This window comes from Pinus tabuliformis, chromosome 6 (genome assembly GCF_031772625.1).
Source record: "Pinus tabuliformis cultivar Carrire ecotype Pingquan chromosome 6, CPIR1, whole genome shotgun sequence".
Classification (NCBI taxonomy): Eukaryota; Viridiplantae; Streptophyta; class Pinopsida; order Pinales; family Pinaceae; genus Pinus; species Pinus tabuliformis.
Genome location: NC_142292.1, coordinates 696,859,958 through 697,004,136, shown reverse-complemented (window position 1 = coordinate 697,004,136; position 144,179 = coordinate 696,859,958). Strand labels below are relative to the sequence as shown.

At 37.5% G+C, this 144,179-nt stretch overlaps 1 protein-coding gene and 2 pseudogenes across 2 annotated transcripts; 2 read left to right on the top strand and 1 right to left on the bottom strand.

Moving 5' to 3' along the window:
• Window positions 1–40,174: 40,174 nt before the first annotated feature.
• On the bottom strand, window positions 40,175–41,137 carry LOC149260568 (UBP1-associated protein 2B-like; annotated as a pseudogene).
• Window positions 41,138–64,710: 23,573 nt separating this feature from the next.
• LOC149260567 (cyclin-dependent kinase G-2-like) lies at window positions 64,711–69,345 on the top strand (annotated as a pseudogene). The gene is made up of 7 exons (XR_016258301.1): window positions 64,711–67,191; window positions 67,474–67,602; window positions 68,047–68,182; window positions 68,350–68,438; window positions 68,669–68,780; window positions 68,905–69,011; window positions 69,142–69,345. The product of XR_016258301.1 is annotated as a cyclin-dependent kinase G-2-like (transcript).
• A 336-nt stretch (window positions 69,346–69,681) lies between these two features.
• LOC149260566 (uncharacterized) lies at window positions 69,682–140,419 on the top strand. The gene is made up of 4 exons (XM_089420860.1): window positions 69,682–69,822; window positions 72,863–72,981; window positions 139,894–140,022; window positions 140,159–140,419. The coding sequence occupies exons 2-4, from the start codon at window positions 72,885–72,887 to the stop codon at window positions 140,251–140,253; spliced, it is 321 nt and encodes a 106-aa protein (XP_089276986.1). The 5' UTR covers window positions 69,682–69,822; window positions 72,863–72,884; the 3' UTR covers window positions 140,254–140,419.
• The last annotated feature ends 3,760 nt before the right edge of the window (window positions 140,420–144,179 follow it).

Genomic DNA, 144,179 nt, shown 5'->3' with positions numbered 1-144,179 from the left:
GACACTCTCATGTATATTGGGTTATTCATTTCAAGTTACAATTTTTTCTTGTTAAAAGAATTGACAAGAGGACACTTTCATGTATATTGGGTTATTCATTTCAAGTTACAATTTTTCCTGGTTAAAAGAATTGACAAGAGGTTTAACCATTGACAAGAGGACACTTTCAATGTATATTGGGTTATTCTTAAGATCTTATTGTATGCTGAACCATCGAGTTATTTTTATATTAGATTATAAATTTTTCATGTTAAAATAATTGACAACTGGACTCTTGTATACTGCAAAGCCAGTCATTTTCATTTTTATCTTAAATTATAAGACTAGTCCCTGATAACTGACTCTTGTATTCTGGAAGAGTCAGTTGCTTTTATCTTAAATTACAAGACTGGTCTGGTACTCGGGTGAGACAGGGTCTGGAAGAGTCAGTTGCTTTTATCTTAAATTACAAGACTGGTCTGGTACTCGGGTGAGACAGGGTCACGTTTTTCTTGGGCCGAACTGTAACAGGCCATTTTATTTTTATAGAGGTTAAAAGGAAATCCTATATGCCCACGGGCAAACAAAGCTAGATCAAATAACTGAGCCAGAAATTAAATTAAATAAAAATAAATAAAAAGGAAATCCAATATGCCCACAGAGAAGCAAAGCTAGATCAAACAACTGAGCTAGAAACTAAAAATAAAATGAAATCCTGATATGCCCATAGAGAAACAAAGTTAAGCTAGATAAAATAACTGGAATAGATATTAAAGATAGCCAAAAAAAAGGAAAACCGATAAAGCCCACAGGGAAGGAAAGCTAGATAAAATAGCTGAGCTAGAAATTAAAAAGGAAATCCGCTATGCCCACAGGAAAGCAAAGCTAGATTCTCAAATAACTGAGCTAGAAATACTCTTCAAAACATACATGCGAAACCAATTCTAAGCAATATTAATTTCCAGTAAAACAAAACGATTGCCAGTCTTTGACTTTCACGAAACCAATACCATGACATGAAGAGACAACAGAGCTATGATAAACCCGCACAAAAGAAACGATGCCCAGTCTTTATGACCTTCAAGAAACCTATAATAAACAAAATAGTAACACCCAAAACCCAACTGTTTATGACAATAGAACCCATGACATGAAGAGACAACATAGCTCTGATAAACCCGTACAAAAGATCATACAGAGGGGATATATAAGAGTTTGGATGTTATCCCTTTTAACAAAGAAACCTGTAACTACTAAACAAACTACAATAAAACCTATATTTTTAAAATGCCATAACATAAAAATATGCATGCATATTGATGCATTGTAATGAACAAATATATACAACTAATATGTAGTAGTCAAGCCAGTCGTTAGTTGGATGCAGCACTGATATTTAATATAAATTGCTTAGTCCGACATAATGATGTAGCGCAGGTTGACTATTTAAGGATAATTAGTTTAACAGATGCAATAGCCCTTCACACGAATAAAATTGTTCCAAAACCCAGAAAAATTCATGAAACAATTTGCATTAAAACCACCCAATATATAAACTCTGATAAAAAACACAAAAGCCTTTTAACATCATTCCTCTGAAAGGACCCGGTTTCAATTAAATTTTGCAATGCCTATAGCAGGCTCGAGTTTCAACCATAACCCTAACAGCCTAGCTCAAAAACTGAAACCCTACACAGAGTTTCCTAAGCTTCTCCACGATGAGAAACATAGGATCAATGAAAAACACAAGGGCAATGGAAAAGAGAAAATAAAGAAAAACATAACTATCCAACAGAGAAGGAAATATTTCTGAATGGTATAATACAATTAAATTTCTGCAAGTTGGCTTCAGATACTAATTCAGACTTTAAAAAATCATGTATTACATCAGTCAATGTAGGTAAGTATTTTGACATCATCACCAGCCAACTTCTAGATAAAAAGACCTGATCTAACAAATATTCTCAGCATCAAAATAATGATGCAAACGAATCCAAAACCCCTATTCAAACAAAAAAAAAAAAACAAAAACAAAAACAAAACTGTACCATGCAAGAAAGAGAAAATTGCAAGAAATTTCACAGAAAAGTTCGTAACATATCAAAACACCTGCCCTTCTTTCAGACTACAAACTGGGAACCGCTGCGTGTTGGATCCGAATAAAGCACAGCTGTAACTTTAATTCCTTGCGAATAGTTCACAGAAAACCAAATTCAATATAAGCATAAACAAAAACCTGAGCTGCTTACCTGAATTTCGAAAAGGAACCCAAAAAAAAATAACATTCAAACCCTCACAAAAATGAAGAGAAGGTAAAGCACCCGCCCTCTTATAAATAACTGGGAAGCCCTAATACTGCTGTAAACCCTAACCCTAACCCTCGCAGAATTGGTAATTGCCGTACCCTACCTTAAGTTAGTGTGGAGACTTTTGCTGCCTATAAAATATCATGAGCTGTATCCGTAAGGATAAGAATGGTATGATATTCTTCAACTGCATGAATATATGTTTTTTTAAGTATGTGAAAAAATTAATTATACAAATTTTATTATAGGCGAAATACCATTTTTTTAAATGGTATTTGAAATAATTTTCAATGTTATCTTTCTTTTTTTTCTCATTTTTTAAATTGATGTCACTGATTTTATGGCATAAGTGAATTAAGTTTTATGGAATAAGTGAATTAAGTTTTCTTAAATGCGTTGTTCACCAAACGTCTTATTTTTTTTCACCATTATAAGATTCTTCACTCTTTTTATAAAGTATTCACAGATTCCACGATGAGTTGGTGAAAGAGTGTTTATCATTTTGATTCTTTGTTATAAAGATATCAATTTCATTCAAATTTTATGAATTAACACTTTTATTCTTGGATCGCAGTGCATTATATTAGATATCATTTTTTGAGATTCAACTGCGTTAAGTAAGTCATTCATCTATGACCATTTCCATGAGAGGTAGTCGTAACTGATTAATTTCTCGTGATTTTGAATAGTCCACTTAACACCTTCATTCTTCTCTAGTTTTGAAGTTTCTTTTTTTTCATCCATTTCAATGGACTTTTAATTTTAGTTTATGATTTTAATCATTTCTTTGTTAGAGGATGAGATCTATCGTGTTTATAAGTATCTCGCAGGTAGCTTGTCTTAAGAATATGAGTTCATTTATATTTCCCTATATAAAAATTATTTTATCTAATAAGCCTTTATTGAAATCTACCTGGACACATATATGAGTATCGCTGGTTAAACTTGTCATAGTTTTATCAACATCTATTTTAATATAGTTATCCAAAGTATTCTTAGTGTTCTCTAACATCGGTAAATGTCAAAATTGTAATGGTAAATTGAGTAAACTGACCCATATATGCATTATAATCAATGACATGTCAAATTTTGGAAACCATGGCATTGTAAACAATCCTAGTCTTTCCCAAAACCATGGTCCACTCTCCATCACTCTTAAATATACATCATGATTGAAAAAATACAACAATAAAAAATCATTTAAAACAAAGTGAGATCTCACACTTATGTGTCCACTTTGTATGTATCCATTTATACAATTATGAAGAAGTAGGCCCATACTCATTAAATTGAAAAAACATTGCTAGTGTGGATATAATTCACTACTTGGTAAAACACTTCTAATAATGGCACCTCTTTTACCTTGTCCATTAATTATGTTGGTAAACTTTTATTTTTGCAAACATAGTTATGATTTAGCAAGATTATGCAAAAGTTGAGATTTGAAACTTTTGTGATCATTTCCAATTTAGCAATATCAGTTAAAGGTTGATATTCAATACCTTTTACTTATGGATGTGAATTCTTAAGCAAGATAGTAGACTAAAGTGTTCGACAAGATTTCACAACAATAATACATATGTCGTGAGGAGATTTGTCATAATCTTTAAAAAGCAACAATAGAGTTTGAAACTCATGACATGTTAACAATAGATACAAGCCCTTAACAAAAACACCAACCTAGAGGAATTTTAAACGAACCCATGTCATTGTATTTTATTCATGTCAATGGATTGTTGCATTCTAGCAATACCACTTGATAGTCGAACTCGAGAGCTTTAACGATTGATATGGGTCCTTAATCAAAACCCCATATTTATGGGAATATAGTTGCCATGATCTTGCCAAACCACTTAGGGATTAAAACTCGAGACCTTTTACTTGTGGATACAAGTTCTTAACTAAAATATGAGCCTCGAGAGTTCCATGAGATCACCATGTCATTAAAATTTTATTCTCATAATTGGAGTTATCACGATCTAGCAAAACTGTCTTGGTGGTTGGAACTCAAGACCTTTCACCCATGAATATTCCTAACTGAAAGATTGAACTGGTGTATTTGACAAGGTACCCACATCATTAATATTTTAATCATGTGAACGGAATTAATACGAACTTTCAAAACCACCTGGAGGTTGGAACTCAAGAATTTTTACCTACATATGAGTCCTGAACCAAAACACCAAATTGGGGTGTCCGAAGAGGTACCCAATTATTAATATTTTATTCTTATGAGCAGAGTTGTCATGATTTTATAAGATTGTTCAACGATTGGAACTCAAGACCTTTCACTATGGTTATGTATCCTTACCAACGCACTAAATTGGGGTGTTCAATAAAGTACCCACATAATTAGGCATATATTCATGTGATGGGAGTTGCGATCTAGCAAGATTGCTTGGATGTTGGAACTCAAGACTTTTTTACATGTGGATTTCAATCTTTAGTCAAAACACATGATGAGAGAGTTAAACAAGTTGTTCATGTCATTAATCTTATATTCCCTTGATAGAGTTGTCACTATCTAACAAGACCACTTAGGAATTAGAATTGAAACCATTTACCATGGATATATATCCTTCACCAAACCACCAAGTTGGGATGTTAAACAAGGTACCCATGTCATTAATCTTGTATTCCTATGAATGGAGTTGTCATGATTTTGCAAGACCACTTGAGGGTTGGAGCTCAAGACCTTCTATAGCATATATGCATCCTTAACCATAACACCAAATCAAGGCATTCAAAAGACCCACATCATTAATCTCTTATTCATGTGAATGAAATTGTCACGAGCTAAAAAGACTACTCCAAGTTGGAACTCAAGACCTTTTACCTATGCTTATGAGTGTTTAACCAAAAGCCCCCACAAAATTATTTAACAAGGTAACAACAACATTGATCTTTTTTTTTTATGGAAGGAGTTGTCACAATCTAGCAACGTTGCCTAGCAATTGGAACTCGAGACATCCTACGATGGATATGAACCTTTAACCCAAACATTAGTTAGGAGCATTCAACAACATACCTAGTGATTCAGTCTATAATCGAAATTGCTTTTTTGTTGGTGATTTCAACACCACCCTCCATGCCTAGGAGCAAAAGTAGGCTCTATATTCAGAGATGCCTTTAGAGAAATAATGGCAGATTTTATTTTCTTGCTAGATATTATCGATGTTAAGCCTGTAAAAGGAAAATACACTTGGAACAACTAGAAGTGAGGCCTAGGTCACACTTCAGCCTTCTTGGACAGATTTCCTGCGTAGGGGAATTTTTTAGAGCTGAATCGACTTTCTCTTCACAACCCGTTGCTTGGTGTGGTTCAAATCATAAGCCAATAATGCTCTTACTCCATTTTCAATGAGATAAAAATTGTATCCCATTTTACTTCAATCCATAATGGGCCATGAAACCATATTTTTTAAAGGTTGTCTCTACTACTTGGAAACAATGAGTTGAAGGGTCCCCAAGCTTTGTTTGGGAAAAAAATAAAACAAATCAAGTCCATGCTTAGAGAGTGGGCTAGGAATCGATTCAATTTCAAAGATTGGCAAATATCAAATTTACCTTCAAAAGTTTAATTACCTTCAAAAAGAAGTTAAAATTACCTTCAAAAACTCCTCAAAGATGAAGAAGAATGTTGCAGACTCAAATGAAAGCATTAGCTTAAGGGAGGAGATCAAAATACCAAATAATTTCACAAACAAGCTAAAATGAGACTTTGGAGATATAAATGTCCAATTAATCCATCTCAATGGTGAATGCATCTACACATTTGTCAAAATAAAGTAAGAAAACATAGACCATTTCAATACTCCCTATTCAGAATTGAACCCCTACCCCTCACCCCACCTTGGAAGATGAGGAACAGATGTTAGAGCACATCCCTAATGTAACTTCTCCAAAGGACAACATAATTCTAAATCGTCTCGTCATTGATGTAGAAATTATGATGTAGATTTGCAACTGTTCAAATTTTAAACAAAATCACAAGACACAAACCTACTCTACTGCTCTGTAGAATTCAATTCACAATTTAGAACATCAATCACAGACATGTAATGAGAAATAACACACATGCACACAATATTTTTCCAAGGGAAAGCAATCTACTAAAAACTCCTTTGCATGCTTGCATTAATCTGGTGAACAAAGATGTATTACAATTGCTTTGCTTAACTAAGCACAACATGCAAGTGAATAACTTATCTCTCTACTCACTAAGAAGCTCTGACCTAGTCTTAGTCAATTTCTTCCTCTGCTTGAGCCCCTATTTCCTTACGCAATTCCTTGAGAAATTAGGCCCCTATTATTTAGGAAATTCCTCCAAAATGATTGTGCAATTCCCAAGGTTGATCATCGGACTGCATGTAACACCTATACACTCAAGACTAATCTCCAAATGATGTTACATTGCCTTGGAATCTCCACCACAACTAGGGAACTCGATTTTTTTGCATGCACTAGCTATTTTGGGCTAATTGATTAGTTAACTAGATGATCATTGAGTTAGATTGAAGTCCCACTATATAATTGACCTTCCACTAGTTCCTCCAACAACTAGAATTAGTTTAACATAAAACAACTTGAAATAACTGACCTTGATTTCTAAAAATTAGCAATCACACATGCTTAACTGAACTCTAACGTCTCCAACTCGAATTTACTAAGTTAACTAAGTGACAAGAGCCATGTCAAACAAGTTAACTGCATCCAAGTTGTTTGCTGGTGTGGAATTCAAATTTTCCCAATTTGACCAAGGAAAAATCAAATTGAGAATTTCCTACTGCATTTTTCAACACTCCCTCTCAGTAGGAAAGGGATTATCAACCACCCCTATCTTACACCTGTGGAACTCAAACTTCCCTCTTGAAAAAGCATTTGTCAAAATGTCAACATCTTGTTCCTATGTCAGAATGTATTGTAGCAACATTATCTGCCTCTACACACAATCTCATAAATGGTGATATCGGATATCTATATGCTTAGATCGATCGTGAAATACAGGATTCTCAAAGAGCTTGATGCAACTCTGATTATCACAATAGATCACAATTGGATCCATCATCTTACCAAATAGTGCCACAAGTATATTTCTCTTCCATATCGCCTCACATGTCGCTTGACTTACAACCATGTATTCTTCCTTTGCCGAGCTAAGCACCTCAGATCTTTGCTTCCTGTTGTACCAGGAAACTGTTGCGGACCCAACACTGAAAAATTCACATGATGTACTCTTTCGGTCTGATAGACTCCCTGCCCAGTTTTCATTTGTGAAGCCACAACTTCACTCCCTCTATCTGTTTGTATCATAGTCCAAAGTAGGTATTTCCTCTGAGGCACCGTAAAACATGCTTAGTTGTCATCCAAAATAATTTGGTTGGCCTAACCATAGTTTGGCTCAGCGGGTTGATTGCATAACACTTTTTTGTTCGTGTGTTCATAAGATGCATCAGTGAACCCACTAGCTATCGATAGATGGTACCATCCACTTCTTCACCTAAAGTGGCATCCTCCTTCCTCCAGTTGTTCGCTACAAGTATATCCATGGGTTTGCAACTCTCCATGCAAAATCGTTGTAATATCTCATTTGCATACTTGCCTTGAGACACAAATAGTTCCCCATCTCCTTTCCATACTTCCAACCCGAGGAAGTAGTGCATGGGACCCATGTCCTTCATTTCAAATTCCCTTGCAAGCTCCTCCTTGCAAAGATCTAATCATTTGCTCATCACCAGTTAAAATTAAATCATCAACATATAAGACAATAATAAGCAATTTACCTTCTACCAAAATATGATAGAGGTTTACATCCGCTACACTTTTGGTGAATCCCAAACCAGTGAGATAGATGTCGATCCTGATGTACTAAGCACGGGGTTCTTGTTTGAGACCATACAATTCTCGCTTGAGTTTGCACACATGAGACTCCTAATCAAATCTCTCAAAACCTTTTGGTTGCTCGATGTACACCTCCTCCTCAATAAACACATTGATAAATGTTGCTTTTGCATCCATCCGGTGGATCTTCCACCCCATCTACGCAGGCAAAGCAAGAATTGATCTAATGGATGAGTACCTTTCTATATGAGAAAATGTCTCATCATAGTCAAATCCCTCAACTTGAGAGTACCCCTAGGCCACAAATGTGGCCTTATATTTCTCTATGCTTTTGTTTGTTGTATGCTTAACCTTAAAGATCCATCTCAAACCCACAACTGATTTATCTATTGGTCTTGGGACCACTTCCAAAACATTATTCTTTACAATGGATTCGTATTCCTCCACCATTGCATCAACACATACAGGTTTCTCTACTGCTTCCTCGAAAGAGGATGGCTCGGTCTTTGTAAGCACAGTCATTAGAGCCATGTAGCCAGTATACCGATCATGTGACCTTCTCTGCCTCCACAAATTGGAAGGATCTCCCACATTCTCCCTCGCATCCTGCACAAGTCTATCAACTTCCTTGGTCCTTTTTCTGCCTTCTCTGGATGGTTCTGCTTGAGTCCATGTCTCCACTCTCTACTCCTCAATTTATGGCTACTCCACAACTTCTTGAGGCTCCTCCTTTGGAGCTAAAATCTCCTCTTCTGGTGGGATCTAAAGATCCCTCTAAAGAGAGCACTACATCGCTTTCTCCTCATCAAATTTTACATCCCTTCACACAATTGTCATTCTAAGGGATAAAAAATACACACGGTAGTTGTGAGGAGTTTCTATGTAACCCACAAATACCCCCAATTATGTTGTCAGCTTAAACTTCTTCCTTGATTCTTTGGAGACATCGCAGTAGACAGAGGCTCCAAAAATCCTGAAGTGCAACACATCTAGCTTTCTCCCCGAGAAAGCCTCCTCCGGTGTAATCATGCCCAAAATCTAATGAGGACTCTCGTTCTACAAATAGATTGATGTGTTGCATGCCTTTGCCCACAAATGCAGTGGCAGGCCGTGGACATGCAAAATAGCCCTCGCAACTCCCACAAATGGGTTGTGGGTTGCAGTTAGCTCTTGTCAAATGCCTTATTTTGCACATAAATTTTTGAATTCATTCGACACGTACTCACCTCCATTATCGTTCCTGAGAGCCTTCACCTTCTTGCCAGTTTTTTTCTCAACCAGTGCCTTAAATTCTATGAACTTGGAGAATGTCGCATCTTTCTTCTACATGAAGAAGACCCAACATTTTCATGAGAAGTCATTAGTAAAGATAACAAAATATTTGTTTCTGATAGTGGAGGTTGTCGAGAAAGGTCAACAAACATCAGAGTGGATCCTTTCCAAGACTACATGTGCTTTGTTGTCCTGATCATGGAATGTGGGTTTTGTGTACTTCCCTAAGGTACATCCATTGCATACATCTTGTTTCTCAAGTGCTCCTTTAGGGAGGCTAGTTGTTATTTGTTGCATAATCTCTAAGGTAGTGTGATGCAAATGGCCAAATCTTCTGTGCCAAATTTCACCGACATTGCAACCCTGTACTTTCTTCGCCTTAGTGCTTAATGTACCACAATCTTCCACACATTACTTATATAGTTTCTTCACATGAACCTTGATCTGCTTCACCTTCTGATGGCTATGTGCCTCATGAATGCTTTCCCTTTGCTAAAGATCACATCATAACCACAGTCTTCCAAAATTGCAATAGAGATGAGATTTTTCTTTAGGCCCGAAATGAACATGACATCTTTGAGCCTGCGAGGGGAGTCTGACTCCCTCTAAAAGGTAACTATACCAATCTCAGTCGCATAATACCTTTCATCATCCCCTAGCTTGATGTGCATCTGGAGGTGTTTCTCCTCCAAGTCAATGAAAAACTCTCTACACCCTATCATGTGGAACAATGCACCTGAGTCCAAGTACCACACTCTCCCCAATTGTGCTTTCCATGCATGTGATAAGGGTAAAATCAAGCTTGAACTATGAAGCCAGATATTCACCCATTGCCCCTCCAGAGGTATTCTTGCTCAACTTTTTGTGTGGACTCTTCGTGGCATAGTGCCTGAATTCATGACAATTAAAGCATTTAATTTTGGATAAATCTTTCTTCTTGCCCCCTTAGCTAAATTCTGGTTTGGTTTGAGATTTCTTCTCTTTTCCCTTCTTTCCCTCTCCAACCAATGCAAAATTTTATTCATCCTCGCCCTTGGATGAAGTCCCATCTCTTGTATTTCGCCTTATTTCCTCATGTACCAAATCGAACCATAAGCCTTCCCATTCGGTGGTTTCTCCCTCCCATTCACCAAATCTTGGTAGTTATGCCAACTCTTGGGAAGGCCTAGAAGGGTTAGGCTTACCAAGTCATCTTCTACAGCATTAACATCAACCCCGCCAAGTTCATCACAAACTTGTGTGAACTTGAGCACTAGCTTTCCACATTGTGAACGGAGTTTCTTTCCCATGGATATTTGAGACAATGTGATCCCATACTCCCTCCAAGATTATTCGTCTCGCCTTGGCTACATCTTTCTTCCACTAAGCAAGGTTATGGGCATTAGATGCATATGGTTTTGCAACATCTGTCTTGATGTATTATAGCAATCCATTGTCGTCCAATGCCACCTCCATGCAATGAAAGTATAGCTACCTTCCAAGGTATACTCTAGCCTCAGCCTGTTGAAGGTCATCTTCTCAGCTCTTAAGAGATCTTGCCGGACTAAATTGCAAATTCGATTCTCTTGAGAAACAACTTTGAAATTCTCGTTCTAATGTGAATCCTGCTCTGATACCATCTAGAAATTATGGTGTATATCTGCAACTGCTCATGAAATTGTAATCAACATCACAAGACATAAACCTACTCTATTGCTTTGTGGAAATCAATTCACAATTTAGAACAACAATCACAAACATGCAATGAGAAATAACACACATGCCACGATATTTTTCCAAGGGAAAGAAATTTGTTAAAAACCCCTTTGCCTGCCTGCATTAATTTGATGAATATAGATGTATTACAATTCCTTTGCTAAATTGAGCACAACCTGCAAGTGAATAACCTCTGTCTATTCAATGAGAAGCTCTAACCCAGACTTAGTCAGTTTCTACCTCTGCTTGAGCCCCTATTTCCTTGTGCAAATCCTTGAGAAATTAGGCCCCTATTATTTAGAAATTTCCTCCAAAATGATTGCGCAATTCCCAAGGTTGATCATTTGATGACATGCAACACCTCTACACTCAAGACTAGTCTACAAATGATGTTACACTGCCTTGGAATTTCCACCACAACTGGGGAACTCGAATTCTCTCCATGCATTGGCTAGTTTGGGTTGATTGATCAATTAACTCGATGGTCACTGAGTTATACTAAAGTCCCACTGCACAACTGACCTTCCACTAGTTCCTCCAACAGTTAGAACTAGTTTAACTGAAAACAACTTCAAATAACTGACCTTGATTGCTATAAATTAACAATCACACATTCTTAATGTGACAACCTTCATAAAAAATCCATGTAAAAAATAATAGAGGTAAAATAAGACCTTGTTCATGGGACATGTATTCCAATTTGATTGTTGACCAAAACATCCTAGTGTGGGTGTTCATTTGGTTTATTAATGGCTATGGAAATTGACAAAGGCAATGACAAAGGCTTTGGAAAGGCAAAGAGGCATTATTTGACATTTTATTTATTAAAATTATGGAAATTAGGAAAAAAGGAAGGTGAAAGGTCACAGGTTGCATCTGAGGAGGAAAATGAAGGAAAAATGATGGAAAATGAAGAAAATAGAGTCCTCATTAATAAAAAGGTTTATGAGGATCAGTTCATGGCTTTTTTGATGAGTTCAGTTTTGGAGCTCTCGTTTTCTTTTTCTCTCTCTCATACTCTTGGACACTTAGAGTTTTCTTGGAGCACTCTTGCAGGAGTGTGGCATACTTAGGATTTGGAACAAGAAGGCAAAGGAAAAGCAAGAAAGCATAAGAGGACATCAGGATCAACAGCTACACAAATTTTGCTTGCATGTATCGAGTTGCATGTATGATTTCCTTGCTAGTTTTGGCATGCATGGCATATGCATGTGGTTATTTGGTTACGATCTATCATTGGCATGGAGGATTGCCTGGATGATAGTGGTTTTGCCTAGCCTTGCCATTTTCTGTATAGCCATGGTGTTGTGGGTTGTACTTTTGTTTTCTAGTTGGTTCTCATGTTCCTTTGGTTGTGGGTTGAGTTATTAGTTCCTGGAAACCTTGGTTAGATAAATGCTCTAGAAGCCCTGTAACAACTTGGGTTGAGTTACTAGTCCTTGAAGCCTTGGTTGGACAAATGCTCTGGAAGTCCTTGGTGGGTTGAGTTACTAGTCTTGAAAGCCTTGGTTGGGCAAACGCTCTGGAAGCCCGGTAGCAGTTGTGGGTTGAGTTACTAGTCCTGGAAGCCCTGGTTGGAACAAATGCTCTGGAGCCCTGGACAACTTGGTTAAAGACCAATCTAGTGATGGTTAGTGATATCTAACCGTGAGGTGGAATCACAGGTTGAGGTTTGAGGTGGTTTGACCTCTTGAAGCCCTGGTTTGGTTTTGATTGATTTGTTTTACGAGATCCCACATTCATGCTTAGAATATGGCACAAGAGTGACTAACTGAAAGAAAGATTTGATTGAGCCTAGTCTATGGTCTAATGGTTCATGGTAGTCCCATGCGTGGTTGGCTTATGCAATCATCAATAAAAACTCTTCCTCCTTGGTATTTTATGGGTAAATATACTTATTTATATGTGGACTATATGGTTGTTATATCCTTTATATTTATGCTGATTATATGTTGGTTATGGGTGAGTTTTATGACAGTGAGAATGTATGCCTCTCATCATGTTTTGGTTAATCACTGAATTTACAATGAATATATGGCTTAATAAATGGTAATGCAGTTATGGTGATGAGGCAACAATGCTTCTTAGTGATTCTCAAATAAGTGTGAGACCCCTATGCTCATATTTGTTGTTTAAACTTGTAGAATGCATATTTGTGACATGTTTGACAAAATGCTTGTCATGGCTAGTAGAGGGCTAGTCAAGTCCTTGTTCAAGTATTTTCATTTGTATCATATTTTGATGTTACTTTTCATTTATGGATGTTTCATGGATTTTTAGGCAATGACCTGAGTCCTGGCCCTAAAAGAGTGGCACAGAACTGCCTCGAAAAGTCCCCAAACGTAGGCATGCCTTGCTGTGGGAGCGATAGTCACATGCATACCCATGTCAAGGGAATGACTAAGGCTTTAATGCAACAAAATGTCAGTTTGTCTCAGGGGTTGGTCACCTCGAAGGGTTGGATGGCTCTTGGGGGTTTTGTTGCATGTGTAGAAGGTCAAGTTGGTTGTGTTCCATCGGTTCCACTTCCTTAACCGATACATAGGGATTTGAATCATATCATAGTAACTCTTCATCACATGTTTACCCCAGTTGGTCAGTTACTTGGGTAGATGTGGGAGGAGGGTGTTACAGAGTGGTATCAAAGCAGGGTTTTGTTCTCCTTGGGTGATTTCTAGTTTTTGTTTCCCTTAGATGAAGGTGTTGTCATATGTGCATGTCGGTTGCATATAATTCCTTGGGATTATGGTCTATGTTCTTGTTGTGTATGCATGACATTGGTCATGATTACAATGGCATCGTCATATGAAAGTTAATGGTGTCATTGTTATATGTATTTTTTGTGAGTGTATGTCGGTTATGCGTTGGTTATGTGTGTCAGTGCCTATATGTTGTTATGCATACATTGGTTGGATGATGGTCGTTGTGCATGAAGTCATGGTATATGGTCAACATAGTCAGGCAATGATAACTGGATGATGGCTGAAAAAGATGCTTATATGTTGATCTGATTATGTTTATATGTGTATTGTGCTAATCTGGTCAGTGTTGCAGATGATACATCCTCCCAAACTATAATAAAGTACGTTGATTTGTTTATGATTTGGTTTAGTTGACATGATATACCTTGTAGGAAGAAGAGATGAAAGATGCCTAGAAAGATTGTATACTAAAGAAATTCTTCTTCTTATGAATAATATGAGTAGCATGGCGTTGGGAACTCTTATGACTTAGCAAACATGTTGAGGAGTTTGAAGGAAGAAATAAGGAGTTGCAAAGTAGACAATAAGAGAATCATGCAGGTACATGAGAAACAAGCAGAAGTCAATGTAGTAATTCTTCAGATTTTGTCAGAATTGTAGAGACGAGGACCACATCGAATCAGTTATGCACAAGAGGATAGGACTAATGGAGCCTATGACAGTAGACCCCATAGTGGACACAAGTACTATTCTAGTTCTGGTTCTGACAGGTATCATGGTCATCATCGTTATCATCCTTACAAGAGGAGTGATAGGGGATATTTGTCGGATGAGTTAAGGAAAGCCAAGCCACCTACATTTGATGAGGAAATGAAGAAAACACAGGATGCGAAAGCATGGTTGCTTGGAATGAATAAGTTCTTTAGATTGCACAATTACTCAGAGAACATGAAGGTCGTAATAGCTACATTCAGTCTTAAAGGTAAAGCAGATATCTGGTGGAAAGATGTAAAGAACGTCAGAGATATTATGAGGAGGAGTTGACTTGGAGTGAATTAGAGGGACTATTCAGGAAGAAGTATTTATAAGAAAGGTACTATGACGACAAAGCAAAAGAGTTTTATGAGCTAAAGATGGGCTTTATGACCGATGAGGAGTACACTTACATATTTATGGAGTTGTTGAGATATGTACCTTACCTCAAGGAGGAGAAGGCTAAGATTAAGAGATTCATCAGTGGGTTATTGATAGCATTAAAAGACATGATTGAGTTTGATGAGCCTAGATCATTGAAGGAGGCCATCCGAAAGTTAAAGCATTGCTATAAGCAATCAAAGTGTAGATCTGAGACTAAATCAGACTGGAAAGGTAATGCAGGGGATAAAGGGTAATGGGATAAGAAGCGAGCAAGGCCTCGGGACACAGGTAAAAAAGAGAATGCAACACCACACAAGAAGTTCAATGCATTTGACAAAGCGCAAGGATTTTAGTTTGAGGAGCAAAACAAGGGTGCAAGTTGGAAGCCTATACAGTGTTGGACTTGTGGCAAAGATCATCGCAGGAGAGATGTTGAAAATGCAACAAGAAAATCCTAATTTAATTTTGTCCTTGAATTAAATTAGGAATAAAATTGTAATTCCACGTCACATAACAAGTTGTATTAGTTAACTAAGTTAATTTGACTTAGTTGGCTCAATTAATTCAAGTTGAGGGTCTAACTTGAGTCATGTAGAGTGTCTCCTACGTTATAGGAGCCCTGGTTGAGTTTATTTTGAGTTGTAATTAATTAATTCATTTTAACTGAGTTAAAGTCAATTTAACTAAGTTAAGGTCAATTAAACTAGTCCCAATTGTTGGAGGAACTAGTGGGAGGTCCAATAGTGTGGTGTTGCCTGCAATGATCAACTAGTTAACTAATGATTCACTCATAAATAACTCATACATGTCAGATATGAGAGTTACCCAGTTGAGATTAGAGTTCAGGGACAATGTACTATTAGTGGCTTGAGTCTTGGCCCTGAAAAGTGGCACAAAATCTAGAGTCGGTGGCATAAAACTACCTATAAAAGTCCCCAATCACAAGAATGCCTTGCTATGGGAGCGAGTGGAGATTGCTAGTCGCATGCATGCCCATGTCAAGGGAGCGATTGAGGCTTTAATGCAACAAAATGTCAGTTTGTCTAGGGGATGGTGACCTGGATGGGTTAGTTGGCTCCTGGGGGTTTTGTTGCATGTGTAGAGGGTTAGGTTAGTTGTGTTTCGTCGGTTCCACTTCCTTAACTGATACATAGGGAGTTGAATCATAACATAGTAACTCTTTGTCGCATCTTTACCTTGATTTTATGGTTTCTTGGGTAGATGTGGGAGGAGGGTGTTACACTTAATTGAACTCTAACTCCTCTAATTCGAATTTATTGAGCTAACTTAGTGACAAGAGCCATGTGACACAAATTAACTAGATCCAAGTTGTTTGTTGATATGGAAATTTGAATTTTCCCAATTTGACCAAGGCAAAATCAAATTGAGAATTTCTTGCTACATTTTTCAACAACTGAGGAGGAAATATAGAGAACTCTATATTTGTTTCAGACTGATAAAGCCCCTGGTCTTTATGGATTCTCTTCTCACTTTTACAGAAGATGTTGGCACATAACCAAATCTAACTTGCTCTAAATGATTAATTATGTCCATAGATAAACTCAAATGGGGGCGACATCAAATCCACTTTTTTGGCTTTAGTTCCCAAAGAGGTAAACCCCTCTTCCTTTTCTCGTTCTTTTTCCTATTTCTATCTGTAACATATTCTACAACATCATCTCTAAAATAATTTCTAACCACATAAAACCCCCTTTTCCCAATATCATCTCTAAAAACCAGGGAGAGTTTTAGGGGAACCAACAAATTTTAAACAACATAATTCTAGTGTAAGAAGCAATTCATTCCAACATAAATAAAGGAGAGAAAGGCATGGTAATAAAGTTGGACGTGGCTAATGCCTTTGACCGTGTCTGTCACAAATTCCTTTTTGATGTCCTTAGAAAATCAGGATTTGATGAGAATATAATAAGATGGATCTTAACATGTATCAACAATCCTTCGATCTTGCCTTTGGTGAATGGAAGGTTGGTTGGGTTCTTTAAAGCCACCAAAATCTTATGCTAAGGCTATCCCCTTTCTTCCATATTGTACTTTTTGATGGCCAAGCCACTCAACCACAAGTTTGAATATGAGAGGAAAACATGAAATCTTATGGGCATTCATCCTGTGTGTTATATCAAAAGCATCAACCATACCTATTTTGCACACGATACTCAATTTATGGGAGGAGCCTCCACAATAATAGCTTTTAAGAAAACTCTTAAATGTCTCTTAAATTCTTTAGGATCATTGGAAAAACTCATAATAAAGCCACTTGTATACCTGAAATATTAATACCCAATCTCAAGCAACCATTCACATAGTCTTGTGGTACCCAATTTAAGAAGGTTCGTATATTTTATGTTTTTCAACATTCCCATCTGTCTTAAAATACCCCCCCTCACCCCATTATTGGCTGCCACTCCTCTCCACATGGCTAAATCCAACTAAGAGACTAATTAGTTTGAAATCAATTATGTCGACTTTTCCTATCTTTCAATTTTCTTCTCTTTTTGCTCCAGTGGGAGTAAGGAATACCATAGCCCAAGAACTTCACAAGTTTTAAGGGCAAAGAGAGAAATCAAATACAAAGTGCATCCATTTAGTTAATTAGGCTATGATTCATGTTCCAAAATGCCATGGGGGTCTAGGAGTTAAAGACTCTTCTTAGTGAACATTCCCTAGGAGCTAAACTTGTTGGCATCTTATCTCTGAGTAAAACAATTGGCGGAAGCAAGTCCTCCATAAAAAATATTGTGGTGGTGATAAGAAGAGTTGTTTGGAATATAGTCATATGTACCAAGGAGGATCACAAATTTGGTGCTTACTAGTAACAACTATCCCTCTCATTAAATCCAAACTCACTTGCATTCTTCGTTATGGTTCTCGAATTAACCTTTTGGAATGAGAGCATTCTTGACTGTCCTACCTTACGATTGTGATAGCCCTAGTCACTTTTCACCTTGAAGATGTTGTAAATATTTTGAAAATAATAAAATATATATATATATATATATATATACTGAGAAGGATTTTTGCTTAGGACATATTTTGTTGTTTTTATTAAAGCCGTGGAGGCTGATATATGGCAAGTAAGGGGAAAGAGATTAAGTGGCATGATGATTATTGGCCTGCAAGACTTGGTAGGCAGACAGAAAAACCAACCAGTGATGACAAGGCCAAAAAACACAAAAATCTGGAAACAAAAGGATAGATGGAGCACTTTTATTGGTTCAGAGGATTTGGACTAGGCCAGGCACTAACCACCAATAGGTAGAGTTTAAACAACCATAGGGAGGAAGTTGGGGAGCACTAAGAAGAAGGAAGGGGGAAATAATATGTATAAGGGGGAGATGATGAATGATCATTATTCCAAAATCATGTGTCGAAACTCCAATCGCACATTGATATGGCTTGACTAGTGCATCTTCACTTTAATATTTGCCCTTGTATCCTTCGTGAAGAAGTGTAGGTGGTATATCGAATTGATGGGGAAAATATGAGTGGCATTAGAAGAAGACAAACATAGAAAATTTAGGAGACTCAAGAGGTTCGAATAGTTACAAGGTGCGTAAGGTAGAATTTGGGACAGACTGTTGTGAAGCAAGGAAAAAAATTGGATGCAGATCAATGTAGGAGGATACAAATATGAGAAGATTATTGTTAGAGGAATTTGAAGAGGAAGAGAGAGCTCAAATTTCGTGTTAGAAAAAATAAAAATAAAAATAAAAAATAAAAAAATTTGAGATCGCAATTAAGAAAAAAATGCAACTGTAGGCATATATATATTTTGTTGTTTTTATTAAAGCCATGGAGGCTGATAGAAGGCAAGTAAGGGGAAGATATTAAGTGGCATGATGATTATTGGCCTGCAAGACTTGACAGGCTAACACAAAAACCAACCAGTGATGACAAGGTCAACCAACACAAAAATCTAGAAACAAAAGGATAGATGGAGCATTTTTTATTGGTACAATAGATTTGTACTAGGCTAGACACTAACCATATATATCTATATATCTATATATATATATATATATATATATATGGGGGCTAAGTCAAAGGGACGCTAATACCAAGGCTGAGAAGGATTTTTTATTAGGACATATTTTGTTGTTTTAATTAAAGCCACAAAGGCTAATAGATGGCAAGTAAGGGGAAAGAGATTAAGTGGCATGATGATTATTGGCTTGCAAGACTTGGAAGTGTTACAGGGAAAAGTGTCTATATAGAATTGCTCTATCCCACTAAGGTGTGACAGTTGCCTTAGAAACAAACAGAGAAAAGCTACTTTTGTTTTTCCTTTATGAATTATAGATAGAGAGGAACAGAAAGACCAACCCATGTCTTGCGCTAATCCTTTGATTCGATCCCTCTCTTCTTTGATAGTCCTCAGCTACTTGCTCCCTTGCACGAGCAGCTTCACAAAGTACCTGTAAGATCACAGAAGCATAGCACTATGCAAAGACATGGATCTATAATCATAAACAATCTAGGATCAGATGTAAATTGACCATACAAATGTAACAAGCATCACTGATACAAAAGCATGGAGGAAAACTCAAATAGCTTTTATTGATAAACAAGAAAAGATCCAGGAGGAGTTACAACCAGTTGTTCTGACCCAGCATCAACCTCCCAGCAAAGAAGCCCCTCTTCACCTCAAACAAAGCATAGATCACCCAACAATCTGATGTTTGTCTCAAAAAACCAACAGCAATTCCTTACAATATGCAAAATTCCAGCCTTCCGATCTCTGGGATGAGGGATCCATATATAGATATCTGTAAGGGGGATGAGTCAGCTTGTGATTTGATTAGTGTCTTCTCTCTGACAGTTCTTGCTTCCACTTGGAGACTGAGGGCCTCTTACTCATCCTTGGTCGAATTCAGTGAGGCAAGTGTCACAGGAGAAGATTATGGAAGCTTCCATTGCCTCTACACCTCGCGGAATGACACTGCCATTTGTCATTTCTTGCCCATCGCACCCCACAGAAGGGACTTTTGAAATGCAACGCACCCTCACAGTGCATTTGGGTGAGATGCAACGCACCTAGCCAGTGGAGCAGCTGCAATGATCCTGTTTTGACCAATTTTGAGTAGTTTTTCATGGAGAACTTCTGGGAGAAGCTGTAATCTGTTGACCTTGTTCCTTTAGGGGTTAGAACAACACTTTTAGGGACTTAGGAGCCCTTGGTTTATGGACATTTCATGCTTGGAGTTGTAGGGCACAAAAATGTCTATAATAGGAAGGCAGACAAAAAAACCAACTAGTGATGACAAGGCCAACAAACACAACAATCTGGAAACAAAAGGATAAATGGAGCATTTTTTATTGGTCGAGAGGATTTGGACTAGGCTGGACACTAACCACCAAGAGGTATAGTTTGAACAACCATAGAGAGGAAGTTGGGGAGCACTAAGAAGAAGGAAGAGAGAAATAATATGTATAAGGGGGAGATGATGAATGATCATTATCCAAAATCATGTGTCAAAACTCCATTGGCACATTGATATGGCTCGACTAGTGCATCTTCACTTTAATATTTGCCCTTGTAACCTTCGTGAAGAAGTGCAAGTGGTATATCGAATTGATGGGGAAAATATGAGTGGCATTAGAAGAAGACGAACATAGAAAATTTACGAGACTGAGAAGGTTTGAAAAGTTACAAGGTGCTTAAGGAAGAATTCGGGACAAATTGTTGTGAAGCAAGGAAAAAAAATGGATGCAGACCAATGCAAGAGGATACAAAGAGGAGAAGATTATTGTCAGAGGAATTTGATGAGGAAGAGAGAGCTCAGATTTAGAGTCAGAAAAAAGAAGAATACCGAGATCGCAAGTAAGAACAAATCCAACTATAGGGAGTCTCGCACAGGTGGAAAGGAATCGAACCTTTGCAAGGAATATATATAGGCCAGGGGATACGTAGGGGGAGAGAACAAACCACATACAGTAAATTGTTAAGTACCTTGAATAAACTCAATGTGAATCTCAGTTCCGAAGAAGATGAACCTCACATTAAAGTCGAGGAGGTTTCATGCTATTGTTGAATGGCCATATACATTAGTGCAAGATTAGTAATTGTTTGAAAGGCATCGTACATAGGAGAATTGCAAGCAATGGATTTAGAAGGAGCCCTGGATTTCTACAACACATAGAGGAGATATTATTTCAGTTGAGTGGAATTTTTCCTTTAGTTGGTGGGTGGAGGTGGTTGGACTTTTGGAGTCCCTAACTTAGTTGGAAAAATTGGTTTTGTCCTTTGAGAAACCTTCTCAAGCCCTAGAATCTAGCTCAAGGGTGATTAGGCGACAATAAAGAACACAGTGCAACCCAATCTAAGGTTGGGGGGACAAGCTTAGTCCCAGACTGAGTTGCAGTATATACTTCATATAAGTATTTACTCATTTAACCTATGCCATTGATTTCTTATTATGCGTAAGAGCCTAATTGTTCAATGAACATTGTAGCATGGTTTATTTCATCTGTTTACTTCCCAATTTTCCTAGTTAGATATACCCAGGTTCTTAGACATGTGCTCCCACCTCCTCATTTGTATAAGAAGTTGAAATGAATTAAGCAATCTCAATGGTTGAATTCAATATTATGTTAGTGGATGAGGATACAAATCTTTTTGGGATCAATTAGCCTTTGCCTAGCCATAAGCGATGTTGTTAAAGGAGTTGGAGATGCCTAGACTTCAAGCTAACCCCCCCAACAATGCCATTCTTCCATAAATTCATGCACCACAAACGAGTATGGGTTCCTTCACTCAGACTAAGGGGCATGGTCTTGTGCCTGAGATCATCGTTGCTCTTATTTGTAGTTAATTTCTAATCTTAGTTGTGTTCATGGTGTTGTCTAGGAAAATCCTCTCTGCGGATAGAGATGATCCCACTAGCCCAATGAGTGGGACTAGCAACCTACGTGACAATCTACAAGACACTTTCCTAAATTACAATCGAAATGAAGAGGAAGATGGCCTACCTCGTTCTAATGCTATAACACACTCTTTTTTTGGAGATCTCGAATCGCTTTCTCCTCAGGCTCAACTCTACTGCTCACAGCGTTTGGATACCTGCACAAGAGATCAAAGACACAACGAAGCATACAAGTGAAACAAGCATAATCGAAAGTAATCTACTTAACAAATCAATGAGCATTAAGATAAATGATGCATTAACACAAACATTTATGGAAAGTGAACCAACAATTGTATATATTAATGAAATAAAGGAGGAAGCATACAACCAAGCCTTGATGTCAATAAGCTCTCCTTGAGTGAATTTCCAAGTCCAAGCTCAAGCTCTCCAAAGACTCCTTCTCCAAGCCAAATGAGTATCATGTAAGCACTACCTCAGCATAAGGGTGCAAATAATCAGAGACCAACCATTTGGTAATGGGAGAGGATGAATATATAGGCAAGGAAAGGGAGTTAGGATCTCTCCAAAGATAGGACAAGACCCTCATCTCAAGAAGGTAGATCATAGGGATAAGATCAAAGGACACTATTGGGAGAATTCGAACACATCCACACCAAACAACCTCCAGCTCGTCGTTCTAGAAGCCTCTAGATCACAAAGCTTCTTGTCCTCTTTGGGAAAACTTGCCTTTTAGGGATCAACGCGGGTATCCAAGTAAAAAGTGTGCTGGCAATGTGAGGCCAATATGGTGCAACTTGTCACCAACACTAGTTGCTAGTGTCAGAGTCGCTTTGATCTTGAAATTAAAGTTTTTAGAGCATACTTCTTCAGGGAAGGCTTAAGGCATGTTTCCATCAATGTTTCAAGGAGGATCTGAACTATACATCAGGATGGGTACACTGCATAATTGCCAAGTTTTGGGCACTTCAGGGTATGACACAGGGAAGTGCAGGAGGCATGATAAAATACTATGTAACAGATGCCCCCTAAAGCATGAAGGCAGAACAGAGAGTGATGGTTGAGATGCTTTACGAGATTTTGCAAGGATGAGAACAAACATTGTCAAGATACCTACAAATCAAGGACGCATATACATATACATATCTGATATCAAAACATGAATCCATGGTGTGGACGCAACCATCCAAATAGAAAGGAATATGTGAAAAGATCCATGGTATGGGTGCAGCCATCCAAATGAAAAGGATCTTTGTAAATCTAAGATCCAAGGCATGGACGCAACCATCCAATAAAGAAGGATCATCATCATAAATATAAAGTCCCACGGTATGGTCACAACCATCCATATAGAAGAAACATGTGTACAACCATGAACAATACATAACTTCACGCAGCCTGAGTTATATCAGACAAAACTCAGGGGCTTGTGTTCCATCCCAACGCGATCAAAATACGAATTCTAACATGTGAACGAATGTGACGAAGTCAACCATGCTAGAAAACCACCTGATTACCGACCAATGATGTGGACCGTTAACAAGCACGAAAGAAACCACCAATAATGACAATGGTACGACAATACAGTTCGTGAATGTGAAAATGAAGTTGAAGTCGAACACTCATGGAATCATCCGATCGAAGTTCAATGATGAAAACTTGTCATCAGATGCGAAGAAATTTCCAATAAGGCATGCAAGCTTTAAGGTAATGCAAGGGAATCTCTAAGTCATCTTCCTGGATAATGATCTGAAGTCGACAAGAAGTGACCCGTCGAAGGAGGGCCATAGATATTCCCTCATCATCGACATGAAACAAGGAATAAAGTGGAATAAATGAGTATGATCCAAGACTAGATAGGACTTCTCTTGAACATCGGTGACACGACTTCGAAGTGTGGTAGCATTTGACTCAACATAGGACCAAGGGTCATGATGACGCAATTGAATAGTCGGATGAGAGGCAAAAATGGATCACCCAAACCTGGAGAGACAAGTGACTGAGTGAGGATATCCCAAACCCGACACGAGAAATAAATGAGTGTCATGTTCAAGAGCGACATGCTGCCTACATAAGAGATGTTTCACTTTCATTTTTCCCCATTATTTCTAGCAAGTGCCCCAATTATTTTTTATCACAAGCTTGAAGGGGATATCATATGCTTGTCGTATAAGTTCATTATTCGAATGAATCCATCCTAATAAGTTTTACAAGTCCTAGGAAGGAGAAACTTGGTCTCGTCATGGTGACAAGTCTTTCGCCGTTTTATTTTTTACGGGTCCGACGGGAGAATAACTCAGTATTTTTTTCATATTTAGAGAGTTTGAAAAATAAATGAAAAAGAAAAGTCCATCATGTCCCTTTTCGTAATTTGTCTCTCGAACCCTAAAAGGTATAAAACAATATTCGAGAGAACCTCTTAGCCATGTTCAACTAAGGTGTTCCTTTTTTGTACAATAGTCTATCTTAGTCTAGAAAAAAATTAAACTTATACTGTGTAGACGTCATTTCATTTACTTTTACGAGTTCGAAACAACAAGTACTCTACAATATTTTCATATTTTTTTGAGTCTGAAAATAGCTGAAAGAGGACTCCACCTGGAGGAACGAGTGGTATAAAAGGATAGCAACTGGTTCCAATGATGATGGAACTTCTCAAAAATGTAAGAGTCAAGAGGCTGGCTAATAAGACCACTCATCGCAGATGTTCCTCGGGAAAAGGTAAAACAATCAAGTGAAAGTATATGATCAACCAAGGAGATGGTGATGATGGGAAAGAAAAAGCAAGGCTCATCTAGCAAAAAAGGGCAATCACGAGATGTAAAGGGGGAAATGGTTTCATTTTTACACAAGCTCGAAACAACAATAAACTATGCATGAGATAAGTTTGAATGCCCCCAACATAATGACTCAATTCGAGGTACATGCCCCCTAGGCTTCATTTCATTCACCTAAGTAGACTACTGGTTACTAATAGGTGGATGGAATCTAGGTTTACTTGCGAGATCAAGTGAAAGAATCGACTAGGATTTTACAAGATCTAATCAAAGACTCGAATTGGATGGGGATTTGTTTCATTTTTTAACGAGCTTGACATGAGAAAAGAACCATGCTCATGATACTTTGTTTCATTTTTTTAACAAGCTTGACACAAGTAAAAGAACTCCGCTCGTGACACATTGTTTCATTTTTTAACGAGGTTGACATAGTAAAAGAACTATCCTCATGGCCCTTGTTTCAGTTTTTAATGAGCTTGACACAAGACAAGGAACTCTGCTCCAAACCCTTGATCACAGACCAAAAGAGGCCATGGCTTCCAAGAGGTTCTCATCAGATTGGAGAACAAAACTCTAGAAGGAATATGTGTGCAGGGATCCAAATGAAAAATCGGGCTCCAATGCCTCGAGTACATGATGTACTACATCACCTACTAGATCATCAATAGATATAGGCATGGAACATGTAGCCACATAATTAACCTGTGGCGGGGGTGATACTACTTGCACATAAGAACTATTGAGGGATGATGGTTGACTGGGAGTTGATTCAAGACCAATGAATGTAAGTTGATCAATGATCACGATGCTTCCTTCATGCAAGAAACACATAACTCGAAAGAGGGAAGAGACAAGAGCTCCCATGACATAAACATTGTCATGACCAAGGAGTAGATTAAAATCTAAAGGGCCTTGAACAACCATCATGTCTATATAGATCGTCTTTCCTGCCAAAGTAATAGGTAACTTAGGAAGGATCCCTAATGGTTCATTGGTTCCTTTGTTAAAAGCTAGCAGATTCTGGGTGATGGGGACAAGTTGAGGAGAACCTAAAGCTTGCCAAGCAGTTAAGGACAAAATGCTAACAGATGCACCCTCATCTATGACTATGCTAGGCACAGCCATATGGTAAGCATGTACTGTAATCTGGAAAGGCACATAAAGCAGAAGATGATATCCTACTAGTCGACTCCAATCAAAAGAAGTGACTAAACTAAATAGAGGGCGTGTCATAGGAATATGAGAGCTAGCCTCTTACTCTATGGGAATAAGGGAGATGCTATCATGCACCTCTAGAACGAGAGGATTTCCCTCCAATTCATTTGAAACTGAAGAAACCAGAAGAACCTGAGCAGTATGAGGTTCACTCTCTACTGGAAAGGTATGGCTAACTAAAGGTGGAGCCAAGTCTATTGGTTTTGCCACCAATGGTTGGTCAAGAACGGAATCACGAGACTCATTTTCAAAGAGATTGGGGTTGACCAAAGATGACTTTTGATCAATCATTGGAACAACTAGTGAAGGATCAGGGAAAGATAACCAACCAAAAGACAAGGCTGCGAAGCCATAAGGTTTTCCAACTCTCTGGAAGCCTCATCTAGAAGAGGAAAAAGGTGAATGGGATGATTACCTTCACACAACTTACAGGGAAATTTAAATTTTCCCTTTTTCCCATGGACCTTATTATTACTAGTTGAAGGGTTATCACCAGCATGAACCCTAGAGGCCGATGACAAAGATCGATGTGAATCTCTAGACCACACTTCTAAGACCTTGGGAATAAAGGACAATTCCAAAGAAGGTGGTCACCCTTACATAGTATGCAAGGGAATTTCACTTTCTGGGGCTGATTGGAAGATTTTTCTACGTCAGTTTCATCCATAGCAATGGATGCTTGGTTGCCCCCTTACTTATTTTGCTTCTTCTTCTTCGTCCTCTTCTTCTTCTTCTTAGTTTCCTGGTTACTAGAATCCAGACTTTCACTAGGCGAAGAGGAAGAATGTGGTGAAGAAACAAGTGAAGAAGGCGAGGGGTCAACTTTAGGATCAACATGAGGTTGATGTTGTTTAGGTGGAGGAGAAATCAGTTGAAAAGCAGTGGGGACACTTAGAACCACCGAGGTCGAAAACAACCAAACTGGCAGACCAATGGTCAATCCAAGAAGGGACAACATTGCCATATAGGGAGAACCAATATTTCCAAAAGAAGGAAAAGAACTAGGATTCCCATCAGAGGGATTTCCTTTATTGGTAGACTTAGGAAATGTTGCCATAGGTATCAACCTAAGATCTACTAAGGAGTATTTCCACAGGAAGGATGTTATTCCGTGGTTAATTAATTGATTTTAGAACTTTAACCAAAATAAATCAAAAAGGGGTAATCTAGGCAAAATGGTTTACCAAGTATCTGTGAACTGCAATATACACCTTTGTCGAAACTAAGGACTTAATGTACGACGGCCAATCTCCCTGAATGTTGTGTTTGGTGTATCACATTTACAAGGCAATTGACTCGGTTACCTGTGGCTAAAAGATAGCTACCTAGTGGGGTCTCCCAATATATACTCGATGGTACGGGGAGCACAAATCTGCGTTAGCATTGTCTAATGCAGAACCGTCCAATGAGAGTGTCCCTATATACTTATCATACTGAAGTGTCTCCTATATACTCGAGGGTATTAGAGAACCTTCGATATACTTCCATACTGGGATGGGATTTCATCCCAGGATACATTGCAAGCAGTTAACGACAACTTCTATGTTTAAAAACGTCGAAACACGTCTCTAGCCTAGACCTCTAGATATTTGCATTAGGTTATAAATGCTCCTTAGGTTAATTGAGGTAAATTTTAAGTTTATCTTCAATTAAGTTTCAATTTGATGGCTCAACGATGTCACCTTTACCTATGATGCAACTAAATTATAAAAATGAAACCTTTTTATTCGATGAAGGCTAAACTAATGAAGGAAGAGAAACAACCAAATAATGCATCAATAAAGTGAAATGCATTATAACACAACTCTTTATCTTCCAATGCAAAAATGCCAAAAATGAGATCTAATCTTTCACTTTCGCAAACAAATGCAATCCTAAGAGAAACAAAAATCAGTTTTCTTTCACTAAGATGCATTGATTTTATCTTTTTCTTTTCACTTTGATTGAATAATGCAAACTAATGCAATGAGCAAAGGAGAAAATGCAATCCAAAACAACTAAAATGAAAATTGCATTCGCTTATGGTTTCGAATGCAAATTGTTTCAAAAATAATTAAATGAGGAAATTGTTCACTTTTCTTTTCGAAACAAAGGAATTAAAACAAGTATTCACTTTTGGTCCTACAAAAGCAAACAACTATAATCTATGCTTGATAATGGAGTAAAAACAATCTTCAAAGCATCAATATGACTCAATACTAATGCAAATTCCTTCACAATCACGAACTGGAAGCAACTTGAGAATAATGTCTTGACGATAGTAAGACTCTTGAATGGAAACAATCAATGTCAAAGAGGCAGACCAAGCAATGAGCCAAGGGTGACCTAGATACCCTAGAAACTCTAAAAAGCACTTAATCCTAAAAAAACACTTCAGCAAAGCCAAGAGACAAATTGCAATCATACAAGGATGTCAATAAAGACAAATACATTGTAGCCACACTAGAAAGTCACTAACATAGGTCAAAAACACTGAAAACAATAAGAAACCCTAATTTTCTTCTATTCTTTGGGATCAGCACACCTATTATAGGCAAAAGGGCAATGCAACGCAGATCAATGCGACTGTAAATTTAAAATCAGCGCTTCTGTCAAAGCAGAAAACGCACTACGCGAGAAAACTACGGAAAAAAAAAAAATATATATAAAAAAAAAAAATTAAAATCTTCAAGATCAGAGCAAGCTAAACATTCTTAGGGAATAACGAGCACCTGCAAATAGCTACAGTGATAGACACAAACCAAGGAATTAACAGTTGGTCAAACTCATCAGAGAATCTGATTGAAGGAATGGATGGAAAGGGTTATAGCTTTCCCAGCGGAGTTGCCATTTTGTTGTCTAGGCAAATCCTCTCTATGGACAAAGACATCCCTCTAGCATAATGAACGGGACTAGCAACCTACGTGACAATCTACAAGACACTTTCCTAAATTACAATCGAAATGAAGAGGATGATGGCCTTCCTTGTTCTGATACTATAATGCACTCCTTTGTTGGAGATCTTGAATCGCTTGCTCCTCGGACTCATCTCTAGTGCTCACAATATTTGGATACCTGCATAAGAGATCAAAGACACAATGAAGCATACAAGTGCAACAAGCATAATCGAAAGTAATCTACTTAGTAGATAAAGGAGAATTAAGATAAATGATGCATTAACACAAAAATTTATGGAAAGTGAACCAACAATTGTATATATTAACGAAATAAAGGAGGAAGCATACAACCAAGCCTTGATGTCAATAAGCTCTCCTTGAGTGAATGTATAAGTCCAAGCTCAAGCTCTACAAGCACTCCTTCTTCAAGTCAAATGAGTAGCATGTAGGCACTATCTCAGCATAAGGGTGCAAATAATCAAAGACCAACCATTTGGGAATGGGAGAGGATGAATATATAGGCAAGGAAAGGGAGTTAGGATCTCTCCAAAAATAGGAGAAGGCCCTCGTCTCAAGGAGGTAGCTCATAGGGATAATATCAAAGGTAAATATTGGGAGAATTCGACCACATCCACACCGAACAACCTCCATCTTGTTGTTCTAGAAGCCTCTAGATCACGAAGCTTCTTATCCTCTTTGGGAAAACTTGCCTTTTAGGGATCAATGTTGGTATCCAAGTATAAAGCGCACTAGTAGCATGAGGCCAGTATGGTGCAACTTGTCACCAGCACTAGTTGCTAGTGTCACAGTCGTGTTGATCTTGAAATTAGAGCTTTTAGAGCTTACTTCTTCAGGGAAGGCTCAAGGCATGTTTCTATCAATGTTTCAGGGAGGATTTGAACTGTACATCAAGATGGGTACACTGCATGATTGCCAAGTTTCAAGCACTTCGGGGTATGACACAAGGAAGTGTAGGAGGTGGGACAAAATACTGTGTAACACATGATTATAATGGGGAGTCCTAGACTATTGATCCAATAGATTTACATTAAGACAAATTTTCATTAGAAATCGAAGAATGATAATAGCTCTAAGATGATGACCATCCATTCCACTCTTTGTCATGATTTCAATGGCTCTTAAGAAATGATTTTTGTAGTAGTTGTTTTTTTTTTTTAACTTATGATTTTGCTCTTGATTTTCAATCAAATATTGTTCATTGAGGACACAAGCACGATTTGTTGATGACATTGAAATTACCTTTGAAAGTACATAAAAGAGAGACCAATATCATGGTGGGGTAAGACAATGATCCACACAATCAAGTTGATACGTCAAAAGAAGTTGAGAATCATATGTTGAGTCATTAATAAAATAGAGTGTGACAGATTGTGTGGCCTGAAAGTGGAAACTACATCAAAGGAGTTGAGAGGGGTGTCACCTCACCCACCACAACATCCAATAGAGAGGTACCAACCAATGGAATACAAATGATTTCTCCAAATAAGGTGAATTTAGTACCAAGAATATTATCCTCTTAATGAAGTTTCCATGAAGACCTCAAAACCTATTGAAGGAGCCAAGAAGGGTTTGAAACCCTATAATTCAAGTTGAACCATAAGTCCTTGCTTTGCAATCATTAAGGCAAATGCCATTGGTTAATAGTCTTAGATATGAACTAAATAACCTTGAAAATTATGCTGCAAAGTAATCCTCTAGATCATATATGAGATGTTGAGTCCATTAGACATCTCCACAACCCATACACACTCTCATGCAAGTCGTACAAACTTCTAGCAAGCTTATGCATGACGATCATGTCACCATATATATTATGTGCATCCTCGGATGAATTTCTCTACCTAAAAACAATTTTTAAATGGTAGCCCTATAATGTCGTATAATTACTTTTTGATGACAATAGCTTCATATACCTGCAACAAAAGGAGCGGTGTTGAAGAATTAGCTTACTAAAATTGGAGAATGTGAGACAATGTATCAATCATAGTTTCCTACATTTCTATCTCTGTACTTGAGCCCTTCATTATGGAAATACATTTTGAATAATGACATTACTTTGGATCCTTTATGGATTTCTTCCATGAGTGGATTGGCTATATTCTTATTGACGTGCATATGGATTAGTTGTCTTTTCTAGGAGACAATGGCACCAATATTTGGTGGTATTTAATAGGGCCTACAAATCTTTCCCGAACCTACAAGCATTACTGAGCATTAAGCATGTTCAATGAAATCATAAGACTAATGCAAACACTTGATGAGATCATCAACATTATGAAACTTTCCCATGTGTTTGGTTATGAACCAAAACATGGATGCATCTACCATTGCATAAACACAAGTTGGATTTTCCATTGTTATCTTATCAATATTGCAGCAAACATCTTTTATCAAACAATTGGTGGACTGATGCAATCACTCTTTTTGACATAACACTGGGTAGCCCATTAACATCATTTGTTAAGTCATCGAGCAAGAGGGACTTTGGAGGTGGCTCTAATTGAAATCTTTGTCAACACTATTCAACTTCTTGATGCTATTTTCAACACTATTGAACTTCTGTTTTATGAAAAGATGAGATCTTCAATCTCTATAATTTGGTTTATAAACATGCACATAACTTATCACTGCATCAAACCTACAACCACTTTGCCAAAAACCAAAAACAAAAAACCTCTTAGTTATCAACTTAAAACATACAACAAATATGATACATGATACACCTTGATAATTTAGACAAACTGATTAGGGTACTCTGTGACAACACATTTTTTATAGTCCATCAATAAGTTTACATTAAAAAAAAAAATGAAATAAGATTATTAATATGGATATATTTCATGACCAATGTATTAGAACTACTAATCTTGAATTGATTTGATGACTTACTCTTTTGTAACACCCTCCTTCCACATTTACCCAAGTTAACCACCCTACCTAGCTAAACATGTGATGAAGAGTTACTATGATACGATTCAACCTCTTAGATCACCTTAAGGAAGTGGAATCTACAAGACAAAAACCTTAATGACTTCCCTCATGTGCTATGAGACCCCCAAGGGATAAACCACCCTTCCTGGTGCCTAAGCCCTAAGATAAAACTCTGTTTCAATGCCCTGATCTCCCAAATGTTGGCACAACACTGCTAGAATTCAAATGTAACCCTCCATTCACATGCATGATGCCCACAAAGGAGCAACTGCAGTCTTTTTCACCTAATTTTGTGCCTACAACCACGAGATTTAGGCCACTTTTTAAGGCTAGGATCCAGACCTCTATCCATAACTTAATGAAATTTTCGAGAACCATGAATGACACAAGGACAAAGCCTTCCACACAAATATTAGACAAGAACTTTACCTAAACAAGCCTAACCATGACAGACATTCCGTCAATCACATCATGAACAAGTAATCTACAAGTCATAATTGCACATCTGAACATAAGGATCTCATACTTATCTGACATTTGTCAAAAAGGTTTGATGCTCTCTAATTGCAATATCATCTACTAGGTCATACATTCACTAGCCATACATTTACTAATCAAAACATGATGAAAGCCATAACTAAAATATGTGATAAGCCATGCTTATAACCAACATAATAACAACGATGGAACAACCATTTAAAATCACATAATAACAAATACATTTACTCATGAAATACAAAAGGAAAATAACTCTTATTAACATATGCAAAGGCCAACTAAGTCAGGGACTTCCATGTACCACATGACCATAACTTGGATTGAACCAAATCTTTCTTTCAACTAATCACCCTCGTGCCATATTCCAAGCATGAAGGTGGAACTCACAACAAAACTAACTAAGGCTTCCTCAACCTTACCGTCTATCCCGCCATTACCGGTCAAGGGATTCCTAGGCCCGAAACCCTCATCTATACAATGAGGCTTTACCGTGTATCTCGCCATTACCAGTAAAGGGATTCCTAGGCCCAGACAAGAAACATACACTACCAGGCTTTGTCACAATCCTGCCATGTACTGGTCAAGGGATCACTGGGCCCTAAACAAGCATGGATGCCTCCAAATATCTCCACCTAAATCGTGAATAATTTTCCTGTCTCCACCCTCGAGCTTCACTGTGTATCCTACCATTACCGATCAAGGGATTCCTAGGCCTTTAGGAATTTTCATGAGACCACCCCACTCAGTTTCGAAACCATCCGACAATCTAGCTCAGCCAAGTAAAATAACCCCATCACACCATGGCTATTCGAAAATGGCAAGGCGAGGCTGAAACTGCTATCACACCTAGCAAAACCCATGTCAATGATAGCAAGAGAACCAAATACCCACATGCATATACCATGCATGCCAGAACTAGCAAGCAAATCATACATGCAACTTGGTACCTAGAAGTAATCCCAATTTAGTAGCTTTATCCAACTCTTCCTTGCTTGATCTCTACTTCCCTTTGCTTTCTTGTCCTTCCTTTACATTCTTTTCTCCAATGTTAGAGTGCTCCAAGAATACTCTAAGTGTGCAAGAGTATGAGAGAGAGAATAGAGAGAGAGCTCCACACTAAAATTGACAAAAGGTTGTGAATTGATCCTCATAAACCTTTTTATCCATGAGGCCTCTAATTTCTTTATTTTCCATTATTTTCCTTCAATTCCCTCCTCACATGCAACCTGTGACCTTTCAACTTCCTTTTCTCCTAATTTCCTTTATTTTCAGAAATAAAATGTCAAATAATACCTCTTTGCCTTTTCAAAGCTTTTGCAAATTTCCTCTTAGACATAAAAAACCAAATGAACACCCACTAGGATGTTTTTCCCAACGCTCAGCGTGGAATACCTATCCCATGACCTTGGTCTTATTTTTCCTTTATTAACTTTATTACTTTTAACCCGAGGCTGTTACATCTTTGGGTACATAGACCTTATCCAGAGTATTGTTAATCTTGTGCTCCCATAGATCCATAAGGTCATTCACAAACAACATTCTCAAGATACGTCATGTACATAGTCTTATTCAAAGTTCTAAGATCATCCACTGCCTTGATTGTGTGCGTTGCAACGTCTTCCTCAGCGACAAACACAACTGCACATTCACAATATATTCAAATGATTAACAATCACATGGAGGGATATAATAATTTTTAGACAAAAAATAATGTCCATCAAACCTTTGGCATTTCCATTTCAGAGAATGACAACTTTGTCCGTTGGAGGGACTGTAAGGCCAATCTCTCCCACGCTTTGAACGAAATGCCCTTTAGTTGGTACATAGTCTTTATAGGCTCCAACCCTATTCTTTTCAACGACCTTCAAATCTACAATCAACACATTGTATGGTATGTTGTTATCTAGAAAGTAATATCATGCACTACCAACATCATTAGAGAGGGTGTGTAAAGTATACCCCCTTAAAAAATAATGCCCTCAAATTTCTCTATCTCCTGAGGCTTTGTTAGGCCCAAAATGTGCACTTTGGGATTGTCCTAGGCCTACTCAAAGATTAGTATTGTGCCAAGACTATTGTAGTAATATTCATGGAATCATGGCTTTTGATGAAGGCCCTCCAGGCATGAGACCTAATTTACAACCCAAAGGCATTGACCTAAAGGATGGCCTTCTCTTTGCTCCTCTTGATCCAAAAACTATGGGAGAAGTTGTTGGGTTCCTGGACGTGAAGGTGCAGTCAAGCAAGCTACTTTATCATCGTGCCAAGGGGATGAAAAATATTTGAACCGCTTACGAAACCATCTTCACAAACACCAATGATGATGGTGTGGAAAGTTTAAAACGCAATTTAAACACTTTTTCTTTAAAGCTCTCTTCCAAAGGTATGATAAGTTTCATATGTAATATAATCTCATAACTCCTTTTAGAAGAGCGCATATTTCTTCTTTAAATGTATTTTCTATCTTAATTTAGATTAAAAAACTATAAAATATATATCAAAATTGATAGATAATGATACAAGTAATCAATAAAGTAGTGCTTGACATTCATTAATGGTTGATCTTAAACTAAGGGTTTATAAACATCCGCATGTACCTTATGGAGGTCCTGTAAAATCAAAAGTGAAATCATCACGTTAAGAATATAAACAGAGTTCACCAAGCGCCTACTACAATCATTGCCATAACGTGAAAACAATTCTTTACATAATCAAATCAATTCACCTCCTTTTGTGCTACTCTCATTGTACCACTTCAAATATATTTCAATTATGCCATCATTGTACCACTTGAGACACATTCCACTGCATTTCTATGCAACCGTTTCCCTTAAATCACTACACATAGGTATACTCAACAAACGCGAATGTGCAAGTGGCTGGAGACAAAAGAATCTTCTAAACCACTTCAAAATATATTTTTTTTCCTCGGTAAAATCATGACTTAGCCTACTATTACAAATCTTTAATAACTTCAACAATTTGGAATATTGCAAGATGAATACAAATTAATATTGTTTAAAAAATGGCATAAGAGGTTTCAATTCTCCCAATGACAATAAAATCCATCCATAAATAATTCCATAATACATAAACAGGTGTTGCATTATTGGATTGATGACTCTCATAGTTCCATGATATATAAATAGGTGTTGCATGACTCGATTGAAAATTTTGACTCCAGTATAACAACTCAAGTTGTCAGATTAGAAGAAAAAAAAGCATGAAATTGTGTATATGAACACATAAGCTTTATTGTGGATTGATATCCAAAGACGAACAGATCATGTGAACCCAACGAAATTACTTCCTTGAACATACAAAAATATAACACATGTTTTTGCACATTTACAATGTATATTGATACCACCTTCACTTGATAAGATATAAATTTAAATTTACTATACATGTCTCTAAACCTCTACTGAATACTTTCGCCTTTAGGTCCATACAGTCTAAAAAGATGATATGCAGACATTCCAAAAATAGTTGCCATACTTAAAATCACGAGGAAGACACTAACAAGCCCCTCTCCAATTTGGTGACAACTTTTCATTGAAGGCGCAAACTTTCATGCATTGAAATTCATTTTGTCCTCTTTCTCCGAGGTATGTAGACTCTGCAACTGCAACAAAGGAAATGTAGGCCATTGTTTATGACCAACAAATTTGAAGGTTAGCATGTCCTTTTCATTCTCTTGGGAACAACCTATATAATGCATAAATTAAGATAGTATTCAAGAATATACCAACATATTATATTTAAATGTTAGGTCAAGAGAATAAAGCTATCATGCAACTAATTTCTTTTTCCTCCTAGAAAGAAGTAGAGTTGAGAGTACATATGTAACTCCACGCTTATTAGGTGACCACAAGCTAGAGGATGTTGGCAACAATAATCAGACTTGATGGGCGTTTTTTTTTTTTGGGGGATTTTTAGAATGCAATTCAATATTTGGAAGATTGGAAGCAATTTTAACAATGATGTAACTACACCCTTCTTTGTTGGAAATACTACTGAGTGGGGGGAGGGGGTGAATCAATATTATCAAATCAATAATTTTTAATTTCTCAAACAGATTTATATACGCTACTTCTATGAAGTGAACTAGCATGTACACTCAACTGTGATTAGAGAAACCAACGTATACCCAGAGAACTTGTGATTTAGACAATTTATCATGTGTTGATCTTTGACCAGTGCATCAGTAACTTATTAAACAGTGCAGTTAAAACAGAATAAACCATCACACATAAGCAACACACATGAACACCAAGATTTAAGGTGGAAACCCAATGTGGGTGAAAACCACCTAATGTTGTCATCTCTGTCTTCTTTTAATAATAAGAAAATTTGTTTACAATCTTGTACTGCTGCAGACTCATACCAGTACGCAGGCACCCATCTGCAGAAGATTACAACCTTCTCCCATTTTCCAGCTTCTACTAGAAGAGAGCTCCAACCCCCTAACTCTTGTACTAGCCAATGTATTTACTAGTACATAGGCATCGGCCTACAAAAGGCTACGACCTTCTCTCTTCCACCAAGGACCATATTTCATAAATTATCAGATTGGATGCTCCTGGTACACAACCATACACATGAAGGTCTCATTTCATAAAATTTTCATACTGGACCAATAAGAAACTTTGAAACTTTAAACTGCATCAACCAACATTAAGTTAATCTAAACAATCAAATCACTGTCACCAGAACACTGTGCTGAACCAAAAAACCTGCATCATCATTCAGAATTAGTTGTAACCTCAAAAATCATGCATCAACATGTATACGCTACTTTACTGAACCCAAACTGCATGTATACGCTGCTTCCTTTAATCAAACATGTTTATACCTTCAAAACTACTGAAACATAAAACTTTTGAATCAAGTATATACCAATCAATAATATATAGAACATCTACTGTCAATTTACAAAGCTTTACACAGGCAGTAGCAGAGATCACCCTTCTCACTTATACAATCAATCAATCAGATACCAAACTCCTAATGCATTCAGTTTTACACTCAGATCTAAGAAGACTTCATTGACAAACAACAGTAAAACAACAGAACTAATTAGATAGATCTGTCAGATCTGAAGAGAAGGCTTTTCTTTTGTATCGCTACTTGGAAGAGTAGAACCTGTGTGTACACGTGCTTTTACCAAGGTGAACCAGTGTATAGATCTGCAAATATTAACTCATAACTTCGCTGCAATTCCAGACTTCAGACAAACCCAGATCATGACATTTAAAGAATAAAACAGGTGCACATAATTAGATCTATCCCAACCAATATCAGATCAGTCACGGATAAGTTATTTTAGGTCTCATGATCCTAATTCAACATTGAATTCAAGGTGCACAAACTATTTCAGATCAAACCACCAACATAGCCCCTACAACATAAAATATACTTCACATAGAAGTATTCCTTGGAAACCCTTTCACTTGCACACATTGGCCTTGTGACCTTCTCCTCCTTATATAGTTTTTGGCTTTTCTCAATACCTCGAACCAAAACCACTTACTGACCCATGGTATTCTTAGGTGGGATCAAATAGTCGTTACTCCACTCAATATTGTGGATTAATACCATGGTATTGACCCCTGGTATTGTCTCCTCTTGAATTTCCTTTATTTTCCAACTTGTAGCGCTTTTTGTCTTGCGAGAGTGCATGTATACGTATATGCTCTTTTGGTTCTGTGGACCAACGTGTATACATTGTTTTGACTAAGTGGACTTGCGTATACATCTTAAACTGCTTTTTACCATCCTTTATCTTCAACTTCTTCATTATGATTAGTAGACGTTAATTCCATCTTCCTGTTCTTCTGTACCAATGCCCTGTTACTTCTGAATAGACCTATTACACTGTGAGAGAGTTGCCATCAAGGACAATAGTTGCATCATAATGCCAACATTATTTTGACATGTAGATTTTAAAATGGTTCTTATTTTATAAGATAGTGTTTATAAATATAATCCTTTTTATAGTAGAAAACTAGTGCCTGAAGGCACTCAATGCTTCAATTTGAATACCAGTTGGGACGACAAAAAATGTAAGATAGGAATCTAACATATTTTGTTATAGCTAGACACAAGAGTTGCAAATCAGTTATCATACAACCCAAAATTTGTCTTTCAAGAGCAAGAGTATATCTTTGCAATATTAAAGGAAAACATGCATCCATCAAATCTAATGTAAAACCGATAATTGGGGAGCTTTGAATAGTGCAAAACAAAGAACTTGTGGTTACTTTCAATCAAGAGCTTTACAAGCAATAGTCTCACTGGTAAAGGCCAACATTTTTTACCAAGTGGGCAAGAGTTACGGGATTATATTTTGTGACTATGGTTAAAATATTGTAAGATCATAATATTCAAGCACCAATGTAGATGTAAGAAGGCGAAGAGATGAAACATAAGATTATTTTAGAGATGCGATGTTATTCCATTGAGAATCAAGAACCCAAGGGATTTTCCGTCAGGTCGATATTTAGGATACTAAAACCTGGAAATGAGATAACAATTCTATCATTTGATTTCTGGTAGACTAAATCCAGAGATATAATATCTGCATTCTAGACTCTGCTATAATGAAAGTTCTAGCTTGATATTAACTAAATAATTTTTTCGCATAGAGGTAATTGTCATCCTTAAGTTTTAAGAAATTGGGGCCTAAGCTTGTAACCAGACATGAAGACTAATCTCATAGTCAAAGGCTCTACAAAGAAAAAACTCTTTATGACGATTTGTGTCTAGGCGTTAGTGATGAGAAGACTAATCTAAAATCATTAACAAAACAAAGTTTAAAGACCTCCATTATCACCATACTCAGTTAACTTGTTAAAAAACAGAATCCAAGCTAATATCAAACTTGTGACATTTTGAAAATTTTGCAATCTTAATCAAATACTTCCCTTATATTTTTGATCAAGTCTCAGTGATGGCTACAATATAATAATTCAATAGAACAAATAAAGTGGAATCTAAAATAACTTTACCTAATAAAAAATGAAAATAAACCATGCTAAAGGCTTGTTGGTCAAAGGGCTTTGAGTGTACATACTCAAAACACATTTGATTCCTTGCAGAAGAGAATAGGAAGCTATACTTTTATTTATAACAACAAGAAACCTGCATCCAAAAACAAGCACACATGATAAAACGTCTAGTGACCATCTCGATGTTGCCCTTCACAATTAATCTCACTACACTAAAATCTAGTTGTCTCAGTAATCTGTGCAAGCCAGATACTTAAAGATATCCATTTTCTTTAAAAGAACTGATTACACACAAACACTCATATTACTTACTAACATACATCCATCAAACACCGAATTTTATTATCCATATAGATGGAATTCAAGGTGCAAGCCTTATTTTTTTCACCCTTTTAACCTTTAACATAAAGCATTCTCCTTTGATAATAAGTTATGTCATTTTCCCATCAAATCCTGACAAAACAACTATGTAATTCCATCAACAATCTATAACAAATTCTCCAATGGTATTTACTTGAAATAATTCGAGCAAGAATATATTGATAGCTCGCTCTGGTAAACTAGACACTTCAACATCTAGTTCCTTTGGTACATCTTCACATATCTACATGGGAAACACATTGTTATGTTCATAAATGGAAGATAGAAACAATCTTTACAAAAAATATTAGGTATGAACCAAGAAGGGAAAAATAGCACACATTAAAACAAATAAAGGTTAAAGGAATCTACAAAAATAATAATGAGAATTCATACAAAGTTTTTGCTTATCTTCACATCTAGATACATGCAACACAAAAAAGCAAGAAGAGGATTTTGCACGAAAAATATGAAATTTCTACAAAATTGTTTGATGAAAAACAATGGTGAGTAGAAAAGGCTCCCTGTTGTACGAAACCTACTACAAAGTTGTAAAAATGAATCAACACTTAGAAAGCTCATCATCGTGCATTGTTGTGGTCAAATGATTTTGTATCCAATTCATTCTCTTGAAAGAAGAGATATATTGCAGTTGTCATGCACATTATGGATCTTATAAACTCCCACAAAATATTCCCATTTCAAAACCACATCCCCCCCAACCACATTGATAAAAAAGTAATGAGCTACCAAGAACACCGTATGCTACTGCAGTTGATTCGAGAATCGATTGGCACCATGGGTCAACACAAGGTCATTGGGGTCTAGAGGGTCGGTAACAGGGGTATGCTTGTTTCTCTATTTGTTACCCTTAGTTACCCGCTTGTAGTTCATGTATTGACCTTCTACAATTTTGTTCAACCCCTCTAAAGTCTTCTTAGCTCCCTCAACATTCTTGTAAATGCAAAGCGCAAATCCTCTGGACTCACCCATCTATTTATCAAACCCTAGGGGCCCTTACTCAACTTCATCGTTTTTCAAAAAAAAGTTCAGCAATTTCTTTGTCAGAATGTCGGCTATAAAGTTGCTCACATAGAATTTCCACCCCATGGTGTTGTTGGGAGGGTGTGTTGGTTCCAGGCCAACAAATTCCTTATGGCAAGCAACCATCATGCTGTTAATTTTCTTACTAGGCTCCTTTAGGGCTTTTTGTGCACCTTCCTTCTACTCCAAGGTGATGAATTCGTAACCTTTGGATTTCCTAGTGACTTTGTCCATCATGAAAGTACATTCTTCTAGCTCATCATATTGGGAGAAAACATACATCAAAGCCTCTAGCGCAGTGTCCCAACCAGGGCCACGAACGAAGATTTTTTCTGTGCATCGGATCTTTGTTTGCAAGTGTTCAAACATTTTTTGGAAGTTGTGAGTCTTTCTTGATATTCTCAGAGACGATGGCCATTAGTTTCTCTTTGTTGAAGGGCTCCAACAACTTCTTCATCTCATCTTCTCCTTCCTCGACTTCGACTTCGCTGCCACCATCAACTTCAAAGTTTTCATTTTCTTCATCTTCTTTTCTCAAGACTATATCTTCTAGTACTTTTGCTTCCACCTTCACCCTCCTCTTCTCTGCCATTCCACCTTGGTTCAAGTCATTTTGCTTGCTCGGCCTAAAACCCTGTCGAAGAACACTTCAAACCCTACAACCCTTGTAAACCCTAGAAATATTTACTCTGGGGCTGTGAAAACCTAAGGCCAAACATAAAGGCCAATGAGAATAAGATATGATATAAGGTATGTCATGATGACGTGGAGGACGACGAATCTAGGAACAGTAACATGAGGAAAAACCTTATAATAAAACACCTTTCAACATAAAATTATGTACGGAATAATAATATGGGCTCTTCAATATATCCATAGATTTAAATTGCACTCACTTCAGTGGTTTTTGCTAGCGAGAAGAAACAAATGCTTGAACATCTTTCAAATTTCCTCTTCCAAGTTTTTGCGCCAAGAGGCGTTCTATGGATTAGTATAGGGGAGATGTGTAGGTGTAAATGTTTGTAAACATTTAACATTTAGCATAAACACATTTAATGTAATGTCAACCCTATCACAATATAATTATGTATAAATAAAATATAAAAACCAATTGAACACATTACACAAATCAAATCAATCTCACATTTTCGATTCTAGGATAAAAAAGAGAGTTATGAGCGGAATTTTAAAATGGGGGTAAGGAATTGAAGAAAAATTCAAAAAGGGGTGCAATTTTAATTATGCAACACCTAGGTAATCTAATAAACTTTAACTATTATTTCTCTTTTAAAAATGACTCTATTCATTAAAGTTTGTGTATTTATCCCTTGGATTCTTCGTATGTATTTAGATTTATCAAGTGAATTCCTATAACAGAGAGAGATCAACTTAGCCATCTAAATATCCCACTAGACATAAAAAGCTTGAGTATTTATCCTAAACGAAACTCAGCGCCATGGAAGTGGACTATTCAGTTTATTCGAGAAGGTCAAAAGATGGAACAATGATAATTGGAATGATACATTAATTCATATCTCACAAAGAATTGAATTAAATCTATTTCAGTGGAAAACCCTCCAAAACCTTAAACCTGTTCTTGGTGACATGAACAGAATAAGTGTCATGTTTGGTTGAAGGAATTATACATTTGACCTAGAAACACTTTTAATGTTTAAAAAAATGTAGTTTAATACTTAAACTTGCTTAACCAAATTATTGGTGAATTAAATGTTCGAGGATGAGGTTTCATTGAAAATTGGAGGCATCATTCTATGTCTGAGAGGGACTAAAAAACTGACTATGTGGATTGGAATAAAAATATACTTCTTTTAAACCAATTATCCAAGAACCTAAAAGACCTAATTCCTATTTATGTGAGTATAATTTGAGCTATCTATCTCATTGACTTAAATTTTGATCAATTGAGTAAAGATCCAAATATAAATAAGATTAATGATTGTAGAATCACATAAAAGTCGATGAATGATCATAGAAGTCCAATACAAACTTGATTAACACATGTCACCTCAATGATATTGAATGGGTTTCTCTTAGTATAAAGTGACGTACACACATATTCATTTATACATAAATCTTTGTATGACCAATAATAGAGTAAATGGAATTAATGATTATGAAAGCACATAAAAGGAAATGAATAATAGAGGAGGTCCATTGTAGAGAAAAATATCTCTTCTCATAAACTAGACGAACACGAAAACAAAAAACAAAAAAACGTTTGACATAAACATCATAGAGAGGCCAATGGCTTGCCTGTAAGACTAAAGAGTCCACTAGAAGTTTGTGGATTAATGAACATGTTGGACTAGGAAGAATCACTCAGGTGTTTGTGAGGGCCTATGAATCACCAGGAGTTGCCTTGGGGTTGAAGCTCTGGTGCTTAACTCATCGAGGAACCACCCGGAGAAGTGATTTATTTACCCAATGATAGCTTAACCACTGAAGAACCTTTTATATAGTGGACTCTCTTCTCCCGAAAGTGAGCTAGAGTTTTTTATATTGTGACATGCTAGCGTGAATGTGAACATGTCTAAAAAGTGTGAATGAATATGAGTATAATTGGTGGATGAGGCAGTGTGACCTGGTGGTATCCTGTGTCAACTGCTTTGTTAGTTAAAAGCCCTCATAAGCACTCCACCTCAATCTTTGGAATCTAGCTCGAGGGTGACAATTACAAGTGATATTGGCTATAACTTTTCAATGGTTGGGTGGAGAGTTGTAGTCCCACTCTTAGTTGATAACCCTCTTTACCATATAAGATATGTTACCTAACTATGCTTCTAACATTTAGATAATTTGGACATGTTTAACATGTTGGCTACATGTTTATGTTGGTTGAGAAATGCGATTTTTTTGTGTGTTATTAGATACTGCGTGCCCTGCATAAATGCTTGAAGAAAAGGGTGAAATTCTATGTGTGTCGTTTGAACATGAGTCACAACAATTTTCTGTTTAGGGTACTAAATGAATCTTTGTATGTTTTGTTGAGATTTAATGAAATTGGTAATTGGCATGTATTATGGCCATCATTGTGTGTATGTCATGAGTATCAATGATAACGACAAGGTTATGTATTTATATTGCAATTGAGGAAGTTGGTTAAGTTTCCTATGGTTTGATGAAAGTCACTAAGGTGCTTATTCTATATACCTTAATGGCAAAGACTTCATGTTCAACTTATTACCTGGTGAAAGGATTTGTTAGTAAGCCAATTTTATTGCTTTAAGCTCAGGAGGGATAACTCCAGTTGAAATATCATGAGAGACAACTCCCACGTGAGCCATGTAAAAACCTTGAGAGTGATGGTCGAGTCCTGGAGTCGGTCCTAAACCTTTACATAACCATCGCAGTTAAGATATGGACTAAGTCCCTCAAGCATGGCTTATAACTTATTATGGGCATGACCCATTGACATTGGCCCTTGGTGCTTTAGTTTTCAGCTCATATGACCCTCCATTGGTGACCGAGATCTTAGAATCTTAGATCTCGGTGTTTGGAACCCATTACTTTGTGTCCCCTTTGGTTTCTTCGGGGATAGTTTCCTCCAAGAGTCTGTCCCAAGATGGAAAATTACCTCTGATAATTTTGTCATGGGATGGAGAAAGGGGTTCATGTCACCTGTTGTGCTTTAGATTCTATCTCTATGCTTTTACCTGTCAACACCTGAGACGAAAATTATTATTGTTACTTAACAGATGCATCTTTCGTCATTTGTCGGTTAATTTCTCGTTCTCAATGGTTTGACATGTAGTACCTCGGAGTTCCTCTGAGAATGTTTACGCTAAGAAGAGTTTCTTCCAAGGAAGTTATTGATTGGGTGCTCAAAAATTTGCTAAAATTCAAAGTTGTCAGATTGGTGTGAAGCTTGAATGACCACGTAGTGCTAGTCATCTTGAATCCGACACAACTCGTTTCGCACAAAACAGATTCCGTATGCTCCCAGAAACATGTTTTGTTCGTTTTCCTAAACAGGTGAAATTAAAAAAAAGATGCAGAAAGCCAAGGCAGTAGTCCGTATCATTGATGTGGCACTGATTGGGCATGCCTACATGGGAGGGTAACTGTGAATTTGACTAATTGACCTCCGACGAATGGTGTGTTTCCAAGTGACACGATGTTATTGGAGTTGATTTGGATGAGTTTGATTGGCTGGTTGGTGGCCAACCATAGGTTTCCATGTGGCCCAACCACGAGCCGCCACATGGCAGCCTGAAGGCCACCAAAAATTGGGTTAAGTTCCAAGCAACAGTGGGCGGGGATCGAACCCACGACCTCCAAGTCCAAAGTCCAAAGTCCAAGTCATTGCCAATACGACAAAGGAGTAGTGCTTATAAACTATGGTCGTTGGCATATATTTAAAGTTTAAGTGTTGCGTCATCCGGGAAAAGGGCCATCCCACAGGGGCTAGCCCTTGGTCGCGTGTCATTCAACATGACCACGACGGAGCAGGAGGGGGCCAACCCTTGGGCGTGAGCCACCAACATGATCACCATTGGAGCAGAGTGGGGGCCTGATCGACGGGGGTGGGCCATTGGCCTTAGCCCCGGGCACGTGGCCCCCCACATGTCCAAAATTTCTGAGATTAAGGTCTTATAGGAAATTTAATCCGTTTGACAATTTCGCCCGGAATTAGGCGAAATCGATGCTCAGTTAGTGGAATTGGAGGTGAATTTGTAGGATGGTGTCGAATTTTGGGAAATTGAGGTGCGATTAGCAGAAAGACTTGGGGAAGCCATAACTTCTTCAATTTTTTACCAAATCAGGAGCATAAAGAGGCTAGATAGGCATTTTTGGGCATTCTGGAGCCATTGGAACATGTTTCAGAGCTATTTGAGCATTGTAAACTAATGTATTCACACTTTTGAGCATAATAGAGAGGGTCAAGCCATTGGAAGTTGGACCAAGGAGACGTAGCCCAGGCGGGGTGAACTCCTTCATCATGTGTTGTTGTGATACTATTTTGGTGATGTTCATGTTTGTTATATGTTGTTGTTCAGTCATTTGTTTATGTTAATTTGTACATGAAATTTACATAAAAAAACATTCAAAAACTCATGTTAAAACTTACAATTAACCTCATGAATCCTTAAGCACTTTTACATATTCTAAAGAAGAATTTAGCACAACAAAACTAATTTTCCCATTCAGGTCAAGTTTGGTATCAGAGCACTTGGTTTTCTTTGTGCAAGGAGGATTTAACTGTTTATAACTGATTGTGATGCTTACAAGGTTAAAGCTCAAGAGAGGAGAAGGGAAGATGGTTGAAGGTCCAAAAGTTGGGTCAAGGAGAAGGAGTGCAAGATTGCCACAATCTCCACCACCAGTTATAACTCAAATTGCAGTTGAAGCTTCAGTAAGCATGTCACATGAGGGAGAGCCTGCAAATATGACAAAGGATGAGAAGGATTTAGGAAGGCTTTCTTTGACATGAGAGAGATGGTGAAAGTCCTCTATGAAGAGAGGAATATAAGACATCAGGGTGAAAGCTCCAAGCCTCCAAAAGGAGAAGGTTATTCAGGAGGAGGCGGTAATGGAAATGAAGGTAAACCTCCACCCTCTCCACCATCATCTTCATCTTCATCTTCACAAACATCTTCACCCTCTTCCACTAATACAACCCTTACTCATACTCATCAACATACCTCAAAAGGAATTGGTAAAACACTCGTATTAAAACTTGATGTTAAATTTGAACTGCCCATGTATAATGGTGAAGTGAATGCAGAGAAGCTTGAAAATTGGGTTTGTTAGTTGGAGGTCTATTGCAGAATTCAAAACCTTCAAGATGATGACATAAAGATTTAACTAGATTCCTTAAGGCTGGAGGGTGCAACACTAGTATGGTGGGAATCCAAGACACGAGAAGAGATAAAAAAAATATGGTAAGATCTCAATTTCTTGGTCTGATTTCATTGTTGCAATTAAAAGACAATTTTACCCTATAGCATATAGGCAGAAAGGCATCATGAATTGGCAGAACTTTAAACAACTTAAAGGTCAAAATGTGCAAGATTACACCCAATAATTTAGAAGAAAGTCTCTAATGTTAGGTGTAGATTTGCAATCACAAGACACGTTGTTGAAGTATATAGGGGGTTTACACAGTTACCTTAGGCATACTATCCTTATGTTTAATCCCAATAATCTAGATGAGGTTTGTGTGCAAGCCACTCATCTTGAGGCAAGAGGGAAAAATACTCCAGAAGAGAGTAGTAAAAAGGCATTTAAGGGTAAAGGAAAAGAAAAGGTTTTCAAAGGGAAAGGAAAGAAAAATGCATCCATTAAGAAGGAAGGAGAGAAACTAATATGCAAGCATTGTTCCAAAGAGGGTCACGATGAAGCTCATTGTCGGAAACTTGATCCTGAGATGAAACCAAAGAAATTCAACAAGAAGGGAAAACAAAAGAGAGTTGCAACCTCTCAACAGGATTTGGGATCCAATTCAGGCGATGAAACTAAAATTACAGCCATGGGTATGAAAGGAAAAGAATCCATTTCTAGCACTAGTACTTCAAATTTACACAATGAAACTCCAAATGAAAAGAAGAGGATAGACCTTTTTCACATAAGGGTAATCTCAAAACATAGCAAAATTGATACTCTCTTTGATAGTGGCTCTCAAGCCAATCTCATCTCTGAAAACATTGTCAAAAGTTTAAACTTGGAAACCATTCCACATCATAAGCCATATCCATTAAGATGGGTGTGTGACAATACACAATTGCAAGTAACTAGAAAATGTAGACTGAAATTCGTCGTTACTGCAAATTTCATAGATGAAGTGGAACTTGATGTTGTGCCATTAGACATATGTGATATAGTTTTGGGCAACCCGTATCTCTATGACAAAAAATCTATCCTTCATAGACATGGAAACAAATACCATTTGTTCAAAGATGGAGTACAATACATTGTAAGAGGCCATAGCGAGAAACTAAATCTTTCACTTGTTAATGCGGGGCAGATGAAAAGACTAGTGAATTCTAGCAAGAATTTTGTGCTTCTAATGATCAAACCCAAGAATGATATTGATAATGAAACTTTTCAAGGTTGTGAATCAAGATTGAAATCTGAATTGGTTGATGTTGTTAACCAATATGATGAGATGTTTCAGGAACCAAAAGGATTGCCTCCCAAGAGAGGAATCTAACATGAGATACAATTGTAGCAAGATTGTCCTCTTCCTAACATTGGCATGTATAGGATGTCAGTGATGGAAAGTGTAGAAATTAAAAAGTAATTTCAAGGGTTGTTGGATAAAGGGATCATTAGGCCAAGTTCTTCACCATGTGGGTCACCATAGTTTTGGTGCCAAAGAAGGATGGAACATGGCACATGTGTGTGGACTTCCGTGCATTGAACAAGACTACGGTAAAGAATCGTTATCCACTACCTAGAATAGATGATTTATTTTATCAATTGAAATATGCAAAGCATTTGACTAAGTTGGACTTAAGAAGTAGCTACCATCAAATTAGAATTGTTGAAGGAGACATTTTGAAGACAACATTCAAGAAAAAACAAGGTTTGTTTGAATTGCTAATTATGCCTTTTGGTTTAAGTAATGCTCCTGCTACCTTTATGCATGTGATGAATGATGTGTTGAGGCCATTTCTTGATGAGTTTGTTATAGTCTACTTAAATGACATCTTAATTTTCAGTAAATTTCGTGATGAACATGTCATGCATGTGAGAAAAGTACTTGACGTCTTAAAGAAATAACAATTGTATTTAAATATGTCAGATGTGAGTTTGGAAAAACTTCTTTAGTTTACTTGGGTCATATTGTTGGAGGAGGTGAGTTGAAAATAGATCCCTCCAAGGTTGGCGTCATTTTGAATTGGCCAAGGCCCAAGACAGTTACTGAGGTAAGAAGTTTTTTGGGAGCAACCCAATATTAGAGGAAATTCATTGCTAACTATTCTTCTATAACAACTCCTTTGCATGCATTGACTAGTGCAAAAAAGGTTTTTCAGTGGGGAGGCAAAGAATAAAAGGCCTTTGATGCATTGAAGGAAAAGATCAGTTCAACCCCAGTACTTGCACTTCCAGACTTGGAACATTCATTTGAGATCCAGATTGATGCTAATTACTATGCCATGGGTGCATTCCTCATGCAACATGGTAAGCCTATCTGTTTTCATTCGAAAACATTCAATGGCGCAATGATTAATTATCCTACACATGACAAGGAATTGTATGCATTGGTGCAAAATGTGAAAAAGTGGAAACAGTACTTGATGGGTAAGGAAACAATCATTCGCACTTATCATCAGTCATTGCAATACTTACAATCTCAATCTAAGTTGCAGCAATTAAGGCACTTCAGATGGATGTCAACAATTCCACTTGGTAATAAGGTATAAGAAAGGTATCTACAATAAAGTTGTTGATATGCTTTCTAGGCCTATTATTAGTGCAACTACTTTACTCAAGCATAATTATGTTTTGCATGAAAGTTATATCGAGCAATATGCATTAGACAATGACTTTCAGGATGTTTATGCAAGCTTGAGTAAAGTTAACCAAGTAGAAGAATTGGATTATCATTTGCATGATAACTTGTTGTACCATCTTGGTAAGCTTTGTATTCCATAGGGAGAACGAGTCAACATCATAAGAGACGCACATACTTCTCTTATTGTTGGTCATTTCGGTGTAAGTAAGATGATGGAACATCTACAGAGGTATTGTTACTGGCATCATATGTTTGAAAGTGTGTCATGTTTCATTAAAGGATGTTCATTAGGTGCAATCAGTAAGCCTAACAATAGGAAGTTAGGATTGTACACACCACTTCCGGTACCTTCACGACCATGGGAGAATGTTTCTGTGGATTTTGTAGGAGGTCTTCCATTGTCAAAAAGAGGTCATGATTATTTGTATGTAGTTGCGGATAAGTTCAGCAAAATTTGTATTTTGATGCCATGTAACAAATTACAGTTAAACAAACTACTCAGCTATTCTTTCAGAATGTATGGCTGCATTTTGGATTTCCCACATCCATTGTTAGTGATCGAGATTCTCGCTTTGTTGGGTACTTTTGGTCAAGCTTGTGGGGATTCATGGACACCAAATTGAATAAGAGTACAACATTTCATCCACAAACAGATGGTCAAACAGAGGTGGTGAATATGACCGTGATACATCTTCTTTGTGGGTACTGCAGCAAGCATCCTAAGTTGCGGGATGAAAATTTTCACTACATTCAACATGCTTACAACTGGGGTAAGCACTCTTCAACTCAAACATCGCCATTTGAAGCGTGTTTGGGATACTTGCCTAAGTCTCCTTTGGATTTCATTTTTTGAAAGGATGTTGCTATTAATGGTCATAGTGACATAGACAAAGCAAGAAGGTTCATTGAACAAATCCAATTGGTACACCAAAGAGTTTAAGAACAACTGGAAAAGAGTTAAGGCAAGTACAAGTCAAGGCACGACAAGCATCGGGTAGATCAGAAGTTCCAAGTCGGTGATGAAGTTTGGTTTCACATTAGCAAAGAGAGGCTCCAAGGAGAAGGTAAAAAGTTGAATCCAATTAGATATGGTCCATTCATAATTTTGGAAAAGATTGCTGACAATGCCTTCTGGTTGGATTTGCCTTCATATATGCAAATTTATGATGTTGTTAATGTGGAAAATTTAAGGTTGTATGAGCCTCCTTTGATTGAATATCAAGGAGAGAATGTTCAAATTCCTTCCATTGAAGAATTTTCTCTTGAATACCTTGATAAACTATAGCAAGAAACCATTCTTGACATAAGAGCAAGGTCCTCAGCATGAGGTAATGTGGATTACCTTTGTGTGGGGCTCAAAGGAACAAATCCTTGCAATGCCAAATGGATCGAGATTGGAAAGGTGAGGGAATTGTACCTTCACCCGCTCAACAATTGGAAGTGATCTTTTGGGGTCCAAAAGCTTCCAGTGGGGAAGAATGATCAAGTGCTCAAAATTAAAAGTTGTTGGATCAATGTGAAACATGAATGGTCATGCAGTGCTCGTCATCCTGAATCCGGCATAACTCGTTGCGCGAAATGGACTCCGTATGCTCCCAGAAACATGTTATGTTCGTCTTCCTAAACAGGCGAATTTAAAAAGAAAAATGCAGACAAGCCAGTCAACAGTTCATACTGTTGACGTGGCATTGACTAGGCATGCCTACATGGCAGGGTGACTTTGCAAGTGACTGATTGACCTCTAGAGAATGGTGTGTTGCCAAGTGGCACAATGTTATTGGAGTTGATTTGGATGAGTTTTATTGGTTGGTTGGTGGCCAACCACAAGCTACCACATGGCCCTTGTTGAGCTCTAGCGGTTGTGACCGCAGAGATTTGTCATTTTCTTTAAGTTTTTGAACTTCTTGCATGGCAGTGGGTATGGTCATTTGTAGTGCACCATCACTATTGATTGAGTGATGTGATATTGCATACTTAGAATTATTGTGCATGTGAAGATATGAGGGATGTGGGGGGGATCCCTGTGGTGTTGTAGCCTGGATATCATGACTTGTTTCTAATTAAATGTAAGTATATGTATATGAATATATTGATTGGGATGGGGGAGTCCCATTGCCTGATCGTTAATTGGCAAAGAACCTCGGTGGAGGTTGACTTTTTCTTATGATGATTGCAGTTATTAGGTTTTGTTATGAATGCTTGTCTTCATGGTCAATGCCTTCATTGTTTAAGGAATTGGGTGTGGCATACGAAAATGGTTCGTTAAAGCATGTAAAGGTAGTTATCTCACTATAAGATAGAGCATCCAAGTTCAATACCTAAATTATATGTGTTCAAAGGTAGGGCTCTTGTGTAGACCTTGTAGATGAAGGACTTGTAGCTTTGATAGAGAAAGAGGCTGTAATATTAGAGTTATCTTGAATTATCAGGAGTCCCTTGTGTTGTGTCATCCTCTTCAATAAATACTTATTTGGTTCATATGGGATATTCCTTTATTATATTGTACAAAGCAACGGAAGAATGTGACTTAGACAACGAAGATATAGTTGAAGATGTAGATGATACCATTGTATATGAAAGTCAATTCTAAGAAATGCTTTGTTGATTACTAGCCTTGGAAAAAAAAAGGCTGAATATACACACTGCTTTGGTTGCTTGTGGCAAAAACTGACCTCTCGATTAGTGGTGATAGTCTTAGTAAGGAGACTGAATGAAGCCAATAAAGGTTGACATTCCTTTTAATTTGGAAGGTGAATTTTAACAGGTGATAATGGGGGTATCGATAAAGAGGCTAATAGTAATCAATGCTGGTACGTTCGGGTAAAAGTCTAGAATTTAATATTGTAAAGACATAATCATGCATGGAATGACGCTAATGTGTTAAAGGGTTTCTAATTGATTTCCTTAAGATTGTAGATGCCCTGATTACTAGCCTCGGTATAAAGGTTGAATTTAAATTGTTGCTTTGGTCTTGATACAAAGATCAAATGAAATTAATGATGTTGATTTTGGCATAATAGTTGGTTTCCAATTATAGTTGAACTTGACAAAAAAACTGGAATCTTCTAAAAGCATGGTTATAAATGAGCTGATATGTGCATGTGCATGTAGAAATTATAGTTTTTGAAAAAATATGTTGAGATATTTATGTTCTGGATTTTGAGACATGTGACTAATATGTAAATTGAGACATGTGTGTAGTTGCAGGGCAACATGCTTGGTACAACAGGGCAAGGAAACTGGTATATTTGTTTATATCTATTAATGCACTAATAGCTAAATGTATGTGGCAGCACATATCAAGACTCAATGGCAATGAAAGGAAACATGTATTATGGTGTGGTGCAGTAAGATATGGACCAAGTCCATCGAGAACGAGAAAGAGGGACATCCCTCCAAAGGAAAAGAACCTTTAGGAATTTGGAGGTTGAGCTCAAGGACTTGGAAGATGAGCTAAAGATTTGCAGCATAAAACTTAGAAAGCTCATTAGGAAACAACAAGAACTGGTCGAGTGGAATGTTGAGCTACAAAAACAGTTGTGAGAAATGACATATCAAACTAAATCCTCAAAAAGGAAAGATGACATTGGTAGGAAAGGCCTTGTGACTCGGCTAAAAGGAGAAGATGAAATTTTCTTATTGGTACTGTGGAGAAAAGAATCTGGGAAGGGATTGTCCCTACAGGCAAAAAAAGAAAGAAAAGAACCCCTATGAGCCACAAGGACATGAATCAGTGACGCAAGATACTGAAAAGGAAGAGGGGGCATTCCCTTGAGCTCCTTGATATATATATGTGTGTGTGTGTGTGTTGAAGAGATCCCTTACATACCTTTGGGGAATGTAAGACTTCAGGGTTGTTGTGAGCCTTGTAAAAAAGTATGAATTGATTTTGGTATGTGAATATGCATATGTAGATATGTGCATATGTGCTCTTGTATGATGGCTGGAAGTGCCATGAATGCTAGACTCATGGGGACATAAATTGATTTTGGGAACTGTTTTATTTTAATGCCTATGGTTTGTGGCTTTAATTTATTGATTTCGTGGATTGACTTCATTTTGATTATAGATTTGCACATGGCCATGTTATTCTGTTGAAATTTTTATTTCTTTTTGTTGTTGATTGCACTTATGTATTAAAATGATCTCACCTTCCCTTTTAGTGGCCCTTTGAATGTCATGCTTGGAGTTGAGAAACCTTGTTGGGCGTGGCAGTAAAGCCACAGACCTTTGGTAAGAGAACCAAGGGGGATCAATCGATAATATAAGGGAGGAAAGGCCCTGCACATAAATAAAACACATGGATGAGAATAAGAGAGGTTGGAACATTATGTGCGCAAAAATGTAACCGAAAACAACAACATGGTGAAGAAGGCAAGAAGAGGAATTCTGGTGAGGGAATTCCTTTGGTTGATGCATGCCTTGCTTTAACGAAGGGAGTTATCTCAAATTTGACCTTCTTATACAAATATCAATACGCATGTTGTGTATGTAATTAAGTAGACAACGCTATGAAGGTCAAGTGGTTGGTTAGTCCATGGGAAATAATGGACAGTGACATGGTAGCCATGAGAATTACACGGGGGAATTTCTCTTACCTTAAATTAACGCACATATACAAATTTTTGATATGTTCGTGATCACGCCAATATTCATATACATATTAAATACCATTGTGAGTAACATATTTTGTCAAGAGTCATTCTTGTAGAAGAATGATGGTTTATATTCATTTTATGTAAATGTGGATGCCATGCAAGATTCCTGGTTGTCCGACAAATCAAGCGGGGAAAAGTAGCCCTAAATGATCTATGATTGTAATATCATAAGAAGATGATTCTTATAGCATGCCCATGTTTATATTATGAACATGGAATGTTGAAGGATATATCAACAAGATGGAAGCAATGTGATCTGCAACATACTAGGAGAAGCTTGGACGGTTAAACAAACCACAAATCCTAGATATGGATTATGTATGCACGCGGTGAAGCGTGGGAAGGACATTAGAGGTAGTATTCCCTGGTGTATGTGGAAAGAGACAAAATGGCCTCAAGGTTTTCAACATTGTTGTGTACATGTTGTCTTGTGCCATGTGTATTGTGAACATGTTGTGTTGTACATGTGTGTTCGTCGTGTTGTATCATGTGTGTATGTGTTGTGGTACACTGTGTATAAGTGCTTGTGGTGTGTAATGTGTTAAGACATGAAAATATGGGACTGCCTAGGCCTATGTTGATTTAGGACAGGTAGATTGTCTAGAATGGGGGTTGCTTGGGTCCATGAAGGTGTGGAATACACCTATATTTTTGTCAACAAAAGACTACTTGGCTGGTAGTAGCTACATGGTTTGGTAGTGCCCATATTCATGGGGTAGCGAATGGGCTTATTTATATTTTTTTGTTAATAAGTGTTCTTCTTGGGGTCGATGAACCACTTAGTAAATTTGATCGAAGAGGAGAGAAGAGAAGGCAAGGCATTGGCGGGTTGTTAGGTTTGGCAACCAACCCAGTGTGTGTATGAGGTCAAATAGAGGAGAAGGCACTAGGTGCTTTCTATGTTTGACAACCGATCTAATGTGTGTACAAGGAGAGATAAGACAACTCAATGCTTGCTAGGTTTGTAAACAGGTCTTGTGTGTGTAAAGCAAGCAACAAGGAACATATTAAGATAAGTATCAATATTTCATTTAGTTTTGAATTTTTTAATTATGAACATAATCTCAAGGTTCTGATTTATGATGGTTAGCTTTTGAGCTAACCGAATGTGATATATTTATACTTGATGATTTGATTTATCGACTAATTTGACTTGTTGTGACAAGAACCAAAATAAAATGGCAACTGTCACCTCATTGATAAGTTACCAATGAGGTATGATATGTATTTATTACAGTTCCTTATGGTGAATCTAATGGAAATTTATGTGCTTTGAAGTAAGAAAGCATGGAATATTTCCCAGTTTGATAACAACAACTATAAAGGAATGAAAAGCATATACGGTATGTTGGTGAAAATATTTCAGGGCTAAGGCCATTGTGGGACACTAGCAACAATGGCACTAATTGATTGCCATAAAGCATGTTATGATTGGTATAATAGGTTTGAGACGGTGATATGACTTGGTTTAGGGACCCTTCTAATGCGAAGAAACCTTGCCAAGGAATGGATCGCTCGAGGTACTAGGAAGCAAGGAAGGGGATGTCTGAACTTGGAAGGTGAGTGACTACATGGAAGGGGGGGTGACCGATTTTCCCAAGGGATTGGGAAGCAAAGAAGGGAAAGCCAAGGAATAAGTTTGTTTTTGGTCATTAGCATCATTAGTTGGAATCAGAGGTACATTAGGATTGTGTCCATAAAACAATGAGCAGAAAATTGTTCGTTGAGGAAACAAGGAGCGCAAGATAGGAACACTAGACATTGGAGGCAGGTAGCACTCCAAAGAAAGAGAACAATCCAAGTTGGAATAGCTAAATTATCAAAAGACTTCAAAAAGGGCCATTGGAAGATGGTTGGATTTAGAAATTAATGACTACCAAGTGGTTGGTAAGCCACTGTACATATAAGATGTGTTGTAAAAGCTGAAACGAACTGTGTAGATAAAGCTCCATATCAGCTATGTTTGTTTTGTTTATGGTTATTGAACACTAAGGACGGTGTCCCCCCTTAATGGGGAGGGGACTATGACATCCCCTTGTTGTTATTTTTTCTCTTATAAATAATTGAAATTATTTTAAATGATTGAGAGAGGGACACAAATCCCATTACTTTAGGTAGGAGATTGCTTGAGGGAATTGTTATTTTAAATATCAATCTTGGTTGCTTGAGTGGGATGACTATGCCATAAATTATCTAAAAGAAGAAGGATAGACACATGTGTCCTTTAACTCTAGCCACAAGCAAGGAAGAGGACAAAAAACATTAATGTAACATGGGCTTCACTGTCCATGAGGTGGACCACTATGAAATCGTGGAAAAGAGGGAAGTTAGTTTGTTGGAAAAGAGGGAGGAGGACCTTCATATGATTATTAATTAGCCATCAATATAGGTGCTCATGGCTCGCTCGCTTGAGGCCACATGCACAAACATCGATAGAGGGATCACCAGGAGTTGCCTTGGGGCTGAAGCTATGGTGCTTAACTCACTAAGGAACCACGTGGAGAAGTGATTTCTTTACCCATTGACAACTTAACCACTGAAGAACCTTCCTTATAGTGGGCTCTCTTCTCCCAAAAGTGGGCTAGAGTTCTTTGTATTATGATATTCTAACATGAATGTGAACATGCCAAAAAAGTGTGAATGAATATGAGTATAGCTCGCAGATGAGGCAATGTGACCCGGTGTTATCCTGTGTCAGTTGTTCTGTTGGTTAAAATCCATCGAAAGCACTCCACCTCAAGCTTTGCAATCTTGCTTAGGGGTGACAACTACAAGTGATAGTGGTTGCAACTTGTCTATGTTTGGGTGGAGAGTTGTAGTTCCACTCTCAATTGCCATGCTCTTTACCATATAAGATAAGTTACCTAACAATTCTTCTGACATTTAGATAATCTGTACATGTTTAGCATGCTAGCTACATGTTTATGCTGGTTGAGAAATGTGATTTTCTGTGTGTTATTAGATACTGAGTGCCCTACATAAATGCTTGAAGAAATGGGTGAAATTCTATGTGTGCTGTGTGAACATGAGTCGCAATGATTTACTGTTCATGGGACTAAATGAATATCTATAAGTGTTTGTGAGATTTAATGAAACTGGTAATTGGCATGTATTATGGCCATCACTATGTGTATGTCACGTGTATCGCTGACAATGACATGATTACATATTTACATTGTAATTGAGGAAGTTGGTTAAGTTTCATATGATTTGATGAAAGACACTAAGGTGTTTGTTCTGTATACCTTAATGGGAAAGTCTTCATGTCCAACTTATTGCTTGGTGGAAGGATTTGTTAGTAAGCCAATTATATTGTTTTAAGCTTAGGAGGGATAACTCTAGTTGAAAGTTCAGGAAAGACAACTCCCAAGTGAGCTATGTAAAAACCTTGAGAGCGATGACCGAGTCCCATAGTCGGGCCCAAACCTTCGCAAAATCATCGCAACCGAGATATGGAATAAGTCACTCATGCGTGGCTTATAACTTATTATGGGATTTACTCACTAACATTGTCCCTTGACACTTTAGCTTTTGGCTCAGATGACCCTTCACCAGTGACTGAGATCTCAGAATCTCAAATCTTGACGTTTTGGAACCCAATACATTGCGTCTTCCTTTGGTTTCTTTTGGGAGAGTTTCCTCTGAGAGTTTATCCTGAGATGGGAAATTATCTTCAAGATTTCTGTCCTAGGACAAGGAAAGGGGTTCCTGTCACGTGTCATGCTTTAGATTCTGTCTCCATGCTTTGACCTGTCAACACCCGATAAAAAAGTATTTTCGTTACTTAACATATGCATCTTCCATCATTTGTCGGCTAATTTCTTGATCTCAATAGTTTGGCGCGTAGAATATTGGAGTTCCTTCGGGAAGGTTTATGGCGAGAAGAGTTTCTTCTAGGGAAGTTATTCCTGAGATGACGTGGCAGGAGTGGGGTTGAACAAGCATTTTTGTTGAGAAGATCCTTCTTCTAAGATGACCTTCTTTCAAGGAGAGTTTTCCATGAGTTAGGATATTTCCAGGAAGGGTTTTCCTCCTAGGTTTTTGCTAAGATTGTTTTCTTTGAGATCTTTGAATCTCATATCTCAAAAGTTTCTCGTAGCTCTGCTCCTCTCAATCCTTCGAGATCATTTTCTCTTATAGAGTCCCTTCCGAGATGGAAGTTCCCTCTAAGGTAAGGTATTATGTGGTAAGTGTGAATGAGTCGACAACCAATACACTAATGCCAAGTGACGGTGAAGAGATTGATGGGGACAACCACATGGGCATCACGTGGCGGGCTAATGACGTGGCAATAAACCTTAAATGGCCATAACTTTCGAACCAGAGCTCTGATCGAGACAAAGTTTATATCGTCATAATTGTCTCAACGAGACGAACACGATGAAACCATCCATATGAAGTTTCAGGGAAGTTGAAAAAGATTGAAATTTTTAGATCCCATTTCCATAACGTTACCTTGGATCTCGACCCAACATAGTGACCGCTTCCTTCTAACCTATGGTTGGAGTGGGTTAGGAATGGGTGTGTTACAAATATCTTTATATTTTATGTAGTGAATATAACATATACTCATTAATGAATTGTAATAACTTGATTTTAAACATCAATTCCGAAATTATTGAAAATAATTTCAAACAAATTTGTTATACACACACACACACACACACACACTTGTTGATGAAATTGGAATTTCAATAATATTGAAATAATATTCACAATGAAGTGAAAAATATATTATTACATGAACAATTAAACTTTCTTACACCATTTGGGATGAAATAAAGGTGAATAACATAAATGCATATAAAACATGACATCTTAGGTAGTGAATTAGATGTTGTATATATGTTTTTGTGTATATTTAATCAATCTAGATTCATCTTAATTTAGGATTTACCAAAAGGATCAAATCCCTTTTCACTCTAAAAAATGTTTGCGTTTCAAAAAAGTTGATCCTTCTCATCACTTAATACCGAAGCTAAAATGAATCTAAACTCATTTATTTGCTATATTTCTCTATTAAACAAATTAATAATAACACAAAACAAGCCACACAAATATTAAACATGAATATTATAGATTCATAATATCTTATATGTAATAAATAATATCGAAGAAAATAATATACACCATAATAACATTTTTAATTGAAATAAAATCATTATCATTTAAGCAAATTCTTTCGGTAGAAATCACATAAGAGAAATTTTTGGCTGACGCGTTTAGAACCAACGAGTGTGGTTCATCATCAGGACCAGATAAAGAGGCATACCATGGCAAAGGCTTAAATAGAGAGTAATGTAGAGACATAATTCAAGTAATGGCTATATTTGAACAATAATATTTAAATTATGATATCAATTTATTAATATATTAAAAATAAATATTATTAAGTAACGACTATATTTAACGACTAGTTTTTGAAAAATAATATATCAAGGCTGGATTATCTGGTGTTCATCTTCATTTTATCCAAGGGACCACTGACAAGATTACGGGTGTCACGCCCCTACACCTGCAGTAGTCTTCCAACCGCTTATAGCGAGGTGCGGCACCACCGAACACTTTCTTTTCACCAATACTAATGTTCATGGACTACGCCTAATTCACTTTTCCTTACTTAGTTTGTGTTTCGCAACCAAGCAATATTATGTTTATCCTTTATACTAATGAACACCCATACTCATTCATTATCATCAGCAATTATAAAAGAGAACAACAATTGCACAGTATAAAGGGAGGGGCAACTCCCTGAACAATGAGTCTGCCCAACAATATATATTAATGAGTCTTTCTTTAATAATACAAGCTTCACAAGTAATCTTGGCAAAATCCAAGTCTATACTTAGTCACTTTTACAACATAGGCAAAACAAACAACCTTTGTGCACAACTTGCACGATGGGCGGTGCTCACTCGAGCCACCAAGACACCCTCGTCAAGTCTCGACACAAATCTGCACCTCTGCACGATCATCGGGCACACATTGCCCAACGACTTCACTCTTCAACAAGTGCGTTTTCCCCAAGTGTTATTTACCAAGGAGAGCGCATGAGTTATGCGCTTTGTCTCTCCTCTAAATTGCGCACAAGACCACTCTCTCCTTAGAGCGAAGATCGAATGATCAAATGATTCGAAGTGAGTGTTTGAACGCTCCAAATGCAAACATATATAGCCACCATAGCGTGTGGGTGGGTTGCCCAGCTGACCGCCCCACAACCGCTATACACACCCGTTCAACGCCTTTACCATGTCGGCCTCGCCCTTCCTCATAGGTCGGCCAATCCTCATTGCAAGGCGCCCCTATCGTGGGTATAAGCCAACGCTCACACTTAGTCGTTTTACCAAGCTCGCACTATTGTCGCATTCTCTATCGTAATGCTGTCGCACATCGGTTGATCGCTCCTCTGTTCGGTCGTGCACGCCTTTCCCGTCGCACCTTCAACATGCGCCCGTCGTGCGCGCGCGCCCGCTTGCCTAGCGCTCAACCGTCGCACAACTCGAAGGCCTTACAACAGGGATCCTAAGGAAGCATAAGGTGGCTTCAACCTTTAGGCCTTTGAATACCATCTGAAGCTCCTTTAGATTTGTGAAAGGCCTAGTGGACCCCAAGAATATGAAGGGTGTTTACGTTATCCCATGCTCTTGTGGGAATCCCTACGTTGGTGAGACTGGTCGCTCGATTAATCAAATGATTTGTGAGAATGCCGCTGACATCAAGCATGCAGAGCATGCAAATAAATCTAAGCATCACATTTGCATTGAGGAGGCCCAAGTCGTTGCTAAGGTTAGTCATTTCCATCATCGTAAATTGAGGGAGGTCCTATAAATTGAAAAAATACCCAATAATTTGAATAGAGATGATGGTTGGAATATTAGTAGAAGTTGGTCCCTGTCCTCTCCTCCTAGTTTTTTAGGCTTCTTTTTGGGATTTATTTTGTTTGTTTGTTTATCTATGTAGGTATTGACGTACTTTTTATAATATTTGTTGTTGATTTATTCTTCATTAGAGTTTATTTTCTTGATCCTTCGAGTTTTTATATATTTTATCATCTTATTTGTTCTTAACTTCTTTTAGTATTTTTTTTTATTTGTTTAATGAGCCTCAACCCCATATTTATTGTTGACCCTATTTGTCTATATATTTAACTTGTGTATATTTTTGTTTTATTTTATTTATTTTTCCATTAATTATTTTTAATTTAGTTTATTTTATTTATTAAATGATCTGGTCTCGATTAGGGTCTCGACTCATTTTTATAATTTTTGATTTCCCTCCTTGTTTAGAGTTTGACCCTTTTTTTAAATAAATTAATTTAAATATTGTTTTTCAAAAAATTAGTTGTTTAATAGAGCAGTTATTCATTAATATTTGTTTTTAATAAATTAATAAATTATTATCATAAATTAAATATTATTTTTCCAAAACTAGTAATATTTGGTTTTAATAAATTAATTTAAATATTATTTTTCAAAAATTAGTCTTTTAATATAGCTATTACCTATTAATATTTTTAATAAACTAATAAACTAATATCATTATTTAAATATTAATTTTTAAAAACTAGTTAAATATAGCCGTTACTTTCTAATATATTAATAAATTGATATCATAATTTAAATATTATTGGAGTAGCATGATCCGGATTATTCACAGTATTGTGTTTATTCTGTCGACGTTTCAAACCCCAAAGAGGGTCCATCATCAGGACTAAGATAGAATATGAAATTATGTCTCTACATTGCTCTCTATTTAAGCCTTTGGCATGGTTTGCCTCTTCATCTGGTCTTGATGATGAACCATACTTGTTGGTTCGAAATAGTGGGCCAAAAATTTATTTTATGTGATTTCTACCAAAAAACTTTCCTTAATTCATTTGGATCATAGAGACATGAATACACAAATAATTATCATTTTAAATATGGTTTAATTTTAGATTAATTTAAATTGGAATTTAAATTCGTTACACACTATAACATTTTATTGAAATTTTTTCCGTTAAAAATTTAATAAATATAAAATTAAAGTAAAATTTCAAATTGAAATTATTATTCTTATTTTATATTTAATATTAAAAAACTTTAGTAAATATATCAGATACTTAAATTAAGATAAAATAGAACATCAATTTTAATTTTAATAAAAAATAAATCTAAAACATAATTTTATCAAATAAATTAAAAACAAAAACATTATACAATATTTTTAATCAAATTTAGGAATTTTATAAATAAAGTATTAAGAATTTGCTTAAATTGTAAATAGAGTAGCCCATAAGTATATGATTTCATTGAAGGTAGCCTCAATAATAATTACAAGGAAAATCGACTTTCTTGTAAATATTATCTATTTTTTTTGATACATAAATAAATACTTTTTTATTATTCATAAAGAATAAAAAAAAGTACAATACTCTGGTAGCCGCCTTTGATCATGTTCAGTAATTTATAGGTAACAAAAAGGCTGCAGAGTTTGTTCCTTTTCACGGTATACAAGCTGACTAATATGAAAGAGGCTGAGATATTTTACATGGTTACATGTAGATGTCTATAAATCAAGAAGCCTTGTTCTTTTCACTAAATACATTTTGACTCAGACTCCTAAGTACCTTTGAAGTATGAGATAACAAAGATAGATACATTCCATATTACATTAGTACATTACTAGCTTCAATGATAAACTTTTTCAAAAAAATTTTGAAAATGGAAAAGGTTGTCTTGAAATCTGCAATGAGATAATGAATGATGCTTAGAACATAAACAAATATCTGTGATGCTGAAAGCATGGAAATATTTTGTTCCGTGAAGCTGAAATAACCTCAAGAGATTATGTTAGATGAGCATTAGCTCAAGAGGTCCATCAAAATCAAAGTTGTGCCTTGAGCCTGGTTGTCAATATAATCCTCATACAAAAAGGAGCCGGGTGCCAGAGAAAGAGCAGTTTTGAAAGCCCATCGATTGTTGAATTGAATTCTCTATAGATGTGCTTGAATCCGATTTCCTGAAAATGTGATTTTGCTTGTCCTACTCTGAGCTTCCAAGCCATTAGATTTAGGACTTCTAGATGGGTGACACCTATCAGCCAATATACGATGCACTTGGAATCGCCCAAAATTAAAATGATTTTGATGCTTTTCAACTTGGCAAGAGTCACGAGTGCCCACACTGCTACAAACTCTACTTTGGTATTAGGCCCTAATCCCATACCAATTTTGAAGAAGACTGATCTATTCCCTAACCACTTGATCATACCTGCACCTCTGCAAGTATTCTCTTGAGTTGCTCTATCAAAAAAGCCAATGGGGAGGTCACAAGGGATCTCAGGAAACTGGATTCTTCTAGAGGTTTTTCCAGGGAGTAAAAGAATGTAATCCCTGAAAAGTGAGATAATTTTGGAGGATTGCTTGAGGGTGGAAATGTTGTCATTTTTGAAGATGACCCTATTCCTCAAGAGCCAGATACCCTAAGCCACAAAGATTAAGGCCTAAAACCATTTATCATTAGTTGAGAGTTTGTTTTCTTTGAATGTAAGGAATTAGGTCAATGTCCCAAGACATAAAAACACCTAGCAACAATGCCCTATATGAACCATCTACAAATTATTTTAGGTGGCATTGTTTTCCTTCAATGATAGTGATGAGTTAGTTCACACTCGCAGATAACATCTACTGATGACTGTCCTCACTATAAATTGACTTTCTTGTAGATAATATTTAATTTGAAATTGCCATTTGGCCTTGTAATAAGACCTAAAACTGCTTTTGATTGGTTGAAGTTTGCCTTCTCTTGATGCAAGGAAATAGGTTAACGACCCAAGACATAGAGGAAACAAGCAAGAGGGAGTGATGATTGTCCTCACTATTAATCGACAAGAAATACCTTTATATTAGATATGAGGAATATACATGTTTGAGGAGTTTTTCTACGAATAAATATCTATATTCCATACGAGGAATATACATGTTTGGGTCCTCGAAGGATTATGTGACTATTTTTACCCTTGGTTGACCACAATTTTTTTTGCGAAGAAATAATTTTATACTTTTTATAAAGAATACACATGTTCAAGGAGTTTTTTTCTTCTGCGAAGCAATATTTTTATATTCCATGTGAGGAATATCCATGTTTGGGTCCTCAATCACACAAGGCTTAAGGTCATTATAAAGATATAAGCTCGAGAGATTTTTAAGCAAGACTTAAAGTCATTACAAAGATATAAGCTCAACATGTCACATGTGAGAATTTAAACTTGGTAGAGAGAGTAACAACATTTTTCTCAACCACCAAAACATAATTCATTAATTAACCATTAAACTATAATGAATTTTACCACTTTTAAAAATAACATGAATATAATTTAAATCAATGTAACTAAAACTAAATGATATTAAAAAACATATACTCAACAATAATCCTAAAAAACCTAATAATATTCATAATGGTATTAAGACCTAGTAATTGTATAACATGAATATAATTTAAATCAATGTAACTAAAACTAAATGATATTAAAAAACATATACTCAACAATAATCCTAAAAAACCTAATAATATTCATAATGGTATTAAGACCTAGTAATTGTAAATTTATTATTAAAACTAAATGGTATTAAAAAACATATGCTCAACCATGGTCATAAAGGACTTATTAATGTTCATAATAGTATTAACACATAGTAATTGCCTAAAAAGGACCTAGTAATGTTCATAATGGTATTAAGACCTAGTAATTGCCCTAAAATCTTGTTTGAAGAGATAAATTAATAACTCAAACTTAAAACATTTAATAGAAACGAAACTTCACACCCTTACTAATCACAAATAACTTTAGTTATATTTAAATTAACACACTTATAATTAATAACCCATAATGAGCATATCACATTCAAATAATAATAGCTTTAAAAAAACCAGATTTATAACCAAAAAGTTATCTCAATTTTAATTTTAAACCCCTCATGAACGAATTTGATTTACACGGAGCTATCTTCGCAAAAGTTCAAAGAAAAAAATAAATTTAAAACCACATTATCTTTTAAACACAGGAACTTTCGATACCTGTGTCCTCTCCGTTTATTTTTTCGTCCATGCTCATTTCACGGGCGAACTAGTCGAGTTTCGCATCAGGGTCTCCTATTTTGGCCAAACGATCTCCATAGTTACGTTCTTGTCCATCGATCTGCAGAGAAGCAGCGACAGCTTCTGGACCACGGGGACGCCACAGCCCCTTTCCTCCGGCCTTCTGTACCTGGTAAGCAGCCCAAATTCTCAAAGTTTTCTATGTGCTCTTTCATCTAAATACTCTTTGGCTGTCGAGGGGGAGGCGGTTATGGCAGAAAACGCTATGTGATCAACGGTTGCGAGTCAGATTCTGTGAAACACTACGGTGTTTTTATTACCATCTGATTTGTAGAGGGTTACAACAAACGGAGTCGAGGGATTTCAAAAATTCTTAGGGTTTCTTCCAGGGTTTTCACAACAGCCGCGAAGTGGAAAGGAGTTGTGATTTTTTTTTCTTGGAACGAACTATTATGGCAGCCGGCAGGCATGGAGGCAACCGCGACCACGAGTACGGCAGAGACCGGGGCTCGGACCAAGAAATTCTGAGGCGGAGGGATTCTCATTCTGTGAACAAAATCGACGAACATGAACGGAGCAGGAGTCGAGAAGAGGACCGGGATAGGGACAGGGACCGGGAGGCCGACAGGAACAGGGACCGGGAGGCCGACAGGAACCGGGACCGCTCACGAGACTACAGGTCTAGGGTTAAGCTTACAGATAGTAGGGATAAGGATCAGCAGCTCGAAAGGGATCGGAACGGGACCTACTACTCTGGTTACCCTTCGTCACCCTCTCGGGGTTACGGAGATAGCCGCGGTAAAGGGAGCCATGCGGCCAGGGATGCGGATAGAGAGCCCGGTGAGGTCTCTAGCGGGAGTGCTTCTGAGGATGGTGGTGGTTGGTTTACTGACCCGGGGTTAGGGTTTCGTTCCGAACGGTATCCGGCAGGCGAAGGTGAGGTGCACAAGCCGGACCGGGACAGTAATGCCCCCGTCTCCGAAACGAGAAAAAAAAAGTATTCTCCAATAGTGTGGGATTTAGACGAAAAGCCCGGATCATCTCCGGGCTTAGCAGAACAGTCGAAGAATGCAAGTAGTTTAGGAGGTTCGAGCGTAATAGATGTGTCCGCATCGGAGTTTAGCCCTACAAAGCTCCCTCCGCCCCCTCCGTTGCCCCCGTCGCTTCGCCAGACCACCGCAGCGAGTTTGAACTCGATTGCCAGTGCTTCTGCTAGAATCTCCACTTCACCAGCTAATGGCTTGGTAGGCAAGCCTCCCCAGAGTTTTGTATCAAAGGGATCCAGTGTCTTTAACCAGATTTCTCCTAGCGACTCTGGAGGTAGGCACTCACACGGGTCTGGATCAAAAGGACCGACCCCTTCCTTCACACATCAAGGGTGTGAAGATTCTGTTTCTCCACTCTCGGCCGAACTCCCAGCTCCTCACTCTGGAGGCAATGGAAGTGATGCCAAAGAAGAGGATATTTTTCCAATGGAAGAACTCCAATCTACGTCGTCAGAGGATGAGAGGGAACCTGGACAGCTGCCTGATAGTCCGAAGCTTGAAGATGAGGAAGAGCCTTTGCAACCTCGCTACATTTCAGCTTCTCGCTGGGCAGATGAATATAACTCTCCCAGAGATGCAAGGTCTGAGAATGAGGGCACAAAGAAACGAAAGAAACGTTCAGCCAGCATGGACAGTGAGGAGGGGAGGTACTCTTCAGAGCGCAGTGGCATTAAGCATGGCAGTGGTCAGAGTATTTCTCCTGAACCGGGAGAATACGTGGGAGAGAGATCAGAGGGTGCAAGAGGAAAATCAAAAAGTTCCGAGGATGATGCAGGTTAAGGTATTGGTGGTGTCTCGGGGAAAGATGATGTAAGAAGAGATGAACAGTATGACTTGGAATTGAATCAATGAGAGCTTATGGAACTGGATGATGGCAACAATAGTGAAGATGATAGTATTGGACAACCACCTGAATCAGAGTCTCATGATGAGCCCAAGTCCTCGATTCAACCTGAGATTCCACTCGCACAACGAATGATTGATATGCTACAAGGTTGTAGAAGTGTCGATGAATTTGAGAGGCTTAACAAGATAGACGAAGGCACATATGGAGTTGTCTACAGAGCTAAGAATAAGAAAACTGGGGAGATAGTCGCTCTGAAAAAGGTAAAAATGGAAAAAGAAAGAGATGGCTTTCCGATGACTTCTCTGAGGGAGATAAATGTCTTTCTATCATTCCATCACCCATCGGTTGTTGATGTAAAGGAAGTAGTGGTAGGAAGCAACTTGGACAACATTTTTATGGTGATGGAATACATGGAGCATGATCTGAAAGGACTTATGGAAACCATGAAACAGCCTTTCAGCCAGAGCGAAGTTAAATGTTTGATGTTGCAGCTCTTTGAGGGTGTTAAATACCTTCATGATAATTGGGTGCTGCATAGGTACAAGTTCCTTATGTTTTCGCTTACATTCTCTATTGTTTTTAAATGATGCGTATTGTGCATGCCATGTGTGCACTTGATATCTTTTTGTTAGGTGTTTTCTTCGTCTATTTATCAAAGATAAAATACAAGGAGCGTATTGTGCATGCCATGTGTGCACTTGATATCTTTTGTTAGGTGTTTTCTTCGTCTATTTATCGAAGATAAAATACAAGGAGACTTATAGATTTTTTATGGAAATCGATGTTGAATGCAGCTATCTACTTTGTTTATTTTTTCTAGGGACTTGAAGACTTCAAACCTTCTTCTAAACAATTGTGGTGAATTGAAGATATGTGACTTTGGTTTGGCTCGTCAGTATGGCAGTCCTTTGAAACCTTATACACCAATGGTTGTCACCTTATGGTACAGGTATTAACTGGATCCCTGATTGCCTATATTTCCTCTAATGAGTCAAACATTACTCCTCAGTATGATGTCCCATACAATTTTACCACCATTTGGACATTTGAACAGTATTTGGTCACACCTATGACTCCTTCACAGTAAGGGCTGTCTAATTGGCCGCATTACGCTTTTTACATGTGACAAATATGCTTAAAATATTTTGGTTTCCTCTGGAGCAATATCTGTCTTTTTTCTTGTGTGTACTGCAGTGAATTAAGTAATGATTGCTTAACTTTACTGTAACTTATGATGCTTTATACATTGCATATAATATAATTTTAATTGAGTTCAGTCTGATTTCTGTAGGATGCCTGCGAGTTGTGGCTGAGAAATAGTAAATGAAAATGATTTGGAGAAGCTTAAGTGTTTCAGTTTTCCTAAATGATATTCTATTATTAATTGATTCAGAGCTCCGGAGCTTCTGTTGGGAGCAAAACAGTACTCAACAGCAATTGATATGTGGTCCTTGGGATGTATCATGGCAGAACTTTTGGCAAAGGAGCCTCTGTTTAATGGGAAGAGTGAAATAGATCAACTAGACAAGGTAAATAACTTGGTTTTGTTGTGTTTCTGCTAAGGATCAGTTCCATATTAAATATGTGACATGCTACACTTTTTATTTTTGAAGTATATGTCGTGATTGAGTTCTTTTATGGTTTTTTTGTTTTTGTTTTTAGATGAGGTTGTTTGAAATTTCATCTGATGATGCAGATATTTAGGGCTTTAGGGACCCCCAGTGAGAAAATATGGCCGGATTTTGTAAGTTTGCCAGGAGTGAAATGCAACTTTGTAAAACAACCGTGAGTACTGGAAGCTTCTATCTTATAAAGCATACTAATTTTTCCATCCTTCCAATTACAAAGATTCCCATGTATGATTGAGTTTTTTTTTTTGGTAAGCAAACAGATATTGTTATTTATATATATATTCTTATGATACTATTTATTGAGCAATATTTTATTTTATGCATGATTTTAACGGGCTCTAGTTAGTTTTCTATAAAAGTTGTTGACAACTATCTTAATTTCAGGTATAATAAACTTCGGGATAAATTTCCACCAACTTCTTTTTCAGGGAGGCCGACTCTATCAGAAAGTGGGTTTGATCTTTTGAATCGACTTCTTACATATGATCCAAACAAGGTTACATGTTTTTTTCTGTTCTATTTTGATTTACTTAACTGCATCTGGGGATCTTAGTTATAAATACTAAATAGTGCTTGGTATTATGCTGTTTTGAAGCTGATTATGGTTCAATGAAGTGCAGCGAATAACAGCAGAAGAAGCCCTCAGGCATGAATGGTTCAGGGAGGTTCCACTGCCAAAATCAAAAGAGTTTATGCCAACATATCCAGCTCGACATGATCATGATAGGTACGAGGCTTTAATTGTTAATGGCTGTGTTATTTGTTAGCATTATTATGGAAATTGCTATTGGATCAATATGCAGATCATGAACATACTGTGTAGCTACATGGCTAATCAGATATGCCTTTGGTTTTAGGCGAATGCGGAGGATTATGAGGAGTCCAGATCCTTTAGAAGAGCAGCGGAGAAAGGAGCTGCGGCAAGGTGAACTAGGTGCTGGCGGGTTATTTTGTTGATATTACCAACGTGGACATTTATGGGAGAAATTGGCATCCACTTTGGCAGGGTGCTGGTTCTGAGGCATACATGGACATCATTCTGATTAAACTCTTCAAGGCCAGATATTATCAGCACTGGGAGTTGGAAAAACTGTCTTCGAGTGTTCAATAGTTCATAATGTTGATGAGCAAGATTACGAGATCAGATTTGTAAGTGGAGGAAGTCAATCAATTTGGGCTTTTGCTACCAAGTAAAAAATGTTACGGATTTGTTTATTGATTCGTCAGGGCTAATGGTTTTAGAGTGCGTCCTGCATGCAGTTTGCATCGCAAGGTGTGGCATAAGGACTTCCATTGGGGTAACCTCAGTTTCATTTCAAGGTTGTGCATGTAACATATTTCTTTGGCATATTGTAAGAGATAATCAAATTTTCACCAAAGTTGTGGGAAATGATATGGATGGTTTTTTTGCAATATGCGCAATTGTTATTTTTTAATCTTGCCTTGTGTGTGCAAGAGAACGCCTGGTGATAAGTGGAGGACAAGTTCTTTGATCTTTATACCACAGAACGGAATGAAGGCAAAATACTGCATACAAGGTAATGATGCTTATTCAGTCTTTCTGGAACCTCCCCAATGAAGTTCCAGATGGTTTTGCTTTCCATCACTGATGGATTATTATTGGTGGCAGGCAGAAGGAATAGGGGAATAACTACTCTATTATGATTATCTTGTTTTATGTAAGAAGTAGTACTTTTACAGAGTATGTTACATGACTGAACGGTTAAACAATTTAATGATATCAAGGACGAAGTTCAAGGCATGGAAGTTTGGAGGGTTTTGTTCGAATCATTGTGTTAGTCATCTTTGGGATTATAGCTACACAAAAATGCCTTGGTTTATCATGTGGTTATCCCACAAAGTGTTTATCTATGTATTTTACTTGGATATTCAGAGTGAATCCTTGTCAATAACAAACAAGAGGTGACATGTATTTCTGGTAGAGAATCTGGGTCACCAAGATATTATTCGGACTGCCAGTCTTTTGTACACTGATATTATGAATAATATTTGGCCTTGCTCAAAGCAATGCCGTATTTCTCCCCTGAAATATGAATTTACAGAATGCTTATCTCTATTGTTCAAAAATTTTAAATTTGTTTGGAGAAAAAAAATGTATATTTTACTTGTCAAGTTCTGCAAAAAGTTGAATTTTGAAATATTTCTGGGAAGTACTTGAAGTTTTTACAACTGTTATCTGCTATTTGCTTCTCGTCATCTTGTTCTGCCTTCTCTCGCTCTCTATTTTTCTTCTCCCCCATTTCATTCTCCTCTGTTTTCTTTTTTCTTTGTGACCAATTCTCATCATCCTGACTGTTTTTTGCCCCTGTCCTCTCGTATTCCACTTGCATTAGTAATGGTGCTTGACATATACTGCAACATTATGCACCTGGCAGGCCTGAGTGCCTTTTCTTGTGTATTTAGAATACAATAAATAAATATTAGGTTAGTTTATGTTTAATATAAAGGGACCTTCGCATATCAATTAAATTGTTTCCTCAACAGAACGTTGAAATCAATTTTTGTAAGAAAAATGAATTTCTCTGATTTTCTCTGGAAAAAATTCAAATACATGTTTCTGTGAATGTTCTTACACTGAATAAGCAACACCTTTATACCTTGATCCCCCATTTTAACCTTCAACTTAACATTAGCCCTTTAAGAAAGAGAAAATTCCCAAATTTGACCAAGATGACAATTGAGCTAATGTGTGTAGTTTCTTTATTACCTAATAGTGAACTCTTGTCTTTTCTCTTTAGTACACAAGCCTGCCAAATACTGTCTAAACGAGAATTATTAGCAGGGATTATCTTGCTTTTGCACTTTTACACGATACCCTGTATTACTGTTGCCTTTTAGTCCCATTGACCTATTTTTGTTGTCATTGGGCACTAGTAAATTTTTTTCCATGGAAAACCTCGTGGGGGAACCCCCAGACACTTCCAAGTGTAAATCTGTTAGTGCTGATTACAGTGACTTGACCCTGTAGGGACATAGCAAGGCACACAACTGAGGCAGCCAACTAGCCCAAGAGATAGTTGAAATCGTTCAACGACTTGAGCTAGACCACTGGGCTATCTGATTTTATCTTATAATTCCTTTTCATGAAAGAACCATGGTATTATTTTATTTGGCTACATTCCTTTCTTGTTCAAGTGAGGAATAAAAGAATGCTGTACTCGTCTGTTAAAAAGGAATCATGCCCTTCAAATGGCGTTGATCTCTTCTTTGGTATTATAGCAAGGTAGTATTCTAGTTGTTTCTTTAATGAATTGGTGTATGATTTCGGATGTTTGTTTCGATTTGGTTGTCCAAATATGTTTGTATACTTGCATTTCTTTTATTTAATGGACCAGGGAAGTGATACATTAGCGCATGAAACATTGAGAAGCCTTTTGTAAACGAATTACTTCACATATGGTAAGCTCAGGCATTTCTGGAATCTGTTAATATAAGAGAACTTTTATAAATGACAAAGATTGCAATATTTGTCAAGTTTTACCGGTCTATTACATTAATTAAAAAAATTAGTCTGTAAATAACCAACCGACAGGAGTTAAGCTTTAACACTTCCTGATGTTAATTAGTTGTCAAATTCTCGAGTTACACTTCGACTAAAAATAGTCCTAATCTAATAAATCAATAGAGTTAATAACTATATTTTCCTGGACTGTCAGTACTAATCCCAAGCTAATTAATTGTTATACAAAGTAAATTTAGTACATGTGTAATGCAGTTCGTTTTCTAAATTTGTTATTATGGGTTATGGTGAGGTAGTTTCATAGATGATTTGTTTCTTGTCAATGCTTGTTTCATGGTTTATGGAATATGCTTGCAATTGCCTTATCACTCGTTTAGCCAAGCAGATGGAATCTGGTTTTGAAATGAGTGCAGGTGGTTTTCCAAGTTTTTTTTTGGTTTTATCGGTTTAAAGATTTAAGATTTAAGATTACTATTTTTAATTTGTTTTTTAGTGGAATAGTGTATATAATAGTACGTTTGACTGTTCCAGTTGACAGTATATAGTAATTTGTGTGCTGTCATCTGTTGTTGCTAGTATAGTATTTCTCTTTTTGTATCTTAGTGCAGTTATCAAAATAATGCACTTATCTAAAATTTTGTATCATAATATATCTTTGGAGTTACAAATCTGTTACATTTGGGCTCAGAACGATTTTTCCATGGGCATCTTTTAGTTTACTCTATTTAATCTCACTGGGAATCTTGATAAGACCATTGTTATATGATATATTTTCTGGGGCAAGTTGACAGTGGTGCAGTGTGTTGTGATGTCTTTTGTTGTTGCTCGAACATTTTACCATATATCACTTTTCGCATGAGTGTCTTATCGAAATGATGAACTTATTTGAAATTCAACATTATAATATATTCTTAATATTTATAAATATTCACATTTTGGCACAGGACATTTTTTGCCATGTGCAGCTGTTTGTCCATTCTAATTGTTCTCACTGGGAATCTTGATAAGATCATTGTGTTATGTGGGATCAGAATATTGGACAGTTACATATAATCTCGCAATGTTGATGACATTTTCTTGCAAATGTTGATCTGCAGTACCAGAGCCAGCAGGTTCAAGATGGAAATGAACATGAGAAAAACTGACCATTTGGGAATCTTTCATAGATTGGTTGTCCCATTGCATGTTCCAGGGATGGAATGCCAGTGTAGTAGAGGTACATTGTTATCCTTACCTCTCTTTTTGAGCATAGTCTACTGTCACTTGATGTAATGCCTGTTGTATGCTTGGTGGAAGTCTGTGATTAGTAGAATTTGGAGTGGATTGGGCTACTCTCTGCAGCGAAGGGATTTCCTTTGAGACAAACTAGGATTTTTAGCACAACTATGAAGTGTGTTTTCCCGGTGTCTAAATTTTGATCATTGTGCTGCTTCTCCATAGTTTTTCATAACAGTTCCAATTGTGCCACTTATCTTTTTCAGGCTCTTTGTTTTGTCTTTGAAGATTCTAGATTTGTTGTTTTGTCCAACAAAGCATCTATTTTAGTTGCCAAATGTTATTTATAATGTTGTGGTATGGGTCTAGAATGCTGGTCTGCCACTTTTCACTTCCATGCTCTTTGTTATGTCTTTGGGGACTCCAGATTTACTGTTTAACCCCACCAAGCATCTATTCAAGTTGCCAATTGTTCTTATAGTGCAGTTTCACTCCAGCTTTCAATGATACTTGAGTAAGGCTGATAGCGTTGATAGGTATGGATCTCGAATGCAGGTCTGTTTGGGAAATGGAGTTCATTAGTACATGTTACAACTTTTATTTTCTGTCTAAGTTTCCAGGGTATCGAGCTACACCAAGGGTATACTTGAATTTTATACATATATGAAAAAATGAAAATAAAATTAAAATACAGCACTGAAATTAATGTAAATCAGGGATGATTTAAATTCCTCTTTTAGATTAAAATTGTTCTACCATTCATCAATTGACATTTGACTTTGAACAATGCATCCAAAGAAAGCAGACTTCATGATCAATTATTGTTATAATGCATTGATAGAAAAACAGAAGATTGGAAGTATTTAGTCTCAATTTCTAATCCAAGTACTTCAAAAATTCTTGCAATCACATTTCCACAAAATCAAAAGACAACACAGCTGAGTACCTGTTGTCAAGGCTACATGTTCTCTATTACTGCATCATCTTCGTCGATTGGATTTATGTCCTTGGTGCATAGGGTTCCCAGAGGATCAGTGTTTCTCAAGCATAAGGTGCTTTGGGTTACCCTTTTTTAGCATAAAATGGCTCCAAAGTACCCAAAATTGAGGCACATCTCCAAATCAGGGCAGGGTACTTTTGGGCACATACCAATGTCTGTCCTGTGTACTTGTGTACCTGTACCCATACTGCGCACCCAAATCCTACCACCAGATAATCGTATGCAGCCTTCTACATTATTATAGAAAATTATAACCTGATGGCATTGTTCTTCTGACCAGGTGTGAGAACCTGTTTTGGAGATGTTCAATTCTTTAGTATAACTTTATTTTCTCTAAAATTATTTTCTATGGGATTGTAGCAAAGTTTTGTTTGGTGTGCAACTCTATTAGTATGCAGTCATGTACATTGTTCTCCTGCTTAGAGGAGCCAAGGAGTTGTTATTTTGAGATATTCAGCAAGGCATCGCTAATGCACCTGTGCCTGTAAGACAATACATTTCAATGTACATTTTGCTGTAGGCATCCACTTATGGGAATAAAGCTTGATTTTTGTTTAGACAGTGATATTATAGCGTTTGATCCTAAGTTTCACTGAAATGGATATGAGAATGGATACAGATATAGGGTTTGAAACAGATACGGCGAAGTTTCAAAAAGTTTGGCAGTGATACGACAAGGAAACGACATATAAACAAAGTAAAAGTTTCTTATTACCATTCATCTTTTAGAATATAGATTCTCTTGAAATTTGGGTAGCTTGGGGACAAATTTCCCTAAGGGAAAACCCTAAGCCCCAATAGAATCCCATCTGCACCAACTGAAACCCCAAAGAAGTCAATTGGGAATAAAAGAAATGTGATTTTATTATTATTTAAATGTGACAAAATATCATTATAAGGAAATTTGAATTTCCCTCCAAGACTTTGATCAAGTTGGCCATCAAGATTTGTCAAGATGGTTTGTGACCACATGTTCCTGAAATCAATTATGTATAGTGGCAATAATCCGCTACGATGACATACAACACATTCTATTCACATAACCTATCGAAGGTTCGCTTGCCATAAACTGAGGGTTAACATTTGCTTATGGCCCGAATGGTTATCTTTAGAGGTTAGCATATGTTGTTTGTTGTTCGTGGCTTGCACAAGATCTTTGTGGCTAGCATTCCTTCTTTATGACTTGCAAAAGTTCTCTGAGGCTCGCATTGTCCTCCTTGTGGCTTGCATTGTTGCAACATCTCCATTGGCTTTCTGGTGGCGCGATGACTCGCATAACTTATGTGGCACACATATTACAATGGTTTTGAGATCTTTGATTCATCAATTCTTTTGTGACTCGCATCCTTGGCACGACATGACTGGGCATTAACATTGTTGGTGACGTCGCATTGGTTACATTGCATAACTGTAGTGCATTAAATCGTTCTACAGTGAATATGATAATGCATCTTCCCTTGATAGGGTTCTATGTATTATATGGATCATTTTCTTGCTATCACTACTTATGTAGTCTCATTGCATTTGCAACTACAGTGATACACAACGCCTCAATAGCTCGCATATAACTCTTGTGTCTCGCTTAAGATCGTATTTATACACATGTGGCTCATATAGAGATGTGGTTTTACTGGCTCAATGATGTACTATTTCTCACACTATGATGTGGCTTGCTATTACAATGGTCTTTTAGTTCCCATTATAGTGGCTCCTCTGCATCTCTATTTGATGTAAGGCAATGATCTACATTAGAGGGACTTAGATTCATGATTGCGGTCTTGAAGACATAGCAATAAGCGATCTTTGATATGACATTGTGCTTGAAATGATGACAATAATCTTGCTTTAATGATAGTAGTGAAGTAAGTTTGTATAGTATTAGATGGCACAAATAATAGCGGTCTCATATCATACAAATAAAAGTGATCTTATACGATACATATGACAAAGATCTTCATGCATATGATACAATAACCTAGCTCTGTGTTAATTCCTGTTGCAATACACGTAACAATGACCCTAGTGATCCTACTCCTATAATGCATGATACAATGATCTGTTCTTGTGAGATATAATGGTAGTGCTCTTACTCTTGTAACACATGACAATGTTCTTCTATGGTACATATCACAGTGATCATGCATATTATTCATATGACAGTAACCTTGCTCTTTTATGATGGCAGTAACATTGGACAATGCCCTTACTCCATGATAGATGATGGCGATGATCAGTGCTGATGTTACTTATATGCCACTCTAGACAGTGATGTGATAATAGTAATGTTCCACGTGATGTGCTCCCCAGGGTGGGGGACGTGCTTCCTCGCTACCCCACGTTCTCGGGACGGGGAAACTCCTGGGGAAACGTTTCCCCATGTCCCCTTTTTGGTGGAAACTCGGGGAAACTCTGGGGGGACTTTTTCCTGGTGACGAAAAGTGCCACCCGCGTCCTACCAATTTTTTTTGCTAATAACAATTGAAAACATAAAAAAAATTGCAAATTTTAATATAATTTAAAAAAATGAAAATAAAAACTAAAGGATAAATTAAAACTTTAAAACATAATCATTCACATTTCTCATTCATTTCTCATTAACCCTACAATTTTACCTTGCCGCTCGACATTTTCCTTCTATTGTCACTCAACATTTTACCCTGCCGCCCGAGATTTTCCTACTGCCACTACTCGACATTTTCCATCTGCAATTTGTTGTGATTCAGATTTACCATTAGTCGGGGGTTTGAGACATTTGGAGTTGTTGGATTGGAGTTGCAATTTTCATTTTGTGACTTGGAGCCACCGGATTGGAGTTGTGATTTATTATTTAGTACTTTTTGAGAAATTTACTAGTATTTCACTTCTTTCTATGTTTACTTTTAGTTTAGTATTCTATGGCTATTTTAGACTTCAACATAATGTCATTATCATATGATGAATTTTCTTTCGATGTGCATTGTGTAATTTTAATTGTCAAATGATTAATTTAATTTAGATGTAGCTTGGATAGTATTAATGCCCATTGCCAAATGATGAATTTAGATGGAACATTGCATAATGTCAAATGATGGATGCAATTAAGTAATTTACTTGTAGATTTACAATTTCACATTGATGATTGCAGAAATGTCAAATAATAATTATGATTCATAATAGTCTAATACGAAATGATGATCATATTTAGATGTACATTTCATAATTATTAGGAATGATTATTTAATAACTTAGTTATTGACATATTGTTGAGATTTTATTTTCTATTTTTATATATTAAATTTTTTATAGTTTTATAATTTTTATGACTTTGATGTTGCCCCATTTCCTTGAAATTTCCCTAAACTTTGGGGTTGCTTATATACGCCCCCCTTGTGCGTATCCTCGCTCTCGCGTTTCCCTATCTCAGAGACTCAGTGGAACATTGGATAATAGCTCTCTCCCGGACTTATTTTGTTTGGTTAACAAAGAAAGTTGTGAACTCACTTGGGTTGGCCCTGGGAGGCTTGATGTAGTTGATGAATCTTGTTATGGATGTACTTTGTATCAATGTTTTAAAACTCCAACTCTGACTCAGTCGAGGGTCGACTTTGACTCCGATTCTGTATCGACTTGGTTGGCTCGATTTCAATGACTCGGTTGTTGTAAAAAATACATTAAATATTTATTTTTTAATAAAAAAACATAATTTTAAAGATTTTCATTCATGTTTTCAAACCCCTCATTAGAATATAGATAGAAGACAACATATGATCAAAGTAGGCTCATGAATATATCCATTATATTAATGGCACCTAGTGCACTGTCCAATACATACATGATGATGATATAGAGGTCAAAACAAAAAACACATAACCAAGGAGGCTAGAAATGGCCTCTACAACAAAAGTAAACTGTGACCATTACGACTGGTTATTGCTAGAGGAGCCAAGATCATCTGGATCAGAGTCAAATAGGGGGCCCCATGGCTCCTCCTCCTCATCATCTCCAACTGCAACTGTAGAAGTGGTAGCACTAGCAGGCTGTGCAGCAGCTGCAAGCTGTGATAGACGAGATATGCGCTTTTGTCGCGGCTGAGCAGAGGAAGCGCTTGTAACTGGAGGACTCGCTGGCTCTGAGGCTGAGGCTGGTACAAGTGGATCATGATCCGCATTCAACTGAATATTATGTTCAAGTGATGCTATTGTCTATAATTCATAATCAATATCCTCATCAGAAGCAAACTTTGCTGGATGACTCTCCATTACCCAATCTGATGTTGGATCAATGTCAACACAATGGGATCTGAATCAGGTTTTTTGTTCAACAATTGGTTGTGTTTGAGCCGGAGGTTGTATTGGACATAGACTAGATCATTTAACTGTTTTTGATCCAAATGATTTCTCTATTTTGTGTGAATCCTCTCAAAGACAGACCAATTGCGCTTACACCCAATAGTATTGCAATTTTGACGCAAAATACGAATTGCAAACTTCTGCAATTCAGGACATTGGCTACCAAAAGCCCCCCACCATTGTGCTGCAAAAAACATAGGAGTGTAATGAGTTAGCTCAACAAAATTACAAATTTTATCCAACTTTCAAATTATAAACGATTTAACAAAATAAGTATTAAGAATTTGAAAATTGAAATTTTTGTTTACCTGGCTCATCTGTGCCCCTTGCAATCTTTGCTAGGTTCTTCCCAAAGGTACTTGAGGCATTGTTGAAGGTTGTGACCTGTCGGTGTATCTCCAGCTGATCACACTCCAATGGGAGCATGCGATCAATGCAGTCAACCAATCCGTCTCTAATCCCCCCTTTTCAAAGCCCCTGTCGCCTTAGCTTTATAATGATACTGTGGGTTCAAAAAATACCAAGTTGCGTGTATAGGGTGATGGAGTTGATTATTCCATTTTTCATCAATGATTGCCCAAATGGGCCCATACTTAGCCACTTTATCCTTGTATGCCCTCTTTATTTGCTCATTTGCTTGATCCATAGCCTCATAAATGAAGCCCATAGCCAATCTTTCCCCATCCACCAACCGCAACACCTTAACCAGTGGCTCAGCAAGCTTCACAATCTCTGCTGCCTTTCTCCAAAATATTTCTTCATTAACTTTCTTTTTCAATTCTTTGCCTTCCATTTTGTGAGACCACTGGCTTTGATTCCATTCTTCACTAGAAAAAGCCTTTTGCAAGTTTCTATGTTGTAAAAGCATAGATTGCAATGTCAAAAAATGAGTAGCAAATCTAGTGATGGTAGGTCTAATAATATCTTTGCCCCTTGTGTGTTTCCTCATCAGGCTCAAAATCCATGAATGATTGTAGATAAATTTTGTTACGCTTTTGGCATGATCTACAATGTTTTTGATGCAATCTAATTTGCCAATATCCTCAAGCATGAGGTCTATGCAATGTGTAGCACATGGGGTCCAAAAGATGGTTCTGTGTTTTTCCTCTAACAGTTTACCAACAAGAACATAGGTAGAGGCATTATCTGTGATGACTTGAACAGCGTTAGCCACCCCCACCTCAACAACCTCATACAATAGTTGAAACACCAATTTTCCATCTTTTACCTTGTCAGATGCATCAATTGATTTTAGAAACATGGTTCCCTGTGGGCAGAAGATAAGAAAGTTTATGATGGTACAGTTTCTTTGATCAGTCCATCCATCTGACATGATGGTACATCTTGTTCTTGCCTATGAGTCGTTGAAATCTTTCAAGGACTCATTAATGGAGGCAATTTCTTTTTGCAAACGATACCCCCTTATCTCATGCATAGTAGGGCATTTGAAGCCTTTTCCAGCAGCATGTATGACATCAAACATAGGCTCATCAGATGGTGAATGGGAAGCATTGAAGGGGATATCAACATCATACCACCATCTACATATGTAATCACAAGTAGTCTCCCTCAATTCTTTCTTCCAATGGTCATATAAAGTGGGCTGCAAAGTTCTACTAGCTTGAGGACCATGTGCATCTGATGGAGAGGAAGGTGTGACAGTGAAATAACTTTTGATATTCATATCACCCTTTTTCATTTTACCCTTACCCTTTTCTTGAATAGACTCAAAAGATGGAGGAACATATCGGAAGGGTTGGATGCATCAATGCAAGGGATAGAGGAAGAACTCTCAAAATCAAAATGGGGGTTGGTAGCCAGCTTTTTTGTATATTCCTCTTCCTCCCAATTTCAACCTTTAACTCTTTTTGCCTAGCCTTTTGTTCTTTAAACTTTGCAAAGTTGGCTAACAATTCCTTCCTAATCTCCCTAATTTCATCTGATTCAGATGGAGTAATTTGGCCTTTAATCCCCGCCAAGTGTTGTTTCAGCCTATTAATGCCCCCAGGACCATCCTTAATTTTTCTATGGCAAAATTTGCAATGCTTTTGACTATCAACCATTTCAACATATGCCCAAGCAACATCTTTCACTCTAGGTGCCAATTTTTGACTTGGAAATGAAAGCAAAAAATCTCAAAATGAAAACAAAAAAAATAGCATTGCTTCAATGTCCATTTCTTTCACAAAAACTCTTTTCAATTTCCAGATTTGCACATAAAATTTAATAAGCAAAAACAAATTTTAACAAGTGAAAAAAAATACCTGCAGGCACAAATTGCCTCCTCAAGGTTGCTCCAAGAAACCAACTCCTCAATGCTGCTCCAAATCGCTGCCCAAGAAGCTCCTCACTCCAGCTACAATGCTTGCCTAAGACTCCTCACTGTTACTCCAAAAACAAACTCAACATCTCCTCACAAACTCTTACAAATTCTCATTCAAATGCATGAGATGGCTGTGAGGAAATGAGAGGGGTTGGGTGGGTTAAATAGGGTTTAGGAGAGGGGAATGGACCCTGAAAACACTATAGGCAAATTAGAAACCTGTTTGGAGTCCCCCAAAAGCAATCTTTTTTTGTTGTTCTTTTTTGTAAATTTGTTGTTTTTTTGGTTCACGAGCATTGTCTTCCGACCCGGCCAAGGAGGCTCGGACTCGGCCAAGCCGGTCGAGTTGTTAGACATCTTGACCGGCTCGGTAATATCCTGACGGGCTCAATTGGTTAACTGGCCGAGGCGACCCGGTGAGGCCTTGGCTCGGACCAACTCGGCCGAATCTAAAAACACTGATTTGTATCTCAACTGAACAACTAATGAATATCTAATAGAAGAAGAATTTGGATGGGTTTTCCCCCTTGTGGGGTTTTGCTTTGGTCTCTGACCTAACTCTTGGTGCCCCTACTTGTGCATGCTTTTCTTTTGTTGTTCTTTGGGCTTTGCTTTGGTCTCTGACCTAACTCTTGGTGCTCCTACTTGTGCATGCTTTTCTTTTGTTGTTCTTTATTGTTCCACTACGTGTTGATGTTATTGTTCTTTCTGCATAATTGCTAATGATGTTATGAAGTTATGGGTTGAATGCAACATGTAAATGATGAAAAACTTTGTAAATGCAATTATCAAAAGCAAAGAACAATCTAGCCCTAAAAATTAACATGTTATCAGAGTTGGGCTAAAGAAAAATCATTGAAGATCACCCTCGTGAAGAAACCCATGGATCAAGTGGATTGAAAAAGGTGAAGATGGCAAGGACCTAAAAGAATGTTAGGGTTTGGAGGAAACTCTAGGTAAGTCTTTTTGTATAGAAACTAGGGTTTGGAGAAACCCTGGGAGTGGTCTTGATTTGGTAAGTGCCTAAGTATGACTTAGAATTTTTTCATATGATCAAAGAGAAGTTATTTGAGACAGGTTCAACAAAATCCCAGGAGTATGCTTGAGATATGGTAAAGGCCTAGGTTTTATAGTTTTGAAACCCTAGTGTGATTAGAATCAATGAGAAGACATTCAGTTATTCAAGAGGGCGCTGAGATCTTCCTACAAATCCCCGTTTAAGATAAGTACTTTCAAAGTTCATGTCACTTCTTTATGACACTACTCTTGTTTAGATTTATTCTAGACTATTGTTCATTCTTCCTGCATGTATACTTGAATGACTTTCGCTAACTTCTTGGATGATGATGTGAGATCCTTCTCGAGGATCATCAAGTTATAGAACATTGCAGGCAAATTCAACTCCAAGAGCGAGTTGGTACAAGACTATGAAGAAGCCACTCTCATATCTAAAAGATGAAAGCCAATCTTGCCTCATCACTAGGTACACTTTCATTATGCTTATTTATTTTGTTATTGATGCTCTTGCTCTTGTCTTGGGGTCATCAAGTACAACAGATGGATGTAAGGGCCAAGTCTTGTGTATTGAGATTGAGAAGGATGTAGAGCCATCCCATGATTAGAGTGGCACTTGATAAATAGATAAGAGCTCAAACCTTGGAGGAAGGATTGCAGTCTCCCAGGTTGATAACTATGATTGAAGAGGCTTCTTATTCAGAGGGAGCAGACTATCATGCAATGATGAGATATTCTGAGATAAGAAGGGGATGAATAGCGATATGTCCTTCATGCAAAGACCATTATAGATGACAAGATACAATAGTGTCAGATGCTTCCACAATATTGAATTCAGCTCTGATAAGGAATATGCACTTAGAGGGAGAAGATTGTAGCTCTTGTTGTCGGATGCACTAATCAAATGTGTGTGAAGCTACTCTCGTCCATGATGTATATAAGGAAGAAGCGTACTTGGAGCTACCTCAAGGCTTTTAAGGCACAGGAGATAAGATTCATGGCTATAGACTGAAGAAAGTCCCATATGGACTCAAGCAAGTCTCTGGTCTTGGCATATTTGAATTGATGGTTATTTGATGCGAACACCAACCTCTCTTCAAGGTTGCAGGTATGTTTTTGAATTTGGTTATATATGCTAACAATTTATTTATGAATGGATCAAATCATCTCTGTGTTCAATCCCAAAGGGAGCTGAACCTTGAGTCCAAATGATCAACATCATGAGATTAGTAGTATAACAGAGAAACTCGTCAGGAAAAGTATACTATCAGAGACATGGCATGATGGATTACATGGAAACAGTTGAGAGAGACTCCTCTTTAGATTCAGATATGATGGGTCCTATGATGAGTCGATAGCCTGATGAGCCAACTACCAGATAGAGCCTAGACATGAATGATGGGTTGTTGACAAACATATGCTAAGATATCTACATGAAACTATTAATCATGAACTGAGACACCGTGCTAGAAATGTCATGGATACACCGATGATGATGAATTGGAAATATTGTTCACGGGAAGTGCACATATTGTGTAGTATGAGATCTGGCATGATTTTCTGGATGAGTTGGAAACTAAAGTTTGTTGCTTTGAGTACAAAAGACAATAACTTGATGGTAGCATGACTAAGTGTGAGGCAGTGTGATTAAGAAAGATCTTTTGGAGATCTATTTTGGACATGACTATGATATATTGTGATAATAAGAATGAGATTTGACTTTCAGAGAATTCCATGTTCCTTGACTAATCCAGGCATTTTGAGTTTGGATATTACTATATATTTGGGATATGTTGCAGAGGGAGCAGTGAGGCTTTGACATTAATTTGTTGTGGAATTGATGGAACAAGGCTTCAATAGATGATCTGGTTGTTGACATTCTTGCCAAGACTTTGTGAAAAGGGAAGAGAGCATCTTGGATTGATGGATGTGACCCTCCTGGGTGAGGGACTCAACCGACTGAGGACATTGAGCTATGCTCTTCACCCTTGTTTGATCTCACAGGGAGAGCCGAAGAGCTCTTGAGGTTGAGGGAACTTTGGACAATAGGATAGTTTGTGATCTTTACCTTCCACGATAAGTGGTATCTTGATTCTTGCTTATTGTCTAACAATAGGATAGATTGTGATCCTCGCTTTCCACGGTAAGGCATATCTTGCCTCTTGTCAATCATTGATAATGACAAACTATACCCTAGTTGGCATCCTACCCACAATCTGGGCTTGTTGGGACCGTTCCTCCCCATCTATCCAATGGGTTTGAGAAGACTTGAGATAGATTGTGATCCTTGCCATTTATGATATGTGGTATCCTGCTCGAGTGATGGGATGTAGGTGTTCTACCACTTGACTATTAAGGGTCAAGGTGGGGAGATCAACAAACAATAGGGTAGATTGTGATTCTTACTGCATGGTCAGTGGTATATTGCTTATTGTCGGACAATAGGATAGAGTGTGATCCTTACCTCTCAGGGTAAGTGGTATCGTGCCTATTGTCTCCTACTCGAGTGATGGGATGTAGGTGTTTTACCACTTGACTATTGAGGGTCAAGGTGGGGAGATCAACAAACAATAGGGTAGACTGTGATTCTTACTGCATGGTCAGTCATATACTGCTTATTGTTGGACAATAGGATAGAGTGTGATCCTTACCTCTCAAGGTAAGTGGTATCGTGCCTATTGTCTCCTACTCGAGTGATGGGATGTAGGTGTTCTACCACTTGACTATTGAGGGTCAAGGTGGGGAGATCAACAAACAATAGGGTAGACTGTGATTCCTACTGCATGGTCAGTGGTATACTGCTTATTGTCGGACAATAGGATAGAGTGTGATCCTTACCTCTCAAGGTAAGTGGTATCGTGCCTATTGTCAATTGGATATAGTGTGGTAGCCAGATCTCCCTTATGATAATTCTTCTTCTTTAGATTGACACATCGTTGTTCAGCTGATGATCAAAGGAGATACAAGTTGAGATGCGAAAGTGATGAGATGGATGTCATGTTGATGAAGCTGAGATAAAGGTCATGAAACATGACCTAGAGACTAGTAGGGTTTGGAGGATCTAATTGGTCTCCCCTACTATTGGTTGTGGATTCTTCTTCTTCTATGAGATGAGATGAGATGAAAAGAGATGAGACATGATGCAGTGATGATGAGATATGTGAGATGGAGTTTATGATGTAGATGTAAATTACTAAATTCTTCCCTTGCTGAGAGGGAGTGTTGAAATTTGGGCAACTTCGGGATGATTTTTTCCGAAGGGAAACCCTAAGCCCTAATGGAAGCACAACTGCCCCAGCAAAAACCCGAAAGAAGTCAAATGGGAATAAAAGAAAATGATTTTTTCATTATTTACATGTGACAAAATATTATTATAAGGAAATTTGAATTTCCCTCCAAGACTTGATCAAGTTAGCCATCAAGATTTGTCAGGTTGGTTCGGGACCCTTTGTTAATGAAATCAGTTATATATAGTGGCAATAATCCTCTTTGATGACATACAACATAACCTATGTGAGGCTCTCTTCGCATAAACTGAGAGTTAGCATTTGCTTATGACTTGAATGGCTATCGTTAGAGGTTAGCATTTGTTGGTTGTTGTTCGTGGCTCGCACATGATCTACATGGCTTGCATTCCTTATATATTGGCTTGCACAATTTCTTTGAGGCTTGCATTGTCCTGCCTATGGCTTGCACTGCTGTGGCATCTTTAGTGGCTTTGTGGTGGCTCGATGACTCACATAACCTTTGTGGCACTTATATTGCGATGGTTTTGAGATCTTTGATTCATCATTTCTTCTATGACTCCCATCCTTGGCACTGCATGACTGGGCAATAATGTTGTTGGTGACATCGTATTGGTTACATTTCATAACTGTTGTGCGTTGTATTGTTCTACAGTGAATATGACAACACATTTCGTTGACGAGGTTCTATGTATTGTATGGACTGTTTTCTTGCCATCACTCCTTATACAGTCTCATTGTATTCCTAACTACAGTGATACGCAACGCCTCAGTAGCTTGCATGTAACTCTTGTGTCTCGCTTAAGATCATATTTGTACATATGTAAATGTTCCTTAACACGGGTGTATGATGCCTTAAACTTCTTTTGACACTCACTGCAAACCCATACCAATGATCCCCCTCCATAGATCTTCCCTACAACAGTTATATATTTCTGAAGTGGTGACTTTGGATCAACATGGGCACCTCAACTTGGTCTTTTTACCACGCAAAAACAGTCAACATGAATGATTCGTTCCCTGTTTTTCGTTTTACGTTTGGATCTGTTTCTTGAAATCTGGATATGTACCACGATTTTCATGATACATATTTTGTGATACGTATCATGATTTTTGTGATATATATCACAGTTTTCTGGAAGCAGATCCAAAACAATTAAAAAAATGGCCCGAAACGTTTTTGAACTGAGATCTGTCGTTTTCAAAAAAATGAAATGCCGAAGAAACATATCTTTGACATTTCAATGCCGAATCGTACAAGTTTCTTTTTCATAACGCTGAAGGGCATTTCTGGGGGTTGGGAGGGACTTTTCCGGTATCCTAGGTTCTATCATGTAATCTTCGGCACAGATATTTGTAGAATCTGTATACAGTATGCCATTAGAGTCCAGAGAATCCATTCATTTGATAATATCTTCTATATTTTTTTCTGATTGTTTCTTTTGTATAGCTTCTGTCAGATGGTGGCATTTTATTAGGTGTTATAGTTTGATATTTACTCCTGTGGTTGTATTGTTCTTTGAGCCATTAAGGTAATTCCAAAATGCTTAGCAGCCAGGGAAAACTTTAGTGTGGCCATGGCAATGAAAGGTATTATTATTGTTATTGTTTTTGAGCTGGTGACACTCAGGCCTCAAACATAACCCCATGCTTTCCCGCTTACTCTGTTGCATGGGAGTCTGCTGTGGCCATTTGTGTAAGCTGGGGGCATTCCTTAATTTTTCCTCCTATTACCGTTGGACAAGCAGTAAAAGCTTATTGATTTGCCTTTGATGCCATGGACAGATGGTGTGCACTCTACCTATGAAAGTGTCTGATCATTTATCTTGAGACAGCCATTTGTGAAAGATGTAATAATACATTTGTCATAAGATGATGGCTTGGACTTCTTAAGGCTTTAGAATTATGGGATTTAGCAATGTTTATATAGCCATTGGCCATAAGATATTATTGCTTGTTATTAAGATGTTTGTCAATGCTCAATGTGTAGGTTGTTTTGTACATGCGAAACTGCTGAGATTTATAATAAATCCTTTGCATGCTTATCATCCCATACAGGGGGATGGAAATTTAGTGAATTGAGAAAAAAATGAAAATTATCAATAGTGGTGTTTCACTGATTGTACATACCGAGGTATGATGAATTGTTCCAGTAACATCATCATTGCTAAGTTGTACGAAGTAAACATGCTTGCTACAGAATGAAAAGTATGGGTTAGACTTAATAGAGCAGGTCTTTGGAAATACCTATCTACTATGACATTTGAAGGTTGAATTTTTTGATGTAACCCTGCTTATTATTTTGTGGAATTATGTAATCAGGACTAAGGCTAATTGGGGTGGTATTCATTCCTATTCGAATCTGAGGTGTATCAGTGGGTCAGCTTATTCTGGAAACAAGCTATTTATTTTAACGACAAATATTTTTGAAGGTTTATATGGTAGGATACATCCAAATTACCAGTCAAAACGTTGGTCAGATGAATAAATCTTGAATCTTGTCACTTTACATTGGGGCACAGATATGTGGGAACTCCAGTGTCCAACTTTGGGAAATTAGAATTAATGACCGAGACACATTTTGTGACACATTTTGGGCATGCCTGCACTCATGCACCACATGTTCGGACATGTCCAAACCGGGATTGTGACATGCAGGGAGGAGGAAGAATCCTATTTGTTAGCACTTGAGTGTTAGTTAAATGTTAATTTTGAAAAAGAACAGAGATAAGTACCCTAAAACACTTGTAGATGGTCATATAACAATGGTTTCTTGGTATTTTGCATGCTGAACATGTGGAGTACAATTCAAAAAAGTTTGGATTTCTTGCTTTAGGGATTACTGGATTTGTGATGCTTAAATTTTTAAGGGGATAATCCTTGGAAGGATTGGTTGAGGGGGGTAATGCCAAGAGAAACCAAACATGGTGGGAATTTTTGTTTTGATCTATAGAAATGAATGGTGCTTTCGGCAAAAAAAAGGCAAAGAATGCTGTTTTTGTTTATATTGTCCGTCTTTCGACTCTTTCCTTTGTGGTTTTTAACTCATGGAATTACCTTTAATAATCAATTTATGAGGTTCATCACATGGTTATTAGGAGTAGGCCTCAGATTATGCTGACAGTATAGTTTTTTTTAATTTCATCAATCATCCCTTAAAGTAGACAAATGGTGTCCCTTCAAAGGTATAAACATTGCTATATTTTCCCAAGAATTTAAACACGGAAATCTGCTATTGACCAAATTGCCTGTAATAATTTAACTTGGATTTACTCTTTTATGACATGTACTAGAGGCAGTAATCTCGCGCCATAGAAGGTTCTTTGGTTGTTTCTTACTCCAAATAATGGTAAAGTAGTACTTATAGTGATCAAAACAGTTTATTTTGGTTTTTGTACCCAACAGAGTCCATCCGTTGCTGGGAAATTTTGATCGACCTCACTGTTGCCATGATGGGAAAAATACATTTGGATTGACATAAAAACGTGTTTGTCACATTTCAGAAGTCTGCTAAATACTTTGCCAAAGCTATAAGTTATAAACAATGAAACAATGAATTGGAAATCGCAAAAGTTATAAGAAAAACCTGCTACAAATTGCTTTTCTGAAATATTTTTTGGTTTCAGATCCCAGTGAAAATTTTCAAATTAAGCCAAATTTCTTTTTAATATTTGCATTTATAGCCTTAACCGTGAGCATTTTGATCCTGAAAGGATAAATATGGATAATGGAAATGCCGGTAATCGTTTGGATAAGGTTGCAGAGAGATGAATAATAGATGTATTTTTGATGTATGGGAAGTTTGCAAGTGGCATTAGAAGCCTTCATTTTAGTATTCCAGAGTACAAGGGGATGGTTTAGGATGAACTATCTTGATGAGATACGCATGGATCCTTGAAATTTTCCTTGATAAACGATTTCATTATCTAGGTAATATTCAATATTTTTTTCTACTTGTTTTCTTAATTGTGCTTATTTTGCAGATACATTAGTGGTTAGGCTTTATATAATATTTGTTATTCGAGTTTACAACCTGGAAGGGTCTGTGAAAATCATTGAGATGACTAACTGACCAAGTTCGTGAAGGGCGATTTTTCATATTACAGGGTAGTGATACTGGATTTGTCCTCCTCTATGTACACCTGCTCATGATTTTCCTGTCCATAATGAATCCTTGTTGGGAGCACTCGTGCATCTAAAGGTGCTCCTGCACTGTAGCGAAGTGCTTGCATGAAGCACTTTGCTCTTGCTCAGCCTTCAGTGCTCGTGTTGTCACATCGCTCCCCAACATGTGTATGCATTTTTTGTTTGTTTGTTTGTTAAATTTATTTATTGTTATTTTCTTTGAAGTGTGGGGCCCATGGGAAAGATACATCTTAGAGAAAATGGAAGGGAAGCATTAAAACTCTCATTCTATTCCGTCATTTAATTATTTTTGGCTAGGGTTTGAATTCTTTTGAAACAACTTTTTGTTGGTTTTAAAACGGAAGCATATTGGTGACAGCTTGGAGGAGATCAAAGGTTGCCATGACCACATTCTGGTATGGATAACAGTGAGGATTGAAGAGATAGAGAGCAAAACACATCAGAAACCTTCATGTATAGATGTATTTTTGATGCATGAGAAGTTTGCACGTGGCATTAGAAACCTTCATTTTAGTATTCCAGAGTACAAGCACATGGTGTAGGGTGAACTATCATGATGAGATAAGCATGGATCCTTGAAATTTTTCTTGATAAACAATTTCATTGTCTAGGCAGTATTCAATATTGTCTTCTACTTGTTTTCTTAGTCGTGTTTATTTTGCAGATAGATTAGTGGTTAGGTTTTCTATAATATTTGTTATTCTAGTTTAGAGTCTGGAAGGGTCTGTGAAAATCATTGAGATGCCTGACCAAGTTTGTGAAGGGTGATTTTTCATATTATAGGGTAGTGATACTGTATGTGTCCTCCTGTATGTACACCTGCTCAAGATTTGCCTGTCCATAATGAATCCTTTTGGGAGTACTTGTCCATCTAAAGGTGCTCCTGCACTGTAATGAAGTGCTTGCACGAAGCACTTTGCCCTTGCTCAGCCTTTGGTGCTTGTGTTGTCACATCACTCCCCAACACTTGTGGATGCATATTTTTTTGGTTTTTAAATTTTATTTGTTTTTGTTTTCTTTGAAATGTGGGGCCCATGGGAAGGCTTCACATCTTAGGGAAAATGGATAGGAAGCATTAAACCCCTCATTCTATTCTGTCATTTCATTATTTTTGGCTAGGGTTTGAATTCTTTTGAGACAACTTATTGTTGGTTTATGACAGAAGCATATTGGTGACAGCTTGGAGGAGATTAAAGGTTGCCATGATCACATTCTGCTGTGGGTAACAGTGAGAGAATTGAAGAGATAGAAAGAAAAACACATCAAGGAAGAGGTAGATGCACATATAAAGCATGGTATAGAAGAAAAGGTTCCATATGATGCCATTTGCCACATCTAGTTCCCATGATGTTAGTGTGATCTCGTGTGCAAAGTGTGGAAGCAGAAGTAGAATAATAGAAGATTTCCTTGATGTTGGTACAGGGGCCAAAGTGATTAAAATGTTAATGCTTCTTTATGCATGTGGATCTATAAGTGGCAAGGTTTTTCTGTGTGGCATACCCTTAATGTTTGACACTCCCATTCTTGGCAAACTATGTTGAGGCCATCTACAACATTGTTTCTAAAGGATACAAGAGCCCTGGATATGAAAACTGAAGTAATATTGCTAGGCATGGATTAAGGTGAAGTCCAAAGAGCTCTAGGATGATTTACAGATGAGTGGGTGGATAGTGGGGTATCCATTATATCTGGTGATTGGACAAATGTTAAAAACCAACATTTGAGAAATGTTTTTAGTGTGACAACTAGTGGTGCATTCTTCTTTTAGTCTATGACTTAGAGCATTGCAAACCTTCTACTGATAACCATTAATGAGGTTGGACACTTCAATGTGATTCAAGTAATTATTAATTGTAAGGGAGTAGGTTCATAGTCACCTTTTTCTATGGTTGTTTGGTGCACACGTTGAATCTTTTGGTGCATGATATTGAGAAGGATAGAGTGTGTGAAATTGGAATGGATTCATGCCCCCTCCAAAAGGGAGGGAATTCCATCATGAAATTTATCACTTGGCACAGTGTTTTCCTCTGCATTTGTTGTCCTCGCTTGCAGCAACTTAAATTGGCACATACTAGATTTGGTAGTTATTATCTCACCTTCAGGTGTATTGCCTAACATGGCGTGGGTGATTCATAGAAGCAGTTGAGTCTGCACAGTACATTAGATGTAGATGGTGCTCTAGTGGTGAGTGATACCATTCTTAATGCACATTTATGGTCACAAGGGAACTATGTTTTGCAGTTTACCAAGTCAATTTATAACATATTTGATTTGCAGGTTTAGATCTGAGCGTGATTGGGGAGGGTGTATGAGCATATGAACATGGATGAAACACATTTTTAAGCCTAGAGATGAGAACCTGTATAACCATATTCGTATGGATTATGGAGGTGAAAATATGATGGACACAAATAAATATTCCATGTTAAAATACTATTCTACGTCATAGTTGGAAGCATTAGTGCTTGGTGGTGGCTGTAGAGAAGATTATACATCGATGTAGAGGTTTAGAGTGGTTACATAGTTTACCCGAGAGGAGGAACATTGTGACATCATATGACATAAATTTAACAACTATGTTAGTGGTGTTACAACCCCATATTTGTGGGGTGTGACATGAGTGCTTTAACAAGTTTTTTAACTCTCATTTTGTGGAGAGGTTTTGGAGCACCTGCAATGTCATAAGTAGGTTCAAGAGAAATAAGTTGAATGTAAATAAGGTAGAGAGCTTGGTTTATGTGCATTGAAACTTATGGTTGTTGTATCATTATAGCGTCGAGGTAAGATGGACAAAGCATATGACTGGGGATAGCTATCCCGAGGAGGATTCTTTGGAGGATGGAGCATTGGCTTTGGGAAACTTGGAGTTTGCTCTTTTTTGTTTATGATGATGATGTGGAATAAGTTGAACGTAAAGAAGGTAGAGAGCTTGGTTTATGTGCATTAAAACTTCTGGCGGTTGTTCCATTATTGCGACAAGGTAAGATGGATAAAACATATAAGTTGGGACAGCTATCTTGAGGAGGATAATTTGAAGTATGCAGCATTGGCTTTGGAAAACTTGGAGATTGCTCTTTTTGATGATGATTATTGTGTTGAGATGCCTCCACTACTATTGTCGTTGTTACTCCCACTAGGACTCTAGCAGCATCAGCTTTAGGTGCAAGTTCATCTTTACTGTTACCTCCACAACCACAATGGCATGGGGCTTGTGGTCGTGCCAACTGGAAGGAAAAGTAGATAGTAGATTAGAGTAGTTGTCTCTTCCCTAGCTTCTTTACTTGTCATATTGGGTTTTCAGTTTTCAGACTTCTGTTTATTTTCTAATATGAAATATCTATTTTGAAAAGTAGACACATGCCCTTGTAACTCTTTGGTATTGATGGCCTATTTCATTTCATAAATTCATAATCTGCTCGACTTCCTCTTAACTGGATCTAAATTAAAACTTTGTAAGTTTGTAACTACAAGATGGTTGATGTCATTTGTGTGGTACAAAATGGTTGATACTACAATGATTGATCCATCACAATGCTGTTTATAACTTCATAATGTTGTAGATAAGTAACAAATTTGTTTTTTTCATCTTTTCATTAACGAATCTGACACTTCATGTGTTTTTTTTTTTGAATATATATCCTTTATAATTTATAATATATAAAATTATATGCTGTATATAAAATCCTCTTGTGACACTTTGTTCCTGGATAATTTTGAGAAATGGCTCTCTAGGTATTCCCGCTCTGCTTTGGCAATATTGGAATAGGGTCTCAAAAATTGTGAGACGTCTTTGGGGTTTTGGATATTGCCTTCAAAATATTTGCTGTGAGGAGGTTTTGGTTTTCAAGTTGATAGAATTCAGCTTCCTAGTGCATTGACTTGAAATGGGGATGAGCATCTGAAATACACTGCTGTTTTATTCCAAGTAGGATGTTTATATTGGCCTGCTTATTCTGGATTATTTATACTTGAGAATTGTCTGATTTCCCAATATAGTCCTATCAAATAAAATCTCTCTCAGTAATGTCTTATCAGATGAACCTCCTTATGATTTATTGAAATACGTTTAAGCAAATTTTGAAGTGTTTGAAATATTTCACATGGAAACCTGGCATAATGTAGTAAGTTATTGGGATAGCTTTAGAATAGTAATAAGATTGTTTTTATTTTATTTACAAATATTAGCCCTAGAGGTATTTGAAGAATGGCCTATTCACTAGTAAGTTATCTTGAATGTTTGAAGTGGTGAAACCTAAGGTGGTGATCTGTCAATTTTTAATCTGCAAGTGGCACACATTTCAGAAAATTTCTTAAATATGTATTTCGTGTTTCAAATTTTCATTGTGTTTGAAATGCTAGCACACAACAAAAGCCCTTTTTGCAATAGTATTGACCAATCCTAACATGAACCATTTCCATTTTAAAATATCTTCTCAAAATTATGTGTTTTAGTGAACATGATCTCCTTTATCAATCTCTTGGCCAATGGATATGAAATTTCATGCTTATACGATGCAAAATGCCTGAATATAGAATACTGACTTGAGGGCTCGAACGTCAGCATGTGCAAATTTTAATTGGCACATATCTGCAGTTACCTTTTTTCCCTTGAGAAAAACCGCATATTTTATAGAAAGTAATATACATGCTGAGGTTTACTCACATGCAAGCCTTGCCAAATTGACCCCCAGCAGCATATTATGGCCTTGTGTAAAAATAGCTTCACCCTCAGTAGCATATCGTGTCCTTGTAATAAAATATTAAACTAACTTTTTACAGACATGCTTTATTGGTTGGAACAATACAAGCTTTTTGTAGAAAAATGAGATGTTCCCGTAGCCCTCCCTTGTTTCAGTTTCTTTGCATTAACTTTAATGCCCACAGCCCTAAACATTAAGCTGATAGCCTGATATATAAACTTAATACACATTTAAAAGAACATTACAGGACTACTTTACTTTTCAATTTTTCAGCTGATAAGAAAAATAGACAAGCATTCATGGAAGTTTTGAGACACTTATTTTTGGTCAAACATTGATCCTGGAAAAACCCACACGGGGAAAACAAGTACTAAGGAGGATTTTAGTAGCTTATCTCAGGAAATTAATTACAGCATTAAAACATCACACTGGGGTACATATCTCTCCCTTGATATTTGAGCCATACTTCATGGAAATTTGTGCCACTGCTTCAGCTTCTCAAATCTGGAAATTCATGCCACTGACAGACATTTCATACCTCAAATTTCGATCCTCTCTCAGCAATTTACTCCAAGGAATTCGGGCCTGACTGATAAATTTTTCCCTTGATATGTGTGCTGGAAACTTCTGCAACTACATTGGATTTTGTGCGTTTGTCCAGCACTCACTTCCTGGAATTTCGGGCCTCTGCTCCTAGAATTTTGGGGCTGGTGTTTCCTTGATTTCTGCGCTGAGTCAACCTTTAAATCTTGGCCTGCTCCTTTTTTTCTGTGCAGCTGTCAGACCTTGTATCTTGGGCCAGTTGCTGCCTCAACCAGCATTGAAATACCTTGATCTACATGCAGCTGCTCTCCTCAAACTACGGGCAGTCCCTATCCTCAAACTGTGTGCTACTCCCAGGCTTAGAATCTGAGTTTTGTCTGCTGTAAATATTTCCTCTCAGCTATGGTGGTCTTAGTCCCCTCCTCTTGCTCCTTGTTCTTTTCTCCAACAAATGCTAATGAAGAATGAGAGCTTTCAGCCTTTTTCTCCCCTTTTAGCTTCATTAAGATAGGAGAACCCTAACCCTTTTGATCAAGGGCTGTGAGATCATTCCTTCACTTGACACCCTTTTCATGTGGTTCCCCTCATTAATGAACTCCCTAATCACTTTAATGTTATTTTTGTACCTTATACTTTTCCTCCACTTAAAGTCAACTTAAAAATATAAAGTGAGTTTAATATTAAAAGAACATAGTACTTCATAAAGTGGTTCCCCTCATTAATGAACTCCCTAATCACTTTAATGTTATTTTTGTACCTTATACTTTCCTCCACTTAAAGTCAACTTAAAAATATAAAGTTACTTTAATATTAAAAGAACATAGTACTTCATAAAGTGGCTTTATAACATGACTCTAGTTTACTTAAAGTTAATAGCTCAAAAGGTGCTATAAAGAGTTTTCCTAGGCAAAAAGGCAAATGCACTAGGAAACACCTGGTTGCTACCATTTTCTTTAACAGCTTTATCAGGTTGTACATATGAAAGTGTGTCAGAACCAAAAAAACAACAATTTTACCACTCTTCAAAATGGATCAGAGTGGTTTTGTATGGGTCAGAAGGAAGTATAAATATCAGAAAAATGATTACAGGGACAGGAAATTTGAGAGTTCAAAACTAATGTTATTCGACTGGTGCATGAACATGGCAAAGCTCTCGACTTAGACTTCTTGTCAATCTTGAATCTGCCTAAAAATAAAATAATATGAAATACATATTTCTATGAAAGTAAACAATGCAGAGTTTTTAAAGATGAACCTCTAAATCCCTTCAAAGTTCAAATAGATGTTAGTTCTACGGCTATGAGGATTGTGTTATTTTGTTTTCCCTTCGTCTTCTGTTCTGTAAATTAGTTTGTTCAGTTGTTTTATGTGATCATTGATGTTTAATTGCAAAGTATTTGCAAGATTGGCAAGACCATCTCTGGTCCACAAGGGGAAAAATTGAAATTGCAAGACCATTGATATAATTGGTTGCTGGTAGAGACTTGGACGTGTTATGATTTTATTTGGTTGTAAATTTGTAATGATATTGTACTGTGTGTGTAAGATATATAAGAATGATAATGTGGCACGGATATAATTGGTTGCTGGTAGAGACTTACATGTGCTATGGTTTGATTTGGTTGTAATGATATTATATTGTGTGTGTAAGATATATAAGAACGATAACGTGCTTATTTCCCCTTCGTACATTATAATCTTGATTCTTGATAAAAATCCTATATCTGAAGGCCTTTCAATTTCAATATCAGCAGAAAGGCGACAGTTCTCCAAGATATCTGTGAAGTTTTCTATTCTATACATTAGTTTATGCAACGTTCAAGTGCTAGGATTGACCGGTTTTGCCACATCCTGATTCATCCAAAAACACAACACTACTAAGATCCAACCATAATAGCATGCATTCGTGTATCTCCTAAAGTTTAAAGGAAAAACTTCAAACTTTATAGCAGCATGTAGGTCAACTGAAAGTTTGAGCATCGTGAGTCTCTTTTAGTGTGAGTCTTTTGCTTGTAGAATGGTCATGGTCTTGTTAAAGCCATCATGTATGAACACCATTGTATTTTTCTGAGACGAGTCATTCTGGACATGTTTCTGTTATTTGTTGGATTTCATCTTTCAAGATGTCTTTATTTTCCAACTTCGATGTGGTGTTATTATCTTAATCCTTCAAATCTTCAGGTATCTCTTGATTCTCTTCTGCTCTTCTTACTTAGATGTGGCTAGGAACACACTACTTTCCTGCTTGCTTTCTACAAACAGCTCTCCATATCTTCTTACAAACAATTCAAGACATTTCCATCCTCTACTTTCTAAATAAGTACATGTTGCTGTGAAGATCTATATTCAGCCTTTAACTTTCACTTATGGTTTAAGAATCAGTATGGCTTTATTGTGACACACCTTTTTGTTGTGCCATCTCTTTTAAGATCCTTCAGGCCTCTAGTGAGAGGAGCCTGGGGACAATCATCACTGTTGATATTCATCCTCTGATTAGTTTGTTCAGATAACTTTGTTGTCATAGTTTGAAATATGCAATTCTATGTAGCAGCTTGATGATCAATTTAAAACAAGAAGCTATGTTGCAAAGTACACCCGCTATATTGAAAGGTCTGAGATTTTGCCTCAAAGGCAATCTCAATTCTGTATATGGCTAGGCATCCCATATTGGTTACGGGAGGCCTTTCCTGGACCTTTTCAAATAGCTATTGAGTAGTCTCACTAGATTATTTTGGATTAATCCTCCACAGGATGGCCTTTCAGGGGTCTGCTTCAGGGCCTCATCAATTTTTGATTTGTATCAGCTCAAATCGCGAGTGATCGATAGAATGTTGTTGCCAGCTTTGCTTCCTAACATTTGCCCCAGTTGGAAACTGGAAACTACAGCGGTTCCTAGAATTAAGTTTTGCAATTGCTATCATATGGGAGTCAGACTGACTTTTTACAGAAGCATGTTAGGTCAATCAATATAAAATAAAAAGCTTTTGTGAAAACCTCCATTTCATACCCTTGATAGTGATTAATATTGTTGAAATCCAATGACAATATTGGGTGTAGATTGTTCCAATAATTTTTCTTTGGACGATGGATTTCTATTTCTGCAAATTTGATAGTTATATGTAGACTATCGTTCTAGTCATTTTTTTTTGTTTTGTTTTGTTTTTGCTTTTTTTGTTTTTTCGATGGATTTCTATTTCTGCAAATTTGATAGTTATATGTAGAGTATCGTTCTAGTCATGTGTTTTTTGTTGTTGTTTTGTTCTATGTTTTTTTGGTTTGGTTGTATTTTGTTGTTGTGGTTTTATTCTAAATATGTCTAATTCTATTAATGTAACAAAAATGGTACAAGGAGGCACCGGCCTCTACAGAGCAAGCCTTAGATTATGCCATGTTTAACAACCAATAACTGAAAGTGACTGCGTGCACCGGGGAAACAAGTGCAAAACTAGAAATGTTTGCTGCCCACGCAAGGTAACAACCTGTAATGCCAGAGTGGAATAATTTGTCGAACAAGCATCAAAATTAACAACATTTACATAAAAGAAACAATAGAATAGACCCTTAAGGTTGGGAGTCGGGAACCCAAAACTTGGAAAAAAACTTTGGCCAGCTAGGTGTCATTAGTAGGAGGAGGTTTTTCCACTATCAAACACCTGTACGCGTTCATGTCATCTGCCTCGTCCTGTTGATCTCTCGGTGTTGCTTCCATAGTCTTGAAGCTGCCTGGGTTATTGCGTCCTTGAGCTGCGCCTGTGCGGTCCAGAGCTTCTTCATGGCTTCTGTGCGACATTGAGCTGCTGCTAGGGGCATTTTTTTTGTTGGCGTTGGTTCTCTCCTGAATGTTGCGAGCTGGGACTTCAGAGCTTTGAGGCTTTTCTCTAAAAGCTACTGAAATAGTTGCAATTATGCAAGGGCGTTCCAGCGTTCAGCGAAACTAGAATTGGGCAGAGTGACTGGGTTGCAGAGACGGGACAGAGGCAGTAGGACGCTGTGGAGCATCTTCAACATGCTGAGAACCTGCCGTCTGAGCTTGCCTACGACGACTGCGGGTGGCTGGATAACGTTGCGTGAAATGAGCCGTCATTGAGGGTGAGGAAGAATCAGAAGGGGTCGAGTTAGAGTATCGTTCTAGTCATGTGTTTTTTTTGTTGTTTTGTTCTATGTTTTTTTGGTTTGGTTGTATTTTGTTGTTGTGGTTTTATTCTAAATATGTCTAATTCTATTAATGTAACAAAAATGGTACAAGGAGGCACCGACTTCTACAGAGCAAGCCTTAGATTATGCCATGTTTAACAACCAATCACTGAAATTGACTGCGTGCACCGGGGAAACTAGTGCAAAATTAGAAATGTTTGCTGCCCACGCAAGGTAACAACCTGTAATGCCAGAGTGGAATAATTTGTCGAACAAGCATCAAAATTAACAACATTTATATAAAAGAAACAATAGAATAGACCCCTAAGGTTGGGAGTCGGGAACACAAAACTTGGAAAAAAACTTTGGCCAGCTAGGTGTCATTAGTAGGAGGAGGTTTTTCCACTATCAAACACCTGTACGCGTTCATGTCATCTGCCTCGTCCTGTTGATCTCTCGGTGTTGCTTCCATAGTCTTGAAGCTGCCTGGATTATTGCGTCCTTGAGCTGCGCCTGTGCGGTACAGAGCTTCTTCATGGCTTCTGTGCGACATTGAGCTGCTGCTAGGGGCATTTTTTTTGTTGGCGTTGGTTCTCTCCTGAATGTTGCGAGCTGGGACTTCAGAGCTTTGAGGCTTTTCTCTAAAAGCTACTGAAATAGTTGCAATTATGCAAGGGCGTTCCAGCGTTCAGCGAAACTAGAATTGGGCAGAGTGACTGGGTTGCAGAGACGGGACAGAGGCAGTAGGAGGCTGTGGAGCATCTTCAACATGCTGAGAACCTGCCGTCTGAGCTTGCCTACGACGACTGCGGGTGGTTGGATAACGTCCTGTGAAATGAGCCGTCATTGAGGGTGAGGAAGAATCAGAAGGGGTCGAGTTAGAGGGGACAAGGAAGGGGGGCGAATTGCTCTTCTTTTGCTATTGCCCCTCCTGCAGTGCATCTTATGACGTAAACGAGGTATGTTTACCTGGTCGAAATTGGGTAGACGAAGATGAGGAGGAGCAGTGCCAGGGATTGAATGGCCAGTGGGAGCAGGAGGACCGGTAATCCGCGGTTCAGAATCAAGATTCAAGGCCAAAGCATCAGTTTGAAGGCAACAAAGAAGACTCTGCGAGAAATGGGCACCATCTACCATCTCAATGCAACACAAAATTTGGCATCGTCTCCCCGTTGTCGTGCGTGAGCTCGGCTCTGCAGTAGCAGGGAGACAATTGCAGTTCAGAGGAGGCGGAACAGGGGGAAGGCGGTCCGAATAAGCCATCTTAAGAACCAGATTGAGGTTTCCTCGGCTGCGCAGTGCATTAAAATGCCATTAATGTCGGCGGTGATCTTCTGGGTGGAAGCGTGGGTGGCCAGGTGGCCGTGCCACTTGCCAACCCAAATTTGCTGCGCTGTACCAGCGCTTTTGACCACCTGCATCTGGGAGTTCTGGTCATGTTATCGTAACTGTCTTCAAGTTATTGGGTTGTTTTTAATAAATTCTGGCATTCTTTATACAAATGTTGTAAATTTTGCTAGATTATATGTTACACATGGAACTTGCATACTCTGTCAACTCTACTTTAGAATGCTTGAAGTTGTTTTCTTCATATCAGCATTACCAGACTCTCCGGAGTAAAGTAGGCTCTGGAGTATGACTCTGTTGCTCAAGGAAACCAGTTTGAGTTTGGATTGTTAGATTCTGACTAGCCCGAGTCATACTTGCAAGTGAAACATGAGTCACATTGACTCATTGAGTGTGACTCGTGAGACTTGGTTGTCTATATACGAAGATGGAGAAAAACAAAAAGAACATTCACTTTGCTTGTTTCTTCAATTCCATTTTACAGCAGACCTATCAGGTGTTCAGAATCCATGGTATTTTTTTTTCCATGTAGCCAGGCATCCCACTCTCGCCTGTAGGCAAGGTTAAGATATTATGCAAGGCTCAAGGCCATACAACAATGAGGCTTGAGGCCATGACAACAGTATACTCAGTATGAGTGCATCATGTCGCTTGCTGGAACTGAACCTGGGTGGGGAGGATAACATTCATTCCTACCAAGCACCCCGGCTAAACCCAATTGACCAAGAATCCATGGTATTTGTGTAGTACATGGTATGATTGATGCACTTTGAAATGAATTATTATTGATAACTTGCATTATATTGACTTTGCAAACTTTTGTAGTAATGGTTTTTTTCTTCTTCTTGAAATGTGTTATTTTTAATTTCTTGGGCGGACTTGCAAATTTGATTTCCGAGTCAACATCTACTTTTCAGTGTGACCCAGTCATTCTGTGTCAAGTCCGGGGACTTTGATTTTCATAAATATGGGATTCTGAAGTTCAGTTGTAGTGTGTACATAGATAAAAAAAGTATTACAAGTTAGATTTCGCAGGTGCGTGGAGCAATTGATATTCATATAGTCACGTACAAATCTGCTTGCTCCATTCTGTTTGTTTGTTGTGCAAAATAACTCACAATAAAACAGCAACATACACCCATTATATTTGACACTAAAGCCTCATCTGTAACAAATATACAACCTCACTAGGGACGGTGCGGGAAATATTTGATGAGTTCCAGCTTTGTTAAAAAGTTAAAACACAATGAAATGAGAAAAGATGGATGTTGCTTAGCCATGTTTGATGTGTTGGACTTGCGCTCTTGTGTTTCATCAAGATGTGGACTTGATAGTCGTGTTCATGCCCTCTGTGTCTCTTGCATGCAGAGATAGGGGGATGGGTAGGAGACATCGCCTGCTACCTGTTGCTCAAAAGAGTCTTCACAAGGATGTCCCCTATAAAAGGGGTTGCTAGGACTAATGTAAAAGGGGATGCTAGGACTAATGAAGGGAATACAAAAACTGAATAATTAATTTTGAACTTTTCTCTATGGGGTTCCAATCAAGGTTGCACAAAGTGCGAGCCTTTTTAAGAAGCGTCAAGAGCATCATTTTCCAAAAATGCTTGGAAGCGAACTATGTGTGTGCGTGCGTGTATTGTTTTGCATTTATATTAAAAAATATCCAGTGTGCATAAATATTTGCAGAATATATGAAAACATGCATTTGTGCCTAAATCAAGATAGAAATGGCAGCCACAGTACATTAATGATACATTATTTGACATCAACCATCTAGATTCTACCAATTACAAACAATCATCAAATATTGAAGCATATAGTAGAAAGTAGACCATTAAACTATGTTGCATGAAACTTCTAGGAACCCGGTATTTTGTTCTATACTCGTACCCAAAACACCGAAACGCAGCCATAACTTGGCCATCATGTAATCATTTATGCAAGTTAATATAGACTCAATTTTCCTTCTAAATTGTCATCTATGGTTCTTATTCCTTTGTTTCTATGCAAGCTAATATAGACTCAATTTTCCTTGTAAATTGTCATCTATGGTTCTTATTCCCTTGTTTCTTGCAAGATAATGTGTTACTCTCACACAGACACACACACACATGACATTTTGGCACACATGACGTTTTGGCCGATGTTTCGCTCAGCGTTTCCATTTTTGGGAGGTGATGTTTCTAAACATACCCATTTCGGAAACTCTGAAAAGTTTCAGCATTTTGTGCAACTTGGCCATTAAATCATTGAAATAGCTTATTTAGCTACTGTCAACATGACCAAATTTGCAAATATTAATGTTTATAAAATAGACCCATCTACACAATTGAAGTAGGAAAACTGAAAAGTCCAAATTCAAAAGACTGATATGTCATCAATGCCAATAAATTAGTGAATCTATCTATTCTCTCCTCATTACACCACCATGACAAGCAGCGTGCAAGAATTCTGTGCTGGACCATGGGAAGAGTGTTGGAACCGTGCGAGAACTGTGTTGGACTGTGATTCCACGTGCTTGACTGTATGGAACCCTCACGGTTCCTTAGTGGCAGGAAGCATGGAAAAAAAACAGAAAACACAGTTTCGAATTCTTGGACTGTGGATTACATGGCACTTTGGCAGTGGTACTGTATACATACCAGAACTGTGTGCCGGACTGTGTATGGAATCCTCACAGTTCGTCATGGCAGGAAGTGTGGGAAAAAGCAGGAAGTGTGGTTTCGAATTTTTAGACACTGGATTACATGTTACTTTGGCAGGGTGTGTTTGTGCAGTTCCTGCAACACTGGTTCCAAGTACAAAGATACCTCTGTGTTTATGGGCTCCCATCTGTGTTCATGCTATATAAAAGTTGCCTTTTATCATATATATATGTTTTGGAATTTACTAGGTCCTCTGGTATTATGAGGTCCCCAATATCCCATGCGTAGCTGTCCTCTGAAATTTTGGGTTGAGGGGAACCGTAGGGGTGTTTCTTGAGACACCTGGAAACCCTTTTACCAATCCCTTAACTGTTGTGATTAATGATTCAGGTCAATATTCATAACACATTGATGATTACATATCAGAATAGGTATCTCTTATGCCTGACAAGAGAGAAGGATTCTAAAGAAATCTAAAAACTCTTTATTTCATTCCAGAGCGGCATGCCGCTTACACTAGTAACTAGTCTTTTGAAATTTATGACCTTAGCAGCTCTATCCTCTGTAATAATTTGCCTTTCTTCAAGATATAGTTTTTATTTGTAGTTACGGTTCATCAAGATAGATGGTTATCCATGTAATAACTATCAGTTGTTATTTTGCAAGTTGCACCCTGCAACTAACTCCCCTTTTTTTGTTGTTCTCGTTTGATCTTAAATATCTCATAGAGCCAAATGCACCGTGGGTGTGTTTGTTGAATGAAAACATGTCTTTTTGAGCCATCATATCTACTACATGTGGCTGGCAGCTAACATGGATGCAAGCACATGATGCCCTTGACAACTGACATTCATTTCATCACACTGGTTGCTGGTAAACACTGTAAGAAACATCATTTGGTTAAAAAATTTGTGTTGGACTGAAAAATAGGATTATTTTATGTCCAACTACAAAATTCTCTACAAATCTTCATTTGAGTGACCTTGCTTGATTGCAAGTGCTCAGCAGGACTGGTTAATTCAACCTAATGGCTTGATCGGAAACTGATGTGAAGTGTAAATACATTTATAGAGGCCATATCCTTTTTCGTAGTTTCACCTTCTTTCATTAGCATTGGGCTTCATGTAATGGAGCTTAATGTAATCAAGAAAGTTATGGTGATGTTGGTAATGGCAATGACATGACTTGATGATGGTGCTGAGTAGTGGGGTTAGGTAATTATTATGTTGTTCTCTGGCCTTTGTGCACCATTGTTCAACGATTTTGGTTCCTTGGTATCTGGGAATAGCAGTCAGTAGTCCTTTTCATTCCATATCTCCTTAAAACTTGACATTTTGACCATTTCTTTAACTTTTTTGGTTTATATCTTTCTTTCAAGCCGTGTATTGCTTATTGTCTGAATTTTACTTTGCTGCACTCTCGATCCCACAATCTTTTATTCGTTTGCCCATTATCTGAAACTGATTTGGAGCGTAAAGGCTTTTCTGCATAGGCCCCAGGCCTTCCATTTTGCAGTTTCACACACTTCGTTAACATCAGGCTTCATGTAATGGAGTTGAATTTTTGCAAGGAGATTATGGTGATGGGGGTAGTGGCATTGAAACGACATGACTACAATGAGCAGTGGGGGTGAGGTAATTACTAATTTACTACGATGTTTTCTGGCCTTTGTGCACGATTGGTCAGTGACTTTGTTGCCTTGATATCTTGGAAAAATAGCCAGTAGTCCTCTTAATTCTATGTTTTCTTAAAACTCAGACATTTTGATAATGTCTGTAACTTTTTTGGTTAAAACAAGTCAATTTAATTGATTTTTTTTTCCAAGCCGTGTTTGACTTCATTTTTGAATTGTACTTCGCATCATTGTTGATCTCCCAAACTTACGCTCATTATCTGAAACTGATATGCAGCATAAATACTTTATGCAGAAGCTATAAATTCTCCCAATTGTAGTTCCACCAACTTCCATTCTCATCAATTTTCATGTAATGGAGTTGGATACATATGAGGAAACTATTGTGATGTTAGTTAACGGCAATGCCATGAATTGTTGATGATGTTGATTAGTGGGGAGGGTAATAATTGTGTTTTCTGGCTTTTGTGTACCAGCGTTCAAAGATTTTGGCACCTTGCTATTTTTGTGTAATAGTCACTAGTCCTCTTTAATCCCATCTCTCCTTGATTTATGTATTGTTACAGCTTTCTGTCTTTGAAGCTGTGTATTGCTTGTTTTCTGAATTATACTTTTTGCTTCTACGCTTGATCACACAAACTTATGTTCATCACACAGTTCCATTCTGTGTTTATTGTAAACACGGGTATTTTCTTTAAGTATGCACATCTCTTCTTCATGTGCTTCATTTTCCATTCTCCTTTATAAGCATAGATGTTTGTAGTCGTTTATTAAGATTTGAATTCCTATAGGGTTTATAATCTTTTTACGCATGCCAAGCAATTATTACATTTACAACCTTGGAATGTATCTGTCCTTGTACATTTTATTTTCCTATTATTCAGAAGTATTGCTTCCCAGTGTTTTGTTGTATTTTTTTCCTTGCTTCCTAGTGTTTCGCTGGATTTTTTCCTTGTAAATTGTTGAGAAAACTTTCTTAAACTCTTGATGGACACCCCACCCTGTCGACACAAGTAGGTTAGCCTATGACATTCCCAAATGGGGTCCTGCTGGCTTAACTGTAAGCCTTGTAGGCTTATGTCCCCATGGCAGCCCCAAAAGGACTGAGATGCACTTAGGGGGTAATTAAAATTTAAAACCTAGTGGGGAATATTATCATCCCCACTTTACCAACGAGCCAAGCTTCGCCTGTTGGTGCTCCCTATTTTTGGGTGGCTGGATTTTGGTGTGATGTTACTAGATCATTTTACGTGACATTATTTTTAAACCAGGGCAGTTAATTATTATGGTTATTGTAAAGGCTGGAATAATTATTGGGGAAGGCAGAGTAATATGTAATCCGATGTCGCTTTAGAAGGTAGATGAAAGCGCTGTAATTGATTGGAACCTAGGCGTATTAAATTCCTTTTGGTTATCATTTTTTGGTAATTTAGATTTATCCTTTGTACTGGGAAGTGGTTGTGCCTACGTTAAAGATAGAAGCAGTCAAATTTCGAACCTGAAATTAGTCAAATTTCCAACGACATAACACATTGAATTATAATATTACCCAAAAACATTTATAGTTAATGAGATGTTTTGCAAGGTCAATGGGAGGGGGTTACGAGCAGTTTACAGTTTCTTATAGTGGAGAATACCTTTGATTTGGCAGAATGTTAAATTAGGACTACTCAAAAGCATTGGTTGGTAGTGCAGTAGGGTCCCCACTAATAACATACTGAGTGATCTAGCTTGTGGTTGGAATTGCATCTATTATGATCATTGAACTTATACTTGATTGTGTATGTTTAAGATTTTAATGTTATTGATATTGAACATATTATAAGGCTATTTAATATTACTATTATCATTGAACATGTACTTTGGCCTTATTCGTTGTGTATCTTAAGACTCTAATGTTACTATGATCATTAACGTAAGCGTTGGTTCTATTACAAATGGCCCTAGCAATTTTGTAAAGGATTCTGATATCACTATGATCTTTGAACATATACTTAACATAAGCTTTGATTCTATTACAAATGGCCCTAGTAATTTTGTAAAAGATTCTGAAGTCACTATGATCATCGAACATATACTTTGGCGATATTGTCACAAGCTATAGCGTTATTGATTGTGTCATTGAACATATACTTTGGCCATGTTAGTTGTGGGTGTTTAAGGTTCCAGTATTATTACAACTGTGATCGGTGAACATATTCTAAGACTATTATATAGTATTATGATCATTGAATATATGCCTTACTGATTGTGTATCCTATAGACTTAATATTACTAAGATATATGAAATATATTTTAGTGTACTCGTAAGTGTTATCATCGAGCATTTAGCATTTTTGAGTGTTTCACTGGTACACTTTTGAACGTGTGTAGGCTTTTGAATATTTGTTTGAATTTTAAACTTGATAGTGAAAACATATATATATATATATATCTTTGTTAGATAGATATTTAATTGAGATTCGATATTCATGAAACACAGTTGCATAAAAAATTCCTAGACTTCATCGAAAAAGTTTTAGGCTAAGAATATGTTAATATAATATATAAAAAATGAAAGGGCATGTTTGGGACTCAGGTTATGTCCATCTATTAAATATGAAAAATCAATGTGCTAACGTGATTGAGATTTTGAACTCGGGTTGCCCATAGAGGAAGGGCATATTGCTTTTCAAAGATACTAGAGTCCAAGTTAGAATCTTACAATCATTGAGGTTACCAATCTAAGTATCACAACAAGCTAATTTGCACAACGAAACAATTTGCAATAGTAAACCTACTATTGCACAAAAGTATATAAAATTGTGTACAACAACCAACCCAACTTTGTTATACTAATCAAACTGTTTATACAACTGATTAGGGCTCATGTACCTGGGATAATGGCCCTCATACCTCCACTGATAAAAGACTACAACTATGACTTGGTGTCAACAACTATGACAACTTGATTGCTCGAACAAGATACACTGACCATTTCACTGATGTAGTGTGCTCTCTCAGTTCCTCTTGATCGTACCTTGAACACACTTGCCTGGTCCTTTGGCTCCCAATTTACAATAAATCCAATTTGCATCTATGAAGGAACCAATTTTGTTAGGTCACTGAACGTTGCTCCAATTGTTGTCTAGCTGATTGTTGGTCCTTCAACGCATCAACACATCTTGTTCACAACTATGATTGTGAACAACTCTCAACTGCCCATTGCTGCTGCTCAACTCCTTTGTAACTTCTTGCCCAACTAGCTGCTCAACTCCTTTGTAACTTTTTGCCCAACTAGTTGCTCTTTAGTCCTTTAAGGACACAACTCTTAAGGTGCTTTCTTACCACCAGTGTCTTCCGGTGTTGCTCGATGAAGACACACTTAGGGCACAAAGGGCTGCCACCTATCACTACAAGATGTCCATCTCCCACAATGAACTCATGTTGTTGTGATTTGCTCTCATTACCTTCTTTCTTTGTCCTTCAAGAATCACTCCCGAGTTCACACAACTCTGCCTCTAATGACTTGCACTTGGCATTTGGAGCAAACCACAATAACCCTACTAACTCTTGTTCTTTTGGTTGCTCTACTTCTGTCCTAAATTAGGACTAGATCCACTAGGAAATCACATCAACTCAAGTAGATGACAAATCTGCCCTACAACCTCTTGCTACTCTTTTTGACATGGACACGAGCAATTATTGATGTAATAACAATGTAATATGCTATTAGGATGTTCCAACAACAATGTCCAATCTAGACAACTATCATATAACACCAAATCAACCTTAAATACATCGTTACGTACCTCTTTATGAGTTGGGGTTTTCTATTGTCAAGTCTGTGGCTTGGTTAGGGCCACCTACAATACAAGTTAGCTCTAATTACACTCTTTGATAAGCGTCCTACAACTGCAACCTTCCTCCCTTAGGCTACTCCTCCCATATGATGCTATTATAAAAGGTTCCAACCTTTGCTGGTCCCTATGGCCCTTCCTCCACACTGAAGTAAGACTCGGTCCTTCTCTCAACCAAGGTATAGGTCTGCGACACCTTTGTAAGCTGCTCAAACTAAGGTTCGACCTCCTATATTATAACAGACCCTTGCGGCCTACAAGAATAAGTTTCAATGCCACTTGTACCAACACAAAACATCCCAGAACACAAAACAATAGCTCAACCTTGTACTCAGATCCACTAGGCTTCCAAACAATCATAAAATATGCCATGCTAGCCTCCTTCATGTGAAGTTTGCCTTTAATATTAGATTCGTGACTTGATACACTTGGATGATTGAATCAGGTCTCACAGGGTCTCTTATTTATATGTTTCATGTGGGGATTGAATAGTCCTCCAAGGGAACATAAGAATGACCTTCCTTTATGTCACTTTTTGGCCACAATAACATGTAAAGATTAATATCTTCGCTTCTAGAACTTTGCTTTCGATGATTTTCACTACCCCTAGTTCCTTTAGAGGTCCTTCATCGTCTCTAGCAGTCAAACCAATAAAAGTCAATTTATATTGACCCAATCCCTTTGGGTGCAAAAGCCCCATGCTTGGGTTCTTAGCCCACAAGTGCTCTGGTGATGCCAATTCCTCCAAAACAAACTAGACTAGCGTTAGGAGTATCTCCTAAGCTACCAATGTTAATACTCCCTCTTAGTGAGGGAGGTACTTTTAACGACTAGGAAAAGTCTCCACCAACATAATCACTAATGACACTAGCCCATATGAGGTCCATCACTGCAACATACTTTGTAGAATGAACCCTGTAATCTCGGAAGTGCCTCTGCCTCATCTCATCTGAACTTGAAGACCTCCACGCTTCCATAAGGTTGCTCCCTCTGAAGCTAGACTCCCCTTGAGTCTACACGATCTCCATTGGGTTAAGTTGTTATTGATCCTATGTCCTGGAAGGTCAGTGTGAGTTGTGGTCGAACGCTGGCCATCATCATTGCAACCCAGTCATGCAAGCACCCATACTCCTGGATCAAACACCTCTTGTTCACATCCCTCCAATCTTAGATATGCTACATCATGATCCAATGAAGAAACTAGCTTGCCAACATGCAATCCATCACATGAAGCAATCTCGATCAAACTAATGTTGTCCATGCCAAAACAGTCCTAGAGTTGTGCCAATGATCCATGGCAAATCATAGGAAGTCCATAATCAACAACTTGGCCTACAACACGATTTTTCACTAGGCTCACCACAATCCACCTGAACTCCTAACCAATCTCATTGCCAAGCCAATCAAGATTGCATCTCCATGTCTTCAGTTGAACACTATGCTCCATGGTTTAAACGATCTTAGCTCCCTTTGAGCCGCTTCGCTGTGCACACTCTGATTCATCGACCCTTCAAAGTAGCTCTGATACCATGTTGTTTTTCCACGATATTGTAGTATAGGTTGGAATCTAATGATCACTGACACTACCAATCCAAGTATCACAACAAACTACTTTGCACAATGGAATAACATACAAAAATAAACCTACAGGTGCAAAAAATATATACATCTTTTTACAATTTTTACAACCACCCAACTTCGCTATATTATTCAAACTGTTAATACAACTATTTAGGGCTCCTGTACCAGCGACAATGGTCTTCATACATCTAATGATACAAGATTACAACTAAGGCTTGGTTTCAATAACTATGACAACCAAATTGTGTGAACAAGATGCACTGACCATATGGTTGATGTAGCACATTCTCTTAGCGCCTCGGTTGTATTGTAAAGACACCTGCTCAGTTCTTCAACTCTCGATTTGTAACAACTCCAATTTGCCTCAATCAATGAACTAACTCTATTAGGCCACATGATTGGCTCCAACTACTCTCTTGTTGATCATTAGTCCTTCAATGCATCAACTCATTGAGATTCCTGTCGAGTTGTTACAAACTTTGTTTGTGAACAACTCTCAATTGACCACTGTTGCTCCTCAACTCCTTTGGGACTTCTTGCCTAACTAGTTGCTCTTTAGTCCTTAGTTGCTCCCCGATGAAGACACACTTAGGGCACAGAGGGATGCCACCTATCACTGCAAGATGTTCTCCCACAATGATCTTGCGCTGAAGCAATTTGCTCTGTTGACCTCCTTTCTTCGTCCTTCAAGATCAGTTATGAGCTCACCCAATTCTGCCTCGTTTAGCAACTCATTTGTCCTTAAATGACCTACACATAGGGCTTGCAAGACGCCACTACAACCCTCTTAACTCCCGTTCTTTTGGCTGCTCCACTTTTGTCCTACACCAGGACTAGATCCAGTAGCATGTCACATCAAGTCATGAAGATTACAAATCTGCCTTGCAACCCCCTGTTGCTCTTGACATTGACTCATGTGCAACTATTGATGTAATATGTTAGGATTTTCCAACCAAAATGCTCAGTTGGACAACTATCTTGTGACACCAAATCAACTGTAAATGCATCATTACATACCTCTTTCTAAACTAGGGTTTATTGTTGTTGAGTTTGTTATTTGATTAGGGCAACCTACAGTCCAAGTTAGCCCTAATTACACTCTCCAACATGCCTCTTACAATTGCGACCTTCCTCCCTTAGGCAGCTCCTCCCATACGTTGCTGTTGTAGAAGGTTCTAGCGTTTGTTTAGGCCTTATGCCCCTCCCCTAGCTTGAAGTAAGACTGAACCCTTTTCCCAATCAAGGTTTAGGTTTGCGACACCCTTGTAAGCTGCTCAAACTAGGCTTCGACCTCCTGTAATATAATAGATCGTTGAGGCCTACAAGACAGGTATAATGCCACTCATACCAACACAAAATAGACTAGAACACAACTCAATAACTTGACGTTGCATTCAGATCCACTCGTCCTCCGAAACAGTCGTAAAAGATTCCAAGCTAGGCTCCTCCTCCTCCGTTTGTAGTTTGCCTCTCATCTGGAACCCAATTAGATGTTTTAGACTTGTGACTTGATGCACTTGGATGATAAAATGAGGTCTCACAAGGTCTCTTATTTATATGTTTCATGTGGGGATAGAACAACCCTCCAAGGGGCACCTCTAGTACAAGGTTGACTTGCCTTTATGTCACTTTTTTCCCACAATAACATATAAAAATTTATATATTCGTTTCTTGACCTCTAAATTTGACGATTTTCGCTGCACCTAGTTCCTCTAGAGGTCCTCGATCATCTCCACCAGTGAAATCAATAAAATTCAACTTATTTTTGACCCAACTGCTTTGGGTGCAAAGCCCCCACGCTTGTGTTCTTAGCCCACAAGTGCCCTTGTAATGCTAATTCCTCCAAAACCCACTAGCCTAGGGTTTGGAGTACCTCCCAAACTACCAATATCAATAGAGCTTAAGGGGCATGTTGGACAAGCGACTTGCACAACATGAGCCTATGCCTATGAACACGTTTTATTTTGAATACGTGATCGACATGCATGCATTGTGGGTGCTATTCAAAGTATATTTTTGGCAGCGCCTTTTATGATTAGTTTTTTAACATATTTTCCATATTATTGAATATATTAATTATTACATGTAGAAATCAATTAGGATTATTACTTTGTTAGCTTTATAATATTGTATGTTTTTAAATTTGATTTTGGGAATCACTGGGAGGAGTGAAATAATTGTATTTGTTAGGGGTGAAAGTGGTGTTAATATTATTTATCATGTGGTGCATAAGTAGCTCTTTCAGAAAAGGTAGGACCATATGCAATAATAGTAATATAATAAAATTCACAATTGTGCTCGAAGTGATTATGAATGATGGGAGCAATAGAGAGGTGTATTTGTAGGTGGTGCTTTTAAATATTGATGAGAAATTTTTCCAATAAAAAAACAAGACTTGTTGAAATTTGTGTTAAATATTAAACATGATTGAATGTATTTATGACCAAAAATTGATGGAGGTGGTGATAGGTTGATTGAATGTGAAATTAGAGAGAGAGAGGGTCACTTTGGACAACTAATTGTTGGCTATGGAAGGTGATAAAAGTAGATAAACTTTGTAGGATTGATACAACGTTAAACTAGAACATGAATATTGTGTATGCATTGTGGTCTAGACATTACTAAAATTTGATGGAGGAAAATGTTTTGATTAGGCAATACAAGCCCTAGATTAGAGGCTCCGTGAATGTAATAATGTGATCCATGATAATAAAAATAATATTTAGGTTGATAAGCATATTCCAAAGGATATAACTCTAATATTGGAGCTAATGGTGGAGAGGTTCTTAAGGGTGAATTAAGGAAATTTGATGAAATACATCTTTATATGGGTGTGACAAATAGTTGGAATAGTAGAATATCATGGCTGATGATTAAAGCATTTCCTTGTCAAATTTGTACTTTGAGATATATACCTTATTAGTGGTATCGATAGGAAGTTAAAAGGAAGCATCATTTTTATAAGTAAATTTTTGGGTTCATTTCCAAGAAACTTGTAAGCACAATATGTCAAATTTCGGGAACAAGATTAATTTAGTCAATTGACAAGAATCAAGCACTTAATTGATCTTCAACATAATTCAAAATTTCAAGTATTAGGCATGAGGGTGGATAATATAATCGATGAAAATTTGTTGCAAGCTTATGTGGGTGGTTTAAAATAAAATATCAAACATGAGCTTTGCTTACAACATCTTGAAAATGCTATGTAATATACTTGCCATGTTTAAGCCAAGAATAGGGATATAGAATCTACCATTGGAACATATGTAGGAAGCAAAGATATATTTATTCCACATGGTAATTTTTCATCAGCTTATTCGAATAAGATAGAAGGAAATGGATGAAAGAAAAGAAATAATTATGCTTGGGTTGTAATAACAAATGGTTAGTAGGACATAAATGTCAAAATGTAAGATTATTCACTTTAGAAAATAATGATGAAAAAGAAAGCGACATTTGCAGAAATAGGTGGGGAAGAAATTGTAAACTTAATAGTAAAAAGCCTAAAAAATAATTTACAACATAGATACAAATGTGTGAAATAAGACTCATGCATACTTAAGTGTGTTAACATCTCAAACCCTTAGGATATTAGGATACATGGAAAGATAAAAAAATCATAATCCTTATTAATTTAGGTAGCCGCCATTGATAAAAGAATAGGAAAGGACCTCGATTTTTTGTGTGTCCAATTGCAAATTTTCAAGTTTTTGTTGCCAATGGACATGTGGGGTAATATAATTAGAAAGCCCTATGTATGCCATTCCCATTGGAGGAGTAGATGTTTTTGGGATTCAATGGTTGAGGGCATTGAGTATGGTTTCTACAAATTATTTTGAATATTGAGGATTAAATGGTTGAGGGGCATTGGGTATAGTTTCAAGCTAAATAATGTAGTATATCGATTTTTTTCTACATATAGTACAATATTTAGGTCATATTGTTTCATGAGAAAAAGGCAACGTGGGCCTCCAAAAGATTCATGCAACAAAATGGTCTATTTTTAGGAATATCAATAAATAGTATTAGAGGATTGATATTTTTGATTTTCTTTTTTCTTTCATTGTAGGCCCATTGATTTTGGTGAAACATTCACAGTGCATTGTGATATGTTAGGATAAGGAGTTGGATGAATATGGATACAAGAAAAGAGACCACTAGATTATGAAAGGGAACAATTTAAGCAAAGCAATTACCATAATCTACATATTTAAAATAAATGTTAGCATGTTTTACTTGCAATAAAGTAAAAAATGATAATATATCATTTAGAGACTTTCTAAAGTTAAGACATAGCATGATGGCCTTGAGTAGTTTTTGGTGCAAGGTTGTCATTTGAAGAGCAACAAAAATGAGTTGTAAAAGTGCAAGTTGAAATAATTTATGAAAGGAGGAAGGAATTTATATTCCATTATAATTTTCATTCTTATGTAGTTAGAAGAATTGTGCCATAAATGGCAAGATGATAATAGTAGAGAAAAAATTTATTGTCTAAAAAGATGAATGAGTGCTATGGAACCACAAGATTGAAAGAGACATCCTTTGATACACGTGTAATTTTTTGTTTTTGCCCTAAATTAAAGTTAAGTAACAACTGTTAAGGAAGTCTTATGATTCTCTTATGGTAGGACATTCATGATTCCTTAAAACATATTGAATGATCTCTCTCTCTCTCTCTCTCTATATATATATATATATATAAATTTATATTTATCGGTGGTTGTTTTATATGTTTGGGAAGGAATTGAGAAAGATATTTAAATGTTTGTAAGAGAATGTCAAGGGTGCCAAAGAAATAAAGGAGAGACAATTCTAGCTAGAAGGTTATTTCAACTTTTACACGTGCATAATCAAAGATAGGGAGAGATATCAATGTACTTCATTATGGGCCTAGGAAAAATTAGAAGCTAAGAATGCCATTCTTGTGGTCTTGGATAAACGCAAGACTTGCACTTTCTTATGGATTTCGAATTACAAACACTACAAGACTACAAGTCAATTGGTAGAAGTGTTCATGAAGGAAATAAATAAATTGAATGTATTCCCTTGAAGTAATAGTAAATGACATAGATCTAAAGTTTACGAAATCTTTTTGGAAAGAGATTGAATATGAGAGAAACAACAATGGCTGTTAGTTTAGCATATCATCAACAAATAGATGTTTAAACATAAGTGGTTAACAAATGTTTAGAGGGCTCTCTATATTGTTATTTTGACAAGCAATCTCAATGGTTGAAGTGGCTTCCTCTAGTACAATGGTTATACAATACCACTTATAACACATCTATTAAGATGCCTCTATTTCAATATTTTTAGTATTACATACTTCTTTTGGGACTATGCCAAAGTACATGGAGTACACTCACACATGGAAAAGACTAAAGAAACTTTGGAAATTCTTAAAGGAAGCCTATAAATGACATAGAGCATGATGAAAATGCAAGGGGATCAACATTGAAGTGAAAGACTATTTAAGGAGGATGATTGAGTATTTTTGAGACCACAACCTTGTAACAATCTACATTGAATTAAAAGAATAATTAGAAACTTATGGACCTTACAACATAATTTGCAATATGGGAGAAGTGGCCTATGAATAAAATTCTGTAGCCTTATTTAATGTATCTCGCTTAAAAAAGGTTTGGACAAGCTATGTCATTGCAAACAAACATTCCAAAATTAATTGAAGAAGGGACATTGATTTTTGAACCAAAAATAGCTTTACACCAACTTTCTTTATCTCTTTGGAATAAAACCAATGTCTAGTTCTTAATCAAGTGAGAAAAATATGCCTCTAATGAAGATACACCTTCAGTTACAAACATTGAGGTGGAAGTTTTTTTAAAGTGGGGTGTTATGTTAAGGTTGTAACCATTATTTATTATTAGTATATTAGTTATGGTTGTGTGGACTTGGTGGTAGGTTACAACCTTATGAAAAGTAGAAGCTAAGGATACCGTTTTTGTGTTATTGAAGATGAGCGGAACAACACTAGCTATTCTTTTAGCATATCATCCACAAATAGACGGTTAAACATAAATAGCTAACAAATGTTTAGAGAGTTATCTACATTGCTATTCTTTAGACATGCAATTTCAATATAAGTGGCTTCCTCAATCAGAATAGTGGTACAATACCATTGTCATAGACCTACTAAGATGTAACCATTACAATTTTTTTATGGATATTTGGCTCCAGTATCACATACTTCTTTTGGGACTTATCCAAAGTACATGTAGTAAACTCACATATGGAAAAGACTAAAGAAACTCTGGAAATTTTTAAAGGAAACCTTTAAATGACACAAAGCATGGAAGAAGCAAGTAGATCAACGTTGAAGTGAATACTATTTGAGGAGGATGATTAAGTATTTTTGAGACAACAATTGTATAACAACCTACTATCAAATTAAAAGAAGAATTAGAAACTTATAATCCCTACAATACTATTTGCAATATTGAAGTGGCCTATGAATTGAATTTTCCACATTATTATACACAAGGTTTTTCATGTATCTCGCTTCACAAGGGTTTTGGGAGAAGTTATCTATGGAATTAGTTGAAGAAGCCTACATTGATTCTTAAACCAAAAATAGTTATAGATTAACTTTCTTTATCTCTTTGGAATAAAACCAATGTGTAGCTGTTAATCAAGTGGAAGACTATGCCTCCTAATGAAGATACACTTTCAATTATGAACTTTGTGGGGACAACTTTTTTAAAGTGGGGTGTTATGTTAAGGTTGTAACCTTGATTTATTATTAGTATATTAGTAATGGTTATGTTGACTTAGTGGTAGGTTACATCATGCTTATGTAATCTTGTCTTTATAGTAGAGGAGATTCATGTCTATACACATGTTGTCTTGTGCATTAGATATATTGTAAAAGGGGGTTTCTACACTGAAGTTTGCGCTATTAGTGCACAAATTGCCTTGGGACAATACAAATGATACCTAAATGCAACTATATGGTGCAATCATTTGTCGAACTCTTCCTTTCTTATGCTACTTGATTTTAGAGTGTTCCACTTACTTTGGATGCCCCATTTAATTGACATCATATCTATATTAGGGTTTCTCCTTCATTCCCATTTGCTCTCATCTCGTTTTTCTTTATTGTTGATCACTTTTGCAATGTTTAGTGTATTGGTCACTTTTAGCGATGCACTACAATTTGGGGCTTTATCTAATTGAATTGGTCGTTTTTCCTAGTTTTACATTTATGATGGATCATAATTATTCTCCACGTGACTAGAAAACTCCTTTTGTGATTATGGGCATCTCCCTCCTTTCATAGTTGAGCATTATTTATTTGTCAAATTTGATTAATGCTGCTTATTTTTTTTGCATTGTTATTGTCTCTCATACTACTTTTGGTTTTGGCCTTTTTATAGAGATACTTTTTTTAAACCTTTCATTAAATCTAAGGAGTGTCTATAAAAACAAGGTCACAAGGGCATTGTCCAAAAAGGAGATAGAGTTATTAGTTAGAAATCGTTTTTCAAGAAGAAAAAGTTGCAAAGGCGATGATGGTATATTTTTTGGATACATTGAAGTAGTTTCGTGAGATTGGGGAAAGGTGAAGAGGCAAACAAAGGCAACTTGTGAGCTACTCATTTGGCTTGAAGGAGAGATTTTCAAAGTATCATGATTATAAGTGATGGATTGAAGATGTGTGTATTTGTTGTTTGCTCATTAACTAGTGATATCGAGATCCACTTTTTTGCTAGGATACCTTTGCAATTTGTTGTCCAACCTTTGCAATTTGATAGTCAAAAGTTGCATTTTGAGCAAGGAAAAGGGATTAATGATCCCCTTATTTACATATTAGCAATTTTATACCATTGAACATTTGATTATATATAAATGTGTTCCCTCTATTTGATTTTCTAACTTTGCTCAATGCAAGGTAGCTAAAAGGCTTTCTAACTTAGCTCTTGTACATTAATTTTTAGGTTTAACACATACTCTTTCATCAAACTTGATACTCTTTCATCAAACTTGAGTTTTTTCTCTCCATCACTTCCTTGCTTATGGAGTTTACAACAATTACAAATATTGAAGCGGGTGTAACCTTTTTTTATTTGACTATTTGCTGTTTGCTTTTCTTTCTCAAAGATAAAAGTAGGTTTGGTAATTTATATCTCACCTAGTTAGAGGGGTTTCATCCACCTATGGAGGTAATCCATCCATCTCTTCTTTTTGTGTTGCTTGACACTAGATGAAATTAGGAATTAAATATCATTGCATACTTTGTATTGTTTGTGAACTGGGGAAGGGGAAATTAAAAGGTTCACTTTTATACTTAGCTATTTAATTTCCAACTTTTGTAGCTTAGGCTAAGTAGGAAGCTGAAGAGAAAAATTGAAAATAAATGTTCGATTATTATTATTATTAATAATAATTTTGTTTCTAACTACTTGCCAAGTCTCTTGAGGTTGAAACAAAACTTTAGTCTAAGGTAAATCAATGACTTGTGCCCATATATAACTAAGTAACAAGCCTAATATTTGCTAGTTCCCCTTCTTTACTCTCTTTTCCTTGTTCTTGAAATGGAGTGGCGATTCCACCCTTATTGAGTGTATCTACTAGTATTTTTTGGAAGAAGGTTGGTCATATTCTCGTGGGTGATTTTCTTCATGTTGGTTGGCCTCCTAGTTGTGATGTAATCCTCTTATCTCTTCATCTTATTTTGGGTATTCTTAGATCTTAATACCTTGAAGTTATCCACTTTTTGATGACTAAAATAGGGTAGTCGTTTTCATCGCTTTCCTTCATAACAAAGGGCTATTCTTGTTGCTTTGTTGTCAATGTTTCTTTTTCAAAGGGAAAATGATCTAATCTTTCCTTTTAGTGAAAGTCTCTTGTGATTTTCTCTCCCAAGTGGAATGGTTCCTTGTCGTCCAAGTTGAGCTTCACCCAAACTATCGTCAAGGAGTTCCTTCTTTAGGATTATATGTATATGCTATGAACACTGCATGGGTAAGTGTTTTTGTAGATATGACATAATACATACTAGGTTAAGCAAATCCAAACATTCCACATGTCACATATAAGAGGTCGATTGGCAGTTCCCTTACGTCCTTAACTTTTCTTGAGGTCCTCATGCTTAACTTGTAGCTCACCATTTTGGTTAAATGCTATTTTAGTGATGACCTCAACACCACATGCAACATTTGATATATGTGTCTCCATTCTCGAATAATGGCTCTAACTTACCACCTTCTCAAGACATGTGTCCTATTGAACTTGTTAGAACATAATGCACTTCATTCCTCATCTCTACTCCTCAGTGCACATGATCAACTACTTACCTAACTTAGTTGAACATAAGATATTGTGTGCCAACCTAAATTAACCGAAGTGTTTGTATCTCAATTTACCTCCTCACAACTCAAATCGTTTTTGGTCAATCTCATCTTGGCATTTAGGGGGTTGTCATTGATGTGATTCCTCAATCCATGCCCTCTAGTCCCAGTTCTCTTGGATCTAGCCTTACACTACCCCTTAAAAATATTCCCTTTACTCAAGGAGTTTGAGAGCCTTGCAACCTCATCCAACTTATGGGATGTCACAATCCGTATCTCCTTCCCGTTGTGTTTAATTTTCAAATCTCTATTGTCAATACTTAAAGTATATAAGCAATTTCCTTTTAGGGAGCTAACTTTGGTGGATATTGAAACATTTCACATTAGAGTGGGATCTAATGCCATTCACTTATGACTTATTCATGATCATGATCATGTTATTCACTTGATTCCAGGAAGTGTTTATCGAAACATCAAACCTTACAAATATCCTTATGTGCAGAAGAGTGGAATTGAATGTATGGTTGCAAAAATGCTAGAGGCTAGTGTAATTCAACCTAACCAAAGTTCTTTTTCTTCTCCAGTAGTATTGCTGCACAAAAGTGACGAATCTTGGCGTATGTGTTTGAATTATAAAGAGCTCAACAAGATCAATATCAAAGATACATTTCCCATTCTCATCATTGATGAATTGTTGAATGAATCACATGGTGCAATTTACTTCACCAAGCTGGATCTTCATTCAGGATATCATCAAATTAGAAGGAAGAAAGAAGACATCCCGAAAATAACATTCAAAATTTATGAAGGTCATTATGAATTTTTGGTCATGCCTTTTGGCCTTACTAATGCACCTTTCACATTTCAAGGATTGATGAATCCCACTTTCAAACCCTTTCTTAGAAAATTTGTGTTAGTATTTTTTGATGATATACTAATCTACAACGTCTTTGAAAGATAATGTTCAAGATGTTAACAATTGTATGCAAAACCCTCCAAATTTTTCTTTGAGGTACAAGAGGTGGAATATTTGGGTGATATTGTATCTCATGATGGTGTTAAAATAGGCCCTAACAAAATTAACGTTGTCAAGGATTGAAAATTTCCCATAACATTAAGGCATCTTCGAGGATTTCTCAGGTTGACATGATATTATCACAAGTTTGTTAAGAATTATGGGCAAATAACAACACCTCTAACAACATTACTGAAGAAAGATGGATTTTTTTGGACTATAGAAGCAACTAAGGCCTTGAACTCTTAAAGAGGCAATATGTTGATGATCTAGGTGGATATTGGTGGCCACTTGCCAAGTCCACTCGGACCCCCACCATTGTTTCTTTCAGCGTTTCAGTTTCCTTAATTGTAGCACAATTGACTATTTTTAGCAGTTTTTCGAGTCCTGAACTTCCGGAGCTGTTTTGATGCCCTAAACGATGTTTTTTGGGAAAATTGGGAGCAACATGGGTCCATAGATCTTCCCAAAGTTGTAGTTTTCGGATAGATCTTTTTAATGAGATATTGTGCGCGTCAAACGAAGATCATATGCCAAAGTTACGACCCTGGGAAGTTGATGTACCAATTTACCCGAACGAGGCCGACAGGCGTTTCATCTTCTAGGGTTAGTTTTTTGGATGTTTAGGGTTTTCCATTGTTTTTCAACAATAAATAAGCCTTCTAACCTCATTGTAACAAAGTTCAAGGCATGTAGCCACCACATCTCTTCTTAGAGATAAGCTACCATAGCCCTAGCTGGTTTACTTCAATTGTTATTTGTAAGCATATTTCAGTATTTTTACATTAATGAAATGAAGTATTATTTCCGCTGCATCTCTGTGTTTATGGCTATCTCTGTAATTTGTTGCATTCCTGTTTAAATCTGGATCAGTGGTATCAGAGCGGTCTGTTTTTTTATTTGTTTTTATTTGCATGTCCCGAACGAGGTCGAGATATAAGGAGTTAGACTTGAACTGGTCGAACCTTTACAAGACCAGTTTCGCAAATCCTGACGACCTCCCATGGCGGATGAAAAGAAATACGAGGGGGCAAGAGATCCTATCAAAATCTTGCCCGAAGAAGCCCTCGAGCGATAAAGGAACGCGATGATGGACAACTTTGCCCAGATCCTTCAACGGCTACCCATGGGTGACACATCGGCTTCCAATAGCTACTCTAGAAACGCCACACCGTTTAAGGTACAAGTTAATTTTGAAATACCCATATTCGAGGGTCAGATAGATGCAAATGTCATCGATAAATGGTTAAATCTACTAGAGGGTTATTTTTCTGTTCATGATTTTTCCAGTCAGGAAAAGATTATTTTCACTCTTCTCAAAGCAGTCCCCCCACGTCAAGGATTGGTGGGAAACCTACTGCGAGCTAAAGGATGAAAGCACAGGCTCATTATTTTCAGCGGCACCCACTTGGGATTCATTTCGGGATGCCATTAAGGAGCAATACTACCCTGTCGGAAGCGGACCACGCTACGGTAGGGAAGGGACCAAGACCTACTGGAGTTTACTAATATTTTCCATACTTTTCGCACAAAGTTGAGTATCAAGGATTTGGAGCAACATTTGGTACTCAAATACTGTGGCTGCCTGCACACGCACATCCAGTGAGAAATAGAATTTGTGAACATCTCCTCACTCGACACGACATACTGATATGCCGTCAAGGTCTAGCAAAATTTTAAATAGAAGAAGCGAGACTTTGGATTTGCGAATCCGAAGCAAGGGAAAAGTGCCCTCAAATTGTAGAACAAAGGACAAAGCGAAGGCGGGACGACCTAAGACAACCCGCCAAAGCTACAAGTAAAGAACAACACCGTGAAGCCGAAAAAGGACACGGGAAAGTGGTGTGAGTTCCATAAGAGCTCCACTCATAACACAAGTGAGTGTCGGGCCAAGCAGTCACTGGTGGTCGAGCTAAAGGTTTCAGAATTAGATGCATGTTCCGACTTTGAGTCAGAACCCGACAAGGGGAATGATAGAGGGAAGCATATTGATGCGGAGCCCAACGCCACCGTTGCCACCACGAAGATACAGAAGGAGGAACCCGAAGATCTAGAGGAGGAGGAGTGTCTCTTCCACTCCCAAATGTGGGTAAAGGGCTCCCCGCTACAATTCATTGTCGATAGCGGGAGCCAAAAGAACCTCATTTCGGTAGAGGTCGTGAAGCGGTTGGGCTTATCGACCATAACACATCCACAATCGTACACCATTGGTTGGCTTTACCAAGGACGAGATCTTCGCGTGAGCTAGCTGTGTCACCTTCCATACAACGTCAAGGCCTTCGCGGATGAGTTATTGTGTGACATTTCTCCCCTTGATGTTTGTGATGTCTTATTAGGACAACCATACTTGTGGAAGCGACATGTTGTGTATGAATCAAGACCCCGTGTTGTCATTGTTACATTGGGAAATAAGTTGTACAGGATACTGGAGGTAGCACCGCCTACTGCCATCTCTTTGGTTACTGCAAAACAATGCAATAAGCTCATTTCCAAAACCGGGAAATTTGTTTTCCAGATGATACGCCCTCAAGGAAAGAAGAAGATGGTGGCCACGACCTCCAGACAGGGCCCCTCCGCACGACAATTACAGATGGACAAGGTCACGGAGGAGTACGAGGACATCTTCACCTCCCAGCAGGGGTTCCTCTGCACTGTAAGGTCAAGCACTCCATTGATTTGACCCCAGGTGTGTCGTCGCTTAATGGACCAATCTATCGGCGCTCCGTTCTGGAGAGCGATGAAATTAAGAGGCAGATTCAGGGGCTACTGTAGAAAGGTCACATCCGTCCGAGTTCATCGCCCTGTGGGAGCCCGATTGTGTTGGTACAAAAGAAGGATGGGACTTGGAGACTCTGTATTGACTATCGGGCGCTGAACAAGATCACTGTCCGTAATAGGTACCCGATCTCGCGGATTAATGACCTCCTGGACCAACTGAAGGGGCAAAATATTTCAGCAAGATCGAGTTGAAGTCAAGATATCACCAGGTATCAATCGAACCCTCTGATGTGTGGAAGACTACCTTCAAAGCCAAGGAGGGCCTTTTCGAATGGTTGGTTATGCCTTTCGGATTGACGAATGCTCTTGAAACCTTCATGAGGCTAATGGATGACATTTTGCGGCTATTCACCAACTCATTTGTAGTGGTATACTTGGATGACATCCTGATCTTCAGCCAGAGTTGGGAAGAGCAACTCCACCACATCCGACAGGTTCTCCAAACACTGTGGCAACACAAGTTATGTGCGAATTTGGAGAAATGCACTTTTGGCATGACCCAGGTTCAGTGTTTGGGATACATTATCGATGAACAGGGGGTGCATGTGGATTTAGCCAAGATCCAAGTCATTTGGGATTGGCCATCTCCAACCACTCTGACAGAGCTCTGCAGCTTCCTAGGTCTTGCCAACTTCTACCACAGGTTCGTGTTGGGATTTTCTCATATCACTTGGCCCTTGAGTCAAGACACCAAGGGAGGAGCGAAAGCAAAATTCTTTTGGTCTGAATCTCAACAGAAGGCATTCACAGAGTTGAAAGATCGCCTCTGCACGGCACCAGTGCTCGCATTACCAGATTTGCAACAACCATTCGAAGTCGAGACAAATGCATCTGATTATGCTATTGGGGTAGTCCTTACTCAACACGGGCATCTAGTGGCATATCATAGTGAGACACTTTCAGACATAGGCCAGAAGTATCCCACTTATGACAAAGAGATGTATTCCATTGTGCAGCCTTGTTGACAATGGAAGCATTACATTTTGGGGAAGGAAACGGTCATCCACACAAACCACCGACCCCTGCAGTTCATACAGACCCAAGGGCAATTGCAGAATGATCAACATCAGAAGTGGTCCACATACCGGCAACAATTTCATTTGAATATCAAGTATAAGAAGGGCAACACCAATAATGTTGCATGTTGCCTCAGTGGACCGCCGATCATGGTGTTAACCACCGTGCTCAACCCTTGTGGGCACGAGACTTCTGATTGGCCACTTCTCTACAAAAGCGACCCAGAATTCGGCCACACATACCAGACACTCTTGGAGGGTCAGCATGTTCCAGATTTTCACCTCGAGGATACTCTGTTATGCCACTTGGGTCACCTTTGTGTTCCTTCAAGCAAGCATGCCAAGATGATTTGGGAAGCACACTACAGTTGGGATGTTGGGCATTTCGGGGTCGAGAAAATAGTGATAGTACTGCAAAAGTATTTCTATTGGTCGAATTTTCGATAGGATGTCGGGAAGTACATCAGATCATGCATTACTTGTGCCATTGCCAAACCAACCATCAAGAAGCAAGGCCTCTATACCTCGCTACCTACCCCTAGTCGACCCTGGGAATCCATCTCCATGGAGTACATGTCAGGGCTTCCTTCTACTAAGCATGGAAACCACTGTGTTTTTGTGGTTGTCGATAGGTTTTCGAAGATGGCCATTATGGCGCCCTGCAAGAAGAATATCACAGCAAAAGCCACTGCTAAAATCTTCTTTGAACGAGTGTGGGTACACTTTGGGATCCCACAGTCTATCATCTCAGATCGGGACAACAGGTTCCTCAACACATTTTGGTCCAATCTCTGGTCGATGCTAGACACCAAACTCACTAAGTCCACAACCTTCCATCCTCAAACTGATGGCCAGATAGAGGTTGTCAACATGATGATTGTAAACATTCTGCGCATATACAACTCAAAGCATCCACGCACATGGGACGAGAGTCTCCCCTATGTTCAGCACAACTACAACCGAGCTCTTCACAACTCGACTGGCCATAGCCCTTTTTAGGTGGGCTTGGGATTCCAGCCACTATGTCCCATTGATGTGGCCATGCCATTTGCAGCTACTCATGTAGATTCGGCTCATGTCTAGTCCGAAACAGATAAGGCAACCAACTTCATTGAGCACATCCAATATATTCGCCAACAAGTCCATGACGTTATGGAGAAATCAAATGCCAAGTACAAGCAACGACATGATCAACATCGGGTGCCACACAACTTTCAGGTGGCGATAAAGTTTGCTTGCATTTGCAAAAGGAACGCCTTATCGGAGCTATCAGAAACTGAGATCACTACGATATGGTCCTTACACCATTACCAAGGCTGTGGGAGACAATGCATTTAAGCTCAACATTCCCCCATTCGTTGGCCTGCACCCAATGTTCAATGTGGACTGGCTTCGGCCATACTTCCCACCATTACTAGACACATCGACATTGCAGAACAACTCACACCCACAGAGTTAAATCTAGATTGCATGGAACAAGCTGCAACTAATCGGATCATGGACACATAGATCAAGCACACTCGCCAACAGAATATCCAACTGTATCGAGTTGTCAAAGCAGGCCAACTCCTTCACCAGGGCAAGTGGCTCACCAGGGACCAAGTTCTGCAGAAGTTTCTTCATCTCATGGAGGAATTCAACGCAATGGGGACCATTGCTTCCTAAGGGGGGAGGAATGATCCAGGTGGATATTGGTGGCCACCTGCCAAGTCCACTTGGACCCCCACCATTGTTTCTTTCAACTTTTCAGTTTCCTTAATTGTAGCACAATTAACTATTTTTAGTAGTTTTTCGGGTCCTGAACTTCCGGAGCCGTTTTGAGGCCCTAAACGACGTTTTTGGGAAAATTGGGAGCAACATAGGTCCATGGACTGATGTTGCACTTCCCAAAGTTGTAGTTCTTGGATAGATCTTTCTAATGAGATATTGTGTGCGTCAAATGGAGATCATATGCCAAAGTTACGACTCCAGGAAATTGATGTATCAATTTACCCAAACAAGGCCCACAATTTGGCGTTTCATCTTCTAGGGTTAGGTTTTTGGATGTTTAGGGTTTTCCGTTGTTTCTCAACAATAAATAGGCCTTCAAGCCTCATTGTAAAAAAGTTCAGAGGCATGTAGCCACCACATCTTTTCTTAGAGATAAGCTACCATAGCCCTAGCTGGTTTATTTCCATTATTATTTGTAAGCATATTTTAGTATTTTACATTAATGAAATAAAGTATTATTTCCGCTGCATCTCTGTGCTTATGGTTGTCTCTGTTATTTGTTGCGTTCTTGTTTAAATCCGGATCAGTTGAGCTCTAATCTTAACTACACTAGATTTCACAAAAACCATTATTGTGGAATGTGATGCCTTGGGAAACGACATTGGTGTTGTTTTAATATCCCCATTTCCTTTGATAGTTGTTCAATAAAGAGAGAATTTACACAATCCTATTTATGAGAAGGAAATGCTGGCAATACTACGTGCCCTAAAGTAATGGTGCCCTTACCTAATGGGATGGAACTTCAACGTAAACACAGATTATGACAGTGTTAAATACTCCTTGGAACAAATATTATTTTTAGGAGAGCACCAAAAATCGGTCACAAAGATGTTGGGTTATGACTTTGAAATCATCTAGAAAAAGGGAAGTAAAAAGTTGTTGTAGATGCACTCTCAAGAAAGAATAAGGATGTGGAGGCATTGTTCCATGCCATTTCTATTATCCAACCTAATTGGATAACTGAAGCAAGGGATGAATGGAAGAATGACAAAGATGTGGCGACACTCATTCAAAAGTTGCAACGAGATCCCAATGCATTTGATACATTTCTCTGGAAAAATGATTCACCTTGGTACATCAATTTCTTATACCATGTAAGAACTCCCAACTCAAATAAAAGGTTCTTTTGGAATTGCACACCTCTCCTATAAGAGGGCACTTAGGATTTTTAAAAACTTACGATAGGGTCAAGAATGTTTTTTTTAAAACTCACTCATGAGATGGACATGGCACGACAACCACATGACAAAGTAGATCCATGATGATACGTGATGACACTTGAAGGTTCCAAAATGACATATTGTTCGATGGACAAATATTGGCAGGTGGAATCCTCCCTAGTTGAGAGGGTGCGATAATTTTTGAAACTACGGTAAAATTCCACCTTAGACAACTCAAATGACCAAGATAATGATTGCATTAGATTCCTCTTTTCAAGAGGACCAAAATCGACCTAAAGATCAGCCAATTTAGTTAAGCGAAAGTTGAGTTATGAATTATTTTATTCATACATGTATTATGGAATGGTCGGCCCTAACCACATGAGTAACTGTGTGCGTCAATCTTAACCCCAAGTGACCCCTCAGGAAAGCCTATAAATAGAAGAGACCTCAAGATCATTTGGACACATCTTCTCTTCTCTTTTGTCTTGGTTCACACAGGTTCGATGAAAGGAGTTCACTCAAGGGTCTGAAAATACAGGCAAAAGGTTTGTTCTGGGTTAGGGTCTTCTAGATCTCAGTCACTAGCACAAAACATGGCATTTTGGTCCTGATTGTTCGCACACAAGCATATGAGAGCAACTATAGACCCTTGGAGGCATAAAGGCTTATGGGAGTGACTCTGAGTTCAGAGACAGATCAAAAGGTTCCAGTCCTTGGTCGCTTGCACCGGGTAGCCCTGGGAACAACCTTGTCTTCTCGGTCGCTTACACAACTCAACAATGTTGCAACTTTTGTTTTTCGGTTGCTCGTACAACTCGGTTAGGGAGAAACTTTGGGTCTTTGCAGTTCAGTATTAGAGTCGCACGCATAAAGACCTCCTGGGAGCGACTTTGCAATCACAGTCGCTCACATACTATATTCTTGAGAGCAACCCAAAAGTTTCAGTCGCTCACAGATAGTGTTGATGAGGGCGAACCTGTTCAGATCTAGGGTTTTGACATCGTGGGATCAACTAGCTTCAGTGATCAGGTAGATCCAGGTTTCTGTCTACTGTTGTACATATTTGTTTTGTTAGTTTCCGTTGCATACATATGTATTGGGCTCATTGACAGTGACAATAATACTTAGTAGTATTCGACATAGTGACATCAATGTTCAACAATATTCGACACAACGACAATAATATACAACAATTGACATCAGTTTGTGAGGTTATCTGAGGTAGCCCTTAAGTAAAGCACATATACATATGGTCGTCCCTCCCGATTGCATAGTCCCCTGGTGTAGCTCGGCATAGTGGAATCCCCGAGAAAGATGCTTCAAATCGAGATTCAGGCGCAAATTATCCAAGCACATAGGTAGTCCCGAGCACACAGACCTAGTAATGAAGCATGTGGCTTAGTTAGGATTCCCTCCTTGCTATATTCTTATCGGTCTGCCTTGGGAAGGATGTAAAGCTAAGCAAATTGCTTCTGCTTCAAGAACATAAGACTGCGCAGGCTATAAGCGGTGTGAATTTGCTTGTCCAATAGATTTCTTGAGTGTACGTAACAATAGTATACAACAATTGACATCAGTTTGTGAGAGCACATTACAACGATCAATATGAGGATTCTGATTCCTAGCATGATTAGATCTGTTTCATAGATATCATTATTGTATTACTGCATAGATAAAGTTATGGATCACTGTACTCTTTTATTGCTGCATCATTTGATGCTGATCTAAGAAGAATAAGATTTGCAAGGGTTTTCCCCATAGTGGGTTTTTCCTTGGTCTCAGACCAATCTCGGTATCGCTATGTGTGTGCATGCTTTTTTCTATTGTTACTTTTATATTCCCCTGCATTGATGATGAAGGTGATGTTGTTTCTTTATATGTTATTGCATATGCCGATGTATAATGGGGTAGATCTGAATAATGTATTGATGATATGGGGTGAACTTAATGTATTTATAATAAAATGCAACTATCATAGCAAAGAACAATGTCGCCTTAATAAAAATTAACATGGTATCGGAGCTAGGTTGAAGAAAAGCCATGGAGATCACCTCGATGATGACACCATTGATGGAAGTAAGAAGACGATGGTGGAGACCTAAAAGCATTCTAGGGTTTGAAGAAAACCCTAGGTATCTTGATAATTAGGGTTTTATGGATTATATGAGGTTAGGGTTGGAGAGAAAGCCTTGGTTTATGGCAAAGTCTTGAGATTTGACGTTTGAAACTCTAGCATGATCCATGCGAAGATGCTCAAGCACTTGTGGGAGATTTGATGAAGTCCTGGATGGGATAATTCTTAGCAAATCTAGTTGGATACTTGAAGGCAACATTCGTGTATGGACCATGGACATTGATGGCTCTTGAAGATTGGTTCAAGAGGGAGAGGATCACCTCTCATTGAAGATAAGTATTGATTTACTTATGATGCTTCTTACTTGATAAACTTATGGATATGATGATTATGTTTATTGCTTATACTTTTTTTTAAGCTGTGGTTCACGGTCACTAAGTGGCCGCTACATCCACGGTAGAGAAGCGGGGCAGTTCCACCCGAAGGGATCTGCCCGTCGGCCATAACAGGCCTAACCCCGAGGGCGTCGAGGAGATTTGACCCTGTGACCTCCCAACTGGGAAAGTGCTTAGCAACGGGAACTCGACCATTTGAGCTATCCCTTGGGGCTGTTTATTGCTTATACTTGTCGCATATGTATTTGAGTATATGGATGTTTCTAACCTCCTTGATGATATATGATGAGTAGATCCTTCTTGAGGATCATTTTGAGATGTAGATCTGGAAAGAGATAAAGAGGTACTTGATGAAAATGTGACAAAGTGCTTCAAGTGGCCTATGTCTAAGGAGTAGGTGCTCAGGTATTTGAACACCAAAAGGTATGCATGGTAGGTTGTGTTTCAACTATTGGCTCGGTAAGCCACAGGGTATGATGAGAATGCCTCTTTCTTTAATAGCTCATACATGCATATTAAAGTGACTTGGCTCTATGCTTCCTATGATGAAAAGATGCACCCGGTGTTGAACATTTTTTTGATCTTATTGAATTCTACGAAGCTATCTAATGTTGATACATTGATACACGATGTTTGGCTAACATCTATGACCTATCTGTTGGATATTTTGATCCTTTAAAGAAGGTTAGCACCTTGGCTCTAGAAAATGATACTCTTGGTACTTGTCATGATGGATTTCATATAGAAGGATAGTTCATTGACTCCTATACATGAGTCTATTGGTAATGCTTGTGAAAAGCATGATGAAAGCATATGGAAAGAGCGATTGACACTCGTGTTGTTTTGATAAATCTTTATTGAATGACCTAATCTGATCTCATTGGTCATGAAGTGCATGTGATAGGTATAAGTGTAAGATTGATATTCCAGATCTCTTATTACATGTGGTCTTGTCTTGATGGCATATGGTTAAATTGGATACGGTAACTTGATCGACTGACTTGATAGAAAGTGTTATTGCGTTCATAATCTTTGAGATCTATCTTCTGCTTTAAGTCTAACCTTTGATGAAAGATTGATCTCATGATGTTGATAACCATATGTTTATGATCTAATAGATCTGTTGTTGCATGACTCAAGTCAAGATGGGTTGCTTACATGAATGAAGATGAATGATGCAGATCCCCAGTTAGAGGGAGAATCGCTTCTCAAGATTCTTACCCTTATTACTATTTGTATTCTATGTTGCTGAAGTATGATTTATGTGCATCTGACGGTATTCATTTGCAATAGAGTCTTAGATATGAAGCCCATACATAAATTAGGGTTTCTGCTTCGGTCGTAGTCACAAATCTAGGAGATCTCATCCCTGGACGCTCGCATGCCAACGCAAGTCGCTCTCATGCTAACTTGAAGGGAGTTACCAGAGGTTTGACCGTTGTTGATCATTATCTACAACTTTCTGAAGTTGTTTGAACTCTGAATGAAGATGTCCCTGACATACATATTTTGCCAATGTTAACTGATTTATGAAGTTGTTGAGTTAAATTGTTGATCATATAATGAAGTATTGTGCATGAAATCACATGGTCACTTGGAATATGTCAGTACCATAGATGTATTGCAGATAACAACAAGACCTGCTAGTTGGAGAAAGGTTGAATGTTCGCCATAACTTGAACATGCAGACTGAACTTGTGTTTGCAGGTGACCAAGACATACATATAGATATGGTACTATGTTTGTGCTACAAGAGGTTGGCATGATTTGACATTACTGGTATATATGAAAATTGTTTTGTCATGATGCTTGACAATAAGTTTGAATTGATGATTGAGATGAGCTTTGACTATAGATCTCTCTACAATAGCAATTTGGACTTGACCTGATGCCCAATGATTTGATTTTTCAACTGCTGATTTGCCTTGATATCGATACTATGTGGGCATGATGACTTATTTGGAGATTGACCTCTTTATTCTTAACACAACGGTTGAAATAATGATAGTTGTGGTTTGGCATGAAAAATGGAACCTGCATGACCCATCCTTGTTGTATGCATTTGCACCTAGTGGAAAGATGACTTATATTATGTTTATGAGAATCACCTGATAAAGTTCGGATTGATAATGCATGACTTGTTGGCATGATGAAGTCATGATTTGATATGAGCTAGACCTGTCTCCTGGTTGAAAGTATTAATACTATGATAATGATGATGAGTTGACGTTATTGTTGATGGTAAAACATTGAGTTATGACTATGTTGGCCCAGCAAGGCATTATGCTTAGAGCATTGCAATCCAGGTATGTCTAGATTTGACAGTTATCTGATGAAGTCAGGATGATGAGTTCCAAGTTATGGCTTTGATATTGATTATGGTTTTGGTTTTGGTTTTATGCACTGATGATCTACTTGTGACAGGTGATGAGCCCCTGATGATCTAATCAGAGGGAGATGGATTATGAAGCCTGAAATAATGTATCATGGCATGATGAATTGATTTTCAGAGTTTGGGAAATAAATTCCATATTGCAAAGCTATTTATTTTGAATAATGAAAATGAAAATCCTTGGATACTTTGATTTGATGTTCAAGATGTTGTTGAACTTGACATGGCATCCGACAGTTGAAGCATTGATGTTCCGTTTTGAACATCCATTTGTATATGTATGATGTGCATAGAACCTTAATGAGTTCATGAGTGAGTTTCTTCACTCACATAAAGTAGCCACCGAGCATGCTTTGAAATATCTGCATGAGGTATTATATTTTGAGAATGAGATATTTCTCCTATGATATGCATTTGCATAGACGTATTGTTGATATTTGAGATTATTGTTGATAAGCATATTTGGATACTGTTTTAGTATGTGATCTACCATGATATCTTGGATGAGAGGTCCATAGCATGACCGAGGTTGATCGTGATGTTGTTAGCATGGTTAGCTGTGAGGCAGGATATGAAAGCTCCTTAGAGAGCATGATCTGGATATGACATGGATACCATGGATACATTTTGATGATCTGATTGGGCAGTAAGTTCCATATTTAAAGTTGGGGCTGAGATACTCATATATTGAGACAATGCTGCTGTTCAAAACAAGCTTAGGCTTGTGGTTGACACCTTTGTAAGAGGGAGGATAATTATGGTATCCTTTTGTGATTCATATGATTTTACATGGTATTTGATTTAACGTTCTACATGAATATGAAACATCTGCTATTGAGACAAGTTGATGATGAGAGCAACGCTGATCGAGGACACAAAGCAAACTCTTCCTACCCTGCTTGAGCTCCCAGGGTGAGGAATTGAGATAGAGGGCTCTTGGGGTTGAGGGAACTCTAGACAATAGGGCATTACCCTATTTATTACCCAGGGTTGAAGAATGATGCTCCCTTATCTTTATAGGTTCGGAGAATGCTTTTCCTCTGTTGTTCTTTGCAGAGTATACCCCAGTTGGCATCATACCCTCAAGCATGCCATCTTGATGGGAATACTGCTCCTCGTTTTGGCCAACTAGTTGAGAGTGTACTTGGGCTGTACAACCCAAGTCGATTATGATGCAGGTGTTCTACCACATGAATATTTCGGGTTGTTGATAGGAAAATTGGTAGGCAATAGGATGGGTTGAGATAACCTGATATGATTCCGGGTAGAGGGTAAGCTCCCCGATGAAATTCCAGGGTTGAGGGTGCACTCCCCTATGTGATGAGTTATCTTATTGCTCGGTATGGGTGGAAGCTATTGCTTCCAGGTTGATACATGCTCTTTGATGATATGTTCTCCGATGACGATTGATGATGATATTCCGGGTAACAACCTACTAGTAGAGATTCCAGATAGCAACCTGATGGATAGAGGGTGGAAGCTTTAGATCCCCTTCCGTAACAAATTCTTCTTCTTCTAGATCCAAGAATGTTCAACATACGAGCAAGAACAATCAAGAGATAAGCAGGAATAAGAAAAGGATAAATTGAGATGTACAATGATGATTTGTGATGATGAGACTCATAAGATGGACATGGCACGACGACTGCATCACAAAGATCCGTGATGATACATGATGACACTCGAAGATTCTAGAATGGCATATTGTTTGATGGACAGATATTGGCAAGTGGAATTCTCCCTAGGTGAGAGGGAGTGTTAATTTTTGCAACTGCGGTAAAATTCCACCTTGGGTAACTCAACTAACGAAGATAATGATTGCATTAGATTCCTCGTTTTGAGAGGACAAAAATCGACCTAAAGATCACTCAATTTGATTAAGTGGAAGTTGAGTTATGAATTATTTTATTCATAAATGTATTATGGAATGGGTCGACCCTAACCACATGAGTAACTGCTTGGGTTAGTCTTAACCCCAAGTGACCCCTCAGAAAAGCCTATAAATAGAAGAGACCTCAAGATCATTTGGACACATCTTCTCTTCTCTTTTTTCTTGGTTTGCACAAGTTCGACGGAAGGAGTTCGCTCAAGGGTCTGAAATTATAGGCGAAATGTTTGGTCTAGGTTAGGGTCTTTTGGATCTCGGTCGCTGGCACAAAACAGGGTATTCTAGTCCTTGGTCGTTGGCGCACAAGCCTATGAGAGCGACTATAAACCCTTGGATGCTGGCACAGAGGCTTATGGGAGTGACTTTGAGTTCAGAGGCAGATCAAAAGGTTCTAGTCCCTGGTTGCTCGTACCAGGTAGCCCTAGGAGCAACCTTGTCATCTCGGTCGCTTGCACAACTTAGCAATGTTGCAACTTTGGTTTTTCGGTCGCTCGCACAGCTCGGTTAGGGAGCAACTTTGGTTCTTTGCAATTCAGTGATAGAGTCGCACACATAAAGACCTCTTGGGAGGGACTTTACAATCACATTCACTCACATGCTGTATTCTTGAGAGAGACCCAGAAGTTTCAGTCCCTCATAGATAGTGTTGATGAGGTCGATCCAATTCAGATATAGGGTTTTGACATTGTGGGATCAACTGGCTTTAGTGATGAGGTAGATGTGGGTTTCTCTCTACTGTTATACAGATCTGTAGATCTGATTTGTTAGTTTCCGTTGCAAACATATGTATTGCGCTCATTGACAGTGACAACAGTACTCAACAATATTTGAAACAGTGACATCAGTGTTCAACAGTATTCAACACAACGACAACAGTATACAACAGTTGACATTAGTTTGTGGCAACACATTACAATCATTAGTACGAGGATTATGATTCCTAGCATGGTTAGATCTGTTTCATAGATATCATTATTGTATTGCTACATAGATAAAGTTATGAATCACTGTACTCTCTTTTTGTTGCATCATTTGATGTTGATCTAAGAAGAATATTTGCAAGGGTTTTCCCCATAGTGGGGTTTTCCCTGATCTCGAACCAATTTTGGTGTCTCTATGTGTCTGCATGCTTTCTTCTATTGTTCCTTTTATATTCCGTTGCATTGATGATGATGATGGCGATGTTGTTTCTTTCTATGTAATTGCATATGCTGATGTATAATGGTGTAGATCTGAATAATGTAATGATGATATGGGGTGAACTTAATGTATTTATGATGAAATGCAACTATCATAGCAAAGAACAATGTCACCCTAAGAAAAATTAACATCAAGGTCTTCATATCTTTCTATATGGAGATGTCATAGTTAATCCTTCTAGTTATCAGATGTTGATAACTTGTCTTATCTTAGTAGTTGCATCGTCTCACGAACTCTTCTTTCACCTTTCTTCACATATTTCTTTCTCAGGATCGTCTATACACAGTTCCTTCATTACGAGAACCATATTTGCCAACCACCCGATATTCTTCATGAAGTCATTTTTTCTTGTCATTATGTATAAGAGTTCAAGGCACATTGTCTACATGCCTTCATGCATCATTTTATTGGAAGACTTTTTTCTTCTTCAATCATGCTCATGAGATAGAGCATTTTAACCTTTCTATTTGTAACCATGACATGACTTTATCTAAATATATACATACCTCTTCCTTCTTTTGGTCATCTAGACTTCCTTCTAGCAGCTTCATTTCCTTGCTCGAAGATGAAAGTATTTCATCCAACTTGACATGCTACCCTTCTTTGTCACCATACCTTCATCCTTCTAACCAGTGGATCCTACACAAGGTGGAATGTAGACTTTCTGCAAGACAATTGCTTCTTCTAAGTAGAGGTGAACCTTCTATTGAAGATTCCAATAGAGGATCTCGATGATCCTCATTCTGAAAATGCTTCTTCCTTAATGGTATGATGATCTCTTTATCTTCTATCTTGCTAGATGACTTTCTCCAACCACTCAACATGTTAATTTGATTACCCTTATATGCTTCAAATGTAGATGTCATGAGCTATTTCCTTTCGATCATGATGATTGCTTCAACCATATTGGATCGTACTTCAATCATCTTTTAATGCCTCTATGATGATGTCATGCATCCTATCATACTTGTGATGCTTTCTACTTTTACTTAGCTTCAATGTTCATGAAAATGCACGAGAGACCTTTTAGTAGTGGAGGTCTATCACTTCTTCCTTCTTTGACTTCTTTTTTGGTTCTTCCACTTCTTCGGTGGCACGAGCTTCATTTCTTTTCCTTCTCTTCTTATTGTCCTTCTTAAGTTTAGGACAATTCCTTTTGAAATTCCAATATTCATTACACTAATAGCATTGGAACTTTGACATATCAATTCTCTTTTGAAACTTCTTTCGATGCTCAAACCTCCCAAATTTTCCTTTTTCCTTGTTGATGCTTCATATGCTTGAGTTGGCTCAGTTGATCCAACATCGTTCTTCACTTTTAATTTAGATTCTTCAAATTTTCATAATGACCACACATCGCTGAATAGAGTGGTTTCCTTCTTCCCATATATGCTTCATACAAAATTCTCCCATTCATCAGGTAGGTCATTGAGCATAATGGTGGTCATCTGTCGATCAAACATTACTTCTCCAAGTTCTTGTAGTTAGCCTTTAATTTCAGATACATTTATGAAATATGAAGCTATCCCTTCTTCCCTTGATACCTTCAGCTTGTATCGTTCGGTTCTTAAAGATATGATTTCACCTGTAGTTCTTACAGAAAGGAACTGCAATAATTTGTCATAGATCTCTTTCGCTGTCTTCAACATTGCTACATAAGGGATGAGAGAACCCTTAATTGACTCTATGAGGATTTCTATGCCCTTATTTCTCCTTTCGTGTATTTTGAAAGTGCTTGGGATTTCTCTTGAGATGTTCTGGTGATTGAGCCCTTAACATATTCAATAAATTCATTCTCCATGAGAATTAAATCAATTCTCTTCTTCCATGCATGGTAGTTCGAGGTCCCAACCAATTTATTGTTCTCCTTGCAGAATGAAGTCATTTGGTTTGTAGATTGGGACATAAAAATATAGAATACTTGTCAAGTGAAGATGCTCCTTTGAAGTTGATATCTTCAAATTGATGTCTTCTTGATGATGATTGTTTCCTTAATGACGTCTTCCTTCTTCAAATATGACAATACTTCCATTCCTATATGATAAGAGATGTATTTCTCAAGTATGCTTGAGATGAGATCCTTACTTCAATGAGAAGGAGATTACCATGATTCATTTGATGACGAAGGCAATGCTTCTTTCTTCCTTTGGATGTAGAATGTGGAGACTTCAAGATGCTTTAAATGTGTTAAGTCCTTCTTGAATGGAGGTAGGGCCTTTGATGTCTTCTTTCTCCAAGAGTTGTGATGATGTGATTCTTATGATGTGATGGATAATCCTCCTTGATGCCTTTTCTTTCACCTTGATGATGTCCTTTTGATTGACCCTTATGTATCATTCCTCAATTGGATGATCTTCAAGCTACCTCTTCTTCTTGATGTTGTCACCTTAGATTTGATACCATGTTGAGAAATCTAGGGGCAACTAGATTAGAAATTTCTTACTTTGATAACTGCTTGTGATGTTCTTTTACTTAAATAGAGGTACTTGTTATTAACTTCTTCTTTCACTTGATTATTATTGTGTTCTCTATCTTGAAACAACTACCAAACAATGAAGATAAATGAGTCAAGAAGACACAAAATGTAGGCTACTAGCCAAGGCCAAAACATTTCCTTTTGAGAGGAAAACCCACAAGAATTCGTCTCTTCTTATAGAATGTCCAGAAGATGAATTCCAAGTCCTACAACTCTTGACAAAGACCCCTCCAAGACCAAGTCAAATCTCTTCTTGATGAACTTGTTCCTCCTAAAGTCAACTCTAGTCAACCTTGCTTCACAATTGCTATAATTGCTTCTTTGACATCAATTTCAGACCAACAACTCTTTTACTGCAACTTCAGCCTCTACTACAGAAACCCTAGCTCGCACGTGTGGGTGGAATATGGTAAATTACGTCTCCTTTTTTAACTGGCTCAAGGTGATTCTTCTTCCTTGGTAACTCAACTTCCTTTCTTGATGATTTTTCTCCCACACTTCGGCTCCTTGTGATGACTTCGATTCGGCCTTTCCTACAGCAAGATGATGCCCTAATTCTCTTTGCACATGTGGGAAAAATTTAGCCCAAAACGATCCTTAAAAAATCGATTCTTCTTCCTTGGAATCTCCTCCTTCTTCGCTCTTGTTCTTAGTCTCTTTTTTGATTTCTATGATTTGATTGGATGCATTTTACAAATGAGGTCAAGCTATTTATATATAGGCTTCTTCATGGTGGTCGAATCACTGTTCATGAGGTCGAATTATCATTGCATGCAGGTCAACTTCTCTTATGCAAGCTGACTTGTCTTGGAGGGTGACTTTGAGTCAAATAGTTTCTCTTGACATAATACAAGATGCCCAATGGGGTCTTACCTATATAACAATGACTCAATAGAATCCTTGCATCTATAACAAACCCTAGAAGCACTCAATGTGTGCTTGACCTACAAATAAAATTGACCTTGAGTATGAAACCCATTCTACAAAAATAATAATAATAAAATTTCTTTTCCTCTTTACATCAAATACATAAAATCATGGTTACATTAGACATTATGAAGACCAAACCTAGTTACACATTTCAACAATACTCAACACAACCCTATGGAAGGTGGTAAGGGCATTGCATAGACCAAATCTGAGAAATTTATAAGCATAATTTTCTCATGTACATGTGAAGGTGGTTTTATCCTGATCTTTAGCGTTGATCTGGATTTGGTTGTACCCATTGAACCTATCCAAAAATGATAACTTTTTCACTTCAAGGACATCAAGAGCTTGGTCAATAAAGGAAAAGGGGAAATGATCATTTCTAGTGGGTTTGTTGAGTTCTCTATAATCAAAACATATTCTCCATTTTCCATTCTTCTTAGGGACAATGACTAGGGGAGACACCTATTCACTATCCGAGATCAGATAGATAAATCCTACATCCAATAATTTCTACAATTCATCTTTCACAATATATTTTAATGCAATGTTCATTTTCCTTTATGGTTGGCAAACAAGTGTATGATCCTCCTTAATATATATATGGTGAGTGCATACAAAAGGATGTACTCCCTTCATCTCTTTATAGTCCCATGCAAATCCATCGACATGTTGTTCGAAGACAGTGAGCAATTAGCCCTCTTGATTAGTTGGGAGAAAGGATCTAATTTTTTGGGTTTTAGAGGGGTTGATTGCTATGGTTTTCATTATTCTGTATAGAATCAGTAAGCAATAATTTTCCGATGAGTTGTCTTAAGAATAGCTAGGCTGCCCTATAGATGAATCTTATTTTAAGCCATTAATACTCATGGTAGCAAGGTATTGGTTTTGCATAAATTTATTAATCAAATTGTCTTCACCGATGAACCTGTTGCTAATGGTGGTTTCTAATATACACATGGGGTAGGATGATGGGAGGCAAGAGTTATCTTCTTCTTCCTCTAGCCATCTTTGAAAGTCATCCTCAACGAGAGGTTGAGCTGTTGAATATAATACAAGCTATTTTCTTGATTGCCCATTAGAGATGGTCATGGTTCTAGCACTACAATTGATGTATGCATCAATAGTGGCTAATCAAGGCCTTCCCGAGACGAGTGGGTAGCCATTGAACTTGGACTTGGTATCTATGACAACGAAATCAATGGAGTATTTCCTAGAATCAATGGAGACCATTGCATCCTCCATGATACCTTTAGGTATTATAGTTGATCTATCAATAGGTTGTGGTATAATAGAGGTTAAGTTTGAGTATGGTTTCCTTGGTCATGACAATGATTGCGACTCCTAGATCAATCAGGGTGTTTGGAACTGCAATGTCATTTCTGTGCACATCTAATAATGGGTTCCCAGGATCTAAGTACTTGGGGATGATTATCGAACTTTTGTTTGTTCTACCTCTGTTTCTAGAAATTATTGAATGATTTTTAAATACTGTTTTGATATCATCATAACTGAGCTGATATATGTCTCCATTGGCTATTAGGTTGAGTGTCTCCATCAATTCTTCCCTGACTCCTCGTACTGGGACTAGCTTCAAGGATTATGGATCTACAATGCAATTGTGCACCCTTCTATAACTTTGAAATCTTTCCTCAAAATCTTCCATAGAATCATATACTCCTTGGACCATTTTGAATATCTCATCTATGGTATCCTTCGCTCTGCAATAATCCTTATACTTGTTGTTGAAATCTTGTTGCATTTTCTCCCATGAAGTGATGTTGTGCCCTTTAGGCTCATGAACCACTGAAGGGATGCATTCGTAAGAGTGGAAGGGAACAATTTGAGCCTCTGATCATCAATTGCATAGTCATAAGTCCTGCATACTACATCAAACTCAAACACGAAAGTGTCATGATATTCTATGATTAGACCGCAAACATGTGGGAGGACATATGGATTAATGTTTTTCATTTGAGATTCTCTTTATGTTTCTCTAATGGAATTATATTTGTTTATTTTCAGCCATGGTATTGGTGGGTTGTGAAGGTCTTTCTCCTTTTGCAAGCTCCTTAGAGACCCTTGATTTCTCATTAAAAAAGGCCTTAATAATCCATGCGCAAAGGGAAGGAGGCTCACAATCTACAAAAAGAGGTTCGTTGCTAAAGGAAGTGGGGGTTTTTTGTAAAAAATTTCTTATTCTGTCCCTTTTTCGAGGCATAAAAGAAATATATTTTTGTTTGTGTTTGTTTTGAAAAGAAAATGCTAATATGTTTATTTCTTTTTGCAGGAGATAAAATGAAAAGAAAAGCAGATCAACTAAGGAAAAAGAATGTACATACTTTGACACCTCCTTGGCAACAATGCCACAAAGTGATGGCCTAGAATATTGTAGCAACAATGCTACAACTCCCAAGGGTCTTAGTTTTAATTGTCAACTCAAGGATCATACAAACTTAAGAGGGGATGACACTATATGTGCAATGGGCACTATCTCTTCCCTTTTGCTAACTTTTATTTATGTGGATGTACTAAGGTGAAATCTAGTTATATAAAGACTAATCTATTCTATGCTTACAAGAAAACTGAAAGTGAAGAAAATAAAAGACAACAAGAAAAAATAGACTAATTGCACTGAAATAAGGCAAACTATTCTAACTGCAGTGAAGTGAAAGCATACATATTCTATTGTGTAAAGAAAGTAAACAAACTACTGAAATAAAAGCTTGCAAACAATAAACCCTAATTTTGCAGGAAATAAGCAATCTCTACAACAAATACTAATAAAGGCATGTACATAGCGTCTTTACTTCTAAATTCCATTCCTAAGTTTCCATGAGCATTGTAATACACCAAAAAAGGTAAACCATGAGTTGGGTGCAAATCTGAGTGAGTTTCATAAACGAATTGCCAAATGTTGCATTAGCCCCTATTTTTCTATAAGAGACACTCCAACAAGTAGGAATTTACGCTAAAGGAAAGACTTTAATGTAAGAGAATCTAGGAAAAGGCTAAGAAATGATAAGGCACACATGTCCAAGCCATCACATCAGTTGTCGCAGGGTTCATTCAACAAGATACCAGGTTGTAGGGTTTTCTGTAGCAGCAAAACATGGGATTGCATGAGCACAATTAAAAAATGAATGATGGAGAATAAATAAATAGTAGAAAATAAAGATAACAAAATGCATAAACAAGAATGAAATTTGAATAATGTAACCACTGGCAATATTACCAGTTAATGCTCAGATACTTTTAAGGAAAGATTGTTCAGGAATGATGCATCTAAGTAATTATGCATAAAAGAAACATTCATAATTAAATTGTAGAGATAAACAAATGCATAAATAATAATGGCACAAGAGGGATCTTGAGCACCTGGGGTGGGCTCTAAGCCAAGGAAGCTCAAAGCCCTTAAGAAAAATCTAGACTAAGAACTGAAATCAGAGATTACTTCCATTAACCAAAACGCTGCTTGTACATGGAAAATGTTACATAAATTGTATTAAACATGTTATTATGCTTCTATTCTCTTTCTTATACTACTTCTTTTGGTCTAATCGAGCCCTCTAACTATATAAAATGGGCAGGGGGTAGCCTCTTAGAGGATAAGACCAATTTTCCTTCAAAACCCATAAAAAGTTGGATCATGTTTCGTGGGTCACCACGTAACAATAGGAAAGAGTATTTATTAGTCTCAACTAGTCGAGTTGCAAGTCTTGTGTTCAGGGAGCAGGCCCCATTAATACTTTTGGCTGAATCTCCTCGAAATATGTGTAAAATATCCTTAATATCTTTCACAATAGTCATGTTAGGCATATAAAGCATGAAGAATCTCCTGGACGCTCCTAAGAACTCATTAAGCCAGGAAAGTGTTGTTAAGTGAAAATATGAAGGTTTATAGTAGCCTTTATGTGCACAAGAGTGGTTAGATGGGCTTGATGTTTTACCTAATTTGGGGAGCCATCAATGCTAAGGCGGTTAGCCCTTAGGAGCTAAACCTTAAGTTTCTTGTGGCCAATGGCTATGATCGGGGGCTATACATACTAGAATATTGGAAATTCTTCAACCTTGCACCTATTGTTATAACTTTGATATGGCGATATGATAAGGGGAATTCAACCCTTATGTGCTAAACCTTAAGCACCCCGTGACCAGTGGCCACTCCATACAAAGATATTAGGAAATCTAGAGGAACCCATTATTTGATAGAAAAGGAAATACGCTAATATGTCGATGGGAACTCATCCCTCAAGTGCTACACCTTAGAATTTTCTTGACTAGAGGCATTTCCAAGGTATAATACATTGGGATATAGGTAATCTAGTTAGATTTGCCTTTGTGGCGGCCTGCAGTATTACAACAAGAATGTTACACGTCCCAAGGGGCCTCAACTTAATTTTTCAATGCAAGGTTTGTACAAACTTAAACTTAAGAGGTGTCAACACTATGTGGGAAACTTGTAATGTGTTCTTATTTTGTTGATCTTATGCAAGTGAAAACAATTGAAGAGAAACTAAGTTTCATAAAGACCATTTTGCTGTCTATGCTACAAGAAATACTCAAAATTTTAGGAAAGAGAGAACAACAAACAAATCTATTTTATTTGCAGGAAAAAAGGAGGCAAACCAATTTAATCATGTTGATAGAAAAAGTAAATCTACTCTACTGTGCATTAGAAGCAAACTTCTAGCTGAAAGAAAGCATTGAAACATTAAACCCTAATTTACAGAAAAAAGACAATCCTGCTACAGTAACTAGGTCAAAGATTCTAAGAGGTCTTTAGGCTTCCAAACTTTATCCTTAGGATATTGGGGACATTGTAATATGCCAATGAAGGTTAACTACACTTCGAATGCAGATCTAAATGAGTTTTTGATGAAAAATGTAGATTGCTACAAGAGACAATTTGGTGAGTAGAAAAACACGTTTTCAATGTGGTTCAAAGAGAGAAGAATCCAGAGGAAGGATAAAACATGGTCAAGAGGCCTTGTAAAAGTTCTTGTGCCTATGATGGGTGTTTTTATTCTCTAAAAGAGTGATTCTAGGATTTCCTATAGCTCTGCAAAACAAGAATAATGCAATAACATGATGCAAAAATGTATGACAACAAGGATAGGAATGTTAAATTCATAAAATAACTATTTGTAAACATATTAAAACAAGACGCATAAAAATACTTGTAAACACACTAACTCATTAACCTGCAAAAACAATATTCTAAAGTGATATTAAAAAATGACTAGTTGAACTAATGCATGGAAAATAAAAGTACAAAGAGGGGTCTTGAGCACTTAGGGTGAGACTTGACCCAAGGAGATAGACACCTGAAGAGATATTAGGCTAGAAACCAAAATGTGCTTATACATAAGAGATTAAAAGACTAGAATGTTAGGAAAAAGCCTTCACTTAACTATTGCTGATATCTAATTCCAAAGATTCGAATCCTAGTGGGCTTACTCGAGCCCTTATTTATACATAAATTGTTGATGAGCAACCTCCTTGAAGAGAGGGCTCCTTTCCCTAGAAAATCTCTAGAAAATAAGATCTTTTTCCCAGTGACCTTGTTGCTATAGGGAGTAGTAATTGCCTTAAGCCAGTTGAGTTTGGTATCCTACAATAGAGGAAAAGTCCCATATTTTTCTTTTGGTTGGATTCCTTGTGATTTGTACCAAATATCCTAAATATCCTACACAATAAACACATTAGGAACATAAAATATGGTAATAATCTCTAATGTTCCTAGGAACTTATTAAAGCTGAGAAATATGTTATTACATGTAGAAGGAGAGATTAAATATGATTAAGAAAGGTCAGATGGGCCTTAAGTTGTACCTAATTGGGAGGCCCATCATACCCCCTACTAAAACTGTTGCTCATCCTCTAGACAACTTACTCATCTTTCCTGTTCTATTGTTCTTCATTTATTTTCTTGATGATCTGTGTAACATCCCATGCCGTGTTAAATCTAGTTGCCCTTGTTGAATGAAAACCTGCATTTTCCTCAATTTCTTTCCATTCCCTTGTTTCTTCCTCTCGATTTTGATATCCTTATAGGCCTAGTAGTGTTGAAGCCTCGAAAATCATTGCAACAACATGGGGGGAAACCTACTCGGTCTGGACCTTGGTTAGCAACTCCTTTTCTGTTTGGTGTAGTGGCTCTGACTGGGGATGATGGAACCAGTTTCCCAAAAAAGATTTTGATAGTGTTGGTGGGGTTATATACGATGTAATGGGAAAATGATTGAACTAAGTGTAATCTAATCTAACTAATAAACACATGCATATATCCTATTTTAACACTATTTAGC

What these genes read in the sequence shown, in the direction of transcription:
- LOC149260566 (XM_089420860.1), top strand. Translation starts at nt 72,885, where the DNA reads ATGGAAATGAACATGAGAAAAACTGACCATTTGGGAATCTTTCATAGA. An exon ending in GGAATGCCAGTGTAGTAGAG is followed by an intron (nt 72,982 to 139,893) that starts GTACATTGTTAT and finishes GTTTATTTTCAG; the next exon opens with CCATGGTATTGGTGGGTTGT. An exon ending in CTCACAATCTACAAAAAGAG is followed by an intron (nt 140,023 to 140,158) that starts GTTCGTTGCTAA and finishes TTCTTTTTGCAG; the next exon opens with GAGATAAAATGAAAAGAAAA.